Raw genomic sequence first — 141305 nt, 5'->3', positions numbered from 1 at the left:
CACCTTAAAATTAACATCCAGTGTTGCTGCAATATCACTGTGTGGACACACTTCTGATGAAATAAATGTAGGCATGACCATTTACTTGGAATAATTTTAGCTTCTAATTAATCCAACAAATTTCTAAGACATTGAAATCTACCTCCTACTAGCTCATTTCTATTTAGTCTTTGAAAGAAAATGTTTCATGCTTCTTAGGCAAGTTTGGAAAGTCTTATTTATGATATGTACTGTTTTTATCTGCTCTTAACAAATACAACTCCCTTAGAAATAAAATGTTTCTGGAGTTTGCTACATTAAAAGGAAAAGAAAACATAGCAGAAACTTTGAGTCCTGTTTTAAAGCATAAAAGGGTTTATCTTATCTAGAGCAACCAGTACAGGATAACCAGTGTTATCTTATCACCACATATTGATGTCAGGGTTTAAAAGGACTTGAGGCTGTTATGCTACACGGAGCAGAACTCCTACACTGATAAACACTGATAAAGCTGCAGTGCTCTAATCTAAACTACACCTTCTTTCTGCCCCAAATACACATGAGAAGAGCCAGAAACATTTTTCCTAGCACAGCACAATCCTCTGAGCGAGGGTCCCTGAGCACGGCCAAGGCTGGCAGCAGCCTTGAGGAGAAGAAACAAAGCCCGTGCCCAGGCCAGGCTTAGCCCATTGCCATTGCTGAGCTCCAGCCTCACAGGAATGACCTGAACCAAGAGCATGGGCCCTGTCAAAGGGTGGTGTTCATGTGAGAAGGCACCGGATGGGCCTAAACCCACTTCACTCTGTCAGTGGCAGCAGCCCACGCTCGCAGTGCTGACTGCACCAGCTTCAACCCCTCAGCAGCCTGCCTGGAATCGTGTGTCATTTCTTCAGGAAGGCATGTGCAGCCACAAGGACTTTGTGAGTGCCTCTTTTTCTCCAACCAAAGTGCAGCAGGTCCTGCAAAGTGAGACCTTGTCAGGTGTGGGATGCAGGCTGGGAACCCAGGCTGTGTACAGGGCTGCTTCTTGCCTGGGTGATGTGGGTGCCAGTGACTGATGTAAGTGCAACCTTCCTGGGTAAAGCCATTGAACCAGCCTTCCAAAGGAGAAACATGGATCCCAATTAACAACACACTGGTGTAAGAGTGCCCATGCTCATTAGGAGCATGCTAATGACTTCAGGGGTCCCACTTTGCCCTGCACTTCAGCATTGCTCACTCACAACACCAGGCTTTGGACATGGGCTGCAGCTGGCCTAGGTTTGCTTCAGGGTTTGCATCAGGGAAGGGCTGTGGTAAGGGCACGGGTGTGACACTGATAACACTGAGGATGTTGGAGCCAAGGAGAAACCAAGCCATGGACAAGGTCCTGGGTCACCTCTGCCTGCACACAGCCCGCCAGTGGGAGTGATGTTGTGCAATGAGGCAAAGGGTAGAAGGAGGTACAGTAGAAATAAGGATGTACAACACCACTAACCCACATGAAAGCTCATAGCAAGTACCAAAGTACAAGGCAGAGATAGTCATGCTGCCAATGTTCAAAATGTAGTACATAGGACACCCACACAATCTATGCATGAACTCAGAGCTTGACACCTCTCTCCTGCTCATGCAATTCCAATTAAATTTGGGTGCATTAATCTCTCTATTCTTAATAGAAACTCGCTTGCTCTCCCTCACCTCCATTTTCTGCCAACTGCAGATAAAACAGCCAGTCAGCCCTCTGCTTATTTGATCCTAAGGTGAAGCGATCAAACGAGCTTGCAGGCTCACAGAAGGATCACACGGAATAAGAAAGTGGGCTGCAAGGCAGATTAGTGAAATCGCTTCCATTACAGCTCCAAGGATGGACATATCCTGTCTTGGCACGTTTCTTTTACGACAAGCCTAACTTTCCTATCTTTCCCTTCAGTCCTGCTGGGGTGTTGGTGCCTTTCTCTGGGTGCTCAGGTTAAAACCCCACGCTTTGGAAGCATGGCAGCCTTGAAGGGCCTGATGTGCTTTACCACGAGCTGCACCAGCTTCTTTTATTTCACTAGAGCTGCTCCATCCAGATGCAGATGTCACAACACGTATGGTACAACATACATCGTCTCTGTTTTGCCTTGAGATGACAGAGTGTGATTCCCAGCCGTGTGGCAGCAGAGCCACTGCTCTACAGTCTTGGGGACCAAGATTCTGCTCACTCTTTCCACGCTTTTTTATAAACAATAGGTGGCAATTTTGCCAATTAAGTGTGTGGGGAAGCAGCGAGTTTGGATCAGATGCACACAGCAGCTGCCACAGCATGACTACAGCACAGAGAGGCTGCAAGCACTTAAGCAAGACAGAATTATCATAGCACAAGATTAGTTCAGATATCGTAAAGCACTGTTCCACTTCCAACAGCTCCCCACCAGGAAATCTCCACCCATCCCTGCAGTAAGATGTGTATCCATCTTACAGCATTAATTGTGCTGGCCCTGCCACTTTGCCATGGTTTCTGTAGGCAACTCAACATAACAAACCTGGACAGTAAGGGCATTCCAGTGCTGGGGTGCACAGGTCCAAAAATGAATAAATGTAAGTCATGTAGTTCTGCTGAACCTGTGGTTTAAAGCTTCTAATTGCTAACTTTCATCTTTTACCAGCATAAATAATAAATGTGGCGTGTTCCCCGTTTTCCATCATCACCACATTATTAAAGCAATAAAACAATTTCAAAGGTGTGGTTATCATAAGCTAATGGCACCTCTAGGGGATTAGTTAACACCCCAGGAAACTTCTCAGCCTTAAAAAAGCCGGTGCCCACTGTCAGTCTCCATTAGCCCCACTGTGTCCAGCATGGGCACAGGGCACCCTGCCCGTGCGGTGCCACTGGGCACGAGGGACGGGCCAAGGGACACAACTGCGGGCATAAATAGGTCAGAGGATGCTCCCAGGCAGACAAATAAAAGAGAGGAACCCTGCGATCCCCCACAGCTCACTCTGTGCACACACAGACCAGCTGCAGCTTTTCTAGCCCAGCTCTGAGCGGAGGGAGAGTGTCCCCCTCGCAGCAAGAACTGGGGAGCGACCGCTGCCCTGCAGAGCTCCGCAGAGAGAATGCAAAGGGCTCTCCTTGGCACACGCCTGCCAGCGTGTCCTCAGGAGCAGGCTGGTGGGAAGGCAGGAGGTGGCTTGGAGAGAGCCACTCGCCTGCCTGGAGGCATCACCTGGGGGTTTTGCTGCGCTGACAGCAGAGCTGCCTGTGAGGACGAGCCTCCCACCCGCCACGTCGGGCGATCTGGGAGCACTCCTCACACTCCGCTGCCCTGTGCACACTCCTCCCCTAACTCCTGCCTCCCCAGCCTCTGTAATCTTGGCATGACATCATCGGGAATTAGTTAGTTAGTTTTAGTATCTGCTGGGGCGTTAAGCCCAAGCTATTTAGCACATCAAAACAACGGTATTAGCAAACAGACCTTCATTTAAGGTAATTACGCACCAAGGAGACTGCCTTATCTTTCATCTCCTGTTTATTTTGCTAACAGTCACCCAGATTCTTTAAGTAATACCTTCCCTGCTATCAGTTATCAAAGCAATGATGGAGGTGGAAGACAGATGAATGCACTAAGCTCTAACAGCAAAAGGCTCACAGGTGGGAGGAGGAGAAGGAGGAGGGACAGCTGAATAAGGGCGAGGGAGGAAGGCTGTCTGTCTCTGCCTTTGTCTGCCTGTCAGCAGTGCTAAGCCGGGAGTTCTGATCCTACAGGACTTTGCACAGCCTGGAGCAGGGGTGGGATTTGAAGGACATGTGCTACACTCTGTCACGCCATGGAGGCTTCAGGTGAGCACAGGTGTTTACTAATTGCTGTTGCAAATGATTACAGTGAATCTTCAACTCCCACTGTGCCCACACTTTGCTGTCATCCTCTCTGAAGATAAAGGGGGCAAGGGTGGGAGGATCTAGAGAGTGGACTTAAGGCAAAGCACAGGGGCCTTGAAGATCAGTATCAGGCTAACAAGCAAGGTCTTTAGGCACAGGTTGCCATCCTCTCCCACACGAAGGGTGTATTAACAGTCTGTGGCAGGCAGAGGAAGGCAGTGTGTGACCAGTGGCTTAGCCATGGCATCTGAAAAGCACACTGAGGACTGAGCTGCTTGGTCCTGTGCTCAGCTTTAAAATAATAATGAACAAATGAATCTTAGGAACATTTAAAAAGCCCTGCTGGAGTGGTGGGGGAGTGACAGTGAAGCAATGGAGTGCTTGAGTTTAGGGAGAAGTACTGCAAACCTGTATAGTCTTGGCTGTGGTTGCTTTGAGGACCTGATAGGTCAATAGGCCAGCTGTAGAGGTAAAAATGCTCTTACTGTGACTCATCAGAAGGATACAGTCCTTGTGTCCTGGTTCTCAAGTGCATTCAAGAGAAAAGAGCAATGAAATGCCTTGAGAGAACAAGACCTTGGAGTAAATCACTGCAGTGATTTACAAATTGCAAACCTACCAGGAATAAGAGTGAGCACAGGATGAAGTATCTGGCTCTGTATTAAGAAAAGAGCAGAGGGAAATGGAAGCAGCTCTCACTGGAAGCAAGGCTGGGACACAAAGTAGAAAATAACGTGAGCGAGCTGTGCTTTGCTCGTTGCTCCACCAGCGGGGAGCACAGCACGTTAGCTCTGAGCCTCCTTCCTCTGCTCCCTTCTTGGCCAAGGGGAGCTGTGCTGAGCAGGACCAGGGCCTGTTTCCAGCAGTCTCTGGGGTGCACTGGCACTGCACTGCCACAGCTCTCTGGGCAGCTCTGCCACCTGCATGTCCTTTTCCCCGTGTGTTCAAGGGAGAGCTGCAGGGCCGTCACAGCCCCGGTTGTTGCCACAGCTACAGCCTCCAGCTCTGCTGTTTTTTCGAGACATGTTGTGTAGTGTTTGACCTCAGAGCACGAGGGTCAAAAAGAAAAGCATATCTGGATGAAATACAGGAATGCTGACAAGGGGATGTGTGTTTTGGGGACACAGTCTACACATGCTTTCACCCTGAATTCAATACATGGATAAAACAAAGGGCAGAAAAGCACACTCTTTAAATTCACTCACCGGTTCATTTTATTCTGTTTTGAGACAAGGTTGCTGCCATTCAAAAATTTTTGTTTCTTTCATGGGCCTATTTATAGTGTTATATCCGTGAATTAAAAGATGAAATATTTTCTGCTAGTTACAACTAAGCAACAGACAACTGATATTATACTGTCAGAAAACAAGGTAAAAAGTAAATTTTCAAACAATTTTCAAATAGAAATCAATAGTCATCTGGAGGTTACTGCAAGCTTATATTTTATAAAATAAAACAGATACTAAGGAAAGCCTTGTAATGTTCAGAAGATAATGTAACTATGGCTGATAAGCAGAACAATCAGGGGAGTTATTCTGGTTTTTATAGCTTTTTCACATGTGTCTGGTGGAAACAGTAATTTAAATCCTTTTGGGTATTGGCACAATCATGCAGATGACAAAAGCATGAACTGTAAACAAAGGACTGCAGGAAGTGAATGCACTGTGCTACAGAAGGACATCCAGGAATGTGTGATTCATTCATAGTCGAATACAAAGAGTAAATTGGGATACCAGAGCACTCTGCTGACTCCACTAAATGGGGAGATTTTTGAATGCACCTGGAGGAACAATAACAGAAAAAGGACCTAGATAGACTAGAAAGCAACAAAATGGGGAGATTTAATGTGGAAAAACGGTAAGTAAATCTGTCTAGGGAAAACTAATCCAAAACACAGATGTTTTCCTGGAGAGAGAAATCTTGAAAGCAATCATGTTAAAGCAGACAAGGAATGACAACAGAGTTAATGGTAAGTCCCCAGTGCAACAGGCAGCACAAATCAGGCTGGGGAGCTTTTGTGCATGGACTGCCAGTCCAGTGCTCACCACCCAGTCCTGGGGAGTGCAGCTCTTGTTGTGAAACACTGATTCCATCTGTGTGATGGGCACAGGGAGCTTGAAGTGGAGGCAACACTAAGAAGTACAACAGAATTTTGACAAGCTTGGAGGAAGCAGCTCGTGTAACACACTCCACCACTGAGGGAAGGTGTAAGACAGGAGATAAGCCTGTTAGTTCTGAAACTGAAATATTAAATATACCATCATATGGCAGGTTAAAAAAACTAAACAGAAACCCAGTGGCAGATCATCTGTGTTGCCAAGTTAAGGGTGTCATTAATTTTAAAATTTCCTCTTAAAAACATGCCCATGACTTCTAGATTAAACTCCATCCAAAGGCAACCACAGAAAACGCTCTGTCTGTGAGTTTTTATTAAGAAAAATGCTCCCTTCTTAAGAAAAAAAATCACTGGATTGAGGGTAATTAATAAAATGTCCAGAAACAAACTCTCAGAAATATTATTCTGTACTCAGAAAAGGAAATGCTAATCTTTTCTGGGCAGAAGGCAGCTAGTGATGGCAGTGCCTGGCGGTGCCCAGGCTGGTGTGTCCCTACCAGCACTGCCTGCAGGGCTGCAGGGTGTGTGGTCTCACAGCAGCCTGGGCACAGATGCATTGCTGGCACATGTGCTGGCTGCAGATGAGGTTTCCTGCCCTGGTGTCCCGTGGACACCGTGGGTCCCAGCAGTAGCAGGTTAAGCTGGGCAGTGATATAACGCTCCCTGTCCCCAGAACACGTGTTGCAGCCAGCACGAACCAGCCCTGCCGCGAGCTGCAGCTTTTATTTCCAGACACGGATAAATTCCAATCTGGGAAGAGAGGCAGTTGCTGGAGGCAGAGGGCAATGACAGCCACCGAGGAGCATTTTTTTCCACGTCTTGCCTAGGAGACCGCCTGAGGTCTTGCGGGAGGGATGCAGAGGGGCGTGCAGGGATGCTCAGGGGTGCCCAGGGGTACCCACCCCCGGGCTCCCCCAAGGTTGCCTTCCCACGGCTGCTGAAGACCCACATTGCCATCTAGCGCCTCTGGAGCACAAGGACAGCAGGGAGGCATCGCCTCCCTGCTCCTGCTCCTGTTCCCGTTCCTGCTCCTGCTCCAGCGCCGGCCCGGCCGCTCGCTCTGGAACCGGTCACTCCTTTCACTGTGGAAGCTCAAGGAGGGGAAGTAAATGTTCTGCTGTTCTGTCAAAACCCAGTAAGTCGTGTGCAGCCCTGCCATAGATCCTGCTTTGTCCCACGGATACTAAAGGGCTTTAGAAACATGCAGATAGCTTTGCTTAAGAGCTATTACAGCTACTAAAGACCTCATCCTAACAACGGTGCGACTCAAGTAAGGTTCTGCAGGGACTGAAGTACCTCACAGTTCTCTATTTCCATGGAGGTCTGTGTGCTGATGTTCCTCTTACCTCTACACAGCCTGGCTGCTGTGGCCCTGCTGTGCCCCCGGTGCCGAGCACAGCTGGGTGGGTGTCCACAGAGGTTTAGTGTCACTAAGGACACTAAACACTGGTTTAGTGTCCACAGGGGCATCATCAGGTGCTGCAGAGGACTTTGGTCAGGTATTAATAGATGGTGGTAGTTCTGGTGAGAATCAGGGTGTTCACCTTCTTGTCCTGGCCAGGATTCTGCTGGGGTAGCTCAGCTCTGCCAGCTGTGGTTTGCCTGCAGGGAGAGGGCAAGGGGAAGGAGTGAAGCTGAGCAGGTTGGGTCCTGCCCGTGATCCCGGTGCAGGCACGGGGGTCTGTCCTGGCAGCTGCTGCTCCTGTGTGGTCTGGAAGAGCTGGTGCTCTCCACACACAGGTAATCACACTGCAGCAGTAAAGGTCTACCTCCAAAAGAATAGATCGTAATTACAGTATTTTCTGCGGCATCTTTTCATGCCAACCACTTTTATATACACAAAGGAACACACTAAATATTTTTCATGGGACTTCCCACCATAAGAGATTGAACTGTTAAGTGTTATTATTATGTGTGCTACAAGAACACCTAGAAGCCTCAAGTGAGACAAGGGTTGCACTGTGCTCAAGAGAGTATACATGTTTAATAAAACTCAAGTCTTGTCTGTGCAAAGCTGGCAGTCTGGTTGGGATGGGACAGAGGAATGACACAAGCACAGTCATTTGTTCCACATCATAAAATAGTTCAGTAGCTGACCCAGGTTTCCCAGGTTTCAGCTTGCCAGCCAGTCTTTTCAGTTAAATATTGTACATGGTGGAGTTTGTTTATTTTTCAGACTGTGGTTATGCCCTTGTAACAGGGGGCTCCCAGAAGAAAACAGCCCCTTTGTGGTTTCATGGGCTCAATGAAGAGAGACCCTGCCCACCTGCCTGCCCTTGTCAGCCATAACTGGGAACTTTGAGCACCACTTGGCAAAGACACAGAGATCTGGCACACTTGGCTGGAAGGATTCATTAGTGAATCCTGAAAATTGTACCAAGCAACTTGATGACAGAGTGCAGCTACTGAACTTCAGCAGTGAAGTGGCAACCTGTGACCAGCCAGAGCTCGTGGCTTTCCAGCAGTGCAGGTACAACTGAGCTGTGCCGTGGCAAAGGTGAGGTGCAGAGCAAGGTCAGCCTGCCCTTTTGCCCCAAGGGCTGCCCACCCCCCTTAAATTGCTGCTGCCAGGAAAGACATCACCACTGAAGCCCTGTAAACAGAACATCCTTTTATGGACACAAGCAAAATTTGAGAGATCCAGTCACTGCAAGATCTTTCACCCCTCATATCAATATCTCAGTGTAATCTGTTTATTTTAGGCCTGCTGTGTCATAACAGATCCAAGAGCTGCATTTTCTCTTGGAAAGAGACAAGGTTTGTTTAAAAATATTAACTTTTCGTGACATTTCGTCTCAATTTCTATACAAGCTTTTAAACTCTGGCTCTCTGGTGCAGATGAAGGAACAGCTTCTTCCTGAGTGTAATTCTGCCTAAGCCCATGCATTTACACGGGGGGGTGAATTTTGTCCATCAGGCTGGCCATTCTTAGGCAGAGGCTTATTGACAGGCAGTGTGCTGAAGATATTTACATTCAGCAAGGCTCATAAGCCACTGAACATCTGTTCTCTCGTTAGCAGCCTCCTCAGCATTTGCCCTGTAGGCAATAATCTACAGGACAAGTTTCCCAGCACCTAAACTACTGTAGGATAATTCTTTAACTAAATGGAAAGCAAAGCCCAAGGCCCTGGGAATTCGCTTTTGTACAATAATCTTTTGTGTGCATACAGTGGAAACCAGAGGATTATGGAGTCAAATCATGAGAATTCAGGTCAAGTGAGATTTGGAGGGGGGAGGAGAAGATGACAGAAGCACCAGTGGGAAGGTAGTGATCCCAGGGGAAGTAACGTGACGCTTGCAGATAAGCCTGTTCTGCTGTCATGGTTTAATTTTACACATCAGTATTAAAATTTCTGAGCGCTGCTGAACATCAGCTCTCCCTTTACTGCGTGAGGTTCTTTTGTGTTGGTTTTATTCTCCTCTAGCAGCTGTGTTATTTGGAGCATCCCTATGTCTCAGTTATTTTCTTGTGCCATGCCTCCATTTTCTAGCTCTTTTTTTTTTTCAGTCTGGAAGTTTATGTATTTAAATCTCCTTCCTCCATTCTGCTCCCTGTTATTTTTCTCATTCTTGCACACTTAGCCTAGATCAAGGATTTCAAAGATCCTGTAGATACACAAAGCAATTCATTTGTCTCCCCTGGACATTGGCTTAATGGAAGGAAGGAAATGTCATTTAAGAAAAGCACTATGAAAAATGTGATGCTGCTTTTTCTCTTTCTGGCAAGGGATTGATCTGGATAACCAGACCAACACCCAGGAACTCTATTCAAATGCTTGTCTGCTCTTCCCACAATGCAGAAAGATCCCTCTGAATCCAATCAAACGTTTAACATGCTCCTGGCTGGGGTACAGGGCGGAGCTGACGGGAGGATGTGCTGCTGGGCCCCGACTGCCGAGGAAACAGTGAAATGGGGGGGTTCAATGACACAGAGGTGTAAGCAGAGGAGAAACAGCATCAAGGCAAATTCACAGATCTGCAGAACTGAACAGCTGTACAGCTCACCTGAACATGAGGATTTCCCTTACCTTTTTAAGAAGGTAAGCAATATGGCACAGCGGTGATGGCACACCTGTGGCCCAAAATCCTGTCCCAGTTGCCATGTGTGAGGCCTGGAACAAAATACCTTCTCTAGTGCCTTTGTGAAATACAACATGCTAAGCAGGACGTTGCACAAAGCAGCTTCACTTTCTGCTCTGTGGCAGTGGTAGCAAAAGTTTGTAGGTGTTTGGACCATGAAACTGCTGCAGATTGGGAAATGGAGGGGGAAGAGGAGGTTAGTTTGTTTCTGGGTTAGTTTTGTTGGGGGTTTTTTTGGTTGTTTTTTTTGTGTTTTGTGGGGGTTGGTTTGGTTTGGTTTTTTCTGTTTTTCTTTTTTTTTTTGGTCACAGCATTTTCACACTTCCAGGAAAAGAGTTTAAGGAGTCTGCCTGGATTGGATATCTTCATTTTATGAGTCACATGTGATTTTAATTATGAATTTATCCTACTTGGTGTACCATGCCTTTATTTGCAGTCATGTTATTTGCATAAATGCTATGTCCTATCTAAGTTAGCTCTGCACACAGGCTGTGTCACTCTAGAAGAGATAAGCACTTTGCTTTTAAGTCATCTGCAAGAGAATAGAAACCTAAAGCCTCTCACAGGCAATGGCAGAAAATACTTTGTTGGTGCTTGTTTTAGTTGAGAAAACGATCAACTTGTAGTCTATAAATAATGTATATTATTGCCCTAAGGAATGACACAACCATTGTTGTTGCAAAGTCATATATGTGTGAGGGAAGTCCAGAACTCAGGTTGTCCAAGGAATCGTAATTCAGTCTTTCTCTGTGAGTGTTATGAAAGTCCTGAGCTGTGTGCCTACACAGTTCTCCTTAATATCTTTGAGATATTCTGTGTTCTTGCTCTTTTTCCTTTGTGTCCCATTTTCAGTAGGTTAGTTCATACGATCCAGATGAGCACAGACTGCATGCTGGGCCAGGGAGGGAGGCAGGAGGGATAATATAAGTCTTTGTGGGGAGTAACCTACAGTTTGGATGTCATATTTAAAAAGTGTGGTGCAGAGTACAGATGTTATGGGTTGTATTAACTTGGTCTGCAGGGAATGACATCCTGTATTGGATGAAATGGTTTGACCTCTTCTATTGAAATGCTAATGTTTGACCATTTCCTCCAGCAAAGGGAGTCTCATTATTTCTCATTGTAGCCTACATTTACCCTTCCTCCAGTCTGCGCCACCCTGACCCCAGAGTTTCTGCTTTTCAAATATGCACTTAAAATTTGTCTGCTATGTGATCGTTTTATGAGGTGATATCATGAAGCATAAGTATGTGTTCCAGCTGTGTTAGTGACCCTGCCTATAAACCAAGGAGGTTGGCTAAGCACACTCTTGCCCTCTTGCTTAATGTGACTCACGATAAGAAGATGCAGTGATCCAGAGTGCAAAAGTGAAAGAGAGTGAAAAATCCAGATTAGACCCTGGCAAAAGGAATCTCTAAGTGCAACTGACTTTTTATCTCTCTGTGTCTTCATGTTGACACTACATTAGGAAGGCTGACATCAGATATCTCCAGAGGCCCAAATCCAATTTTGAAGCAAATGTAAAAGACCAGCTTGTAAAGGCCAAGATTGAATTGGTTCTGCCAGAAGAAAAATTAGCACAGAAACAAGCTTATTTCCAGAGAACCTCCTGAAATAACTACATGATGCCTTAATAAGGATTGTCCTTGTCTGATTCTTTTTCTTTTTAATTAGTGAACGTTCGGCCTTTGAAATGACCAATCTCTATAAGGAATACATCCATCTCCAGAGCTGTTGTATACGGTAATCTGTGGTCAAGATTACTTAGTTAGCACTCAAGTGGGCTGCCCTTTTTGTTCTCTGCGTCTGTTTTAACACTAATCCCTGAACAAATACTTGCAAAAGCAAAACAGATACATGTCTGTCCTGTTTGCTTCCACTTACATCTGTGAGAAGTTGCAGAGGTTTTGTGCTGCTGAGCTGTCATGCTATTTCTTAGTGCCAAGTTCTCATATTGCTGCAGTTCTAGGCCATTTGCTGTTGCAAGAGAAGATTTAGGTCAGTGGTTTTTCAACCTTTTTTGATTTGTGGACCCCTAAAAAATTTCCAGCAGTAGTGCAGACTCCTTTAGGAATTTCACATATGTAGATTGCTGTCTGGCACATATGAATTTTCTTTTTCTCAATCACTTTTTTGCAGACTCTTTAGAAGTTTTTTCATGGGCTTGCCAGGCTTTGCAGACCATAAACTGGAAACCAATGATTTAGGTGAGCTCTTGAACCATTGCTTCTCCAGGCATACACTGCTATAAAAGATGAGAATGCCATAAAATGAGAGACATCAAGAGCAATGTTTTGGGGATATTGTGACTTCCAGTACTTTACATTCTGTCAAACTGGTGTTTAAGTAACCAGTGTTCACATATGAAAAAGCACATGGTGATGGTGAGCCAACACCCACATTGTCTTGTGCTCTCAGAGGCTTTGGATGCTGAGCTGTGGGTGTTCCAACACCCCCATAAATCACAGCCAGTTGCCTCCAGGGTTAACTAGCAAATGATATATGCCTTTTGGCTTCTCAAAGCCCAACCCAAATAAGGGTCTACAATATGATGTCTTTAGACTGAGGTCAGGCTTAGAAGGAAATGTGAGAAAATGTAACAAAGAGGTGATACATACTGGTAATGTGATTAGGAAGAGGTGAGCTTTGACTCTAAAAGTTAATTAAAATTATAGGCAGGAATAGACATGGGTCGAAACAGGTCTTGGAAATGAATCCAATAGCTTTTTCCTTGCTGCACTGGAGAATGGTGAATCAAAGGAGGGACATAAACAGAAAGGGATCTGGTCAAAGCAGGGCACTGGCCAGGGAAAGGAATGGGGCAAGGCATCAAATGACAAAAGCAGAGGAGAGAATAATGCAGCAGTGAAGATGCAAAGCAAAGAGAACCGAGTTAAGAGTTCCAGTTGCATGGATGGAAAAAAAACATTACGTATCTGTTTTGGTTTACTGGAAGAAGCTATAAATGTGGACATTTTTTGACCGGGAGTGCCCAGAACAAGGTCCAAGTTGAAGATGATGTCTTGGCTTGTGCTTTCTGTTCCTCTCCTTTATGTGGCCCCTGTTGTAAACCTGCCATTCTCCAGCCTGACACTGATCTCAAGGTCACTGTTTTGATTCTGCCTTTATCCCTCCCGCCAAGAGGTTTATAGAGCTTGGTGTTCTCTATAATGAAAGTATAGTGCCCATCAGCCAATACCTCCAGATTTCCAATTTTCTTGTTGGCCTCCTAAGGCTTTAATATGAAAGCTTCCATTTCAGTGTCCATCAGAACTACTGCTCCTGAATTATGGCCGATTTCCTCTTAATATCCACAGCAGAGATTTTTAACTAATCAAATAAAAAAATAAAAAATGTTGCCACATCCCTCAGGGCTGACAGATCTGACTCCCTGCCAATAATAATCCAGGCAAGATTTTATGGGACCTTTTGGTTTTGCACAGGGTGTAGCAGACAGACTCTCCCCTTTCTCAGGAGACAGTTCAGCATCAACCAGGTTAGTGTGCAAGCCTGCATCTCCAAAGGTAATGCAAACCAAAAATATCGATGCATCTCTAGAATATGGCATGGGGAGAAAGCAAGGAACAAGGTAAAATGTTCCATTAATCCCAGTGTCTAGTCTGAAGATGATGCAATTTAGGGCATGTTATCATTTACAAAATGACTAGGCTTCCAGGTATGTACTGCAGGTGATATCTAATTCTTATCTGCTTGTCTCTGGTTCATTGCCTACACCAGTCAATTTACAGATCATTACACTGTGCAATATGTAAAATAAAAGTTAATCTCATTAAACATCTTGACTGTGTGTTGCTCAGCCTGCTACCAGGCTGTGATTTAAATACCTACTTCAACAGCTTGGGAGGAGGAACTGTACTCAGCCCATTTCCTTTGGTTGCCTTTCATTCTCACTTCCTTTATTTGCCTTTTCTGCCTCTAAATTCCCTTTCTGCACACTCAGCTTGAAAGATATTTGTCTCCCATGTACCAGGGACAGCATTTCCTGGGGTTGTTGCGTAGCAAACACTCAATGCATTGCCAAGATGTTCAGCTGAGAGGGGATCTGCAAGGCAGAGCACCTGCATGGCTGAGCTGCACCTGAACTCCACCAAAGTTGTGCTCTCCTTTCCCCAAAGATGCTGACAATTTTCAGCACCTACTCTCCAGGGGCACAGCTGGGAAAGCCTTCCCTCTGGAGCCCATTGCTCCCTACGTGGTCACAGAAATCACCCCCAGTGCTCGAGGTTTTGGTTCATGGACTCCTTGTGCTTCCACAGCAATTCAGAGTCCAGACAAGTGATCACATTTTTAGCTGATGTGAAGTTGCTGCTCAGGGGCTGCAGCGGGGCTCCACTGTTACATGCAGCTGAGAATTCAGAGAGGTGACTTTTTCGGGATAATGAGCATCTCTTCTGCATCTCAGTACAGTGTTAACTGACAGCCCCGGGGCTGAGATCACCCTAATAATGGATTAATACAATATTCAGGCCCTTTTTCCATTCTGTCAATGTCCACACTAATATGATGTTACAGATTTATTATGTTGGTTTTCACTGTAAGCGTTGGCTGTCGTTGCTAATCTCCAAGTAGGAAAAGTAAACTTGCCTTTTGGAATGAGACGACAAATTACGTACACAGTAAAGATTTTGTCTTTTACTATTGGAGTCTTACAAAAGTTTTCTACTTAAATAATTATCCAGTGGAGATTTTACTGTCAAGTGGAAGATAACCAGGCACTCTTTCAGTAGTATTTCTGAAGGATCCAGAATAGCTTGACTGATTATTTTAGCTGCTGTGTAGATAAAAGAAAAACATGAGCATTGAAAAGTGGAAAAGGTATAGATATTTTTATATTACTTCTCAACATTTTCTTTTTCTCTTGCTCCTTTGTCTGGAAACAGTGATTAAATTGATTTCCCTAAGAGTAAAGTGTCACTTGTTCAAAGCAAAATTTCTGTTTTAAGGGACAGATCTCTATTTTCTGAGCCAGTGAAACTTCTCCTCTGCTCTAATGACATTTACAGACATCCTACTCGGGGCTGACATTCCCTACAGACCTACAGAAAACCTGCTGACACTCCTGACCATGTTTTCTTCAGCTTTTATGTCATTTTAGTTCTCGTGTCCAGGTTTCTGCCCTTACTCTGGTTACTTCTACCCTTAAGCTGGTTGAAGTTAGTTCCACACAGCTGTCACTGCATTTGTTACTCCTTCCCTCCCCAGAGTCTCTGTCTTTCAGAGGCTGAGATGGATGCATTTCTCCACACAGACGCTCTTAAAGCTCTTTTCCAAGGGCTGTGTCCTGTCCAACTCAGCAGATCATGTGTGTGACATTATTGCAGGACCAGTCAGCACTGTTTCTGACTTCAAGAGAGTTCCACAGGTGAACAGCTGAGAAATGTCACCCTAGACTGGTGCCTTTGGCCCAGACTGGAGGGGTGCATCTCTCACGAGGTCCAGTGGAATGGACAGGATGGACAGTTCTGTCCTTGGTGGGGATAATTTACACATTTTTATTTTCCAGTGGTGTTAACTTGGCACCCCCTGGAGGAAGCATGTTTCAAAACACTCAAAATAAGGAAATATTTTAAAAATCCCCTTTGATGCAATCGATTCTTTAACTAGACTGTAAATTTTCCCAATTTTCTATAGAATCTTTGCAGAAATATTCATGTAATTTTTCTGTAGGCAGTTTTTTGTCCTGAGATAATATATGCAATTTTTTTTTCTTCCTCAGACTAAACATGTCATTCTAAGGCTGACTGGCGAAGTGCTGGAGGATTTCTTTAGCATCATGAACTCAATGATCAAAAAGAAAACTTGGAACGTCACCTATAAATGACAAGAAAAACCATTAAAGAGGTCTGTTTGAATCTGGTCCAAGAAATATGACAATCAGTACACATCCTTATGCTCCTGGCTGGGGTGGGCTCATGCCCAGGTAAGATGGGGAAAGACCTTCCTGTAGGGCTGTATCTGGATCTACAAAACAAAACAAACCCACGTCTTGGAAAACTTAAGGCTATTAGAAATACTTCCACATTGCTAATCAAGTGGAATTGCTCTCTTTATTAGACAGAGAAGACCATCTGCTGGGCTTGCAAGCTACCTACAGAGTTTGATCTTTGGAAAGCAAAAAGTGCCAAAGGCAAAAATTTAAACTGCTTTCTCCCTCCAGGCTGCAAGAAAAGAAGGATGTAAATAATGCCAAAAGTTGTATTTATACTGCTTTAAAATTCCATTTGAATGTAACAAAATAGTTGGATGTTAGTGATTTCTGAAAAGTAATGTCAACAAGGTTTCTTTTAAATTATTATCATTAGCTTTCTCTGGGAAATACCTGGATGCAAAGTGGTTTCAAAAACAACTGGGAATGTGCTGCATCCAGTGAAGCTAACCTGGGAAATGTGGACAATAATGGCATTACTTTTGATCTGTGTTTGCCAACTGGGCACAGAGCAGTCTCTCCTCATTTTTCCTCCCCCAGCAACACAGCTCAGCCATGATTCTGCTGAAAGGAACTTCTTCCTGGGAACTGCATTGTTCCATCAGCTCCCTTGGGCATGGTTTTGGTGTGTCACTTTGGTTTGTTTTCCTCGAAGGTCCTCTGAATTCTCAGGGAGTTCTTCCTTTTAAGGTACTTAAACTCACTGCTGCTTAACCTTGTAACCCATGGGTAATTCCAAGGCTTTGCATGGGACTGATATGGAGAGTCATGACACAGGAACATGCTGCTTTCCCCTAGTCTAAAAATTTCCCAAACACTGGCAGTGGCCTGTAGTGGATGTCTGGATTAACAGCATAAAAAGAAAAGGGCATAAATGATTCTTCTCTTGTTTCCTCCTCACGTGACATCTCTGGCTGTTTTCCTTTCTCTACCACATAATAAGGAAGAAATCTAGGGCTGGCTGCCTGATTTGGAAAACCCCTCACGACACTGGTGTATTCTCATTTACAGCATGGCAGGAACATAGAATTTTTGCTGGATTGGGCTATCAATATTTGGAAAAATGCTAGAGTAAAAGGCTGTCCTTGGTATGTTTTCTTTTGCACTACAAAGTTGTTTTTCCTTACCCACAGACAAGCAGCCAGCAGTCAGAAACCACAGCTGAAGATGGCTGTATGATAACACTATTCTTGCTGGCTTAGGATGGTTTTAAATACTTTATTTTCCATGCAGGACACATAATTATTAGTTTAATCATAAAACATGGTTTCCAAGTTGCTTTTGCCAGATCTGATATTAAGAATTTAATATTACTTTCTCCAGAGGTGAAGAAAAATCGAGGAGAAAATTAAACAGTATCAATCTTTCTGAATGTTCTCTATAATAGATATTTATGCAATACAAATACATTTGAAAATGTACAGTAGGATTTGGGTAGCTGCCTTCAGGTCCTTTTAAACCCAATTGATTTTAATGTTGTACTTTATAAGGAATCCTAAATTTCTTTTGCCAGAACCCGTGTCAGAGGTGACAGTTTCTGGCTCGTGTCCATCTGTCTAGGGTGGAGTATTTTCAAACTGCTAGTATGTGTATTGCTATAAAAAGAAATAATATTTGTAGCTTTTGTTTCTCCTGAATCTAATGTATGTATACCTACACAATTCAGAACTTGAAAATTAATTCCATCTAGAGTGACCTGGATTCTAGAAACAAAGAAGAGGGGGAGGTATATTGCTAAAGAAATATTAACTGAGGGAACAGATGGGAAAGATGTTCTCCAGAAAGAGATCCTGTACATTCTGCCCAGCTCAGGAGGGTGACAAGTACAAAATGGGCCTGGTGAGGGATGGATTTCTTGGAAGGTGGTACAAAACTACCCTGCTCTGGGAGGGAAGTGTCGTGAGTGCACACAGAGAGCAGTTACAGCAGTCAACTGCACACAGCAGCAGATCAGTACATCTCTAATTATTATTTGTCTGGCTGGCTAAGCAGCGCAGCATTTAAAACCTAATTTGTTGTATAATTTAATTTTAATTGAGTCTCCTATCCACACAGGACTCGTTAAGCCAGCTGTATGTTTCACTTGCTGTCTTTTTACATGGATACTGTGGGAGAGCTGCAGGAGCTGGACCAATCGTTTGCTTGCTCTGTGCTATCACCGAGGTGCAGTAATTCCTTGGTACGATTGCAGAGGGATCTCTTGGCAGGAATATTTGGAAAATACGTTTTCTCAATGCCACAATATAACAAAACAACTTCCTCCCTTAGCTAATGCTACAGTTTACACAAAAGATTTGGTTGTTGGGCTGTTAGTTGCATCTCCCATGTGCTGGTATTTTCCTCTGCCACTCAGAGATAACAATTACCAGTCACTGTGAGCAGTAATAAAAATGAAGCACCATGACAATGCTTTTGAGTGATTGTAACTTCCACTGATGTGCCTCTCCTCGAATGTATAAAAGGCACAATTCCTCAGTGAGGACAAAGTTGAAAGCAAGCAGGGTATTTTACAGACAAATTATTTTGGAGGAATGCAGACAGTTAGGTCTCAAAGAACCATTTTTTCACAGTATTGTTACTAAGGGAAGAGTTATAGGCTAAGGTCAATAACACAAAGCTCTTAAGAACATGTATCAATTTTGACTTACATGTCTGCCTGCTTTTTTTTCCTGACCTGAGGCCCATGCAATTGAGAACTGAGCAATACTGTGTGTTAGATATCAGTTAAAACTGCAGACCCAAACACTGCTGTATTTGAATAATTTTGCTTTATCAGTGGTGCCGTGCAGCTCTCTTGCACAGCCTGGAGTTATTGTGAGATTTGTGTGGCTGAGGGGATCTACAGGGCTTCCAGGAAAGGTTAAGGTAAAACCAAAATCTGAGAGCTCGAGCCTGTGAACCAAGTAGGAGTATCAATGCCAAGAATTGCAAATGGTTTTGTTTTCACTATTCTGTTTCCCTTTTCATGTCTTCTGTCTTCTCATTTAATCCAGACTTCAAAATCATTTGGGTGAAGGAGGGAAAAAAGGGTTCATTTTCTCTGTAGGTTAGGTAACTAATTAAGAAGAGAACCAGCAACCAGCAGGGACATCCAGGAGAGCTCGGACTGTCTCTCTTCTGTTTTGATGAACATAACACTGCTTGAGGCCTTCAGATGAACACGATAAAGGAATTCACAACTGGAATGTTGCTAGTGATAGTGTGCAAAAGGATCACAATTTGTTTGGTTAAGGAGCCACTTTATGTGGAGCTCTAATTCACCTAAAAAATGATGGTACAGGTGATATAAATGTCCCAGGGAAAAAACCCCAAACCAATACAGAGAAACAAGCAGATCAATCAGTGGGTAGTAGTGGATGATGGCGTTTTACACAAAGGGGAAAGGACCTCTTTTGTTTCTGTGTGTGCGTTTGCTGGTTTGGGTGGTTTTCTTGCTGGTTTGGGTTTTTTCAAAGCTACTTTCCAACTACTGAAGATGAGGATGGGGATGTTGGAATGAGGTGGTTGATGGGGCAACAAAGAGTAAAGAGAAAAAAGCTCTGTCACCCTGCTGTTTTCCGCAGTAACGGCAGGTTTGGGTTTGGAAGAGCCCCCTGAGTGAAACTGGGGCTGTCCGAGCGTGAACTCCATCAGTGGACACTGATCCTGCCTCAGGGGGATCTTGCTTTCTAAAGCCCGTCCCTGGAACACCAAGTATGTTCCTTTAATGTAGCCGCTGCTGATAAACTAATAACTCTTCAACATCGAGGATCTGAACTAAATTTGCTGCACGTGGTGATATGTGACCCCGCTATCGCGGGACAGGCGGCTGCCGGCACACACAACCCTCTGTGAAGGAATCCACGTGCCCGCAGCAAAGATGGCGGCGAGCGCCTTGTCCCGCCTGCGAGCCTGCCCTGACCCAACATGTCCGCCGGGGCGTCCCCGCCGCCTCAGCCCCTCGGCGGGCCCGCTTTCTCCTATGGGCGGCGGCGCGGCGCGGCCTCACCGGATGCGGAGCCGCTCCAGCCGGCGCGTCTCGGTGGTAGGCGGCGGAAGTCCCGCCCCTCCCGGGCGCGCTGGCCAATGGGCGCGCTGGCCCCGCCCCGTGCGCATCAGCTGATGGGGCGCCGTCTGTTGACAGGAGCCGCCCGGGCCCGGCGCTGGAGTGAGAGCGGGGACGGGAACGGGGAGGGAGCGGGGACGGAGCGGGGGCGCCGCGCCCCCGGGCATCGCCCCTGCCCCGCGGGGGAGGGAGCGGACGGACAGACAGACAGACAGACAGACGGAGCCGGCTCAGCTCGCCCCCCCCGGGCAGGGAGCGGCCCAGCGGGGTGGGGGCGCAGGGAAGGCGGCGGGCTGGCTGCGGGGGGCCGAGGGGAGGGAGGGAAGGATTTCCAGCCCCGCACAAAAGGAAGCGGCCGGGCAGGGGCCGGGGCAGCCCCGGGGGTGCGGGGCAGCGGCGCGGGGGGCCCGGCCCCTCCCTGAGCCCTCCCCGGGCGCTGCGTGATGGTGGGGCGTGGGTTGGCTTTGTTTGTGTTTTTGTCAGATGTGAATCCAAATGGAGCGGTCGGAAGGAGGCGAGCAGAGCCAGCAGCCGCAGCCCTGGGGGAAGCTGACCCGGCTGGGCGCTGAGGGGGCAGAGCCGCACGTCCTGCTGCTGAAAAGGGAATGGACCATCGGGCGGAAGAAAGGTGGGACAGGGAAGAGAGGTGTTCGTGGGACAGCAGGGATACCCCCTCCTGGCCTTTAAAACACAGGAAGGTGCTCTGAAACTAGCTGGGTTTGGTGCTTTCAGCTCTTGGAGGTGCTTGCCAGGCCATCCCATATTCCTAATTTACTTCTTGGTTGTGTGAAGTAGTTTTTCTTGGTTATGTGAAGAAGTAGTTTCATGCCGACCTTTCCTTTTTCACTAGCTTGGGACACTGGTACGTTTAAAGTGAATATGCCTTTTAGCTTGGCTGGCTGTGGCTCTTTGTACAAATAAGGAAGAATGGTTGTTGATTCAGGAGAGTTTCTGTGCACCAGCCCTGTTTACGTTCTCATTTCATTTCTGTGGTTAAAATAAGTTGGAACTGCCATGCAAAATGCTTCTGCTTCACAGAAAAGAAAACACCCACATAAAAGCCCTTAATTCTTTTGGCCATATAAAGGCTGCCAGCAAGTACTGAAAGTTTCTGTGAGAGTGGATTTGAAAGCTTTATTCCCAGAGTCTAAGGCTTTTACTGTGTGCCTTTATTTTAAAGGATTTCGTGCTTACTGTATATGAAACAATCATTGAAGTGTTTTAAGTTTTTTACTCTGCCCTGACTGGAGTAATTTTCTTTTTCCTGTTTATCAGTTCAAGCAATTTGGCTGATCAGTCACATCCTGTAAATAGTCTTGAACAAACACCTGATGCTACAGCTCTGTTAGAAGTTCAGATAGTGTATTGTAAGAAAAACATTTTGCCAATTTACATTTGGTGATAGATATTGAGATTGCTTATCGTTAAGCCGTTGCTAAATTCTTCAAATTAATGTCTAGTTGAGAGTGATCTTGCAGAAAAAAAAAGATGAATTTTTGCATTTTCTTTTGCTTTTGTAACTATTAGCTAATGTATTCATAAAATGAATGGTTACAAATTTTTGGTCATAAGTTCTGCTTATAAAATCTTCAGGAGCATTAGAATTGCTTGTTCAGAGCATTTTGTCCTTCTGCTGCCATGTGACAGTCTAACTCTGTAAAACAGAATGGAAATGGTGGCCTCTCCTGAATCAGATTTAATCTGCTTGTTTTCAGTGGGTTTCCCAGCATCACAAGTTGTGTGGGAACAGTAGTTGTTGCTTCTTCCTTGAATAGTATGAGTAGACTGGTGATGAACCATTCCCTGCACGTGTAGTGGCTGCTGCTTTCCTTCTGGACACGTTTGGGAAGGCTGAGATCAGTGCACCCACAGTGTGAATAGGTGGAAGGGAACCATGGTTGTTAATTGTAATTCTTGTGTAAGCAAGTGCTTTGAGTAATCTGTGAGAGAGATCAGTGGGAAAATTGAGTGTTGCCTTGAACATTCAGCATTAAAGTGAAGTAAAAAGACAAGATCTGGTCAGAGCCCTGGAGTCGTAGGCAGGAAGGTTTATATCACATCAACATTGTCATGACACTTCTCCTGTGTATCTGTAAATCTTAGCCCTGGATTTGAGATTCTTTTCAGCTTTATTAACATAATAGTGTTGTCAACAGCAATGAGGAAAATTTTCCTATTTAAACACAAACAAAAGAAAAAGGCTGTAAGATAAGAAAGTGATACTTTTCTGTTTATCAGCTCTTGGTTCCTACTACTCCCCCCAGTATACCAGAATGAAACAGAAGTAAAATCCAATGAAACAGTATCACAATGATGTGAGAAAAGAGCTGGGTGCTCTGTGATGTGTGCCTTTAGGATTTGGATTGAACACTTCCAATGTTTGTGAGTTTATTTCTGTACAAGTCTAGAAAGAGCTGTTATAATTTGTTTTCCACCTGTGAGGGCTACATCTTGGGGGGGAGGGAACTGAAATATCTTCAGAAGTTTGAAATAAGTTTATATCAGCACATGGGTCTATCTCACCACTTGTATTCCCGTATCACACAGTAGACTGTGTTGCTGTCTATGTGACAGTAGAAGTTTTGAACTATTGCAGATGTACATGAGTCAGTTTGTGTTGCATTTATAGCCATGTAGAATGCTGATCTGACTGTGTAATGTGTATTTTTAAGCACAATGGAAAATCTCCTTTCTTTTTAAGGTTGTGACTTGTCTTTCCCCGGCAACAAGTTGGTGTCTGGAGATCACTGTAAAATCACAGTGGATGAAGAATCTGGTCGAGTGTCATTGGAAGATACAAGGTTGGTTCTTCTGTGAGCTTCTAATCTTGTCTTCCTTTTAGTCTGTGAAGAAAAATCTGCTTTGTTGCTCGAAGCATCAATAGCTGGCCTTGCTCGAATTTATCAAGACCTTCCTTGTACCAGGTGACCCAAAACTAGATGTGATATTTAGATGTCGACTAATGAATTCCAAGTAAAGGGGAATAATAACCACTTTGCTTGAGGTTCAGACTGCACTCCTGTTAATCCAGCCCAGTGTGCTGTAGGCCTTCACCCCTGCCAGGGCAGGCTGCTGACTGAAGCCTAGGCAGAAGTCCAGGGGGTGAGATCTTGTGCTTAGTCATAAGATCCACCAGGAGCCCTCTCTGGGCAGTCTCTAACCTGCATGTGGTTATTCTGTCCCAGGTGCAGGACTTGGAGTTTGTCTGTGTGGAATGTCATGGCATTCCCATCTGCCCATTCCTCTGGCCAAAGTGCCCCTGGGGGCAGCCCAGCCCTGCCCCTGCTTTCTTGTCATCCACAAACTTGATGAGGGTGTATTTCCTCTCCTCTTCAAGGTTGTAGCTACAGGTATGTCCAGGATGTCCTGGATAGATTCCTGGAGGGATTATACTCCAAGAAGCTGTGGGAGAGAATGCTAAATTTTTGGGAAAAATAGAAGGCCTAGCTGGGATATCTAGGAAATGGCTTATAATTGTCATTCTCCGATACAATCCTAAATTTCAAGATGTTTCAAGCAACAAATTAAGCCATATTGGCTATCATGACAGTGTAGCTGTAAATCTAAGCTTGAGAAACTGTCCGTGGTAGAATTGGTTTAGACCAACAGTAGAATAAAACAAGCTTAATAACTTGTGCATAATGCAGAAGCATTCCTGCCTACTTTTTTTTTTTTTTCCCCTACCCACCGCCCCGAGGCAGAAAGTGCAGCTAGTAGAAAACTAACAAAGCCAAATTAAAGTTAATTTTCTGTGATATATTCATGAAAAGGTGAGGCTTGTTACCAGGTAGTAAAGCAGAAGGGCTGCACCCGTGGAGTACTGCCAGGGAGCTGCTGGTGCCTGGTACACCTCTGTACATCCAACAAAGAGGAGTAAGATCCTGTGTTTTGCCTCCTGTGAGTTGGTGTGAAGTGTGGCTGCCATGTGCTGAATCAAGAAACCAAAACTGCACAAGACTCTTCTGGGTCTTGCAGTGTTTGTGCCAAATATCAGATGAGTTCCAAAAAATCAAGCAGGCTGAAAGAAGATGATTTTTGGATGTTTAGGTTGGCAATACAGATGCCCAGAGTCCCAGAAAAATACTGCAGTGTCAGCTTTTTCTTCTCTGAAGTGGAAAACAGTTTGGAAAATTGCTGTGGTCAAGCTCAGATTTTTCTGGTGAAGAGGAATGCATTGAAGGAGGCAGCGGGTGTGGGACAGTGGGACTGAGTGGACTTTGTTTCTGTACTGTAGCTAACCCAGAGAGTATAATCAGATATATGTAGACAGGCAGCATTGGTTTCTGTCTCCCTGTTAGCATAGTGAGTTCTTGAATCTACTCTGGAAAGAATTACAATAAATTTGCAGGTGAAAGAAAGTGTGTAGAGAACTCAAAATTGTTGAGCAAATAGAAGTTTGGAAGTAACAGAAGCCAAGAGTTAGCAAATAGTACAATAATATACTCCCAGACTCACCCTTTTTTGGGATATGTTTCTGCTTTATTTTCCAAACCATGCACTGGTTGCTTTATTCTTCTTGGAAGAAAACAAATTATACAAGCTGACCTAACACAGTGGAGGCAGCAGTTGGCTTGCCCCAAGTAAAAGCAATTGTAAGATTCTCCATTTTGAAAAAGAAATTTTGAAGGCAACTAATGTAATTTATTTTTAAAGACGTCCTCTTTTTATCTTCTAGGAATTTTTTTAAAGATTGTAAGTAGTAAGTGATGTTTCAGAACAGAAAACTATTTACCCAAGGCTGATATTTCCTTTCTGTGGGTAAATTGGAGGTTGATCTGCGGTTGGTGTCCTTTCTGCTACTGACTTCTTCTCACCCTACCAGTCAAAACTATTTCCATGAATGTTAAAAGAATGGAAAATTACAGTACAGACAGGATTCTGTACCTTAAAAGACTTCAAAACTCATTTAAGTTTACAGTGTGTTTAGGATAATATACATTTAAATAGCTGATAACTATTGAAACTATTAACCCAGAAGCTTTAACATAAATCACAATCTTTTCCTGGATGGGAGTAATTATTAAAAAGTAACAGACTGGCATTTTTCTTGGAAGGATACCAAGGTATTTTGCAACACATGGGTAATTCACCTACTTCAAAAGTGAGCCTGTTCTGAGTGTTCACATCAATTCTGCACAGCAGTTGGGATTGGGAAGTAAAGGGAATTTATGGTTCATTAATGAAACTGTAGAGTCATCAACCACATTGGAATTGAGTCAAGGCCAGACTTTTTTTTTCTTCCACTCTTTAGAAAAGTGACATTGGGACCTTTTGTGACATTGTTTCACAGCACAGATGATTTATATCTGATAGTGCTGTTTTTCATCTCCTCTTGAAAAATTCTACAGCCAGTTGGCCTCAATTCAATATTAATTCCTAATGAATGGCCTTCATATTTGAGATTCTCATTGTAGTTTCTACTTATTTTATGGGAACCTTAATTTGAAACATCAGAGGAATGTGCAAATGTCACAATTTATCATGTGTGTCTGGTTGAAAAATACCCACAACATTAATCTGAAATGTCACCATATCTGTTAAAAGCCCCATGCTAAAGCCTGAAACTGGAAATAAAAAGCCAATATAATTATCTGGTGCAGTTGGATAATTTTTTCCCCTTTGATTATTGGCTGAGCTATAAATACAGCTGATTCAGTCTGCTAATGTAATGAAGAAAAGCTTATGGTTTTCTGTGTTAGGTGATATCAGTTTGTTCCTACTTCATTTGGGTCTGTGTGTGCCAAGTAATTCATTAGGCAGCTCTCACTGGAGTCTGTGTAGTGCAGAACTGAAAACATTTGCCTATTTGTAGTCAGTTGGCTGGTTTAGGGTGTTGTGTAGTTATTTCTGCAGCTTGCTTTGTGAAGCCAAGCCTGAGTGGTCACTAGATGTGTGATGTTTTGGGGTTTTATTCTTTTCTTTTTCCAAGAATACCTTAGTTGAGTTATTGTCCCCCATAACCATCTTGGAACTTTGCAGTCATGACAGAGAGATTTCGTAAAATACATCATTGTGACATATTTCCCCTGTGCTTAGTGAAATATTTGGGGTAGGAATTGCCTGTAGAAGCTAAACCTCGGTAAGAGACAAGTCTTGTTACTTGAGTTTAGCTGTCTGATTACATCTAGAACTCTTAGGGCATATGGGAGATTCATGCTTTGTTGTGCCTTCTGGAAAGGAGGTCAGATTTGATGTTTCCTAGTTTTGTTAAAGGACCTCTGACAGGTTCTAGGGGTTGGTGTAAGCTTTGCTGCTTCTTTGGCGATTGAAGGAGGCAAAATCTTCACTTCAACATAAGCTTTTTAATATGTTATCACTATCATCAATGTGAAATTAAAAATGAGTGTAGTTCCTAACAGACTGGCTAAAATTCTTTTTTCCTCTTAATTGCTAAACTTTGGTATTCATTTAGTGATTTCTCTGCTCTGCTGGTTCTTTGCTCCTCATGTCTTTCAGGCAAGTCGACATCTGTGTGCCTGAGGTTAAAAGACAAGCTTAAAATAGTTTTCTTGCTTGTGGGAGAAGCTTGAAGTTTCTTTAATAGAGCAAATACCAATATGACCCAAAGATTTTTGTTTGTTTCTTGATGTTTAAAGTAGCATTTTTATTTTTTTTTGTGATCATTTATGTTGGAATAGTTGATGCAACCAGGTAGATAGTGAAAGACAGTGGATGGTGAAAGCAATTGCAGCAGTAATGCCAAGAACTAATACCTAGGTCAGGACTTGTGCTAGTGACTCCAAAGGGCTTGCTTTCCCTTTGCTTTTTTAATGTCATTATTTTGACTCTGTGTCCAAAAAAAAGTCAACAGTACAAAGTTCTAGTTTTCTTTCTCTGCTCATGTTACTAAACGAGAAGAGAATTTCCCAGTTTGCTTTTTAAAAGAAGAAACAATGAGAAGGGAAGGCACTTTATTTCTAAATAAGCATCCCTGTCTAGGGAGGCACTGCCATGTCCTGGGCACAGGTGGTGCCTCCAGGAGGTGGCAGCACAGGTTTGCTGTTATTTCGTGCTGCAGCTCTGCCGAGGGGGAAAAGCAGATATTTTTATTTGGTTTATATTTGGTACCACTTGCTGAGATTTTGAATGGCTGAAGTCTGAAACTCGAAAGTGCTGCAGCCCTGAAGGAGGCTTATTGCAAGCGAACTGGAATTATTCAGTACTTGAATAACTTGGTTATAAAACATTAGTAGCTTGTGTGTACAACATCACCCACAGTAAAGGAGGTAAAGAAAATAATCGTCAATGCTCTGCATTTTCCTCTTCCCCAGTTTAATTTCTTCTACAAGTTTTTGATTTTTTTATTAGTATCAAAATAATTAATTCCAACTCATCTTTTAATATGCATAACTTTTTTCCACCTTACTGACTTCTCAGTTTTGAGTTGCAAACAGTCCAAGTAACCTCAGAATTTTAGTTTTTTCACTATTTGAAGGAAGAGGGGAGAAAAAATAATGCTGCATGGCATCCCCAAGTGCACAGGAAAAGTTCCTTTGTCACAGGATGTTTTAGGAGATTCCCAGTGTTACTTGGAAAACATAGCCCAGAACTTTTTGAATAGAACTCCTATTGCACCTTAGGGTTTTTTACTTAAAGGGTGGAGACTATTGTACAGAAACAATCCTCTAATTGTTTTGAGACAAATATCAGGGGTCTTTTGTCTGCCAACTATCACCTCTTTACCAGTAGCTGAAAATGAGCTTTGAAGTTTCAGTAGCTCTGCATTTCTGTCTTTGGGAGAATTTTTTTGTTTCTGGACTTTTTTTTTTTTTAATCCACTTACTTTTTGGGGGGTAGCCAATAATTTTTCTTCTTTAAAAGTATCTAGTGTTTTCCCTTCCTTCTCCCATCTAATTACAGAAACATTTATGCTGTTATCTTTTCTTTATCTTTACAGTACTAATGGAACAGTAATTAATAAACAGAAAGTGGTTAAGAAGCAGACATACCCATTACAGACTGGAGATGTGATCTATGTTGTTTACAGAAAAAATGAGCCAGAGAACAGTAAGTGAATATTTGTTAAATGGTATACTGAGTCATTTTCTTTTGAGTCATGAGAGAAAAGAAATATCAGTGTAATTAAAACAGAATTACTCAATTATAAGAGAAATAATTTGCTAATGTTTAAAAACAATTCTCTAGAGAAGAGGTCATAGATGTGCCAATTTTTACAGAGACAAGTCTGAGCAACTGTCTGAAATTGAAATGTGCCTAGAAGTAGTTTTGGTATAACTAATGCATGAAGTGGTAACTAATGAGGTTCTGATCACATGTCCAGTGCTTCTTTTAGAAGTCAAATTGCTGGGGTACTTAGTGATACTTTATATATCCCAGTGAAACAATTTTTGGCACCAGAAGGAAAGGCTGCAAAAGCTTTTTGTTTTGTGTGTGGTTTTTGGGGGGTTTTTGGGTGTGTTGGGTTTTTTTGTTTCAAAGAGGGAAGAGGCAAAATAGCCAGGGGGAGGTGGGGAAAGCCCTCCACTGTAAGTAGAATTAGTAAACCTGGAAAAATATTCTAGATACATACATACCACTGAAATACTTCCTTTCTGAAGTTGCTGTTAATTTATATATAGACAGATCAGACAGATTTATGCTGTCTGATGCAAATGTTACATGAAGCAGTGCTAAGCTGTGTGTTTCTGTCTGTATGGCTTGTTTATCTCACAGATCCTTTCTAAGTTGGCACCATTGCACTTGATGCTACTTAGATGAAATCACTTAGCCGATTTTCCAGGCACTTTGTAATGAACTGAATCACTGACTTCTGTGTGGGTTAACAAGTGTTTGAATTACCAAGCCTCCTGTTTTGCTTTTTCATCTTTGAAGACAGAGAAGAATTCAGATTTGAAGTGCCTATTTGGCCATTCTGAGTAGTTCTGAAGGAGACAATATTCTAACTTTTGATCAGAAAAGGGGTTGCTGCAAACTAAGAGAGTCTTTCTTGCTTGGAGGTGGTTGGAGATGCAAAAAGTAGCAAGTTAGGGGAATCTTTGGAGCCATATGAAGTAAGATGGAGAAGAAAAGGATATGAAGTTAATTTTATTGATAGATTCTAAATTAGTTTCTGGGTGAAACTTATGGCATGTTCTAATCTGTATTTTTGAGTTCATGTATCTCACAAAGAAATGAAATAATACTGATTGAAGAAGCTGAGAAGTGAGCTCAGAAATAACGAGCTTCTTCAAAGAACTTTGATTCAGTATGAGTAAAAATACAGTTTGTTCAGACACAGAGCAGATTTTAGGTTTAAGAAATGATTAAGCCTCTGGTTCCATGGCTGGCACAAGTTAAACATCACACAAAAGCTGCTCTGCCTGGTTTCCTGAGAAGAAAAGATCTTGCTGTGCAGCTCCTAATTGCCTCCTAAGTAGGAGTATTAACATGGTGCTGTTGAGGTGACCCCTCTTTTTTGTCAGACACTTTGGAGAAGCAGCCTCTAGTGAATAGAAGTTGTTTATGTGAGTTGTTTATGTGGGGGTTAGCAAATTTTTGTTTAAAGATTGTGATAAACATTATCTTATGTCTTTCAGATGTTGCTTATCTTTATGAATCCTTAAACACAAAAGGTGATGCAACTCAAGAACCAGTAGGTAAGGAAGTAATTCAAGATCCATGAAGAGGAGTTAAGCTCCAATGACTAATGTAACCCTCTTGAGAGAGTTTGATTCCTTGGAATTTTGAAGGCATGATATGGTGACTGTCACACAGATATTTTTCTTTCCTTTCCCCCCTTCCAACTGTAGAAGTTAATGTAGAAAACCAATGCCATGTGACCAAAGATACCTCAAGTACAGGAAGAAGTAATGATGAGACCCCAATTACCTCATCACAGTCATCTACTCAGTCTTGCTATGAGGAACCACAGCCATCTACTTCTACATCTAACCTCTTTAACGCTTCTTCTACCTCTCTTATTGAGTCTGCATCTGTTCAGCAGGATAATCCATCTACATCTGGTAAGAATTTTGTCAAGTACTGAAAGTTTGATATCCCATCAGCTGTTGCTCCAGTTTTGAATTTTAATAGAATGATCTATTACTCCTCTCTTGGTCTTTAGCATTTGCTTTGTAAAGTTCCAGTGAAAATACCAGGTGGATAAGTGCATTTTAACTTTCTCTCTATGAGCAGGCAGGGGTAAATCCTAATGGATGAGTAAAGCAATTGTGACTCTTAAGAATAAATACTCTACAATTTAAAGATGATTGGGGATTTTAAGCAGGGTTACACAACTAATAGGTTGTTTCTCCCCAGGTCTTGCAATTAGTCAGATTGGTTCAGAATGCATTTAGTAAGTTATGCAGACATTGCTTTTCTGCTGCCCTTTTTCCTGTTCAGATGTTTGGATTGATGCATGTGCCTCATAAGGGTTCGAGTACCTTTTGGTTTCACGTGTCCTATATTGCTATTAAGCCATGTCCATATTTCTGTTGTTGTTTTATAGGCTCACAATCCCCAGTTGTCACTCCTGTGCCTGCTTTCTCCATCTCAGAATCTGGGTGTGTAAGAGCACTGCACAACAAACACGAAAAGCTGGATATGAATGTTGAAACTTCTGCAATCCCTTCAGAAATCACTGACAAAGAAGAAGCAGAATTGGATTCTCAAAGAACAAGGGAGGAGGAAGTTTTGGAACCTGCAAAGAAGAAACTAAAAGGAGGCAAGTATACTACAGTATTGTGCAACCTAACCCCCACCCCCTCCAGACTGAATTAGAACAGCTGTCATCAGTCCTTCAGTTTGTTTCTTGCTTCTTCTGGTTTCTGGTCCAGTGAAAATAATGTCTTCAGTAGCAGAAGCTGTTGTGTGTAGAGCAAGAACCTCTAGTGGGACCATTGCCAGTGAACAGTGAATCAGTGTATATCTTTCAGGTCTTTTTTTAAGTACTTGAATAAAAATAAGTAACTTATTAAAAGCTTCAAAAACTATATCCTGTGGAATCTTCTGTCTTTGTAGACGAAGACACTTGTCCAGATCTTTCACCAGCACCTCCAAGTGAATGTATAATTAAAATTGGCTCTGAAGATGCAAAAACATCAAATGTGAAACCAGATAAGATGGAAGAAACATTAACTTGCATTATCTGCCAAGAACTGCTGCATGACTGTGTAAGGTATGTAAGAGTGACAAAAGCTGTAATCATGTGGTAATAATGCCCGAAATTCAGTGACAACTGTTTGAGGAGGTCAGGATAATGAGCATTTTCACAAGCCCTTCTGAGTCCCCTGTCCCCCACCTCATCTATATAGTCAAATCCATGCCAAACAGTTTTTTTGAGTGTTACGAATGGATCTGAAAAAATGAAATATTTATGTTTTGACTCCATTTGTTTCTTTTCCAGCTTGCAGCCCTGTATGCATACTTTTTGTGCTGCCTGCTACTCAGGGTGGATGGAAAGATCTTCCCTATGTCCAACTTGTCGTTGCCCAGTAGAACGTATTTGTAAAAATCACATATTGAACAACTTGGTTGAAGCTTATCTGATTCAGCATCCAGGCAAGTTGAACAGTGTGTGTAGCAGAATCCCTTGTATTTTCCACATGAGCTGCATAACTGATACATGCTCACACTTGTCTGTACAATACCTGTGTGTTTTATCACTCTGCTGTTTTCTCTGACATGGTTGTAAGAAAACAAGCGTAGTTAACATGACATAATGACTTGGGGAAGGTGATGTAATACTCTGAGTATGTAAGAATTCTTCATTTTAATTTGTTACTTAATTAAATCCACGTTCAAGTATATTTTTCAGAAGTATCTGATATCCTTCTTGTGATTAACTTCGATCATGGCCTCTTGAAAACAAAACTTAGGTTGCCTGAGAGTACATTTCATTAACAGAGAGGGGAGTTTAACTAAGATCTTCTAGAACTCTGTAATGCAAAACTGAGTTTTATGGAAATGGAAACACAGTAAACAGAGCCGTGTTAACAAAGTAGGGTGCAGGTAAAGGATGTGAGGTGTTTTTTTTGTTGAAATGTGGGTTTGGTTCTGGTGCCAGATAAGTGTCGCAACGAGGACGATGTTCGCAGCATGGACGCAAGAAACAAAATTACTCAAGACATGTTGCAGCCCAAGGTGCGCAGGTCTTTCTCAGACGAGGAGGGAAGTTCTGAAGACTTATTGGAGTTGTCAGATGTAGATAGTGAATCTTCAGATATCAGGTATGTCTACTTTTAGGTTGTGTTCCAAATTAGATGTACTTATGTTTGGATAAGCCCACAGGCTGAGCTGTTATTGCTGGTAGTGTTCCTGTGTTGATTGTCAGAATGAATCTGAGTTTTTTGTTTTCAGGTAAGTTCATTCTTAGCAGTAATTACCTTGGCAGTTCTACTGGCCATCCTACTGAACCTTGAGCAGTCAAAAAAAAAAGTTAAAATTAGAACTTCCCAGAAGTTCAGCAAGATTCAGTTTGTGACCAACAGTTCTATCCTGAACTGTGCAACAGCTCCATGTGAGATACGTGAAATTACCTTTTCCGCTTACAAATTGGCTGTTGCTGTAGAGAAGACAGGTTTCTGGCTAAGATCTTGTCAGGAGGTAAAGCAGTCCATGCCCTGTGAGTGCAGCTGCAATGGTTGTACTTTTTTATGTGTCTGGAATGTTGCCTTCACTGGGTGTAAGGTACTGAGGCAGCTGATGGAGATTCCCAAGTACCAAAATATCTCCTCTTTATTTCCAGCAGCAGTCACTTTTTGCTCGACGTCTGGAGGGGAATAGAAGAATTCTTCATGTAGATAATTATTCCAGCTTTGTACCTCTGTCTTTTGTTCATCTCACTTTCGGTCACATTGAGCACTTTTTTTTCCCCCCTCGTTTTTAAAACTGCTACTATAAACCCCCAAATTCTTATCTGTCCAACTGCAACAGTCTTCACAGCTGTGAGGTACTGAGTTATGTAAACTTCCATCTGTTACTGAATGAGGAAGTTCCAAATTTAAACTTTGAGAGTCTGACCAACCTTGTCTAGAATACAGATGTAAGTTATATGTGTGTTTGTTCAGTGTGATTTCCTGTGACTTTATTTTATTCTTTCAGTCAACCATATATAGTGTGCAGACAGTGCCCAGGGTATCGAAGACACTGTGTTCCAACTGTGCCTGGCACAGGCCAGGAGACAGAGGCAGGAGGAATGCAGGCACTGGGGGATGCACCATCAACATCTGCCAACTTCCCTGCAGGTCAGTGTCACGGCATCATCCCAGGAGTGTGGGACTGAAACACTACAACTCATATAACTGTTACAGAATCACAGAATGGTTTGGGTTGGAAGGGAGCCTGAAAGATTGTCTCCAGCTCCCCTGAACTGAGCAATGAGCTGTTATAACCCTGTGCTAAGTTATGAACTAATCGAGGTCACTCTCGTGGTACTGAGAGTAACACCATCACACCAGTGTCTTTGCAAATATCATGACATTTGACTCTAGTCTTGAGATTTTTATGTTGTTAATATTCACTAAGACTTCTAGTCCAGGTTGCAGTTGTGTACCTTGTTCAGTCTATCTTTTTTTTCCCTTTTGAACCCGTCTAGCTGTCCAGGAATATGTGTGTCCTGCTCAAGGAAGTCATGTAATATGCACCTGCTGCTTCCAGCCCATGCCTGACCGCAGAGCAGAGCGGGAGCAGAATCCTCATGTTGCTCCTCAGCAATGTGTGTACATTTTTCATCTTATTGTTTTAAATCTTGGCTGCAGAACTAACTCTCCTTACTTTTTATTAAATTTACTTTGAAGACTGTTTTTTAGATGGGTATTCTATATCTGAACTCTTGTAGAGACAGAGTAAAAGAATCTTGTTTTGTAGAATTTTATTCCTCTATAGAATGTACTTTAAATGAGAAAGTTGTACCTTTTTTAAGCCAAGTTTATCAGGGCTCTGTTGCTATTGATTTATAAAAACAGTAACTGTTGAGTTTTGTTGTGTGGAGGTCCTTACAGGGATTTTCTTTGTTATTTTACAGGTACAGTTTGTCTGCAACCCTTCTGTCACTTGTACTGGGGCTGCACTCGGATGGCATGTTTTGGCTGTTTGGCACCATTCTGTGGTATTGTGGAATAATCTGTTTCTTATGAGCCTGCTCACTTTGCAATAATGTCTGTCTGTCTTGAATTTTAGGTAATTTAAGAAATATACATTAATTTGTAGCACAGTCATGCAAAAAGAAACAAGAGCTGTGTCCTCACAGCACAAACACAAAAAGTTCAAGTGGTATGTGTCCTAACTCAGAGGGTTTAACTTTGTGTCTTCATACCAGATTGGGCTTAGAAACTATACTTGTTAAGCAAAATGCTTTTCCATATTAAAAATATGGTTTATTTCAGCCTAGGAAGAGAATCATACAAATCAGTGCAGGAGCACTGAACATCTGATGTTAACTGGTTAGAAAAGAGCCTCGCCCTCTTAAACATGCAGACTTCTAAAACTTAAGGTTTTAGACATTTTTTCCAGAACTAAATTGGAACAGCTGGAATGGTTTGGCTACAGTTTGAGGCTAATGCAATATGCTTTAGTAGCACTATTAATTTATGCAGCTTAGTTGTAGTGTTTGTGGACTAAAGGTGAAATTGTAAAATATCAATGTCTTATCTTTGCCAATGGAAGTTACATATCACATGCAGATGTTGAATGTAGTCCTGTGCTTGGTGCTCACATGAGCCTGTGCACGTTATTTCAGGCAACAGAAGAACCTTCAGAAAATGTGTGAGGGCCATGGGGGCGGGGGGAAGAAATAGTAACTTTTCTTCTTCTTTTTCTAATTAGAAATAAATCTTGGTGATAAGTGTTTAGATGGAGTCCTAAATAACAACCACTACGAGTCAGATATCCTAAAGGTAAGTTTAAAAATCACTGTGTGTGATAATAACAAATGTACAAGGTTTAAGATGTACTCACTGATGAAATGAAAGTTGTTGTGCTGCCCAACAGTTGCAGTGGCAGCTTTGTGTCACCTGCAGAACCTGATTCTAAAAGGCAGATTAAATGAACCCCAAGCGATCAGCTGGAGCAAAGTCACAGTTTGCTGTGTCTGCTTTGGAAGTATCTTGGAGTGTCTCTGTCACACCTATCTGTGTGAGAGGGCATCAGTTAACAACAGCAAAAATCACTTCCCTGGAATCCTGGTGTTTATTTTCTCCAATGTGTATGCCTGACAGGTTCCAAGAAGGCCAAAATTCTAGACCTGGTTCTGAATTTGAGTTTAAATGACTGGTAGACACACTGTAGAGTCCAGATATGTTTGGTTGTTATTGTTGGGGAAGCCAGTTTCTAAAGTCTAAGGTGTAACATCCAAAATATTAGTTAAGAGAAAAACAATTCACTAAAAATATGCCAGGAAAGCCAGGCCTGTTAAACGCTCTGTCCCAGACAAAATTTCACACTAAGTTGCATGGAAAAGATTTTGCTTATACCATAGCAGGGTTACCTAAGTTATGTAAGCTGTGTGAAATCTTGATTTGGGGTAAGGGAAAGTGTGACTGACGTGAATCTATTTGCAAACTTCTGGCAAAAGTGGGGGTTGTTCCTGGAAAAAAAAAAATGTAGTAGAAGGTTTTATTGGTGGTCTGAAAGTATCTTGATAATTAAGTTAAATATATTTCATATTTACTTGTAGTCAGCATCAACCCATTTTGAAAACCTAGTTAGATCTAGGTGTGGAAATATTTGAGAATAAATGGCTTGGTTACTCTTTAAGGTTGAAGGTTTTTCTAGAGTAAGCACTGAAGTTGCTCTTTTCAGGATTACCTGGCATCCAGGGGTCTGACATGGAAAAACATGTTAAACGAAAGCCTCTTAGCTCTTCAGAGAGGAGTTTTTATGTTGTCAGGTACGTGCTGTGTTCAGTTTGCATGTGTGTAACTCCTTGTCTGTACGTAACTCTAGTGTAATGTTACCAGGAGGTTTGGACTTCTGTGTGCATGGCAAGTGCTGTCCAGCCTCTTCAGTTCAATCTGATTTCTCAAGCCTTGCACTGACACTCTGCACAAACTGGTTTTGCCCCCAGATTACAGAATTACTGGGAACACAGTGCTTTGCTACTGTTGTGGCCTTCGCAGCTTCCGAGAACTCGCCTACCAGTACAGGCAGAATATTCCTGCTGCTGAACTGCCAGGTGGGGATTGTTTTGCACAGTAAGGGGGGAAAAGTCACTTAAAGTTAAGTAACATCAGTTTTATGTTTGTATCCATGTTCTCTTGGCCCTTTCATGTAGCCCAGTGCAAATCTCCTTACAGGGCTAATATCCCTTGCTGATTGCTTTACTTGTCAGCTGCTAAGCCTGTGTGTAGTTGTTGTCAGACTCCTGAGTGGAACCTTTTCTTTCAGTGTGATTTCTCATCTGTAGGATAAGTGTACCTGCAGAGCGAAAAGAGGACATCAGTAAAATCCAGGATATAGTCAACAGGAACTGACTATTCAGTTGCTGTAACTGAATTTATTTTCCCATTTAAACATAAAATGATGCACCTCTTGAACAATTCCACATCTTACCAGCTCTCAACTAGGAACAAGAATGCTTTCATTAACTAATTCTAGATCTGTTTGCATTTACAGTTTTAGTATAAAATAGCATGCAGCCAGGTGTACCTCCTTCAGACCTAAATCATTTGAAACAGAAGCTATTCCAACAGTTTGCTTTCATGTATTATTTTGTCCATGTAGTTCCTGTTGTTAACAACAGCTTCCCTGTCTTCAACTGTTGAGAACTCTGCTTCTGCTGCTGTGCAGAATGAGCAACAACCTGGTTTCTCCTTAATGTTGCTTTTCAGTTTAGAGTAAGGACCTGCTGGACAGCTGAGTTGTAATGTATGTGAAAGTAGGGGGAAAGCAACAAACTCTACCCAAATTAATAATTTTTCTCTTGTATGGAAATCTAGACAAATGCCCAGTGTCTTTAACTGTCAAGTCAGTCTCTCTTAAACTGAATGGTAAAACTTCAGTTGACAGCACCAAGAACCAAATCCTTTCATCATAAGTCTGCATGAGTTTAATATTCAAAATTAGTTTTTTGTCCCTCACAGAGTGTTTGCTTTGTTCCCAGTAAGGTGAACCAATATAGTTGTACCGGTGTTTTATGCCAATCCTGCCTTGTTTCTCTACAAAGCCTGCTCTGATGAGTAACCTCCATTAGCAGTGGCTTAATAATATAGATCACCTCATGAATGACTTTTTAAATAAATGTAGCATTTCATTTCTCTCCCTGCAGTGACTGTCACGTCCCGTCCCGACTGCTACTGGGGGCGCAACTGTCGAACTCAGGTCAAAGCACATCATGCCATGTAAGTCAGACACTGCACAGAGTGAGTTTGCTTTGTGTTTCTTTAAAAAAAAACACTAACAACAACCAAAAAAGCAACCTTTGACGTGCCAGGAATTGTGTGAGTAACACTGTTGCAGCATAAGGCAGAACTGGGTGAGCTTTGGGGATTTTGTTGCCATTTTTGTTTTTAGCACAGCTTTGAAATGAGCCCTTTGTGCATGTCAGAAGGGCACTGCCAGCACTTGTAAGTTGATGTAACCCATTGCTGACACTTCTTGAGTCTACTTTTGCACCCACTGGAGTGGAAGGAGTGCCTCTTTTTAGTGAAGTGCAGCTTACATTGAAGGGATAAATTGGTGGGAATAATTAGCAGCGAGAGAAGCTTAGAACATGTAACATAAACCACAGCAGGTTCCTAAGCAGTTCCTGGTTTTGGAGGAGTTTCTACGTCTTACAACCCTGACCCAAGGAATCTGGCATGTGTTGAAAGTGAAATACTGAGCCTGAAGAAAGATTAACCCTCTGCTTTTCAAGGGCACTTGGACTCTTGGTATCTGGTCACTTATGAGAAATGTTTTTCCAAAATAAATCAAGCTTCTTGATTAAAAAAAAAAAATCAAGGCCACTGGTGACCAATGCAGTTTTATTCTTATGAAAAGATGCAGATGTGGATTGACAAATATTAAAGACTCGTAAAACCAAAACAAAAATTTTCTACCTAGGAGCCAACTGGTTCCAGGGAGGGTTGAAAAATCCTTCTTGCTTTATGAATAATTCTCTAAATGCTCAGTGCAATTTAAGATAGAGGAGCAATTATCCCTTATTGAGAAATTGCCCTAATGAATAGTAGATTCTGCAGTATCTTTCTAATGTTGCAATGTACATACACACTTAGCATAATTCCTTTAATATTTCAGGTACTGTGGGTTGAAAATAACCAGTCTGTACATCTCAGGCAAGCAGATCATAAGACAGACTTGTAAAATATTCATCGGCAGTCTCTTACAAATTCAGAGGGTTTTACCAAATAGCTTTCAAAAATAATTTTGGATTTAAGTTGCAGATGTAATTTGAAGTACCACAGCTATCTGTAAGTTCACATTACAGGACTGTCTGTGTTCCCAGAGGAGATTCTGTTTTGAAATGTTAGAGTTAATTCAATGTCAAAGTACTCACTGTGTGTCTTTGGTCATATTGTGGGGGATAATTTCATCTAGAATAGAAATGACTCAGGGTTTTTCTTTCCTTTTTTTTCCTCTCTTTTTTTTAATTTATCTTTTCTTTCAAGCATCAGCTGTTCCTAGAACTCTACTGGCTGCTGCTCTTATTTCCTAAATTCCACAAAAGCAAACAGTCTTGTCATACTGCTCCTAAATACCCAGTTAAGTTTTTTTTAATTGAGCTAAACTGTTTTGCTGAGTAGTTTCGTTATGTCAGCAAGGTTCTTGTAATCTTTGATCTAATTCAGCAAGAGGGGGAAAATTCGTGGTCCCCTTGACATCATCTCCCCAGGTACACACACACTCAGCACCCCACTCCTGTTTCACTTGTGTGTCAGGGGACACAAAACCCCAGTCAGAGAAAAACAAAGAATGAACAGTGAGAGGTTTTTGAGAATTGGGAAGAAGTGCCTTGTACAAAAACTGTGTTATCTGTTTAATCCCTGAAGACAGGCTTGCCATTCCCATAAAACTTACATAATACAGGCTGAGAAAAACTTCTTCTTTCCAGAAGATTCTGAGCCATTGAGAGAACACATTTGTGTTGAAATGTATCCTTAGCCTGGTTAATGCCAGTTCTTAGTGACTGGTGTAATGCTGTCTGCTAAAAATTGCTAATATCTTGCAGGGGAAAATTAACTCACCAACTCCTGGTTTAGTTGCCTTCTGGGTTTAAGTATGCAGAAGTATAGGGGAATGTTTAATAACAGGGGTTTTGTGTGCACAAGAAAATTAACAAGGGTTGGGCACGAGAGATGTTGAAAATCCTGTTACACATAACGTGGTAATAGAGTACAACATAATCAGGTTCTGAAAAACAGGTATTTTAGTGTGTGAATGTTCTGCTTTAAACTGTTTAATATTTAAAGTATCCTGTGAAAGATGATGACTTGCTTTTGTTGCCTGACTTCTGAGAACTTCTGTTACATTTTAATACTTGTTGTTTTTATTTTATTTTCAGGAAATTCAATCACATTTGTGAGCAAACACGATTCAAGAACTGAATACCTGTAGTCTGTAGAGGGGGGACAAAAACCTCTTATACTGCTTGTACAGTTTAAGGTTTCAGGGGATCTTCTCAGTTCCCCCATAGCAGGGAATCAATGATTTTTGCATCAGGTAGTCTGATGTGAAATTTTTAATTTGTAGAATTTTACAGCTGTACATGAATAAGGTAGATTTTTTTTTTCCCAAGATAGTCCAGCAGGCATTGCATTCCATCCTCATGACTACAGTGTCCCTGTGTCACTTCAGTGAAGAACACAAACAGAAATCACCCACACAAAACCCAGCCATATCTTGGGATGACCTAAGAATAAGGAGTGTATTTGCACTACTTGTGGAGAAACTAAGGAAAATCGTTAGACTTAAAATAGAGAAGTTTTGTAAAAGTATCTGATGGGTATTTCAAGAGCCATTAATATTTAAGAAGGAAATTGTCAGTGGATATTTGTAACTGCATTTTGTGGTAGTCTGATCTTTCGTTGCTGCCCATTGCATTTGGGCTGGAAACCTCATGAATGCTCATTCAAAAAAATCCATCCATTAAACAGCTGTTTCAACTTAAAGCTCTTACCATATGTGCAGTGTTACAGTGGAAGTAGGACAGTTTCTTTTCTTAGTTTAGACATGTTGATGTTTTTATTCACATGAAATTACAAAAAGAATTGCACAAAAGTTTGAAAATCACGTTTAAAGTTGGGGTAATACTTGAAGCAGAACAGACTTCTGCTACTATTACTTCTGTATTGTTTTATATCAGAAGACCAAACAGTGCTTTTGACATAGAGCAGCCAGTAGGACACACTGGTTCCTTTTTTTGTATTTCTTTTTTGGTTTGATACCGTGTGCTAAATATGTACCTCTGCAATGCAGCTGTTCTCTAGCATGCATACACTGGTGAAAATGTAGAAAAAGCTATAATTTAAAACAGAATATAGCAGCTTTACTGGAAGGAACAATCTTACACAAAATAAGTCAGTTTGGACAAATTGTAGCAATATGGAGGCATTTCTGGATAGGGGTAGAGATAGGGATGATGAAGGGGAACGCTGGTGTCACTGACATAATAAATGTAGATTTTTTTTTTTCATGCCTTCTGCAGAGCTCATTCAGGAGATGTCCCAAGTGTCATTAAAAATAAGAAAAATCCCCCTCCTTCCCCTCCCCCCAAATTGATATGATCTAATCTGGTTCATCATAATCTGATTTATAATGTTGACAAGCCTCAACTGGGACCAATTTTTCCTTTTACATCATGCCTAGAAGAGTGAAGCAGAATGAGAAGAAAGCATACAAAGTTACCTCTGTAGATACCATGTTGTTTTTGAGTATGCCTTATTTTATGAGCAGGATTTCTACTTGGGTGTTAAAAAGTGCACACACGATATCTTGTGATGTAACGGAGCACAAATGATGCAGCACATCATGTCCACTGGTTGCAGTGAATTAAACAACTATTTCCAGCAATGCACATGTTAATATGAATGCTAATTAGAATTATGTCTCTCTGTTCAGATTTTTATTTTTTAAAATAGCAGTTGCAAGGATGGGTCTGTTGACCATGCCTGTATGCTATTAAAATACACTTTGGCGTGGACTTCTTTTCCTAATCTCTGGGCATTTTCTCCTGTGAGTAGGATTGAAGTTGGATCTGGAATATTACTTGAAACTTCTTTTAACAACAACAAGTGTGTTTCTGTCTTTTAGTATTATTAACAATGTTCTGTTGCTTCTGTATTTGTATTTTATGTTTAGAATTTTTAATGGTTATTGTATCTTCTCAGGACAACCATTCCCAGCTGGTTTTGATCTCATTTTCATCTCTGGCTGTGCATGTAGCAAATTGAGTGCAGTTGTGGAGATCAAGCCTTTGCACATTATATGCAGAAATGTGCTTTGCATTCCCATTCACCACTCCCACACCCCAGATGGGCTCTCAGCATAGGCTTGTCCCTGTTCTAGTGTTCAAGCCTCTTGTGCTGAAGTTTGTTTGTTGGTCCAGAGTAATGTGCCTGCAGTACAATGTACAACCTGCCTTGCACTTACTCCAGTTGTGTTTGTACAGGGGTGTTTTGTGTGACTGTAAGAAAAAAAAACTAGGGGGGAAAACCAATCAACAGAACTTGTGCTTAACATCTAAACTACCTGTGCAGTAGATGCTCTTCAGATTCCTTTTATAAACCCCTCTTCCTTTTCCCTGTCACAGGTCATTAATCTGCCTTTCTATGCATTTAGGGTTGCGGTAGTGCAATGGAATGAAGGGATTCTTTTATTTTTTTTTCACTTATATTGTACCAGGAAGAGATCAGAAATTAACTTGCAGATAGGGAGGGTGAATAAATCCTGATCTTTATATGCTCTTAAGTAAGTAAGAGTATCTGTCATGGGTATTACATACTCTACATTAGACCTTTTCAAATGTATGTTTACCAGGTGATAGTTAATGTGATAAATGTATGAACTATGCTTGGTGTAATTGTTTAAATACTGTAAAGGTGCAGCATATTTTTAACCTGTCTAAAGCACATCCCCACCTCCTTTATAAGAGATGTTTGGAAGCTGAGCATGAAACGTGGTAGAATAGCTGTGGAAACCGAGGTGCTTATGATAGGATTTGACATAGTGGTGAACAAGGTATATATAGTCTCTCTCTTTGAAGAAGTTCTTTTATAAAGAAGGTGGAGAGTAGTTCTTCCAGTTCTCTTTTGTGATTTATTTTTTTCCTGAACTAAGAACTTATTAATTAAAAAAAAAAAAAAAAAAAGTTGTCCGTTTCTGTTTCTCTTGTGTCTGTCCCCTCCCCACAGAAATGGATGTAGGCAGCACTTTGCTGATGCCTGGTCATAAGCATGTTAGTTATTTGAATGCTGGGGTTTTACAAGTGAATATCATCCCTGAACTTGTAGTTACTGAAAATTACAGGAGTTTGTCACATGATATTGCAAAGGGGCATCAGTTGTCTCTACAAGATTTATAATGAATAAGCAAAATTAAGATGGCTTCAAGATGCTAACAAATAAAAAGGTTTGCTACTTCTTAGAAAGTAGATGCTATTTTAAATTCTTGCAACACCATGAACTCTGAAGTGACAAGCATTATACCAGTGTGGACTTAACAGCAGGCTAGAGGAAATGATTGTCATATTGTGTTCATATTTGCAACCATCTAATTTGTATAAATTATAAGGTTTCAAATGGCTATTGTTAATAGAACTTTTGCTGAATAGAACTTTTCCCTTGCTGAGTAAATAGGAGGACTTGTCTGTACCCTGTTGTCTCTGAGGTGGAAGACTGATGCCAGGGTTGTTAAGCTTCAAATTGCAGTTCAGCATCCCAGGATTTTTGTGCTGCTGCCATTCCCATACTTGAAGCTGGAAACCATTTAATGTTTGTGGCTAATCTGTGTTACTGCTCTTAAACCAGCAGTCATTTGTTCTTCAGACTAAATTTAAATGAAATTCAAGTAGCATAAAAGTGAGAACACTGTGTTATTCTGTGTACCATGAAGTCAAGCTGATAGACCTTAAAACTGGTAGTTTTGGCTCGTCCTGCACTTCCATTGGTGGGTTTAAATGTTTTATGCTCCGTTATATCAACAAATGACCTTTAACTAGTTTGAGGACGCTGCTGGTTTTGGATTGATGCTCTATTGAGTGATCTGTTCTGGCACAGCACAAGCTCTTCCTCTGTGCAGAATGAGGAAGGGTGGTGGTGTGATGGGAGAGGCAGTTCAAGGTCTGGCCCTTGGCAGCTGCTCCCAGGCTGATCCCAACAGTCCATGGCAATCCCAGCCCCTCGGTGTGGCTCAAGTAGTTGAAGCAGCAATTTTAGAGGATAATTTGTTTGAACTCTGATACTGTTTTCATTGAATTTGATAGGGAAATATTGATATTTGGCACTCCAGGGTTAATCATTAGCTCTTCATTCAGCAAGCAGAACACATCCATTTTGTATCAATGTCTGGTCTTCAGCAGAGCTGGGGAGGGCAGATGGCTTAGCCTGCAGCAAGAGCTGAGGGACATAAGTCGATTCAAGCAAAAGGAGTTAGGAATTTGGGAAGAGAATGCTTAATTCCAAATTATGCTCTGAAAATCAGGTTTCCTGTGGCCCCTGAGAACTTTCTGCTGGAAAGGGGCCTTATTTTGTACAGTCTGCCCTCTTGAAAGTAAATCAACAGTCCCTGGAAGGTAGGAAAAGGATCTCTTGAACATGTGGGGATTTTGCATTTTTTCCACCTATTTTGTCTAACATTTTTTCTGCATGATATTTGGGAGCTGAAATACCACTTACACAATTCCAAGGAATAACTTCTGAAGAAAACTAATTATACTATTTCCCACAGCAATGCTTAATATGCAAAGATTGCTTCTAAATCTGCTTTCCAGGTCATCCCTCTTTTCTTCACACTTCCATTTTGACTTTCAATGAGGTAATTTCACCCTTAAGCTCATTAGTTTCCATAGGAAATGAATTATAAAAAATGCTAAGTGTGCCATATGAGGTTTAACATCAAAGACATTTCTAGACAGACCATGAATATATGTTGAAGCTGTATTTGGTCTCTGTTGGGTATCCTTTTCAGTGCTGCTGAGTTTCACTTGCTTTCGTTAGGTAAGTGTTGGCTTAGGACTTAACTTTTTTTTTTTTTCCTTGCAATCCAAATTAATCTTTAGTTGTTTAGAATAAAACCGACTGACTGGACTATTTGAGTCAAATGTGTTTTGTTAGTGCCCATGTGCTGCCCTCATGAGGAAAAAAAAAACCAAAGGAGTTTTGAGTAGAAAGCTTTGTAAGCAACTGCTCTTAAAGGAAAGTTAATTTTCTGAAAGGAAGCCTCAGTTTATGTTTCACTAATAAGTGGATTTTTCTTGCTGAATGCTACTCTGAATCCTCCAAGTTAGGATGTATTACCTGCATGCTAAATCCACTGGATTGTTTGCCCTTTGAGCCTCCATTTCCCAACCATTTTAAGTACCTGACAGTAAGGAGCCTGGCACACAGGATTCTTGTCAGCCTGTATACTTCAAGCTTTTATTTTGAAACTGTGTTTGAAAAATGAAAACATAGGGAATGCCTGCATATTTTTATCCTATTTAATCTACCTAACACATTATCTAGAGGGATTGCCTAGCACATTCCAAAATAATAATTTTTAAAAAAAAAGGTGCACACTATTCAAACACAGTTTTGCTGAAAAGAATACTTCTCTTTGTTAGCTCCATAACATTTTTGTGACATTTTGTTGTGATTGAAATGATTTTCCTCCTCTTCAGTGAGTGTTCAGCATGTTTATCCCATTTGCTGCTTGGTTACAATATGCAGAATGGCACAGCAAACTGACTGCCCTGCACAAAGCTAAAACTGAACCTGAGCCCCTGCATGAGGGATGAGGATTTCTGTCATTGCAAGTGGCAGCAGAGCTCTCTGAAATAATAATAGCTGTCAGGAACAAAACAAATGCCATAAGTAATACTATTTAAAAAGTAATCCCAGTCAATATTTACAGCTGAGAGTATTAGAGCACTTTATTCCACTTTCAGAATGTCAACTTTGCACTGTGACTTTCTTGAAGAGTTTGGGTGGAAGCCGTTTGTGTTCCTGGGTGGGGGAGAAAAACATGAGAACTTGTTGCTTTAGCTGTAAGAGGAAGAAAATATTTTATACATTCTTTGGAGGTTCAGAATAAAACCCAACTATCTCTTTAGCAGTTGTGATCTGCCAAAGGAAAAAAACAACTTCAAAAGGCAAGTCAGGAACTGGAGTCTCCCCGGGGGCTCTCCAGGGCTGACCTGGCAGGGGGGGTCTCTGTGTACCTGCAGCACCTGCAGGCATTGGGCTTCAGCATCTCCTGGTGCCAGAAGGCATCACCTTGGAACAGTTGGTAAATCAGCCCCGTCTGTTCTGGGAACAGGCAGCATATTGCAATATTCATCAATATTGCATATTCATCAGGAGGAGGGCTCTCTGCACATGGATCTGTGGACACTGCACAGTCTGATGTCTCTGTAGTTGGCCCTGTGCTGCTGCACTGGTGGAAGGGGCACGCAGGGGTCAGACAAGCAGGATGTGAAAGGAAAGCCAACTCCCCCAGAACCCCCCGGCAGAACCTGCACCTACTTAGCCAAATCTGCTCTTTGGTTGCACAACAGGTAGGAGGGGAGGTCAGTGTAAACAACCAGCTCCTCTGAAATCTGGCTCAGCTACTGAGGAGAAGTTGAGAGAGGTCTAATCCTTGAGGGTTTGCTCCTGTGCTCCTCCCATTGCAGCTGCTCCCGAGGCTGCTGTCCCGGGGTACCCCCCGAGGCACCTCTGCCCTGAGCCACTGCCCAGGCAACTCAGTCTGTCAGCAAAATAAACAAAGTAAGTGTTGTTACACCGTGCAAATTAATAGTTAAACATGCTTTTATTGAAAAAGCCACTTTTTCCAGCCCTTCAAATGTAGCTATTGTCAATAACTGAACATAAGGACTTGTCAAAAGTAGATTTTAGTACTTCAATCTTTAGAAATGTAATAAGTAACAGAACACTGATTCTGAATTACAATGTGTATGAATTTAATGCAGTGGGAGTTATTGTTAGAGTGCTGAAGACTTCTAAATATTTTTTAAATCATAAATATATTAACTCTTCCCTTTGAATCAAGTAGCATTAATTTAAACAACAAAAAAATACCCCACAAAAAAGAAGCAACCAACGTGGAGCCAGACTTCTGCACTTCAAAACTACTCAACACAGTCTGGTAGTAATAGATGCAGAGATTTGTTTGCTGTTCATGTTCGAGTCAACTGCTAAAGGGCATATGTGTTTTTGCTTCCACTGCTGCGAGGCTTCTATGTCTGCGTAGACATGTAAACACACACACAAAATATAAGGCAAAACCTACTTGTGCTGCATATCTTAGACATTAATAGGTGGCAAGTGGAAGCTGTAATAGCAGGTGAAATCATAAATAATTCAGTTAAATATTTCAGGAATCAGTCTTAATGCCTTCACACAGAAGGATTAAAATAACTGGGTGCACGCTGTAGCCAATGCAGGGGAAGACTCGGGTGGAAGATTTCCTTCTGACACCTGTTTTATGACATACTGTTGCTTCAAAACAATGTGCTGTGTCAGCTGCAAAATACAGCTTCAGAAGGAATTTTTTTCATTTAAGAAAGGAAAATAATTCTAAATTGTGGGCCAGACATGCAGGAGTCTTGCAGAGATAGGAAAATATCACCAGGAGGCAATTAAAATACTGATGGGGTTATTAAAGGCAATGAGACTAGCAGGCTTCCCTTTGGTTCAGTGTTCCATTGAATGCCCTGGCTTTGTACTCAGGGAGGCACAGCCACTTAGGAGTTAATTTCCAAAGAAAGCACTCAAAGTTTGCCCCACTTAATTTTGTCTTTTAAGTCCTGCCTGCTAAAGGAAGGGAAATAGTTCTGCAGTCAATGTGCGTTACCAGCAATAAATAGCTGGTGGATGTAGGATCAGAGCAGCTGCAAATATCCAAGGGTTGGATGCTGAAGACTATTCCTAGTATTTCAGTGTTTTTGTACACATGCTCCTGTTGCCATGAGGAGTCACTTAATGTAGTGGACTGAGGTGTTCTAAGCCTATGTAGATCTAACAAAGATAAAGCTACATCAGACTTTTATAGAACAAGCATCTGGTGTTGGGTTGCTCAGCTCGTCTGTACACTCCTCTAAAGAGTTAGGATATGAGCTAATCATGGTCTTTGATAATAGAGATGCTAATGCTTGGTAAGCTTTGTGCTAGAGTGCAGAAGTTATGAAATGCTTAAAATGAAGTTTAAAAAACTGTATGCAAACATGCATGATTGAATTCTTACCCTTGGCTTGGCAAGGCTTGGATTGTACAGGCATAGATAACTCAGAGCTCCCAACAGAAAGACTCAAGTGACACCACAGGGACAGGGGACTGATTTACATTTCAGATATAAACCATGCTGTGACCATCCCAGATGACTTTCATTCCTACTCCAGATAAGGGTTTCTGCAGCCTGAAGTGCCTTTTCAGAGGATACTTTCTTGTACAAACCACTTCAAAATTTCATGCAAAAGAATAGAGAGGAGGTCAGTGAGCATAAGGGACGATGTGGTTTGTGCTGTGCTGTGGTTTGTATCCTCATAATCTCAGTCCCAGCGTGTGGGAAGCAAAGGCTGCTCTTAACAAAGCTGCACTCAACTGCTTGGCACAGCTTCTGCTCTGGTCAAGTCCCTGTTCCCTCTGTTTTGGGGAACTGATGTTCCAGTCTTTCCAAGGGCATCACTGGACTGAAGCTTGGCATAGTGTAGGAGCAGCTGGGCTGTCACAGTCCTGTGAGGTCTCAGTGGTGTTGGCATCTACACCTGCTGAGCTCTGCTGGTCCCTGGAGGGGCCGGGGGCCTTTGTGTGACCTTTGTATAAAGCAGGAGATTTTGCCCAAAGGGGAAGATTCAATGTGAAAGTGGTGGAACTGTTCCCCTCCACAGTCAGAGCCATGGGCTGTTTGTCTGGCACTGCATACACAGCACTTTGCTCTGACAGATCTCCACACTGACTGAGGTGTTCTGCGAGGACCAGAGGCTGCTGATCATCCCCTTCTTCAGAAATAACAAAAACAGGTTTGTTTTTATCTGTTTCTACCAGAAGCTCCTTTGTTTTCGAACCGTTGACCAAGTTGATTTTCAGTGGGTTGGAGCTCTCTAGAAGGTTTTTGGGGCTTTGGCTGTTGACTGGAGATGCTGCCCCCAGATGTCTTGAGGGATCCAAGGACCTCACAGGTTTGCTGTCAGGGGAACTGGCTAAAAATCCAAAATAAGAGTTCCCAAATCTGGATTTCTTCAAATTGCAGGAGGTTAGCTTCCGCTGCCTTTGTGCAGACTGAGTGAGGGGGTAGGAGGCGTTACTGGCAGAGGAATCAGAGTAAATGGTCTCTGATGCTCCCTCTATCTCAGTGGCTGAGATTACCTTTCTGGTTGGGACACCTTGGGATCTTGCAGCTGTAGAAAAACCCTGCACAAAATAATACAAAATTAGAAACTTTGATCCCAAGGGAACTAAAAGTTAAAATTCCTGGCTATGTTAGAGGTAAGATGCATTCTTTGGCAAAAACCTATGTTACTACCTCAAAAAGGAAGAAACATCCTCTATTAGCTTTGTAACAAGCTGCTGGTTTGATGGTTACAGTCAGGGAGACCTAGACATCCCTCCCACACCCACGGGCTCTTGCAGTGCAATAATAATACATCAGTTATACTAAGTTTAAGGCATAACCAGGGGAAAAGGCACATATCAGAACACTCAAGGAGATGATCTTGCCTGAAGGCATTTTTTTAATGTTTTTTCAGCCGGAAAATACGGCTTCTTAACGTTTGGGGAAAGCCTGGCTAAATTACAGTACAGTTGGGCAAAAGGATTTCCCATCCATTGAGGAAGACAGACTGAAACGTGTGGAACTGCAGGATGGAGAGGCAAAGCAGTGGCCAAGGAGAAAACATGCCCTGGCAGCAGTCCTGGCTCTGACCACCACGCCCTCCCCTCCCTGCAGGACTCACGCCACTGTCAACCAGCTTCGTGAAGGGGCTGTTGGTGGTGGTCCAGCTGCACCATTTCTTCTGCAGCTGCGGGATGGGGGCCAGGAGGTCGTGGAAGGTGCGGGCGCTCCAGGTGCGCTGCCGGGGACAGGGGTTTGGGTTCTCCAGCTGCGCGTTCCCCTTCTCGGCGGCTCCCGCGGGGTTCGAGCTCAGCCACTCGCACACGGAGCCGGGGCTGGTCACGCTTCTCTTCAGGTTTTTGTCCTGAAAAGAGTAAAAATAAAGATCGTTTACAGCGTCTCTCATCGGGACGTTTTTAAAACACTTAAAAAAAATACGCTGTTGGTGCAAGAGGCTGAGTTATTCAGTCGTTCTCAGGGGACACAGGAATGCAACTTCTCGTTGCTCTTCCAGCCTGGAGTTTGCTGCCTTCCCCGGAGGAAGGTTTTACCTTGCTTCCCCAGTTTTGGGTTTATCACTGGGAAATTTCAGTTCTATAAGCAATCACACCGCTCTCACTAACCAAACACATGAAACACCTACAGCTTAATTTTACTGGAGATATGTGACAGATCAGAATAGTAAAATTCTCGGTGTAAAACGGAATTCTTCCACTGAGCTTGGCTCTTGGAAGGCTCCAGGTGTGCCTGTCTGGGGAAATGAAACTTCAGGGGGGATGGGGGCTGCTGAAAGAAATCCAGAAGCAAGAAACAAGAGAATCAGGAGTCTGAAAAATGCACAGTTCAGGAGGAAAGGATGAAGTAGTGCTCTTTATTCTATGTAAGGGAAGAATTAAGAAAAATAATTAAAAATAAAGAGAAAGGGAATAATCTGTTCTCAGTGACTGTGGTGAATGGAACAAGAAGCACAAGGACTGGACTGGAGCCAAGAAGATTTTCATTTTGCATAAAAAATTCTCTTCAGGTGGAAAACGTGCTTCAGCAGCAGAACAAGACATCCAGACGGGGTAAAATTGGCATCATCAGAAGGTGAGACCACATTAAATGTTGTCACCAGCCCTGTGCATAAGCAGAGCTGATCAGACATGGGAATGAACTACAGACAAAGATCTCTTCCATACTTTATAAGTTCTGATGTTGCATTTAAAATCACAATTTTTGTCCTTAATATTGATATGGGTTTAAAGTTAAAGAATCCCTGACAGTCCCGTTAATTTCCTTTCATTCTCACTAATACTTCACCTGTTATTTATATAAGCCTCCTGTTACACAACTCTATACATATTTTTAATTTTCAGCTGTGCAGATATGGTTGTCATGAGAAGAATGCCAAATCCACATTCCCAAAGTTTACACAGTCATTAAAAAGGGTCTGAAATAAATCCCACACTGTCCTGGATTTAAAAGTCCTGAGAAACCAGAAACTTGTCAGTTGTTATTTCTGAGAAACTGAATCTTTCAAGTTTCTGCAAATCAAGGAAACTATTTAGTGAAAATGTCATATTGGAAATGGATGGGCAGAGAGGCAAGAAATTAGCTACTACAGTAGAAAAAAAACTCAGTAGGAAGCCAGGAGAGGCGTCAGGCTCAGGATAAGTTTGTTTCAATATTAAGCTCCTAGTCTCAGATTTAGTTAAAGCAACAATCTTTATTTATAAATTTATAAGCCAGCTGTCTTCTCCTCAGAAGCCCCTTCAGGCTGTCTTGGGATTTAGTATTCTAATATTACTATAAATACCTCCAAATTGATGTAAAAATTAGCCACTGGTTTTGAGATAGATATACTGGAAGTAACTGTGAAGATGAATAATGTATTTTATACATTGTGGAAAATGTTTTGGGGAAAAAAATGTTTCTTAAACCTCCACGATCGTTCTCTTTACTGAAACCTTTGCATCTGAAACTTGCAATGTCTGATCAGAAGTCAGAGATCACAGTTACAGGTTGGCCAAAGGCTGAATGATGCCTTAAAACAAACAGGACTGATGGAGCTGTGATCTCATGGAAAAGCCACCCAAAAGCCATCCTGCCCCCTGTTTCCTCTCACTGGTCACACACAGAGACACGTGTCTGCTCTCCCAGCTCCTTCCTCCTGACAGGGGACTGGTGTCTTCCAGTAGGTTTTAGGAGCTGAGAAGCAGAAGCTGGTTCATCACTGGCTCAGGCCCAGCAGAGCAGGGCTCACACTTGCTGGGTGGCACAGGGCCAAGCAGCCAGACACCATTGCTCACTGAAAAGATTGGGATAATTTATTTAATGAAAGCTCCTTATATCTGGCTTTGTCTAGCGGAGCATTTTGGGTGAGGTGAGTCTGCTGGTGTTATTTTCTGCACCGTGAAGGCTCAGGATTTCACATCTTTTCACAGAGGATAACTGCAGGAGGATCCCTGCCAAGAAACAGGCTCTGCTCCAGTGGGTAACTCATCCCACTTCCCTAGTGCTGGGCCACCAAAGCTCTGCACCATCCCCTCTGCAGGGCTCAGGGGCTGGCTGCCCAGCTGCATTTTACACCCTAAAAATACATGTTTAAAAATTAAACTGTGAGCATGTTTAATATTCAGGAACTCTGAGTATGAAGTGGCCCAATGATGGCAGGTCTGTAATTAGCCAGCTGTGCTTGATGTTCACCCCCCCTGGAGATGATAGTCTTCAGCTGTGGGGAGAGACCCAGGGCTTTCAAAGAGGCCCTGCCATGGTTCCTGGGCTGTTTTTCTGCTCATTGGGGGATTTGGTTGGGAGTGTGGACTCATCTGTGTGCAGCACGGACATCACCGAGGAGGAGATGCCTCCTGAGTCAATAATGAGGCAAGTCACTTTTATTCTTGGGTTACCTTCACTCTTTTAGCACTAACTCTTTCGTTTTATTTTTTTTTAAAATATAAATCTCCTCTGAAGATGCTTGCAGAAGTGATGGCAGAATAGAAATGGGGATTGTGAGTCTTCCTGACTAGGGTGGGGCAGGAAAGAGGGTTTCCCCTCTGCCTAGAAGGTGTGTGTGTATGTGACTGCCACCAGGTGAAGCTCTCTGCCCTGGGAAGGAGGACCAGGGAGTTCAGGTGCTCGAGGGTGCCCAGTTTGGGTGCAGCTCACAGTGCCCTGCTCCACAGAAGGTAATGTTTAGGCAAGGGAAGGCACCAGAGCTATTTTCCCTTCTTTCTCTCTTCCTGTTAGTCAGTGTGGCCAACTGGAGGAAAAGCTCAGCACGTGTCTTACACCAGGGTAGAAAAATCCTGACCAGCATGGCCTCCTGGCTAACTTCCTAATCAAGTGCGGGGATACAGAATGCTTTTGTTTTGTAAACTGTGACAGAAGTATTACACAGACTGTCCTGGGCATGTGAGTTCCTTGTGCTGCTTGTTTATCCTCTTGTGGGAAAAAGAGAGGGCACTGGAGAAGAGAACATTGACCTGGGAAAGGCTCTAGCACACACTGGTAATGGATGTGCCCCGTCTGCACTCACTCAAGGCTGAGGAGGTGACAGCCAGACCTGAGGCTTCCGAGTCATCATCTGTTCCTAAACAGATAAAGGACCAGGAGTGCAGGGGAAAGAGCTAAAATAAGAACTTGCTGAATTGATTCAGGTTTCTGCCTGAATTTGAAAGGGCTCCAGAGCTTCCACTTGAAGCACTTGATTTTTTTGGAGCCTACACTGTTAATTTTCACATCAGCCTGGTGAGATAGTTAACCTTCTGCCAAGCTGAGGAGCCGAGTACCTTCCCTGATCTCTTGGGAGTGGTGGGCAGGAGCAGGTCTCACTCCCAGGTCTTTAAGCTGCTGCAGGTGATATTTTTAATGGAACATCATCTTTGCCAACTAACATATTTCAGAGGGCTGGTTCTACTGCCTGTCAGCAGACATCTGCATTATTGGCTATCAGATTCAAGGCAGACTTCTGTACTTACTCTTCCCAAAACTGGGAAGGCACTGGCTTGGGATATCCCAGCCCACATCATTCGATGGCAGCTCAGCTTGAGGGCTGGGAGAACTGCCTGGCTCAGCCACTGCCCTGCTTAGAAAGTGGGTGGTAGTCGTACATGGACAGATGTGACAGGTGCTGTCCGAGAGGGACATGCTGTGGCTTGCTAGAGAGCATTCCTACCTGTATCCTGTAGGTGGTAAAGCTCAGCCCACTGGCCCCAGGTCCAGCAGAAATGATAAACACTTCGTCGCTCCCGGTCTCGGTGGTCACGGCGGAGATGGAGGAGGGCACGTCTGGGTCAGTGTCCTGAGGAGACCGTTCTGTGCTGCCCCTGCAGGAAGGGACTGACAAAGGAAGAAAATCAATAAAGGCTGCTTGCAAGAGTCCAAAACATCTGTTTCCAACTCCTCCATGAAAAACCCTCCTCCCTCCCTCCCCAGGCAATCTAGAGCAGGCTTTGGCTGCCTGTCACACCAGCCAGAACAAAATTCAAGCCAACAGTTTGTTCTCCTGCAACTGCAAGTTTTTAGAAACAGAAGAGGAGAGGAGGAACACCCTTGGGTCTGCTTTCTAATAAAGACAGAGGTAAACTGAAATCCTTTGTATTAAACACAAACAAGGTTGTGCTGCAGATTAGAAACTTGCAGCCTTCTCAAGTCATCATTTATTTGTATTTACTCATCCCTGCTAATACGGGGAGCAGTCACCCAAAGCAGTTCCACATAGACCCACAAAAAACAGTAAGCTCCAGGAGCTGGAGCTGACCAGAGCCCCTCTGAGCACTGTAAGACTGGTCCTTTCTGGACAAGGTTAGGCACAGGGCAGGTGAAACTCTTCGACAGTTCATGGATCTGTAGCAGCCTGAACCCAACATCTTTGCTCTGCTAACCCAGTGTCTCTGCAATGCCATGTGCTGTCACAGCTTGTGTTGGCAGCACGCTGGAGCTGTGCTTGTGTGTGCTCCTTGCCAGGGGAATCACCCTCCCAGGGAGGGGGGAGAGCAGCAAGGGAGAGTCCCCACAACAAAGGCTTTCTGCTGTGAAGCAGCTCTCCAGCTGTGCACGGGCAAGACAGAGAGGAGGATCGCAAGGAAGGAACTATCTGATTAACTGGCCCAGGGCTCCGGGTGCCCTGACCTGCTCCGCCGCTGCCCCGCGCTTACCCGCCTGCTCCCGGCTCACAGAGTGGTTGTTGTTCTCATTCTCCCGGCTTGGCACCACCAGCTGGAGCTCATTGATATCGACAGTGGAGTTCTGGATCCTGTTCTACAACTCAGAACATGCCCCAGTAAACATCGTCAGATAAACAGTGCAACAGCCAATATGAAAGAGAGAAACAGAAATTGCTGAAGCCATTAGCACTAACCTCCTGGTCACTGCATGCGTTGGATGAGCTCCTTTTGGGGCACGTTCTCTGCCTGAAAAGGAGAGACAGCGACAACAACAACCAGCCCACAAGTGAGTTAAAGGTCTGAGGGGAAGGTCTCGGCCGTGCCCATCCCGCGAGGGGAACCCAGCAGGTTGTGAGCTCTCCCACCTACAGGAGCAGCCAAAATACTTGCCAAGGCTAAGGCAGCAAGGCCTGCAAACCAGGGGAGAAAATTATATGTTCATGTGGTGGGAAGCCAGCTGAAGAAGAGAAGAACCTGTCATCTTCTTCCCGTGATCACTGCAAAAGCAGGAACAGAGTTCAGACCTCTGCCAAGTCCCACCAGGCTCCCCCTGCCAGCTGCTCTTCCCCATCAGTAATGGAATAGCGGGGCTGAGATCCTGCCTGGGTCTGGGCAGTGACATCCCTCTGATCCTGTTAGACAGGACATTTCATCTGCAGAGCTAATTCTGTGTGCTGGGCTATTTTTAGCAAGCAGAGAGCATCAGATGCTGCTCATTTGTGTGACCCTTTCACTAAGAGGCAGATCATTGTGGGGTGAATGTGCCCGTTGGCTGAAGGGAGGCACACACATGTTCTCAACCATTTTTTCACATTTTTTGTAAAACTGAGACTATGAAACAACTAGTGTTACTAACTTTTGGATGGATAAGACTCAAAGATACCACTGGTGCTAATGAATGTTACAATGACTGAGGCAAGTATATTTTGCCTTTGTGCTCAGTGGTTCTCTGTGGGACAGTAGCCACATGGGAGCATTAAGGCACTGACCAGATGGGATGCAACCAGTGTTACTGTTTTCCCTACTATCTGTGCTGCTGGCTGTTGTGCTTCTTGTTGTGGGCGTTGGTTTAAGGCATTTAATCTCCTCCATGCAAGTGTTTTTGGTAGTTATGAGTTGAAGCCAAGATGTTGAGTTTTCAGTCACCATTTCATTACTGTTTGTTTGTAAGAATAGGGGCTCAGGGACCACCTAAGGAGGTGGCTGTGAGCCAGTGTCTGCTCTGTCTTGGGCATGATGGGTTTCATTCCTGCACCGTGTCATTGGATCTCTTAAAAAATGCTCATTGACTGACAAGTGAATTGAGGGAGGAAAAAACCCATATGCTATTCCTGGTGAATACAGAGGGGACTACAGAAAAAAAGAGGAGAGCAAGTTGGCATTTGGGAATTTAATCCAGAGGAGATCCAGACAGATAGCTGTTACTCCAGGAGGCACAGCCACTGCTTGGGCTTCTCAGGGAAACTCAAGGCTGAAGCAGGGAATGCTCTTCTTTAATGCACTGATTCAGGAAGGGGGAGCAGGGAAAGGCTTCCAGTTGGGATTAGTGTTGCCTTGTCAAGCAAGATCAAACAACACATGAAATATTTCAGACTAGAAAATGTGCATGTCAATATTCAACACACACATCCCCCAGAAGCTCCTTTTGGGCACCAGAATCATTTCAGCAGGAGTGACCTGGCCAAGCATACCCAAAAAAATGAATTAGTGTGGTAGTCAAGGCGTTCAGGTAGATGGTGGGAGAACTCTGTGTAACTCCTCTGTTTGTCCACATGGCAGTATTTTTTTTTATTATCTTCCTCTCCTCCCAGCTCTTCCCTGTCAAAACCCATAGAAAAATTTAAACTATGGATAGACTGGGCAAGTTCTGCCTTAAGAAACTGAAATACCTCACATTCTTTTGGCTTTTTTCCTTTATAAATTTAGCAGACAACATAACTAACCTGCAAACCACACTGCAGTTTAGCAGCGTGAACCAAAGGGAGAGTAAGGTGCCCCCAGCAAAGATGTTTCCTGTGTGAGTATGATAGAATAAGAGAGAGAGAGTCCTGTTCTTTACAAAGTTTAAATTAGGACTGGAAAATGGTAACTGGCTGAAATATCACTGTTTTAATTTTTCTTCCCTCATCACGCTTTGGGTATTGAGAGTCTGATTTTCACTGAACAATTGGATTTACTGCTAAAAACCAACACAGACATGCTCTAGTTTGCAGGGTTGGAGATCTTAATGTTTCTCTAGCTCATTCTCCAGCTGGACTGCAGCTCTGTGGTCCACTGAGGACCTCTCCACCAAGGAGACCAGAGATTTGGATCAGTGCACAGCTCATGAACATAAAACAGCCAATGTGAAAACAGACCAATTTCTATAATTTAAAAGAAAATGTAATTAAAGAAAAAAAAGAGTTGCTTTAAAATTCTTGAGTAAACAACAACAACAAAAAAATTAAGTCTTTTGGAAGCTTTGTGAAAATTGCCCTGTGCTCCCCAGCAGGCAGCTCCAGACAGGTCTAGCTGTCAGAGGTGTCTAAGTAAATCAGTCTGATGTGTGGAGGAGAGAAGCAGAGGACACAGCTCCAGCAGGCAGGAAGGGGTGTCTGCATTGTGCCCAACACAAGGATGGCAGAGGAAAGGTCTGCTTTTAGCCCAGAAGTGCTGAGGATTCTCTAGGAGGGCATTACACGACAAAGGCACATTCTCAATCTCAGGTGCCAGCGTGGCAGGCAGTGACTGGCAGGGCAGAGAGGGCAGCACGCGATGGTTTGATCACATCCCTGTCCCTGTAGGGCTGTGATGGGGAACAGGTCCTTGGCAGGCTGTGCAGATGTAAAATGCAGTTGCAATCCATGGGTTGCAATCATAGAGCAAAGGTTTGACTACATGGGACAGGATTAGAACTAAATAAGGTGGACATATCTGTTGTTCTGGGGGCTTGGGAAAGAAAATAAAAAATACCCCATTACTCGAGCCAGGCCTCATGGCCAAAAGTAATTAGAATTATTGGCCAACTAACAACTGAAGCTTTCATTCCTTCCCCAAGTAGCAAACAAAAGCTGCAGTGTGGCAGAGACTTGGAGTTTCCCCAGAGAGCTTTGCCCTGGCTGAATGCAATGAGCCCGAGCAGATACTGCTGATGACTTGGTGCATTGGAGGGGCAGGGGATGCCAAGCCCATCCCAGGCCATTTCTACTCCTGGCAAGGCAGAGCCTGCTACTTTTAGCTGAGCAAGAGCAGCAGATAGAAATGGGGGGAAAAAAATCAATAGCTAAACCTGGTACCAGAGGAACAAATCAAGTATGAAGAGAAAAGAAAGTGGAAGGCAAGTTTACAAGAGCTTCAAGGTGACTGTTGGCATCCTCTGCAATGGCACAGCCTGGCCAGGATGAGTGTCACTGTGCCTCAGGGAGCTGGTGCCAGTTCTGCTTGTGCTGCCCTGCTAAAACATTGTCAGCCCACCCCTGCCACCCTGACATTTCCTGCAGTGAGGACAGGCTGTGGCTGATACACATTTGACACCTGATTTCTCAGGGCAAGAAGCATAAAACAGAGCTTGATGGGCTCAATCTGAGAGAAGTTTAGATGTGCTCAGTGGTCTCTGCAGTCTTATTCTGAGCTGCATTAAAAACCCACAACTGGGAGGGGTAGGCAAGCTCCAAACACTGCCAGTGGTTCTGGGGCCAGAGACCAAAATCCTCGAAGCAGTGAGCACAGCAAAGAGGAAAAAAAGGCTCTTCCAGTGCAATATCAGTGAGGTAACTCAGCACAGGTCACGGCACTGTTTCCACCTGGGTCAGCTCTCACTTAAATGCTTTAAGTCTGACAAGAAATACAGTGTTATAATCAAGACCTTTCTGGAATAGCACGCAGGGAATTCAGGCATTTACTGGGATAGTAAATGCCCTTTCAAGAGGCTAAAGGAGTAGGGATAATCTCTATTTATATCCAGTCAATAGCTGACTGAGGTATAGATATCTTCTTGTAAAAAAAAAAAATAATAAAAAAGAGTTGTAGAGCAATCAAAAGACATAAACACCAGTGTTAAAAGAAGTGAGTCTAATCCTGACCCTGTGCCACAGGGCTCTTGGTAGGATGTATTCCCAGAACACACAAACATTTTTGTGTGGGGCTGAAATCGTGTGCACTTTTTTCTCTGTTGGTCAGCAAGAGCAGAACATTATTTTGTAAACATCTGACAAGCAAAAAGCCAAACTGTGAATGTGAGCAGCATGGCCTGACTTTCTAAACAGGCTGTGCAGAGTGAACCTCAGCCAGTGCAACCTCAGATTGTCCATGTTCTTTTTGGTTTGAATAATCCTCTGCTTCATGGATGGTTACAGTGAAATTAAATAGGAGTGTTGGAGCAAGAACAGCCTACTCAACATGTGTATCAATCCAGACTGCTGCCATAGTGAAGGGAGACTGTTTCTGTCTCTTTTGAAGATTGGCAAGGGTATAAAAATAAAGTATTTGGTATCTGGAAGACATTTTCCACCAGACGTTTTCCTTTAGAGTTAGCAAAAAAATTGTGGTCTAAATTAGTGTTCTGCAAGCTCTTTAAAAAAGGAAAAAGGTTAGTTAGATGTAACACATGCAAGTTTAACTCTTAAAACTGTGAAGACCTCGGACTCTGAAGGCAGGGATTTCTATACATACAGCAAGAGAGATTGTATTTAAGTTTCACCACTGTGCCTGTGTTCTCTGATACCCAGTGGGATGGCCCATATTTTGTATTTATTTAGCCAGAGCTAGAAATGCAGCCCCCACAAGGAGAAGGAAAATGAAGTTCCTCTAACAAACCACCCTCAGTGACCAGGAGTGTCTGGGCAATCCTGAGACCTTTTGGGCTGGAGGATGCACAGTGACTGAGGCAGGGGATGCAGGAACAGGGAGGACAGGCCAGTTGCCTGCTGGCTCCGGGAAATGAAGGCTCCTGCCAGTGCCCAGCCACCACCCTGCAAGGGACAGGGTTTGCTTCAGGTTACCCGATGTTTTCATTGAAACCCAAACGTTGGAAAGGTGCTGTTTATTTTGACAAAAACCTGGGGAGCTCGGTCTCTGTTTTGAATTTGTTGGAAGGGGGGAAAAAAATCACTGTTTCTACAAAAATGTTTCCACTAGGGAGTTAGTAAGAAAAATGCAAACATATGCTGGGGGGCGGAGAAGTGTTTTTTGGATAAATATAGAGGAAAGAAACATATGAAATAAAAGCACTTGACTGGAGAGGTATGCTTTTGTAACTGTCTGGTTTTAGCCATTTAACTAGTTAGCACCAGGACCTGGAAATGAGAAACCCAGCCTGGCCATCAGATCCCTTGACTGTATCATTTTGGATCCCATTTGGGAACAATGAGAGGCACTGCAGCGTGGCTCTCAGCTCCTCCCCAGCATCACAGGGCTGTGCAGATGACTTCTGAGCACACTGAATTCATTGGAGTTAGAATGTCTGCACAGGCTCTTGGATAAAATATGCTACAGACTGGAAAACAACTTTTAATCTTAATTCTAAGTGGTAGTACTTTGGTTATTATTTACTTTTCTGCAGGGTGTTAGTGATGGTTAGTTAGAGTCAAACTGGGATCTCTGGGAAAAGATGCAGTGCCTGTCAGTGCTTGGGAGACTCAGGGAAGGATGATCTATCTGTTCTGCTTTTGTTCATTGGCCAGTTATTGTCCCAAAACTGAGGTCCAAAGGCACCGCTGCCACTGAAATGAAAGAATGTCCAGGGAAGTCCTGACCTTTCAAGTATTTCTGCTGGAAAAAGAAAATATATCTGAGGTACAGGAGCTTTAGAAATAGAAAACTGAGGAGCCTGGGGCAGGAGCAGTGACTGGCACTGACCTCCTCTGTACCCACACACTTCACTGCATTTGAAGGACAGCAAACATTAGTGGAGCAAAGGAAACACAACTGTTTTCTGGTCTTTTCCCTATGGATTATATCACAGGCTTCAAGGGCTCTGACATGTATCACCTTACCTGCAAACTATGCAGAGGGCAGAGAGCAAAGCAAGTGCAAAGACAACGATCCCTGTTACAATTGCCAGCAGCATCATGTTCTCCTTCCTCTCCTGCCTCACAGCATCGACAGCACTGGGCTCTGTGATGTTCCTGTACTCGAAGAGCATCGCGAAGCCTCGGCCCCGGTCCGTGGTGGTGATCAGCTCCATGATAACCTCCACCATCTCCAGGGAGGAACCAAAGACCATGGTCTTGTTTAAAGGGGAATTTGGTCCACAGAAGCGAGAGGAAAACGTGATGAGATCGGAAACATAGAGTACATCGTGGGGACAGATATCCACTGCTGGCTGAGGGCTGGAGGAGATTTCCACAGGCAGTGCTGTTGAGGGAAGGGTCCAGCTCTCTGCTAGAACCTCATCTCTCTCACTAGCAGCAGCTAGGTGGGCAAGCAAGATTTTCCCTTCCAAATCATCTCCTGCTTCCAGGCCACTGGTATTTTCCCTCTGCACTGTGGCACTGCCAGCCACCGGGAATGGCAGCTCCTCTGCTTGAGCCTTGGTGATCACTTTGGGTTCCTTCACCTGCTTTGACTGGTTTTCTTCAGCCACTTGCTTGGCTTCGTCTTTTTTTGAGGTGATTCCTGGAAGTTCATCCAGGTGACCAGCAAGGTCCTTTGACTCCTCTCTGGTGCTGCTCAGATTCTGAGCCGCCTTTGACATCCAGGTCTGGAGAGAGGGTTTTGTAGTATGGAGAGCAAAGTCCAGGTTTTCCTCAGAGGAAGATGTGTCACTGTTTCCTGTTGTAGCAGGGGCTGAAAAGCCATCCCAGGGGGTTGGAGTGTCACCAGAGCTCTCAAAAATGTCAAAGTCAAAAATTTCCAAGATGAGATGGGTTCTCATGGGAACGAAAAACTGCCAAACACAGTGTATCCCTGGGTAGTAGTTGTTTGGAAAACCTGGGGATAAAATCAGACCTCTTTCCATCGATTGCACCACTGCACCACAGGAATAATACACCTGGGAAATAAAACAAATCATCTTACAGATTGCCAGAGATTATACACAGGATGCAGTTCTGCTGGACCTCTGGAAGGTCCTGCTCTTTTCTTTCCCTTCAGAGATAAGACAGGGAAGTTCATTCAGCTTGTGCAAGTCTAACTCCTACTTTTGTGCAGCATCAATCTAATATGTCTAATATGGAAAGCCACTCTTAGAGTCTATGGAAGTGTATATTGAATGGTCAGCCTCCACAGAAATATAACCCAAAAAAGTAATTCACATAATTCTCACTTCCTACTACTGATCATTTCCACTGTTGGCAAATGTACAACTTTCTGACCACACAAATGTGTTGCTCTAAACATTTCGTTGTGTGACAAAAATCTTAAGAAGGTAAAGAAAAAATGTGTTACCACAGCAGCTCGAGCTCTGTGTTATTTTCACTAGAAAACCATGTTAATGTGAAAAAGAACCTTTGCATTGATGATTACCCATGATTCATCCACCCAACTCATCTTCTGTTTCAAGAACATTCAGCCTTTTTTACTTCAATAAGCAGTAAAATCTGGGTGGGTTTGATTTTTTGGATGGTTTTTCTCTTCTTCAAATTCAACGCCTCTCAAAATAGTGATAGCAGATAACAGCTCTCTAGTAAACCAGCAATCAACGTGCATTTTACATAACACAGTCACAGTTCCACGGGAAATGTGCTATTCCTTCATTCTCCAGAAATAGCCTTTCAGCCTCCAAAGAGGAAGGAAGCCCATGAATGGTGGCACAAACCCCCACGCTGCTGCTTCTCTAAAGGTACAGAAGGCTGCTTTTGCACATCATATTTACAACTGCCTTCTCCCAGAGATGCTCTCTGAGTCTTTTTCCAAGCTCCCTTCATAAATTTGCAGAGCACAGAGCCCTGACTGTGCCTTGGGCAATTTTTTTGGAAAAGTGGGGGGAAAAAAAATCCTAAGTGCTTAGGTCACAAGACCCTGTCTAGGAGCATGGGTTTACAATAATTAATTGGAAAAGAAAGGGAATGCTCTGGGTTTGGTGTGGTTTTTTATTGGAAATGATTAGTTGTCTTGGTCTGTTATCTATTTAAACACAAAGGAAGCTTGGCAGTAGAACAAACGAAGCTTGTGAAATCCATATAAAGCCACAAAGATCAAAATATTCCAGATTTTTTTCCTCTTGGTCCCTCCCCTTGGCTCATATTGAAACGGAAATAAAAAAAATGCAATGCCAAATGTTAGAAGCCCCTAAATAGAAACAAAAAGCCAGACCTGTTCTGAGAGGCACGACCTTTGTTTTCCAGCAGGTGCTGCTCATATTCTGAGGGATTTCAGGATGGATGCAGGATGGCCACAGCAAAGGACCAAAACAGCAATGTGGCTGGAAACTGTGTTCTGTATTCAACTTGAAATCCAGTATTTGATTTGTAAAAATGTCATTTAAATCGAAGCTTATGTTAATTACAGTGGAATAATCTACAGGCTTCTCATTTAAGGCACCTGGGCTGAACTGTGGTTTGAAGTCTCAAGTGGAAAAGAAACAACATTCATCTGCCACATACGTATTATTCTCTGTTTAATGCCTTAGGAGTCCCACAGCACAAAATACAAAACTAAATTAATAGAAATTTAGTGACCTTTTCTCTAGGAGGTAATATTTTGGGGCTTAGTCTGGATTAGTTAATTCATAGTGAAAATCCAGGCAAAAATAGCAAAACTTTATGTCAATTTGAGAGGCTACAGATCCTAACATTTAGATCCATTTACTAATTCACATCAGAATTACAGACACATTTGTTGCCACTTGGATTTTACTGAAAACTAGCTGGTTTTCAGTGAATATGTTCCTCTTTCCTCAGGGAGAGGGTGGCTCCTACACTTGGAAGAAGGAAAAAGGGATTTTCTGTGACTTCTCTTTTATTCCTTCCCTCCATCCCAGCACATCAGTGCAGTCTTCCCTCTGTTCCTTGTTAATCTTTTGAGCTCACTTTTAAATAATATATTTGCATATCAAGAAACAGTAAATAACTAACTTTTCAACTAAAATATATGCCCAATTTTGGAGGCAGAGTGTGCACCAGCACTGCTGCTGTCCCAGGGTGGCACCCCTGGCTGTGGGAGGGTTACAGATTGGATCAAGCCTCTCTAAATTAGCAGTGATCAAGGGTGAGATTTTATTTTGAGGAATATGTGACTGATCTATGTGTCTCTTTTCAGACTCTGAGAAGGGGATGGGGGGCGTTCACAGCCCCACCTCTGCTACCAGAAGACTTTGTTAACACCCGAAAGCATCGGATCAGCGGGTCCTGTGGGATCATTCACCAAAGTGCTCAATGGGTGAGTGCATCCCCCCAGAAATCCCTCCCCTGCTCTCGGGATAGGCTTCCTTTCCTGCCTTCATTTTCACTTGAATCTGTCACAGTTTGAAGGGAAATATCCTGCACACTCTGAATCCAAGACTCCTGAGATGTGCCCAAACTCGGGTGTCCCTTGTTCCCCAATGCGCTGGCCACGATATCGAGTGGAACCCCAAACCTGCACCCCCAAACCCGGGCACAGGGGGAAGTGCCGTGTGTGAATTCCAGAGTTATGGCTGAAAGGTCATGGCAGTGAGGAAATTGTTCATTTATTATGGCTTGTGAGACCAAAAAGATTCAAGACTTGCTCTGAGATGAGGGAAAAAACCAAACCACAAGGGACAGGAAATGCAAGACAGATCGGAGGGGAGGGGGAAGAGTTTCTGATTAATTTATAATCCACAACTGAATGACTGACAAAATGGTTTAGTTCATTTGAATCATCCATTATGAACCCTGAGTTTCACCAATTAGACACAGATGTTCCCTTCTGCAGCAAGTTATAGACTCGTGTGCTTTTGACAGAGGCACGCAAAAACTTCAGCACGTTTTTAATCTTTGCAAATGATAGGTTTTGTCTTTTTAAAAACAACACTTGATATATGCCCACACCACTTAGGTCAATTACGAGCAGGGAGAACCAGATTACCGGTCCTGTTCATCTGCTTTTCAGTTCTTCCCTCTCTGACCAGGAGCCCCAAATGTTTCCAACAACTGTGTTGAACTGAACCTTCAGCCCATCATGGTCAGACACATCCTACCTGTCTTCTGAGTTAGGGTAATGGGGAACAGCATTTAGTAGGTTTAGAAGGAACTCAGATCTCAACTATTGCTGCTTGGCCACTGACACAATGTTTGGCTGTGTCAGAACAAGCCAAGATGTTGCATTTCCCCTTTTCACACTCCACAGCCCACTCAGCAGGTTAAATCTGTTTTACTAAAACATGCCCCATTGTCATGCACTTACCTCCTCCTGTGATGGTGTTTGGACTCTCTAGAAACCAGTACTTGATGTTGGCATCAGCTTTGAGCTATGCCATTAAGATACACATATGTAAGGAGTTATAAGGCCTCTACACCAGGAAACACAGGGCTAAGGAGTACAAGGATAACCTTGTGCTAGTCCCTCATGGATGATTCTGGCAGTGGGTGGTGGTAAGAATGCTCTGCTGCCCTCTGAAGTGTATGTTTGCAGCAAACCCATGTATGATGCATTTGTAGAGAGCCTGGGAGTTTTTCTTACTGTCATTTCTTCCCACTGGACACTGCACATCAAAGAGCTCTTTGAGCAGGAAGCCCTGATGAAAAGCAGAATTTCCATGCAGAAAAGGGAGAATTATCGTTTTGGCCAGGTGGGTGTTTATTATAAGGCCCAACCAATTATATGCACAGGGAAGAGTGGTTGTCATCATCTGAGGGTAAGATAACCCCTAACTCTGCTCTCCACTTACACAACACCTACAAATGTAGCTCTGGAGCACCTGCATTATTCCTGTAGGAGCATTTTCAGGGAGTCAACACATTCTAAAGGAATCCCACTCTCTCTGAGAATAATTTAGTTATGATCAGGGGCACACACAGAACCAAGCTCTTCGCTTTGCCAGGACAGGACAAGCTCTTGTGGCACTTTCCATCAAACCCTCCTGGCTGCCCCCACCAGAGCAAAGCCACGCTCAAAACCCGCAGGATGGTCTTGCAGAATGCCACAAATGGCCAGTGGTGGCAGCCTTTAGCTGGGTGATGGGTCCCAGCCTCTCCCTGCACCACTGGAAGCTGGCAGGGCTGTTTCTCAATCTTCTCTGTCTTGCCTCCAAAAGAGAAATGCTCCTGGCATGAGGTGACACTGTGAGCCGTGAGGGAACATGGGGAGGATGCTTTGACACGTAGCTGGTGAGAGAAAGGGACATGAGTGTTTGGTTCAGCCTGTAAAGATACAAGCCCTGCTGAAGAGAAGTGGGAACAAAGTGATGTGAGGCCTTGGCCAAGGAAACCCTCAGCCCATTTGTGTTCCTAGTTTTTGCTGAAGCTCAAAAAGGTAGTGTACATTTTCTTTGTTCATGCTAATGCTGGTTATGAGGAGCTGCTGTTTTCCACATCTTAGAGGACACATCTCTCTTGCATCCCAAATACTGTTTATTTTTTAAGTGTATTTATTTCAAAGAAGGGGAAGGAGGACATCCTGTCTTGATATTTGATATTCCTCTATGAGCATAACCTCAGATTCTCTGGCTTGGGACCTGTCCAATGTAGCTTGTGTTCTTTTATAAAATACCCAAGAAATAGCAAGTTCTTGTGGTGCACACCCAGAGTGAAAGCTCAGCAGAGGAAACTGGAGACACACAGCTGAGCCACTGGATTTCCAAGACACTCTCAGGGGCCAAGCCACACACACCTAATAGAGAGACCCAGTTGCAGGCTTGCAAGGAAATGATGTGCAAAGTTCATAACCCACTTTGCCCTCATTAATGCTTCATGCACATCTCAACTTCTGTGCATTTCTCACATGTATTTCAAGTCTCAGGCAGATTTAAAAATGTCACTTCCACTTCTTTTTAGAAATGAGAGAAGGAATAATCCACTGTATTTCAAACTGACTGAATATTTAAGAAGTGCTGCATTTATTAGTCCTTTCAGGAACAGACATGTATTAACTCCCTATCCAAGCTAAAGGACTTTTTGGTCTTTGCTAAAGACTGTACCAGAAAAATTTAATACTAGAGTAATGAGTGGAGGTGAGAATAGAAGCTCTTTATGCAGACATTAGGCCCCTAACAAAAATCACTCTGAAGTCAAAATACTTGGTTATGATCCTGTGATTTTGATGGTAATTATTTTATGTTTTGTCCCTTCTGGTAAAATAGCCCCACTACATAAAAAAAAGAAAGAACCCCTCAGCAGGAAGATTTTTTTTGCTTAATTTAAAAATCAAAATCCACTGCAGCTGCCTGGTGCCAAAACAGGACTGCAGGCAGGGTATGGGCATTCCACAGTAGCCTTATCCTGTCCCAGGGGTGTGCAATGGGTTTCTGCACAGAGATGGATGCAGTCTTAGAATCCAAGATTGTTCAGCCTGGATGATTAAATTTAACGATCTGAGCTCACTGTAGCATCAGTGGGATGAAAATTGTTTGGGATCTCTCACCCCTCCAAAATTAAAAACATCTTCCATGCACACACGTGTGTTTCCTTCAAAGAGCTGGCAGTGCTTTGAGGTGCCTCACCAGCTCCTGCACATTTATTCTGCCCCAGGGACCTCTTTAAAGCCCTGGCTACACCAACATCTTTGCTCAAAACACAGGGAGCCATCTCAGTACTGCCCCCTTCTCCCCTCCAAACATGGGAGGTTCATTCCAAGTTAAAGATCCCTCGGACTCCTGAGGACATTTGAACAGAGCCAACCACCTGGATGAAATATGAAGTGGCCCAAACATTCAGCCAGAGCAGAAAGAAAATGCCAAACTTAGGGTTTTAAAAAGAAAATGAGAAGGAAAAAGGGAACGTTTTCATTCCACAATCCCAGCTTACAGGGGAAAAACATCATATAGATAAAAGTCTTGACTTGCTGACATGGCTGGAACTGGCTGCAAAGCCACCAGAAATACAATTCTTGTGGTTCCCAGCACAAGCCCCAAGTTCTCCTCTCACGGTATTTCCAAGTTAGGGAAGTCTGAACTTTTTGGATGCTCACCAAATCCAGGATCTCAGGAAACACTATCCCAAGAGTAGGATAGAAAACTCCAGTCTGTTGGTTTAAGAAATGACCACATTTACTTCACCAGCCGACTGATCTAGAGATCAAAGCTGGTAGGACTTTTTCCAAGCAGAGGACAAGGTTGATCAGAGACTTTAGAAAAATACTGCTATGTTTAATTTTGCATTTCCAGCTCATCTTTGCGTGCAAGGTTTATTTTGTTTCATTAGCATGAACCAAATTCAGCTGCAGCACATCTAACCTATTATTTCCACCTGGCAGTACAAGAATTCCTGGAAATGCCTTGGAATCACCATTTCCCTCTTTGCCAAATTGCCTTTGCTGTAAAGCATGAGGAATGAGCAAAAGGACAGTCTCTTATCCTGTATTAGGGCAACTCTTCAAGTATCTCTGGATGATTGAAAGCAGCAGCAGATCAGACATGGGATTGACAGAGTGTAACAAAAATTGCTGACACTTTGCTTAGTTATTAGGAGAGAGTTTTCCCTGCCTCCTCTTTTTCAGCCTTTAATGTGATTATTTTCAGATTTATCTCAAAAGAGTTCCCATCACTTCTGACAGCATCCTGCTTGCTGAGGGCTCTCCCTTGCCCTCCCAATATCCCTGTCCCAACACAAACCCAGCTCCCTGCCCACACTCATGTGCTCTCCTCACTCCCTGAGTCATTCACACAAACAAGCTCTGAACAGGTTCAGTGTGGGACTCTCAAGCTGGGCCAAGCATACATTTGCTTTTAGTACATTTATGGTACCAGAGCATTTGCACTCCTGTTTTTAAACAAGGATCTAACACTTATTGGAGTGAGTGCAACCTGCTGGATTTAAGCAACCCCAAACCCACATTTTTGAACAGATGCACTGTTATTTCAGTGGTGGGCAGCAGCAGTTCCACCACATGAAAGCGATCCTGGATGTGACATTTCCAGTCTGTAAATTCCATTTCCAGGAAACCAACTTGTCTTATATTCCTTCTTGGCACACACTAGACAGCTTCATGGGGCCCTGTTTTCACACTTATCTCCAACTTTTCTATTGTTTTTCGTGATTTGCAGGACATTTGCAGAGAACAAATATGCAGGTAGGAAGGGGACTGTGAAAGCTTGTTACTGCAGGAGACAAGGAAAATAAAAATACAGTCAGAAGAGTAGAGGAGGGAAATGGGAATGCAGTTCAGCAATTAGAGCAAAGAATGCAAAGTGTGAATGAGACTTGAGGACTTGGAGGCCCAAATATGCCTCAGACTGCAGACACGCTATTCTCTCTTATTCTTCCCACATGTGACTGGGCTGCAGCTGAGCCCTGGGCTCAAACATCACAACCAGATTGCTGGGCAGGCACTGCTTTATTTCACTGGAGAACAGGCAACATTCCCCTCACTCCCTGTGAAAAAAAGAATAATCAGGGAGGGCAGTAATGTTTGCATACCCTTGGAGGAAGGTAAATAAGCTGTTAGGATGAGAAGAGGCTGGCAGGGCTAAGGATATCTTCACCTGCTCTGGGTCTCTGGGGCCACTTCCCAGTGTCTGGCTGTGGCTGCAGCATTCCCTGAGGCAGTTTGCCAAACCGTTAGGCAGGCATGGCCACAACAAATCCCTGGGAATCAAAGCAGCTGCAGGAGAAGTGGCAGGAGAAGGTCAGTGATCTCATTAGAGCCAGGAGGCCAGGGCCCCCAGCCCCAGCGAGGTCCCAGCCCCACAGCTGCAGTGTGTTTTGATACCTGGCCCTGGCAGATTGCATAACTGCACCATGAGGTCACCATCCCTCCTCCTTGATCCTCCCTGAGAACAGGAGGTGGAGAAAAGGAAAATCACAAAAAAACAAACACGGGCACTCCAGCCTCTGTGGAGAACAACAGCCCTCCTCATTTAACTCCAGAGATGCTTGTTCCCAAACAACAAAAAAATGCTTGTTCCCGGCGACACAAGCAGGGACTGTTTTCCAAACAATCCCCCATGGAACAGCCCAGCTTTCCATAGCATGAGCAGCAGTATATGCACTCCAGGCATACGTGTACATTCTGTAGTTGCCTTCAGAGCACCCAGAGGAAAGGCAGGCGAGTGCTCTTCTGCTTTGGGAGGCTCAGGTGAGAAGGAAAAGCAGTCCATCCTGAGCAGGTCAGAGATGCCAACCTGCACTGCAGTTGTGAGCAGTGGGCAGAATTTTGTGCAGCAGCCACAGACTTAGGAGTACCTGATGCCAGATTCCTATGCAAGACAAAGATCACCCAGCTCTGGTGCAGGGTTTTACTGGCTGATTTGGCTCACCTTCCTCTGCAGGCAGAAGCCAGAGTTGTTTCCTGCAGAGGGAACTTCAGAGAAATTGAGATGGTCTTAACAGCCCTCTGAAAGAATATGTCCTCTCCTTTCAGCAAAGGTGGGACTGCAGGAGGCTTATTGCTAGCTCAGCTACCTAAAACCTCAGAGGTGAAGTCTCAGAACATTGAAAAGAGAATAAACCCATGCTAATTTATAAACCCCCATATTATAAATAGGCAGAACTTTTAGTTCTCCCCTTTCCTTTCTTTAATTAAGATGGAGTTGGATTTACCTGCAAGATGTCCTACAAGTTGCAGTGTGTAAGTCTTGCCAAGCAGAGTTCTCTCTCCTTATTCAGTTCTTTCTGTGATTTAGATCCTCAGGGCTAGAAATGCTTATGATGAATAGTTTTTCTCTGGGCTTGGCAGTTTATGGGTCCATTTGCTGCCTATTACTTTCCCAGTCTGAAGTTACCACCACAGGAGTAAGCCTGGCATTCACTGATTGCCCAGTAGCTGTTGCATGCCAAGGTGCAGATATGCTTATGAAGTGAGTAAATGTTGGTACAAGTGTGAAAACCAGACAGAAATGCTCTGGAAGAGGCCTAGGCTAAGGCATAGGACATTTTTTTTCTTTCAATTGACTTACATCCAGGTGCTTTTACTAGAAACTAAGGTCTCATTCTGAACTCTTCTCCATCTTTCACTACAGTCCCACATTACAATATTCATTTCCTTCTTCTCACCTTGGTTCTGAAAGGGACAAAAGCCAGACTGTTTTTCTATCAAATGATTTTAAAAATCTACATAAAATATGCAAATCTAGTGCTTGGAAAGACCCACTTGACTAGGCAGTGCTCCCTTGGGGACTGTGACTATTACACCCACAAAGTCAAACTATTTTGAGCAGAAACCTCTCATACATGTCTCACAAATTTATTGTGCCGTGCTCATGCAACAGATGCATGTGAGTCATGTCATTATGAGGGCAGTCTGAACACTGGCATTCCCCTTTCATCCCAGTATTAGCTTTTATGGCCAAGGAAGCATACAGCATATTTAACATAACATCCACCAGGGAGTGCTGGAATTCCCAACAACAACCAGCCTTTTCTTGTAGACTTTTCAGACTAATCCTTGCAGGGAGAAAAAAGAAAGAGCTAGCTCTTGTGACTGGACACTCAGCAGACAAATAGAGATTCTCCAACAAAGATGCAAGATGCCATACCAAATAAGATCCTACATCTATACAAAGCTGTTATCCCTGTTCTAGTTTGTTGGGTTCCTTTTTCAGAAAATACCCTCATTCAAACATACAAAAAAATGTAAAGCCTTAGAAAGAGAAACAAAGGCATCATTTAGAGTGTCTCCTCAGGCAAATAATCATGAATATGATGGGACCACCGTAAATAAAAGTAAGGCAGTGTAATGAAGAGTTCAAGATGCCATGGCCATTTGCTTCAGGGCTTTAATAGGTCACATAGGTCTTTTCTCCACTAGAGCAAGTTCTCATTAACAAAGTGTACTCAACACACCATAGAAAAATTAACAGTAACCTCTAGGGTTGGTGGGAACTAACAGGGGTGAAGAGGCAGTTTCCAGAAGATCAATCTGGTTTTCATTTTCTACGAATTGAACAGGCTAAAGCAGCTCAAATTAAAGAGTAGAAAACATGGTCAGATTGTTTTCTACTACTTGGTAGCCAGATGGTATAACAAAACAAAAGCTATAGCCCTGCAGAAAAAGTTTGTTTGCTTGTAGAGTTCAGTGTAAAAGTCCATTGAGCAAGTTAAGTATGTCCATAGGAATCTGTAAAACTAATGTTCCCAAATTAACTTCATATATATCACCTCCCAAATGTGTGTGGGGGATTTACATAATGAAATCCATATGCAGCTTAGGTGCCCAAAATTGCTTTGTCCTGTTATGAAAGTACCAGAAACAGGAGAAAGGAAGACTGAAAAGCAATCCCATGCAGATTTTGCTGGGCACTTCCTGGGAAATAAATTTGAATCTTTAAAAGCAAACAAAACACAACACATATACACATAAACTGGCCTGGCAAAAGAAGCAAGCTCTCTGTGCTTGGTTTTCCAGCTACATGACCCTATTGTTTCATTCAGACACTTCAGATGTTTCACATGTTGCAAGTCTATTGTGCAGACACATGGAGAAGGAAACATTCCACCTGTGAAAGCCAAAACCTGCAAATATTTTGTGCTGTCACTGCCCTGCTGCAGAGCTGTTATCCCTGGGAACCAGGTTGTTGTGTCACTAGATGTCACTAGCAGGTGAGAAGGCTTATGCAGAAGACATGGACAGTGATCCTTAAAATGCAAGTAAAGGAAAACCCTCTCCCTTTCATGCAATATTTTTCACTAGACTTCTGAATGAGACATTGCTGCAGCTGAGGCTGGCCTTCAGAAGTCTGTTGTGGTCTGAGAACTCATCCTTAGTTTTGGTTGGTACACAAAGGGCAGCACTTCTCTCCACCTCGTTCTTGCAGGATTAGTCTCCCCTTGTACACTCTGAAAAGGGACATTTCCAAGACTCCACCTTTGTCAGGATTTCAGAGAGCAGGATGCTTGTAAATTTTACTTTATTGCCTACACATAAGGAGAGAGCATGAGGGCACAGCAGGGAGTGTTGGGAGAAAGCAGAAAAAAAGACATCACAGACACTGCAGACAGAGGAAAAGCTAAGCCCTGGGTTTGTTGTTACAGGGTCCCAACCAGTGAGCAGTTTGTTTTTCCAAATAAATCTGCTTTGCAGACATCCTTTCTTCCTCCCCATTCAAGTTTCAACCAGGAAACCTGGAATAAGTTACTGTTGATTTTAGAGGCAAATCAAAGTGTTCAGCCTGCTAAGCTTGCATTTAAAGTTAGTCTTGATGAGCAACTGCTTGGGGCCCTTGTATTCAAATAGTGAGGTCTCAGATTCACCTGAACTGCCCACCCATGCAGATCTGTGACACTGGAGGAAGTCAAAGGCATGGGCAGCCTGGACTTCAACCCTCAATGCTAACAGTAAAGGCTCCAGGTTTTCAGTCAAATCCAGAAAAAAAATCCCTTTAAGAAAAACAGTCACTCAAAACAGTGGAATATTTACTAACCAAAAACTAGGAGGGAGCTGGATTTAGGTAGAACAAGTGGATTAGATCTCCCACTGCTAACCCCAAATTAACTACACTACAGGGCAGGCACACCCTCCTTGGAGAGGCTGAGCAATCAGCTTCCTGGGATTTGGATCAGGCTGGACTTCCAGAGGCATTTCATCCCACATGTCCTGTAATCAGGACGCTGCCCTTATTGCCATCCTTGGCACCTGACCCTGCCTACAGTCCTGCTACTCCTTAACAGAATAAAGAAACCCAAACAGTACAGAAACAAATCAGGAAGAGACTGATGAACAACTGGAAGTCCTTCCTCAGGGCTGGAGGGAGTTCTGAATGCAGGCTTGTGCCAGCCCATTTTGTTTAGCTGGTTTGGTGGTGAAACCTGGCTGCTAATGTAAAGAAATGAGAGGAATAAAATACTGGATGGAAATGAGATAGTGCAGCAGGTTATGGCTTGCATGTGAAAATTTTGCTTTTGTTTTGCCACTTTGAACAACACCCACCCGTTTTCTATTGGAGCATAATGGTGCTGCCTGTACTCCCCCAGGACCAAGGATTTAACAGAGTTTAATAGTTTCTGTAATTAGATATTTGTGAAACTCTGAAATCCTCTGATGAAAGGTGCTCTGGAAGTATTACCAACTCTTCTACCATGAAAGGGCTCCACCCAAACCAAAATACAGAGGTTGTCCTCAATGTACATCATTACTAATCCAAACCAGCAGTATTTAGTGGCCTGATTTAAGTTTTCCTGAAATCCCAGATGACTTTTGTGAGTTCCAGCAGGGCTCCAACAATTCAAGAAAGGAAATATAGGCAAATTAGCCTCTGCTTCTCTCAAAATTGGAACCTCCTTTTCATTGGGAATGATGTAAGGATATTCAAAATGAACCATAAAGCCATTTGCTGCTGAGAGCTTGTAAGAGGAATGCACACTAATGCAAGACTGTGCAGTGCTCTATCCCTACTCCACCCTCCTCCTGCCATGAATTTGTACAAGAGGAATATTTTTTTAATTTAGTACTCCCCATACTCAAGGAAGTATCTAAACACCAAGTTGAATATTTATTATTTACAGGTCTGAGATATCAGTGCATAATAATATTAGTGTGTAATGGGTAGAGTAGCTTTACCAGACCTGGTCTAGCTACACTAGTGCTGGGTAGCCACTCTCTGGTACCAAATATGTCCTGAGCTCCTTTTTTTAAGAGGAAAGGGAGGCAGGAAGAAAGAGACCTGAGTATTTTACCAGTGTAACAGGATCTGACAGATAGTAAAAAAAAAAAAAAAAAATTATTTCAGCGTTTCCACCCCAAGGAAGGTTGGCATCTCTAGAGGCACTGCTCTCTTTTAGCTCCTTCTGCAGAAAGATTACCCACATCATTCCAGAAATCCTCTGCCATGGGCTTGTTTCTCTTACCTTGGCTTCTGCTTCCGTTGCCAGCCTTGGCAAACGAGAGAATTATGGTTCAGCTCTAAAAAGAAAGTGTCCCATGTGCTGTGCAGGACTTGAGGCCAGCCTTGTCCATCTTCTCAGCTTTCAGCTTCTTCAGTGCTTCAGTAATTAGAATTATCAGGACTAAAACACTGTGGACATTCTTGCTGCTTAGCGTGAAGCTAACAAGGGAGCGCCAGATTTACAACACTCTGGCCAGACAGAGAATTAAAAAAAAGTTACAAATCATTGCCCAGTTCCAGGGATACGTACTCCAGGATCTTATTTTGCCAGGGACTCCACGTGAACTTTAGCCTCAACAAGAAATCCGCCTGCAATTTTCTCATTTAAATACCAGTCAGACCAGTGGCGGGATGTAAACTAACATGCATGAAAAATAAGGGTTCAATGACCCAAATCAATTATGTTTTAAGGGCACTGCTCTGGACTCAGTAGGAAATATTTTAAACAGGAAAAAGAACTAAATAGGATCATTCATTGAACTGACCTGGAAATGAGGCAGAAATTTGGTAAATAAGAAGCTCAATGCAAGCCGGCTTTATGAACCAAATGCAGTGGATTAAAAAAATAAAAACAAAAATCAAACCAAAACCAGGAAAAAAAACCCCAACCCCAGATACTTCCTAGATTCAAATAATGTTTCAGACTCCTGGGTGCTAAAGTGAGAAGTGCAATAAAACAAAGCAATTCTCATGCCTTTCTTGAGCACTGTAACACAGTTTAATTCCAGACATTACAAAAAACACCCAAACCAACAGTTTATAGAAACCCTGAAACTGCATCTTTATTAAAATAGGACAACCTGTAGCTCTTCTGTAGAAACCAAAAATAATAATAATTTAAAGCAGAAACAAATTCTGAAGATCAGAAATAGATACTGTGACTGGATTTTTAAAGCTCATAAACAGAAGCTAGGGAGAAACAGCTCTACTGCTTCAGAATATACTAATATAGCTGCTCCCCAAATTGCCCAGACATCCAAACTGTCCTCACAGTAAACATCTGATCTGCCAAGATGCACTGTAAACACAACAGGATGCAGCTATGGCAATTAATCAAGATACAAAGAAAATAGGAAAGACTTATCATTTCTCTGCTCCTCAAGCCCAAAGTACTTTCACAAACAGATTAATAGCTATTAAGCTCATTGCAACAAAACTGTCAGGTTCTTTGAAGGTGTCTTATTTGACTTGACTGGCTTAATTTCTCCAGACAGAAATACAGCCTGGTGTGCTGTACAGTGACTAATAAAGCAAAAGCTACCTGGACCTAAAAATCCCATTGAAGTGTTACTAAAATAACCCCCACACCTGGCAGCAGCTGGGATTGGAACCAGATGTGCAGCACATCTGGTGAGGAATGGGACTGCTGCTAACAAACACCGAGCCATTGGAGGAACACACTTCTCCAATCCAGCAATTTTCTGCAAAGTCTTGGTAGAAGTGAGGCATTTTGCCTCCTCTTTTCTTAAGGCAGAGGCTGACCACTAGCAGACCTACCGTGTGCCAATTTAAAACATTTGAGAACTTCCCTGTCCTCCCGCCCCAATCAGAAGTGCATATTTTGCTGCTCCAGTTGCATAATTTACTGATTCAGCTGCATGCTTGGTTGATCTGGTAGGAGACTAGTACAGCAGTTGAGATTCTGGATACATTGCCAACTGTGCAGTGTGCTTTGTTGATCAGGGCCGTAGAATTTAATAGCTGAAATTTCATACACTTTACTAATCAGGCCACATTCTTTGCTAATTGAGGTGCATATTTTAGTAGTTGATTTTTTTTTAATCTTTCACTGATCTTGGGAAGGATCCTGCTTCCTCTGAAACCAGCAGGAATTTTGCCATAGCTCTTGCTGGGAACAGGGCTAGGACTCTCACTAGAGGGTCTTGGATTGCTAAGATTTCTTCTCTTAAAAGGAACAAGAAAGGCTTGGTTTTTTCTTCAAGCCAGCAAGTGAACAGAAGAATACCAGATGAAGGATGGCACTGGCATAGCGACCTCCTCCACAGGGATTTGATTAAACAGATAATATTTTATGGACATACAGAGACATAATTTTGACTGTGTTACTCTTTCATCAGGCTTACATTCTTCCTTCAGGATAAACAAGCCACTTATCTGCACATCTTGTTCCATCATCTGATACAGTCGCGGGAGGAAGCATCATTCACCTTATCCTCAAATTTTCTTTCATTTGATCTAACTCCTATTTTTAAATTGCTGTAGTGCCGGGTGAAGGATTCCAGACAGAGCTCTAGTTTGCCACAAAACATGTTTCAAGCATCCACGCTACCTCACAGCATCCCAGAGTTTCTCAGCTCCGACTGGCAGAGACCACCTCCCTGGATGAAAAGATCAGTTCGGTTCCCTGTACCTCATGCAGACTTTGCCCTTGCCAAGGGAGTTTCTGTTATGTTTTCATATTGTTAACTCTAAGCCAGGAGACAAATAATTTCTCATAAATCTCTGAATACCTTTGTTCAGCTGCTAAACTGAACTACATTTGAGCAAGTAACTTAGAGTGGGATGTGTATTTTTTTACTAGCATAGCAACACTATCAGTGTAGCCAAAAGAGATAAAAATAGTGAAGCCTACGCAGCATAGTGCAGTCCTTGATGAGTGAAAAGCAAGTGCAACTTACTCCAAAAAATAACAAAAACAGGGAGCAAGAGATGTACACACACGTCTGTTTGGACAGAGTTCCCTGTCACATTTAGGAAGAAAAGCAACAGAAAATGCTTGTTTCGTTCTGCCAAAGAAATTGTCCAGTGTGTTAAGAGCCTATAAACAACATGTGATCAAAAGAATAATTGACACAGTAAGAAGTCAAGTCAGGAAAACAGGCAGGAGGCTGCTGCTTCTTCATTAAGGAGCCAGTTTCTTTTCTGTAGTGCTGTTGGTCGATACTTTAGTTCAGATACTGCCTGGTGGGAAATCAAACACTCTTGATTTCAGAGTTAGAGAAAAGCAGAAGTTGACTAGAAAACACAGAAAAAAAAGACAAATCAAGCTTGCTGATGCATTCAGTGTCCCACCATTGCCTCTCATGCCCAAAGGCACAGCACACAGCCAGTACTTGCTCCTCATGACTGTACAAGCAAAGTTAGAACAGAAACAGCACAGGAAGGATGCAATAATTCAGGGAAGCGAGGAAGTTATGTAGTTTAATAAGAGAGGTATGCAGCTGGGTGAGGGTAAGCTTGCAGGTTCTGCATTTGAATTCTGACTTAAAAGAGAAACCAAAGACAAAACCCCAGAACCATACAATTCAATAGATCTTGGTAAAGTTAATACTTAGTATTTCAGTGCCAGAAATGTGGCTTAATTAAGTTCTCATCATAGCTGTCTTCACCAGGATACCAGAGTGAGATAAAACATCTTCATTTCAACCACAGTCATTGCTGTGTGTATGTGCTGTGGCAGGGATTTGGTTTATCAGGCAGAGTTATAATGCTGTTTCTCACCAGGGAAAGCAACCCCAAACCTTTATATATATGCATATGTATATGCATATATATATATGTGTAACAAAAGACATAAATGTATGGAGTATAATTTTCTTATACTGTAGTGGCTCATGTTTTATAGATCTGATAATCTCTACCAGAAGTGTCAAACCTTGGTCCTATCAGGGTCCATAGGATCAGTCCCCTTCACTTCAGCAGGACCAGGAATGCTCAGCCTTCCTAAAGCTGAGTGACTGTCTGTTCTGTAGCTGTCCCTAGTTTTGGGGTGCTCTGTGCTTCCTCGTCTGCCTTTCCATCTCTGCTCAGCCAGTGGCTCCCAGCTCTGCCAGGATCCCTGCCCTGGGAGCTGTACCTGGCACTGTTTGCCTGCTCCCCGAACTGCAGCCCAGGTGCTCAAGAGCGGAGGGCGTGGGACTCTAATACAGCACGAGGTGGTTTGTTTGGACTCCTCATGCCAGGCACTGCCGTGGTCGGGGTGCCTTGGGGGATGCTCTCATTTCGTCTGTAGGCGCTGGTCTATCGGTTTCCACGGGGCTTGCACCGGATTTCGGGTCCGGCTGTATCGATGCCGGGAGGGTGACCCGGAGTCACACTCCCGGAGCATCCTGTCTCCCGGTGCCTTTCGGACTCCGAGGGGAGTCACCGGCCAGCCCGATACCCCAAACCCCGCCGCCGAGGGGCAGGGGCCGAGAGGGACCCGCAGCCGCCCCGGCCCGGCCGCCCCGCTGCATCCCCGCTCCCGGCGGCCGCGGCGCATCCTTCGTCCCGGGAGCACCCCCGCACCCGGGACTCCCGGCAGCTCCGCTGCTCCCCTCTCCCCCGGGGATTCGCAGTGCCTTCCCTCCTCCCAGCGGGGCTCCCGGGGCCGCCCTGCCCTGCCCGGTGCCGGTGCCGGCGGTGCCGCGGGGTTACCTTGGCTCCCGCCCCGCCGAGGCAGAGCGCGGCGGCCGCCGCCAGGACGAGCCCCGCGCCGGGGCCGCTCCGTTGCATGACGAGCCGTGCGAGCCGTGCGAGCCGTGCCGAGCCGTACCGAGCCGTGCCGGGCCGTGCCCGAGCCGTGCCGTGCCGAGCCGAGCCGAGCCGAGCCGAGCCGAGCCGAGCCGAGCCGCGCTGCCGCCGCGCCGAGCGAGCGGAGCTGCCGCGCCGAGCCGTGCCCCGAGCGGGCGCCGCTGACAACGACCCCCCGAGCGCGGCCTCCCCGCCCCTCGCCCCCTCCCCCGGCCCCTGCCCTCCCCCGGGGGGTCACCTGCGGCGCGGAGCTCCGGAGGGGAGCGGGGGGTGCCCCGTCCGAGCCCCCCCGTGGGGATGCCCCGGGGTGCATCCTCTCCGGGCTCGGGAAGCGCCGGGCTGGAGGCAGCCCAGCCCCTCCGAGCAGCCGTCGGGAGCGGGCTCTGCGGGGGAAGCGTCTCCTGCGGTCGGTGGGAGATGGAGGGGCCGGTGTGTTGGCACCGGCGGGGCAGCTGCCCTGGACAGCGCACCCGGCCGCTGCTCCGGTCACCTGTCAGACCCTGCAGCACGGTCAGGGGAGTGAACTGTCAGAGGAATGCGAAATAGGAAAATGGCTCGGGTCTTTCCAAGGAGGAAAAATCACCCCAGCTACATCTGAGCACGAAGCAAAGGACAGAAAAGGAGTATTCCCGGGCATCCTCGGGACCCCAAAGAGCAAGAACTGCACAAAAACTAGCAGTCAGGATACAGCAGTCACTTAATCTCTTTGGATAACATGGGAGGGCAAGGAACACTCCTCATTTCTGAGGCAGCTTTCTGGTTTTCCAGGTGAGACACACTCTCCTGTACCCCATCCACTCACACCACATCCTGCCCGAGTGCCAGGCAACAACGTAATCAATGGGAAACAGTGGTTAGTACCTTCAGGTGGTGTCCAGGTGGGTGCATATAGTAAGCATGAAGTTGGAGAATTGGTGTCAAAGAAAACAATTTTCTTTTTCAGAAGTGCATGGATGTACTTTGTATTTGACGTTCCATACTGTCATTTCATTGTGTAAATCACAAGTAACATCTTGATTTTACACCTTGTAATGAAGGTGGGAGAGGCTGGGCACAGGCACCGAGGCAGCAGTATTGTGTTGAAGGCACCCTGGCACTGAGCTCATGTGTAATCCAGGGCCATTCACCTACGCCATGGGTTTGATGTCCTGTCTATAGAAAGTCATGTTGACTCCCAGAGAGGCGAAGCCGATCTCCACCTAATCCTTGCAGTACTCCTGAGATGAAGGTGCCTGTTTTCCTTTATTGGACACCTACAAAACATAACAACAGGATTAGCCTAAGGCTGAGGGAGACTGAAGGGCCAGGACTCCGACTGCTCACTGCCCACTGGGACCACGCTGGCTCCCTGGGAAATCTGCATCTGCTAATGCAGAAATAGCCCTTCCATGGAAGGGCACAGAAGGAATGTCTCAATGGCTTAACTGGGTTGTTTATACTTCTTGCACTGAAAGTGGAAGATGCAAATAATTCTTTGTGTGGTCACTTCTTATTTCACCCTTCTTTTTTTCAGGGCTAATTCTGTGTAAATGGTGTTCCTGGGCTCTGACCTTGTCAGTTATTTACTGTGACTGCTCATGTTCAAATTTACATTTCACTCCTCCTGGGTAATATTTCTTTGAGTTAGCTGTCAACAGAAAAAGCATATATCATAGAATATATAACTACATTATATCCATTCTGAATAAACACAAAACCCAAGACACTTGGCATCTTTGGCAGGAGGGTTTTTCTAAGCAGAACACTTCTGCCTGAAGGGCAGTCTGGTCTCTGTAGCACAGCACTGTGGCACATTGCTTTTCTTAACACTCACAGTTAAATCTCAGGGCGATATCACCATAAATGTATGGTAAGCTTTGAAAAATCCCTGAAACAAGAAATCTACTTTTTTCTACATGAGGCTCAGTGTGACAGAAGTAAACGATCAGATTCCATCTGCTGTTTCCTTATGTTGATGCACAGTTGTTGAGGACATAAGTCAAGGACTAGCTGGCAGAAAAGGGTATTCAAAAAGTGGTTTTTTATCTTTGCTTGGACAGCACTGGAATAATAATATAAGAATATCTGAATGAGAGAGAACCAGTCCAAGTCTAGCAATGCAACTCTCTTTTTAAGGATCTTACACCCCTGTCATTTGGATTCCTTTCCAGGGGTCATCTGAGTGCAGGCACCCGTAATGCTTTGGAGGCAAAGAGGCTGCTCTGTGGGCTCTGCTGCCATTCCAAGCTGTAACCTTGAGCATGAGGTACAGATGCAAATGTATGCCCACTTCTCATGTTTGTGTTTGCTCTGTTCTTGGCCCAGCAAATTCTGTCAGTATGTCTTTGATCCCTTATCCCAGCATCCCTTTGCTGGCAGGACCTGTCCACACCACACTTCATCACTATGGATTAGCAATGACTTAGCATCTAGAATTAAGGATCAGACATACAGTAGTCTGCTCATAAGTATTTTCAGCTCAGGTTGGCGATCCTTTCAAACCATATTTTTAGCAAGGATTATGTTTTATGCATATGATCTCCCTCTGTGAGCAGGCAGCAGGACCCTGTATGGGCTAGAACAACTTCCCACACCAAGCAGCGTGCAATTCTAGGTCCAAAAAGTGTCCAACTACCCACTGAAGGTAATGGTATAAAGCCAGGCTTGTGAGTGGTGCCTGCAACCAGGGCTTCTCATGCCTCTCCCAGGGAACATCTTGCCTGTGAGCTTGTCTTCCCCCAGTGCTGCCCATCAGACAGCCATGCCAGGCAGCTGGAGGCAGACCAGTGATAGAATTACTGGAAGGATTGAGAAAGGACAGAAGGGTAAAAGGAACTTTGCTTCCTGCCTAATCTTTATTCCCTGTCTTACACCCTCTACAGCTCCACCTCTCACAGAGTTGCCACACAGCCCAAATCAGAGTTGTACTCTATTCCCACCACATGTCAGGAAGAGGAGATGCAGGTGCAACAACTGTGCACATCCCTGAACAGACAAGGCCAAGACTCTTCCACAGCCATCGAGACATCTTGAAGAAAGTAAATATCCCATTCTCTGTGTTGGGCTCCCTGTTGAAAAATTCAAGGTTTCCATGTTCTTGTAGCAAGTCACTCCAAGGACTGGCCAGTGTTACCTACTATACTATGCCATTTTGAGAGCTCTTGAAATGCTCAAGCAAGCACCAAATATCAGTGAAATAGTGACATTTATGAAGTTAGTGGATAGGACTTGTGTGTATAATGGCAGCACTTTCTTAACCAGTAAGTAGCCCCAGGCTGGGAGAGGAATTCCAGGAAAAAAAAAAAGATTCAGAAACCTACTGCTTCCAGAGTGGCAGTAAAAATCATTTATTGTGGGAAAGCTAAGCCTGAAACCACTAAAACTCAGTAATTTCCATCAACTCTCTCTCTACCACACACACACACATACACAGATACACGGGAAGATACAAGCACACAGATAGATGGGAAGAGAACTTTCTGAATTAATTTCCCTGATATGTAAGGCATCCTGATACCAAAAGTAACCCTCCTTGCCCATGGAGACTCTTGTGGAATGTCCCACAGAAATGAATGCAGCTCTTAGCAGTTTCTGTTTTTCAAAACAGCTGGTGTGACCAAACTGAATCCAGATTTAAACAGGAGGAGGGCATTGGCAAGATACTTTCAGTTACAAGGCCTTAAATCTTAGTTTACTCTCTGTACGCAAGAGCTCTCATCTGCAGACCTTATGGTTACACAATGTGGCTTTTTATGCTTTCCCAGCCTTCTCTTATGTAGAGTAGAAGCTGCTTAAATCCATTCTGAGCTATGTTGTTATATCAGATACACCACAGTTGCATCTGTCTCCTCTGTTTATAGAAATGAGTCAGGAAAGTAACACTTTAAATACTTATCCATGCTAGAACAGACATGCTAAAAATTGCTTAGGTAGAATGCTGTAAAAATGTTTCACACATATAAATAAAATTTATAGGCAAATAAAATATTAAGGCAGTCTTTAACAAAGCCCATTTCTGAAGACCTGAATTCTAGTTCCATAATCTGTATTTAATACAAAATTATTTTTTTTCCTCAGTGGCTGTGAGAGGCGAGCTGGATGCCTGAGCCTGATTGCAGTCTGCCAGTAATAGAGCTATTTATATGTAGTTAGCATGGGTTTCTTTTTTAATGAAGTTTTTGCAGACTGAGTGACACCAAATAATAGAAATATGCAAGCAGAAAAACATGCAATAAGCACAGGCAATTGGAACATGGTGTTGTCAGTGGTTAGAGAACAAGAACATCCCTACGGAAATATTTAGAAAAATGCCTTTGTAGCTATAAAAGCTGTAACTGGAAAGCACCACGCACAGGCTTTGTGCTGTGCAGAGAGTGCCACCCTCTGCTCCTGCAGAGAATGGAGCCTTTCCCTCTTACCTGACTCTTCCTCTTTCACTAGTGCAATTCTCACACAGGCAGTGAGTTACAAAATTACCCATCTGGATAGGCAACTCTGCAAATGGTCTGTCATTCCCTGGTAATTTTGTTAGGTCAGCTCTTTAATTTGGCATTCTATGCCTTCTCTTTTTTTCGCTCAGAGCCAAGAGGAATAAATTTCCCTTCCCCTTTTAGGGGCAAGGCCCTGTGGGTTCCTGAAAAAGACAGTTCCTATTAAGGTCTGAGTGAGCTCGCTTGGAGAGAAGGCAGTACGAGGGCTCCTGTATGCAGTCTGGTTGCAGGGTGAGAGAATGCTGCAGCTGGCTGTGGTTAAAGGACTTGTGGTACCTTCTGATCTTTCTATTTGAAGAACAAAAGAGAGCTCTGCAAGAAGAACTCAGACTTTGGGATAAGCCATGGGCTCTTTGTCTGCTGGAGACAGAGACTGCAGTTTACACAAACGAGTCTCCTGCAAATTTACAGCAATCCCTTCACTTTAAGGCCTAATTTGTAATACTGTTTGACATTTTTTTATGGCTTTTTGAAAAATTACCACGACATTCCTCTGTTGTGCTAAAATTTACATTGCTGATGATAGATCTCTTGCAGTATGAAGGATTCTCTCTTTCAGGCAGCCTGCTGCAGCTTTGTGCCAAGCTTGGGCGACAGTCTCCAAACAAGGGGTTATTCCTGTAGCTGGGGCTTTGATGCCATGTAGCAGACTAATAAACTAAAAAGAGATACTTTGGAGCTTTTCCCGAGCATTGCATTGTTCTAGAGAGATGGGATCAAAGTCAAGAAGCAAATATAGACAAATACTTCCAACTGAACAGAACAGCTACTTTAGTGACTCAACAGTTATTGAGTTCTCTGCGAGAGGCATGGTTTCAGCTTTTTACATTCTTAAAAGAAAATCAAACCCAGATCAAATGAAGATTATGCATTCAAATTTTCCTCATGCTCTTGACATCTTCTGTGGAAGAGTATCCAGTGAAGGTCACTATTAAAGAATTTGAAACACACACACACATAACATTCCCAGGGTTTCCTCTCAAATCTCAGCAGAGGCTCGCTCTGTTAACATCCCTTTCACTCAGCTCTCCCTCACCCATTCAAGTCCCACATATGGTTTACAAGCTCAGTGCTGAGCATGTGCATCCAGCCAAGAAGGTCAAACTTCAGTTCACATTGGTGAGCCACAGCCTGGGACTGCCCACTCACACAGGCATCTGGCTCAGGCAGCGGAACAGCAGGAGGCTGCTGCTCCCTGAATCCAGATGTACCTTCTCTGGATACTTGTTCAGATCCCTTATTATGTTTGTGAATTTGTGAACAGCAAAGGATTTCATTCAGTATATCTCTAAGAATAGATTGCACTGAGGTGCACCCTATGGAGTCCTCCTTGATCAAGCTCATTTAGTCCCTGCCTCTGATCATCAGGCTGGGAGCCTCTCTGACATCCATGCATTTGCACTTGAAAATAGTCCTCTTCCTGAATTAGTTTGTAGAGCAACGTTCTCTTCCAAATCACACCTCGAGGGCTGCACAGTGTGCACAGGAAAACACCCAGTTGTTGGCATTATCCATGTGCCAGGAACTCGGTTAACAGGTTTGCTGTTTAAACAATGTAGACTCGCTGGTGGTTTGGGTTTATCAACTCTCCTGACTTGTGGAACAGCCTCACATCTTCCTAGAGAAACAGCTCCAGGGATTCATGTTCATAATAAGGATAATTTGGACAGGCCGATAAAAGAGGAATACCTGGAAAAGCAGACTAAGTGTGTTTACCTGGCAGTTGTATTTAGTGTGACAGTGCAATGTCAGCAGGTGTTTTCATTATGAAATGAGGGGCTCCCAGTACCCACAGGACTTCTTGGATGCCCAGAGCCAGAAAGATGCTGAAAACTGTACAGACTGATTTATGAGAAAAGGGCCATCGGGAATGCTGGAAACATGACATTAACAGGACATGTCACTGGACTCCCCAGTAAATGCAGACACTAACGCAAGAACATGAATAACGCAGGCACAGAAGGCTGCGAGGGGGGCACCGCTCCCACAGGCAGAGTCAATGTTTAATTTATGCAACACTTAAGTTTAATTCACGCGAGGAGGCGCCAGCACGGGGTCCCGCGGGGCGAGCGGAGGGGCCGCGCTGAGGGCGGCCCGGCCCTGAGGGGGTGGGAGCGCCGCGGCCCCGCCCTCCGGCCCTCCCTCCCTCGCTGCCGGAAGGGTCCGTCCGGAAAAGCCGCCGCCCGTGCCCGGGCCCGGCGGTGTTGCCGCTGGTCCGGAGCCCTCGGCGCAGAGCCGCTGTCGTGCCCGCCGAGTGCCGCGGGCCCCTCGAGGGCGCCGGGGTGGGAGAACCGCGGGGCGGAGGGGCCGCGCACCCGGCCCGCGGCGGCGGCAGCGCCCGGCTGGCGGGGGAGGCAGAACCGCGTTGCACCGCCGCGCCCTCCCTCCCTCCCCTTCCCGGCGGAGGCAGCGCCACGTCTCGGGCAGGAGCCGGCGCCGGGCGGGCGGCCCCAGGTCCGCGGGGGTCTGGCCGGGGCGGGGGGCGGCGGGGGCGGCTGGGGGGGCCGGGGCCGGCTCAGGCCTGGGGGTGGTCGGGGCTGGCGGGGAGCGGGAGCCGCCGGTCCGGCTCCGGGCGCTGCGGGCCCCGGGCCTCCCGCTGCCCCCGCCGGGCACTCCCGGGGCGCCCGCTGAGCCGTGACCGAGCCCCGGTGCCCTCTTGGTTTGGGGGGTTTTAAGCAAAATCGGTGGGTTTCGTGCAGCTCCCCCCCGTGAGATTGGCGTGCCTGCATCTGTGTCTGTCTGTCTGTCTGTCTGTGCGCAACACAGGAATACAAAAGAATTCTGAAGCCCAAATACTAGAGCCTTTGGTATCAGGAGTGGGATGTACAGGTGAAAGCTGTTCTCCATTACTCGGTTATTAAAACGTGTTTTATGACAAGGATAACAAACCATCTCGTGCTGGTGGGGTTCTCCCGAGGTGTGAGCAGTCAAAATCTTGCGTGCCTTTTGTCTGTAATTCCTCTTGGTGACCTGTCATGTGGTGTCTATTTGCTGTACAGCGGCAGTCCTTCTAGAAGTTTTATTGTAAGATTTATTATACTGAAAGTCTTTAAAAATCAATAACAAATCGCAGTGAAGGTGTTAAATCTTTTTCTGTTTGTGGAGATTTCTCCTTTGGAAATGCTCTCCAGTTTTCTGGCTCCTTCACAGCTCACCTACATCACCGTGTTCTCCTCTGTGCCCTGAGCTGTTTGCGGCTTCAGTAACGTTTGGGAGATGGTGGTGGTGTTTCGGGTGACCAGGGCAGGGTGGCACAGTAGCAGTTACATAAGTACTCTCTGGAAATATGTAAGGAATGTTGGTCAAAGTGTTTGTGTCATGTAAAAATGCAATCAAAATATTCCTGACTTGACATTCTCCCCACAGCTCCCTCTCTTTTTTTTTTTTTTTTTTTTTTTTTTTTTAACCAGGGATTTCTTAGATTTCTTTAGTAATTAAGAACCATGACATTTTGTAATATGAATTCATCTGTCAGTAACTACTTGAACAAAATTTATGTGCTTGAAGGGACTGTGTACAGTACAACAGTTTCTGTCAGATTTTATTAGTTGGCTGGATCTTTACCCATGGGTTAGATCTGCATGCCTGGAAAATAAATAGAAAATTCTATAAACCGTGTTTGGAAATCCTCCTCTTGAGTGGTCATAGGAGAAGGCAGTGTTGAACTGCAGCCCAGCCCACGTTCTGACTGCCAGTGTCTGCTGTAATGAGTAGTTCAGGTTCTGTGCAGTGATACATACTTCTCATTCTGCAGCCAAGTAAACAGTAATGATGTAATTTAATTTTTAAAAAACTCTGAATTCTGTACTGCATTCTAGCTGAACTTAAATGGGAGTAGGTCCTTAAAATGAAATATATGGTATGAAAGTCCAGACTGTCATATACAGAGCAAAATGCTGCTCTGAATACTGGCTTGCTTCTTAAAGCAGAGGCCAGAGAGGCATTTCCATTAAAAGAGACAGTGTTCTTAAATGAGCTGTCTTGCTAAATATTATCTTCATGCATTGTTATGCAGTGTATCAATGCTACTAAAAAAAAAAGCGACCTTAAAAAAACCTGTTAAACAGATCACTTTTTATCCCCAAAGCTGGATTCTTGGGTGTATTTCATTGGCTCTGTTATTACCCCACGTCCTGGTTCCGTGTGTCAAAGCTGAGCTGCAGAGCAGTCTGTGGGCACTGCTTTATTTTTATCTCATATCTTCAAAGCTCTAATAAATGTTTGTAAATTTTGTTTCTAGAGGATGCAGGTCCTTGGTGATTACGACTTTGGCTGCGAGCTGTTCTCCTGATCTGGGGTTAGCAGCTGCCTGCTGCACACCACCAGCTGTACAGCCCAGAACTGTGCTCCCCTGGAACACCTTGATGCCGTTGTTGCTGATGGAGAGAAACAGGACTTGGTAGTTCACCTGGTGGCAAATTATTCAGAAGAAAAACTTTCCAGGGATCTGGATCGTTTTTACCATGGACTCCTCATCTGTCCAGCAGGATGCTCACCTGGAGAACAGGAGCAGTAATGGGGCTCCTGGCAGCTCTGAAGGACTTCTGGATTGTAAAGCCAAGTCACAGGCAGTTATTACAGCTGAAATTAACAGTAAGTTATTTCACATGCGCCAAATAATTTCCTAGACTAACTCAGGTGTTTATACAGTCACATTTTATTGTTCAGGTGATGCTGAAGGACTTTTTTTCCTTGAGGTCAGGAATTTCTTGTACAGCAGTTTTAAGCGAGTTTGGTGAAGGTTCTGTATATGAGGAAAATTATTTTTGTTGTAGAACTTGTTCTTTCTAAAGCAAAACCCAACTATTAACTTAAGTACTGTTTGCTGTCAGTTGAGTATTTGTTGTTCACGATGTTACTCTGTCTTCTGATAGTGTTTCCAAAAGGGTAAACCTGAAATTATCTAGAACCAGCAGTTCTGAAATGATTGTTATAGAGGAAGCTCATGACTGGAGTAATTTATTCTGGCAGAAGAAATTTTCCTAATAAAGTAAGTTGCTTAGGCAAAAAACAAAATGTACTTTAAAAGTCTCCCTGAACTTCCCTTTATGGAAGAGATGCTGGCATGTACTCTCCAAATTATCTCAAAATGACTTTTATATGTAGACGAGCTCTATAATAAAATAATCATGCAGCTGTTTACAAGAAATTTGAGAGACCACTGATCTGAGTAGGTTATAGAATCAAACTTGAGGTGGGGGGGAGCTCTGTGGGGTGTCTAGTCCAGCCTCAGGCACAGGGCAGACCTGGTTCTGGAGCAAGATCAGGTTGCTCAGGGCCTTGTCCTGTTGAATTCTGGAAGTCTCTGCAGAGGGAGGTTCAACAGCCTCTCTACCCATTGCAGTGTTCAGGTGCTTTCACTGTGAAAACATTTTCCTTGGGGTGAGTTGGAGTCTCCCTGTTTCCCTGGCCGGAGTGTGAGGATGTGTTGGTAAGGAGGCTGTGGTGGTGGTGGGTGGAGGGGGTGTTTTCCCTGTGGCTGTGTGGATACACAAAGGGTTCCTTGTGTGAAGGGAGGTGACAGGAGGAAGTTGCAGCCTTCCACAGGTTTGTCATCCAGTCCCAGTCGAGAGAGTGGAGGCCTGAGAGTTTATTTACATTTCTTACACTGCCCATTACCAGACTGGCAGAGTGGAGTTATGTGATGATTCATTCATCTTTTATGAACTTGGAGATCACGTGTTCCTGCTTTCTCCTGTGTTGGACAATTGAATTGTGGCTTACAAATAGGTAGTGTGTCTTCCTACTGCTTTTATTCTAATTGCATCTCCACTGTTCTAAAAAGACCGCAGCTGTATTGACTCTACTGCAATTAAATTACTTTGGTTCAAGTAGTGTTTAGATTCTGAGTGTCTCGTGGCCTCAGGAAGTCGCCAGGAAACCATTCCTCCAGAATTTTGCTCCAGCATCTCTTTTGTATATGTATACCACTGACAGTAGTGAAGAAAAAAATGTAAATAAAGAGTAAACCAGATGCAGCACTGGCTGCAGTTTCTGAGACACGGGCAGAAACGATATTTCTGAATGTGTGAGCTGTCTTCTTATTTTTGGTTTCTTGTGGCTATTCTTAGCACTGACCTCTATTTCAAATTTGGTTTTGACAATCTTTTAGTTTGAAAATATCAGTCATTGCTAAGCAGTCTTGTCCTCCGTCCTCCTTTACATACTCGTTGCACCCTCCCTTTCCATTGTGCCTGTAAGTGTTTTTGTGACACAATAATCTCAATCAGAGAACTGATTCAGGCTACAGTGGCCTGAAAATGTTTGTCTGCGTGACAAATCAGATACTCAAAAGTGTTTTGATTCAAATCTTAGCGAGTTTATGGGTTTTGGCAGCCCAAGACTGAAAGCTTTTTATTTTTACCCCCATTGGGTTTCCTCATTCGGTTCCCTCTGTGCTGGGTCCCTGTACAAACAGCTGTGCTGCTGAAGGGAGGAGGCACTGCAGAGGTGGGAACAAATGCTCAGGGGTGGGAATTTGTCTTTTCCTCTTCAAATTACTCTGCAGTGAAATTTGACTGCACTTCAAAGGAAACTTCTGCTTTCTTCAATAAGGAAAGGGAAAACAATGAAAAGATCCTACCCCCTCTACCTGTACTTTTTTCCATATGGCTCATTTAATTTCAGGGTGCACTTTAATGTTCTCCACATACATCATTGATTGATAATAGCTTTATTTTTTAGTAGTGATTTTGCTTTCAGAAGTTTGCAGTGATTCATTATATGGGGAGAAGTTTAATAGCAATAGGTTAGTGGGCTAGTCTAAATTAATAATTAAAGTTTTACTGAATCTTTGTAATCAACTTCCTGGTTACAGAACATCATCATAGAAACACTTTGTTTTGGGAGGATATGTTTCTCAGTTCTAGTTTGGGTTTTCTTTTTCCCCTCATATCTTCCTTGAGTAGACTTTAAAAAAATACAAACTGCTTATTCAAGTCTGTAGCTCTGAGAGGAGATGAAAAATGGGAAGAGAAAACTTGATTTTTGCACTTGCAAATACTTTGTGATCATAAATGTCAAATATTTTCAAACATCTTGAAGAAAAAATAATGAAGTCTTACATGTTATTCCAGTGAGTTCCAGTTACTCCAGTGATACATAGTGTGGGAATGAACAGAAAGGCAGTGGCTATTTCAGTACTCTGCTCATTTGAGATCTGTAGTAATTAGTTTAGATACACAGGTTTTTTGCAACAGCAGGTTCATAAATGTAAGTAGTCACCAGCCAAGCAAAGTAGAAATGTGTGAGAAATCCAAAGTATAAACCTGTGAAATGTTTAACTGGTTTTGAGTATGCATTTTTTCCTGATGGAAAAGAAAAATCTAATATTAGTAAGTGGGGATAAAATTGGCATTAAAGTGGTTTTTGAGTTGCATTTTACTTGGTAGATTTTAATTTTAATTGTAGATTTTAATTGGTAGATCTATTATTTTGATCCATGCGAGCTTTGCTGTTGTATTTTTGATGAAGACATCCCATTTGAAAAATGTAAACTCAGTTTAAAATTGAAAAACTGCTTGGCTCAGGCTGGAAGTCAGGATGGTGGATGTTTTCTCCCCAGTGCCCAGCAGAATATCAAACAGCTGAATCATTCAGCACAGGCCTGCAGTTGTGAGTCTGGTTTGTAGTAGGTTGCCCCTCAGAGTTACTTGCACTCGGTGTTTCATGCTTCTAAACCTAATAAGATTTAAAAACCTGTGTGAAGTTTTGAAGATATTTTTATATGATCACTTTTGAGGTCCAGATTGAAGGCAGCATGGTAAAGCAGTGAAAGGTACTTGTTCTGGTCTTTCTAAATAGAGAACTAAAAGTCCTTTATAAAATTTCTCCTGCCAGTTGCTGACAGTAGTGATTTCCATGTTCTTACCATTTAAAGGCAATAGCAGTAGCATTGTATTTGGGTGGAGGTGTGGAGATAAATGGGGTGGCTTAAGGGGTGGCTCAATAAAACTTTCTTTTCCAGCTACCAGTAATAACATCAACGAAGTGCCAAATGAGGAGGGAGGTCTGGAGATGAACAGCACAGTGGACACCTGCCAGAACGGGCCAGAGTCGCTCTTCCCTGACTCTCCTGTGTCTTTTGACCCCACCAACTGTGAGCAGGGTGAAGAGTCATGCCCAGGTGTGACTGGTTTCCATGACAGCCTAAGGAAGTCTCAGGGAACTAGTGCTGAGGGCATAGTTCTTAGAAAAGAAGCTTTGCAGTCTCTCAAACTAAGTCTTCCCATGCAAGAAACTGAATTGTGTAAGCATCTGTTTATGGTGGTGCCCCTGCTTTCTCTTGCTCCATAAAGCTGTTTACTCTGAGCCTGGCTCTGGACTCCTCTAACATCATTTAAGCTTGAACTAAACTTCATTTTTGCAGTAAGCTTTTACTTAGAACTACAATTCATTTTCTTTCAGTAAACCACCCTCTGCTGCAGCTAAGGCATGTGCCTTACCATTTGAAGATGGCTCTTATGCTGAGGGGAACTCATGCTTTCTGGGGCTGAAGCTTTTCTAATCTTTCTGATTATTAGGAGTAACAGGTGACATTAAAAAAAAAACAAAACAAAAAAAACCAGAACAGCAGAACCAGGGGATTTTAAGCTAAGTAATAAAGAGGGAAGAGCAATGAAGGGGAAGCCTTTATAATAAGGTGTGTAATGCTGTGGGCGTTTCCTGAAATAGTGTTTTTAAAAAGCCTTACTATGGGAAAGATTTAGTGTGAGTTAACCAAAGGTAAGCAAATGTATTTAGGGAACATCCTTCCCTGACTTGTAGGGAATGAGTGGACTGCATAGGTCTTGCTTAGATTTATAATTTTAGTACTGTCAGAAATGCAGGACAGGTGAGATTAAATGACAGCAATATTTTTTTTCTTGCTGTATAATTTCTTGTCATACATGTGTGGGGAAACTACAGCATTTGCAAACTAAGCAGTGGAAATCCACAAGCTTTATCAGTGCTTACACAAGTCTGTATTTGAAGGGGGTAGTTTGAGGTGCATGTCGATGGGCTTTCCTTTCTTTCCTTGCTTAAGCATGATGCATGTTGCTGATGGTAGAAGGGGCTTTTACCTTTTGCATCACACATGCCTGTGTTGGCATTTTCTATTTGACTGTAAAGAAAACCTTTCACTTGCAGGCTCAGTAGAGTCTTCACTGCCATTGGAGAAAGAAGAACAAATCAGACTTCAGGCAAGAAGGCGTCTAGAGGAACAGCTCAAACAATACAGAGTGAAGAGACATCAAGAAAGAGTGAGTACCACACAACAGATCTTCTAGATTCAGTGTTTTGTGGAGAAGCTTGAAAACTTTACCCTTTCTATGCTTTGAATGAAACCATTCAGTAGTTTCCTCAAATGAGAGAAAGCAGGTTTTTTTTTCTTCTTGACAGGCAAAATTTGGTTCTCTTACCTCATCAGTAACATACCATTTTGTGCTACTTAAAATAGGGGAGACAAAAACAAACATAAAACTTAAGTGACCTAAATGTTCCATTTTGCCTGTATTTTTCAGTTAGCTTTTGGAGTGTACCTTGGACATTTTCAACATGATATACAGAATCTTGATGGGGTTGATTGCTGGTGTAATTTACCTTGTTTACAAAAGGACCTGTATATCTAATATCAGTGTAGAAATGTAAGAGCTTTACATCTTAAGTGAGAGCAAAATAAGGCTTTGATGCTACTTCAAAGTTAACATTCTGGAATTTATTGTTGACTCTTTGCTTCTTTTAGTCAAGTCAGTCCACATCCAAAAACCGGCCCTCCAGCACCCTGGATCCTGAGCTGATGTTAAACCCAGAGATCCTGCCGAGAGCCAGCACTGTAGCAATGACAAAAGAATACTCCTTTTTGCGGACCAGTGTCCCCAGGGGGCCAAAACTGGGTAGCTTGGGACTTCCAGCGTCCTCAAAAGAGAGGAAAAGTTCAAAATCTAAGTCCAGTAAGATCCGGTCCTTGGCTGACTACAGAACTGAAGATTCAGACACCAGAAACACTGCTGGGAATTTTACTGATTTATCTGGTGGGACTCTGAAGCAAAGCAGAAGTGGTCCAACATCAGTTGTTTCTGAGATTAGTCTGCCCTCTGACGTGGATGATCGAATAGAGAGTTCCTCCTTGGCAGGAGACAGCATTTCAGAGATTGACGGGAGTGAAGTGGCAATGAGGCTGGATGGAAATGAGAGTGACAGCTCTACCTACAGCAGCGTGTCAGGGAAAGGGCTGTACAGCAGTTTACAGAGCTCAGAAAGCAAACAGGATGCTCCATATACAATAAATGGCCAGAAGATACACCCTGAAGCCATGGGGCAGTTCCCTTCCATCAGGGAGGTGCTGCAGGCTGCGGCAGTGGAGCATCAAGCCCAAGAGCAAGAAGTTAACGGGGAAGTACGGAGCAGGAGAGACAGTATTTCTAGCAGGTAAGAGTGATCCCAGGGAGGCCTTTGTTAGGCATTACACCAAATACCTGTTCTTCCTTCTTTTGCAGTAGCTGTTGGTATTTTTTGGGCACATTGAAGCAGACAGTTGTGGACAATAATTGTGGAGGTTTTGTGCTCCCAGTATGTCCACTTGTCTGCTTAAAATGGGATATGCAGATACAGAATTTAATGAAGTCAACCATTGCACTGCTAAAAAACAAATACACTAGATTCTAGTTGCTGCAAGTACACAAGACTAAAGTATAAAACCTTAGCATGAGTATAATTTTTTTATCTCTTTGTAACTAAGGTTGTTACACTGTGGTCTCTGTATAAAGCCAGAAAAAATGTCCTACAGTCTAGGTCACACAGATAGTCTTAGTCCCTCTTAATTTCAGTTAAACTTTTCTTCAACCAGATGAGTGTTGTATTCTAACCCTGTCACTGTGTATGTGCTGTCTCTGTCTCCAGTGTTTCTATGGAAAGCTCTGTCGCAGGAACTCATGATGAAATGCTGCAGGTCCTGAAGGAGAAGATGAGACTTGAAGGGCAACTAGAGGCACTCTCACTAGAAGCTAATCAGGTAGAAAATGAATTTGAAATTCTGTGTTTAGCAAATCACATTAATAGTTCAAATTAATTTTCAAGAGCCTCCTTCTCATTACTCATGGAATTGTGTTTTGTAAAACCATTGTTCAATAAGGCACTTCACAAGGATGCTGTGGTGGGCTGACCCTGGCTGGATGCCAGGTGTCCACCAGAGCTGCTCTGTCAGTCCCCTCCTCAGCTGGACAGGGGAGAGAAGAAATACAGTGAAAGGCTTCTGATTTGAGATGAGGACAGAGATCACTCACCAGTTGCCATCACAGGCAAGAGAGACTCGACTTGGGGAAATGAGTTTAATTTATTACTGATCAAATCAGAGTAGGGTAATGAGAAAGAAAAACTAATCTTAAAAACACCTTTCCCCCCACCCCTCTTTTTCCCCAGCCTCAACTTTGCTCCTGAATTCTCTCCTTCCTTCCCCCTCAGCAGTGCAGGGAAACGGGGAATGGGAGTTGCTGTCAGTTCATCACAATTTGTCTCTGTTGCTCCTTTCTTCTCATGGAAAGGATTCCTTAAACTCTTCCTCTGCTCCAGCGTGGGGTTCCTCCCATGGGAGTCAGTCTTCCATGAACGCCCAGAGCACCTCCTCCTCCTCTGTGCACTGACCTTGGTGTCTGCAGGGCTGTTTCTCTCACATATTTTCACTCTTATCTTTGCTATTGTTCTTCTGCAATTTTTTTTTCTCACTTTCTTAAATCCTTTATACCAGAGGCACTACCACTGTCACTGATGGGCTCAGCTTTGGCCAGTGGCAGGTCCATTTTGGAGCCAGCTGGCATTGGCTTTGTTGGACATGGGGCAGCTTCTCACAGAGACCACCCCTGTAGAACCCCACTGCCAAAACCTTGCCATGCAAACCCAATGCAGATGCTGAAGAGGGTAAATATAACATTGTAAAGCCTTCAAAGGTTACTTTAAAAAAAAAAAAGTGGTGGTTTTGTATGTTTTTTTAAAAAGTCAAATTGAAAGAGACAATAAATCCAGAGCAATGCTGGCAATGTCTATGTAACTGTATTTTCTGGTTTTTTTTAATTGATGGTATAACACATATTAGAAAGCATTCTTCCTTAAAGTGTAGACATATGTGTATTATTAAAAATCCTGATGTGATTACTGTCATACAATGCTGTATGTCTTGTCTGTGCTTTCCTCCGTATTTTGACTTTTCAGGTATTTGAAATATCTGATAGGTGAGATGTCACTTTAAAAAAAGAATTTCTTACAAGCAAGTATTCTTTGCCTTAGCATCTTTTTTAGTCAGCCATTAGTGTATTTTCTCTTATGACTTCTCTTTTTTGATTTTCTGGACACATTCAGGCTCTCAAAGAGAAGACTGAGCTACAAGCCCAACTTGCAGCTTTGAACATGAAGCTTCAGGCGCAGATGGAACACAGCCAAACCAGCCAGCAGAAGCAGGAATCTCTGAGCTCAGAAGTGGCCACATTAAAGCAGTCTTGCTGGGATCTGGAACGAGCAATGGCTGACCTGCAAAATGCCTTGGAAGCAAAGAATGCCAGTTTGGCTTCTTCAAATAATGATTTGCAGTTAGCAGAGGAGCAGTACCAAAGACTCCTGCAGAAGGTTGAAGATATGCAAAAAAATGTTCTCACCAGAGACAGCACAGGTGGGATGATGTAAATGTCAATCTTTAAAATTTGTTGTTCCATAAATCATTTTCTTTCAACATAATTCTGAAGTCCAGGGAGAGGAAGAAATTTTAAGTCATGTTTAATTGATGTCATACTACTAAAATGGTATGAATTTTAAGATGATTGTTTTTTTATTTTGTATCACAGATGTGCCACAGTTTGCAAACTGCCATTGCCAGCTTGGAGGCATAAATATTTAGTCCAGTCACTGTTTGACAGTGCCCTAATTGTTTTCTTAGAAAATTGTACACATAGTGATTTGTAAGGATGACTCTACAGGACACCTACTTCCTGGTGTTTAATTAGTTCATATTTTCTGCCTCTAAGGAACAATGAATGCTTACAGAAGTGATTCATTTAGTTTAATTTTATTTCTGCTTATGACCTGATACTTCAGATTCTAACACTTTTGCAGGAAAAGCCAGTCTTCATGTAATTAGGCAGATATGCTTTTGTTCAAAAAGAAAAGAAAAAAAAGAAGCTGTGAACACGGCAATAATCCTTGGAAATTTGTGCAGGAAAATAGAGCAGTGGATGCTCTAGTCCAAGTTCTCTCTTTTTGTTTCTCCAGTCCATGATCTGCGACAGCAGTTGGCTTCCTTACAGAACCAGCTTCAGAAGGTGCAGCTGGAACGGACCACACTGACCAACAAGCTGAAGGCATCTGAGACAGAAATCACATCCCTCCAAAACGTGCGGCACTGGTACCAGCAGCAGCTCGTTCTGGCACAGGAGGCCCGGGTCAGGCTGCAGAGTGAGATGGCCAATATACAGGTATTATGATTCACTTGCACCTGGAGAACTGGCAATCTGTTCTTTTCTGTGTTTTTATCCAGAGGACAACCTGGTGGCCTTCTGCAATGGACTGACTGCACCAGGGCAAGGGGAGGGCTATGGGTGTCATCTAACTAGACTTCTGTAAAGCCTTTGACATGGTCCCCCACAGCATCCTTCTCTCTGCGTTAGAGAGAGAAGGATTCGATATTGGTGGATAAGGAGTTGGCTGGACAGTCACATCCAGAGGGTGGTGATCAACAGCTCAGTGTCCCAATGGACATTGGTGCCCCTCAGGGGTCTGCAGTGGGACCAGGGAGGGGATCAAGTGCACCCTCCAAGTTTGCAGGTGACCCCAAGCTGAGTGGTGCTGCTGACACCTGAAGGACAAGATGCCGTCCAGGGGGACCTGGACGAGCTTGAGAAGTGGGCCCATGGGAACCTCCTGAGGTTCGAGGAAGCCAAGGGCAAGGTGCTGCACCTGGCTTGGGGCAACCCTGGGGCCAGCACAGGCTGGGGGATCAACCTGTGTGTTCTTCAGGTGGCAAGAGAAGGGGCCAGGTCATGTTTTGTTCTTCATCCTGAGGTGTTAGTTCACATTAATGATGAGGCATAGATTTAACCAAAGCACTTACCTTTGTGGATGAGAAGTGCCTGAAATAAGGCACACATGGATTCAGTGTGATTTTTTTTTTTTTTTCTGAAACTCTTAAATTCGTTGGCCAAATTTTGACCGTTGGTGTTAATCTGTGACTTTTTTTTTCTCCTTCCTTTAGGCTGGGCAAATGACTCAGGCAGGTATGTTGGAACATCTCAAACTAGAGAATGTGGCACTGTCTCAGCAGCTGACTGAAACCCAGCACAGATCCATTAAAGAGAAGGAGCGCATTGCAGCACAGCTGCAAAATATTGAGGTATGGTCGTGGGTGGTTTTCCTGAGTTATGTTCTGTCTAGGCTGTGTATTTATGTTTTGCAAACTCGAGGCTATTCCAACAAAGTAACATAGAATTCTTATGAACAGGTTCAGATGCTGCATTATAAAACCAGAAGATATTTCAGAACAAATAAATTTGCATGGCATTATGAATAATAAGAGGGAGCAAGGCCATATATTACCCATTCAGTGGTGATACTTGCATTTTCAGATGTAAATGTTGTCATTTGCCCATTCATGAACTTTTTCAAGAGAAAGCTTAACTGGAAGTTAATCTAAATCAGTAATGTGCTTTTTAGTGTGTGAAATGGCTCAGTAATCAGGTTTGTCCTTCTTGCCCTCCAGTAAGAAAAGTTGGGTAAAATCACTTTCAGAGCTCTTAGAACCTTACATTCCACTGATTTTCAGTGACATTGCTGCTCCTGAGTCTCAAAGGGCAGTAAAGCAGCAGGTTAGTGGGAGCACCCCATGGCCAGCGTTCCTGATACATGGTGTAAATGACAGGAGTTTGTGTCCTCTCAGTCGCTGCACTGAGTAGCTGCAGCATCCCAGGAATCCCTTCTGCTTTAGAATTTTTCCAAACAGCTTAATTTTAATAAAGATTCCTTTTCTTTGTCTTGTTTCATCAATTGAGAAAGGACATGGCGTTATTTAATAGGAATTCAGATTGTCACAAATATGCAAGACATTCACTGTTATTGTGAGGTGTCTTAAGAATATGAGTGGGTGACTTCAGTAAGAGGATACAGGTGTGTAAGGCAGACATCAGAATTATCTGTGCTTGTCTTTCCTCTACAAATTTTCTTGATAATTTATTTTTTTCTTTTCCTATTTTTTTCTTTTTTTCCCACTCTTCCCCCTCCATTGAAACTGTAGAAGTTGATTCCTTGCTTTTTCTGTGCAGGCTGACATGTTAGATCAAGAAGCTGCCTTCATGCAGATCCAGGAGGCTAAAACCATGGTGGAAGAAGACTTGCAGAGAAAACTAGAGGAGTTTGAGGATGAGAAAGAACAGCTTCAGAAAATGGCTGATTCTGCAGCAACATTGGAACAAGAGCTGGGACAGGTAGACTGTTGTTAATCAACTTCCCAAGGGTTTCAAAGGAAATATTTGTTTGGCTGAAAAAGCAATAGTAAATAGATGCTGAGCTCTGAACTCCTTTTTAAAACCTGAAAGATCGCTGCAAAAATGAATTCCACATCAAAGTCACTCCGTTTCAGGTGAAAAGCCTTTTTTTTTTCTTTCAACCATCTCAGTAACAGTACCTTTTATAAATTTCAGAACTACTGTCTTGCAGGTGCTGGGGTTTTTTAGTGAATTCAGTGTGTGATTATTGTAAGTATGGACAAGAACTATAGATCCATGTTCAAAGTTGTTAGGCAGTCAGGATATCATTATATACATTTACATTTAGAGCATGATAAATCTGCACTTCACTATAGAGTCCTGCTTCAACCTTGTAATGTAGACAGCATGTCAAGGGCTGGAATGAGATGAAAGACATGACAGCTCAGTACAACATTCCATGTAATGATCATTAATAATGCTGAATTTACCTGAATATCTACTGTGGACATGTCTTGCAACTAAAAATTTTGAATACAGTGAATATTTTGAAGATAACATGCTGCAGAAGGCAATCAATGCAATTAATAGAGAAAATAGAAGTGCCCTAGGAAAGTTAAAAAATATTTTCACCTCCTGCTATTTTCTCCTAGAAGCTAAAATATTGGTTAAAATACTTGACTTTGATTGGAGCGCATTTGCAAAGATAACCTTGGCTTTGTATTAATTTAATCTTAAAATACTTCTTCTCAGGTCAAGTTGACTTTGCATCAGCGGGATCTGCAGCTTGAATCTTTACAGCAAGAGCACCTGGAACTGATGAAGCAACTGACCCTCGCCCAAGAGACACTGCACACCAAAGAGCAGTCCCTGGATGACCTGCAAACACAGTATGACGAACTGAAGGCCAGATTAGAAGAGTTCCAAAGTGATGCTACTTCTAAAGATGACACCATCCAGTATTTGCAGAACGAGAAGATTGTCTTGGAAGTAGCTCTGCAGGCAGCAAAGGCCAGTAAAGAGCAGCTGGACGAAGGAACTGCGCGCCTTGGAGAAGACACAGAAGCCACGTCGCAGATCCTGGAACAACTGAAACAAGAAATGGCAGTCAAGACAAGCCAGGTAGTGCATCCCTAAAGGTACCTTATTTAAAGTAGCTGTTGCAGGGAAGGATTGCCACAGACACATGGTAGAGCCATGAGAGGAGATTGGTACGTGTGAGTTTGTGTCCCTGTGTACTTGTGGGATTCAGCTAAGGGGAATATTTTAATCAGTGCCATCATTTTCTTTGTAGAGTGACACTTTGCATCCTGTTACATCATTGGTGACCTTAGGGTTTAATATCCTGTGGTACCTGTATGTGCTTGTGCATTTGGGTAGCACGGGATGGGAAGCTGAGGTTAATCAGTCTTGTTTTGTCTGTTTTCAAGAGCCACCATCTTTCTGAAATCTATCAGTTTTAAAACACAAAAATTTTGGGTACAGGTGACAGTTCAGGAAGTAATTTTTTATTGTTCTCTTCTTCTGTGGCACTGTAAGCCAAACATCCTTCCTATGCAGTAATTTGGTCACATTTAATTATGCCTTTTCACCAGGGCTTGTTTTCTCAAAGCCAACCAAGGCTTTTTTCTAGTCATTGAACAAGGACAAGCCTAAAGCATATCTGTATTTTTTTTCTATCTGCTTTAAATTATGGGGAGTCTTCTGTTCCCACTCTAGTTTTGTAGTTGTGTATGCTCTGTGTCTTTCAGAGCATCAAAGTTTCATAGGAAGAGCTTTCTTATTGAATACTGGTAGTGATGAGTTCCTGGTAATCTTTAGAGATTTCTTTTGAAGATAATAATGGGACTTGATAGTATTACCAATGGAATTATTGAAAAACAATAACAGTATATTTAACATGTTTTTTTTTCCTTCAAAGAACCAGCTGGTTTCTTCATTTGATTATGAATATGTGAACAGATGCCATCCAGATACATCTGTACACTAATGACATGTACTAAAACTGCAATGGATAAGGGGACTTTGTGCATCCCTGAGGGTTAACAAGGCTCACTACCTGTGTGAATGTATTTCTGTATAAAATGTTGTGTTATCAACCACTGAGACACTTAGTCAGAAACAGGATCCTTGTTAGATTGGGCAGTTGGTACAAGGCACACATGCTGTCACTGAAGAAGTCACACAGAATATGACATTTGGCATGTAAAGCAATGTTTGCTTTTTTTTCCCCTTTGGCAGGTGGAAAATCTGCAACAAGAAAATGCCAATCTCAAAAAACAGGTTCAAAAAGTGAAGGAACAGTTCCTGCAGCAGAAGGTAAGCAAAAGCAAAGAAATTTCACAGACATAAAACCAAGGAATATACTTCTTTTTACAGTGAAGGCATGTACTTCTGGGGGAGTGTGAGAATATTTGAATCTATTCTTTATCACAGAACTATGTGACATTGAAATAAAGAAACTGTATAATTTACAGTTGAACTTCTATCTGTAACTAAAGTAAAAGCTGATCCACCAACCAGTTCATGTTTTGATAGAACTTCTGGGAGTTTGCCAAATGATCCACCATAGAAAATCTCTCTCTAGTTTGTTGATTAGGTTTGCTTTTGCCAAAGCACTCGTGAGAATCTTCAAGTGTTGTCATTTCTTTGCAGCATTGAAAAGTGGTGTAGTTGCTTCAGTAATTAGATGGAAATTAAGTGCTTTATTTAAAATTTTATTTTGAATTTGCACAGTTTTGAAACACTCATTTAAAATTTGTATGTCATTAGTGTTGCACATATATGTGTCTTATTTATGGGGTGGCACCATTAATTTACTGCTTGATTGCTTATTAACCTAGTGCCAAAATTTGGTTTAGCTTGTTAGGTTTAAGTTTGGGAAGGGTGTTTAAACTGTCAGTCACAGTTAAGCGTTCTTCTCATGGCAAAAGTTATTAGTGGTGTGCACGGGATGGTTAATTTTTGACAATTAGTTTAGTTTTTAGAAATGACACCTAATTAGTGCAGTTCCATAAAGAATGTGAAGAAGAGTATCCCAAACTGCCATGAACACTCAGAGGTGGGGTTTTTTCATGAACTCCTAGTACAGAGTGTTATTTGATATCTGAGCCTACACAAAAGTCTTTGAACCAGAGTAAATATGTTACAGCGTCTAACGCTGGTTTGTATGACACACCTCCCCCAAACTAAAGGAATATCACTAAATACTTTCCACTAAATTTGTCATAAATTTGTAAGGCTGTAACAGAGGTGACATTGTTCTCTTGTAACTCCTGTGCCCAAGGTCATGGTGGAGGCTTATCGGAGAGACGCCAGTTCCAAGGACCAGCTGATCAGCGAACTGAAAGCTACAAAGAAGCGGCTGGACTCGGAACTGAAGGAGATAAAAAAAGAGATGCTGAAAATGCAAGTTGAAAAACAGTCGCTCGAATCCGAACATTTGAAGCTACAGAAGGAAGTATCTCAGGTTCACCAGCAGATGGTGGAAATAGAGAATCATCTTCAGTCAGTGCAAAGAGAACGAGACGATCTGGAAACACGCCTGCAGGTATGGGAGGTGTAAAGCTTTGCACTGGAGAGTGTTACTTCTGTTAACTTTACAAATAAGCACAATGATCACCTACAAGATAAGGTTCTTGGTTACATACTTAATATTCTCTAGACATTTGAGCATTTACCTACCAAAATTCTGTAAATACACGACTGCTTGACCACAGGAGTGATAGAGGGGTGATGTGGAAGTACTTTCCTTGGTCCCAAAGTGAACTCCCATCTGAGAGCAAAAACCAGACTAGAACTCTGTTCATACATGTTATGGTGGTGCCCTCATAGGGAAGAGTTAAAAGAAGAAATGAAAGGGAAAGAACATGGAGAACTGTGGAACAATTTATATTTAGAGATTAAAGTGATTTTGAAATTTCATGCTTACTCTTTTATTATCCAACATATAGCAAACAGGCTTTTGTTCTTACTCTCATGGGTGCTCTTTTCCTTCCTCTTAAGTCTTTGCAGTTTGATAAGGAACAAATGGAATCTCTTGCTGAGGCAAATCAGACATTAAAACAACAAGTAGAACAAATGCAAGAAGAAGCAAAAAAGTAAGTGTTCTTTCAGCACAGACAAATAACTACAGCATTTGTTTTTCATATTCACCTTTCTAGCAATCACTCTTTTCTTATTCCCTAGTCTCTCCTTTGGGAAATTCACATAGTCAGACTCATGGCAAGATGTTGGCTGTACACTACACAGGAGTTGCATCTTCTCTGATTCACTTATGCTTTTAACCAGCAGTCTCTGCCATACAACATACAGATTGGAGCTAATCCTAATTACCATTCACTGAATTTTAGCCTTGACTGGCTAGAATGTTGGCATTAATGAGAATCATTCTTTTTTTTTCCCACTGGTGATCACAGGGTTTTTATGGTATCTGACATATCCATCAAGAATCATAGATTAGATTGGATTCTTACTCTAAATTCAGTGTTATTTTTAGAGATAGTAATATATTTCTTCATGTTGATGTTTTAATAACTCTGACAAAGACCTCTTAATTACCCATACATATTTTCTTAGAATGCTATCAAGAGTTTCCAAGTACTGTTTTGCCAACCTGATGGCTTTCTCTGATGAGGGGGGTGACTCTGGGACAAAGGGAGAGAAGTGAACGTTGGTTTTTGTTGGGCTGTGTGAAAAAAATTATCTTTCAGTGCTGTTTTTCAAGCAGCTTCTGTTTTCACCTGGTGGTTTCTTTCCTTTCACTGCAGGGCCATTACTGAGCAGAAGCAGAAGATGAAGCGCCTGGGGTCAGACCTGACGAGCGCTCAGAAGGAGATGAAAGCCAAGCACAAAGCCTACGAGAACGCCGTCGGCATCCTGAGCCGGCGGCTCCAGGAGTCCCTCACTGCCAAGGAATCTGCTGAGGCAGAGCTGAGCAAGCTCAGGGCACAGATCACTGATGGTGGACACGACCAGATTGCTCAGGTGTGCAGGTGTCCCGTGACACTGTGCAGAGACAGAGCTATCTTGTTATTGAACATAAGTCTTGAAATACTGTTTTACCCTGAAGTGATGAAAACATTTGGAATATAAAGCTAGATCATAACATGGTGTCAGTGTTCTGAGCACTGAGAATTTAACTACATTGGAGAGAGGTGATTTGCCAGGCTTTGGTTTGGTTGGTGGGGGGATTTTTATATTTTATTTGTATCATTCAGATTGCCAATTGTAGTCCGACCTCAAGAGGATCATTAGCCTTTGTGCTAGATTTCCTGATTAATTTTTATTGTTGATTTGGTTTTAGGTTTTGGTTTATTTGGTGGGGTTTTTTCTTTGTGTGGTTTTTTTTTTTAAAGGATCAGTATCTGAAGATTTTCCAAAATTCTAAGTCTTACTGCTTTTTTCTTATTTAACTCATTGAGTTAAAAGTTTTTCAAGGTAACCATAACTTATTCATATATGTTATGGCTGTGATAAGAAAATTAATTTGCTGGGGGAAGCTCCAATTCCTTGGACCAGTGGAGCAAGATATCAAATACACTAACAGCAGTAGCTGGATGCAGGGGTGGAAAGCTCTGAGCAAGACCTTTTAAATTAAACACTAGCACCTCATTTCATATTTGCTAGGGAAGTGGGCTTTTAACCAAAGCAAAAATCCTGTAGATGGGTGAGGCACTAACCACACATGTGATCCCTTTGTCTTTAGGAAAAGATTCAAGCTCTGAAGGCAGAATTGCGAGCTGTGAGCAGCAGTAAGTTGATGCTGGAAAAGGAGTTGCAAGAAGTGATTTCACTCACCAGCCAGGAGCTTGAAGAGTACAGAGAGAAAGTGCTGGAACTTGAGGATGAGGTGATTGCTTGAATTTGCTTGGTAGATGAGTATAAAGTGCCCGGGAGACAGGGAGAAATTTTAGTACTCTGATTTTATTCCAACAGTGCAGGAAATCAGAATCTTAGATAGGAAACATCATGTCAGGGATACTTGCAGATTGTGCTGCCTTGTGCTGGCTCTTTGTGGTTTCATGAGTCATTGTCGTATAGGGAAAAAGGATGAGAGAGAAAAATAGTTCCTGTATTAGATACCAGCTGTGTCTGGTCATGAGACAGTGAGGATGCATGAATCATTACCTTTTGGAACTATTTCGAGTCATGGATCCCCAGTGATTTTGAGGGCAGGGTAGTGGTGTTCAACTGTAGAGTTACACAAAAAAATTATATATATTGACTACTCTTGATCTGCACCTAAACAGTACTCCTGGACTCTGCTTTCTAGCAAGCATTTTAGTCTTCCAACACAAAAAAATGTCAAAGGGAACTTAAATTTAATGTTCATTAAAAAAAATTTAAAAAGAAAAGAGAAAAGAAATCCCATTCTGGAAAAGCAAGACATTTAATGAGTTTAACTCACAGCTTTTTTATGTAGTAGACTGGAGTGATTTGGTTATGTTTGTTTGGTTTGTGTTTTTCTTTGACTGTAGCTTCAGGAATCTAGAGGCTTCAGGAAGAAGATAAAACGTTTAGAAGAAATTAATAAGAAGTTGGCCCTTGAACTGGAGCATGAACGTGGCAAACTTACAGGTCTCAGTCAGTCCAACGCTGCTCTGCGGGAGCACAATAATATCCTCGAAACAGCTTTGGCAAAGAGAGAGGCAGACTTGGTGCAGCTGAATCTGCAGGTATTTGACTTTCTGACCTAACAACTTAAGAAAGGAACTAGCTCATATGATACAATGTTGGTGCACTTTCCCCAGCTCTGGGTCCCCCGTGTGTTGTGTAACAGCAGCAATATGAGGGGGCTAAACCAGAGATCAGAGATGGGACTTTGTTTCCTTTGAAAAAAAAATTATCAGAATGGCACTATAATATTTGCAGTAGTGAAAGTGTGGCTCACTTTAGGTAGTTGGAACATACAGACTGTGTTACATACAGATTCATTGAGATGGACAATTTTTATGCCAGTAGTAGTGTATTCATGGGGTATAAGCAAATGGGAACGTAGGCAATGAGCTGCCATTTAACCACAGCAGCTTTAAGGTTAAAGGGTACCATGTGGAAAGAGTGATCAGTGAACAGCAGGAGACAGAAAGTTGGTTTTGCAATCCCTGCATTGGCTTGTGTTTGTATTGCCTCCTCTTCCAGTGAGCCCACACGAAATGTGCATTGATTTTTGTGATGATGTGCTACAGGTTCAGGCAGTTCTAAAGCGGAAAGAGGAAGAGGATCAGCAAATGCAACAACTTATTCAAGCTTTACAGGCTTCCTTAGAGAAAGAAAAGTTAAAAGTTAAAGACCTTCAGAAGCAGGTAATGGCTTATCTTTTGATTTATTTGCTTAGAAGGTGATTTAAATGTATTTCAAAAGCATCTTGAAACAAAATCTATGCTTTATAACAGACTACTGCTTGCAGTCATGATGGCCACTGGCTGAAAGGTCAGGGATGTCTTCTCTTTTGTGCCCTGTGTTAGTCATACTCATTGACTATCCAGAAAGTTCCATTATGAGAATGGAACTCTCAATGCATGAGACTCTTGAAGTGATGATACACCATCCAAAAATTCACAATGAAGCAGCAGTCTGGCAGACAGGCTGCTTCCATTATAATTACAGGTTGTCATTAATCGCCATTAGCATTAATAAAGACACCAGCACTCGAGTTTTTTAGACAGAAAATGTCAACAGCTGCCCAGTTTCCTTCTTGATTGGTTTCGTGCTGCTTTAGTCTAGCTCACCTACAGCGATAAGCCAAAATAAAACTGCCTCTTTGTTTTTTTTCCCTGCAGGAGGCAGCGGCCAAGGCGGACGCGGCGCACAACCGGCGGCACCACAGGGCGGCCATGCTGGAGCTCAGCGAGGTGCAGAAGGAGCTCCACGCCAAGGACCTGCTCGTCCAGGCCCTGCAGGCTGAAGTGGACAAACTGCAGTAAGTAAAGTTCTTGGACAAGGTTCTTAGAGAACAGTAATTAAATCCTCTGAAAAAAGCCACACCTTAGTGAATTTTCGGCTTTGCCCCTCTGGAGTGGGTTATGTTGAATGTTCAGAGCCTGACCGTGAGATGCTTTTTGAACTGCATTTTGTCCCTTTATCAGTCAGTCCACTGAATGATGAAGTGAACTGTATTTAGGTTTCACCATCTGCTTTTTTTCTACTTTCGACACAGACTTGTACTATTTCATGTTACTAGTAAGGATTAGCATTTCATATATATCCTATTATTATCTCTTTCACATCCCTGACAAACTACATAGAGGATTAATTTGATTCTTGAATATATTCCACAATGTATTAAAATTCAATTTGTTTGCTTGTATAGAAGATGTTTTCTTAAATTGTAAGAAGTTTTCAGACCTACATGAGAATGGATATAAGGTTAACCCTATTCCTCCTAAAACCAAGCAAAATTGCTGACAGGTTTTTGTTTTGATTTTTTTACTGCATAATCTGTTGTTTGTAACTAGACTATTACCAGTGCTTGAGTAATCTTTAAATTTTTTTTCAGTATTTAATTATCTGTTTCATAAAGTCTTCTTGTGATTTAACTCTTGCTGTGAATGTGTTGGCAAAGTCTTCAGTCAAAGCTATAACTAACCAGTTCCATGCACTGTCATGGCACTTATAAGGCTAACCCAGTGAAGTACTTGTTTTAAAGGACAGGTTGAGTAACTGCTGTGTCTGTTGATCCTGCTGTGCAGGGCAGAGGGTGAAAAACATTCCCAGGAGGTATCACAGTTTCAGCAAGAGCTGGCAGAAGCCAGGGCTCAGCTCCAACTTCTGCAGAAGAACCTGGATGACAAGCTTAGTGAACAGCCTCTAGTAAGCCAAGAGGTAAAAAGTGAACACTGATTGTGTTCATCCCTATTTATATTGCACTGTATGACTTACTTTGTCTTTAATTCAGCATTTTTAATGAAGTTTTGATAGGTTTTCCTAGAACCAGGAATGGTTCATGAGACATAAAAATATATTTTAGATTTTCTGGTTGATTGCACCTGTAGATAATTCTAAAGATACTTTCTTTTTTATCTGCCCTGGTAGGTGGAAGATCTCAAGTGGGAAGTAGAACAGAAAGAAAGAGAAATTGAAACACTTAAGCAGCAGTTGGACATGACTGAACAGCGCAGCCACAAGGAGTTAGAAGGGATGCAAGTTGTCTTGCAGGTACTTAATGTGCAGCCAGTGGAGATTCTGATGGAATTATGGTTTTCCCCTGAAAACTGGAAAAAAAAATAATTATAAAACCTGGAATTTTTATACTGTTTCTCTATCTCACATTGATTTTCCTCCCACTTAGAATATCAAGACTGAGTTGGAGATGGTGAGGGAAGACCTGTCAGTGACTCAGAAGGATAAGTTTATGATGCAGGCCAAAGTGACTGAACTGAAGAACAGCATGAAGTCACTGCTGCAGCAGAACCAGCAACTGAAGCAGGACCTGAAGCATGGCAAGATGAAGAAGGTATTTAAATAGGAAGAACACACAGGAAAATACTCTGTTAATGCTCCTAAATTACCTACCATGAATGTGCCTGTGGTTCCTGCTCTGTAATGCAGATATGTACCAGTAGTGTGATGTGAGACTCTTTCTAGGTAGTAAAAATTACATTGATGAAATAACTTAATTGCATTTTTGACTTTTTTCCTTTAACCAGAGGAAGGAACTCAAAGGAGAGAATAACTCTTCCAATCCTGTGACTCCAGTCAAGATTCCTGATTGTCCAGTGCCTGCTGCCTTGCTGGAAGAACTGCTGAAACCATCGACAGCTGTGAGCAAGGAGCCTTTGAAAAACCTGAACAGCTGTCTCCAGCAATTAAAGTAGGACCTTAGTTAGTTATTTATTTGTGTTATTTTCAACCATAACCTTAAAAATGCTTCCAGGAAACCAGCTGCCAGCCTAAGGGAAAAAAGGATTTGGAAAATGAATTATTTTATTAGGACTATATTTAGGACAGTAGGATGTTCTGTCATTGTAAGTGCTTGCTTATATGGCCATTACCATGGCAAAAAAAGACTTTACAATAAACTAGACAAAAAGTCCATCCTAAATTGTACACAGCAGAACAAACCAGAAACAACTATTTCTAGTTTTTGCTGGTGGAAAAGCTGGTGTTTCTCTCTTGCCAACATCAGAAAGGCTGCTTGCAGTGGGAACCCAGGCAGTGGGTGTGGTAATAAGTCTCTACTGTCTGCAAAAATATGTGAGGCAAGGTACAGGAAAGCTATAACTTCAGGGAGATGGGGAGTTGAGGTTATTAGGAGAACTGAGCCACTCTTACCACCTCAGTTGATGTCTGAGGGAGTGAGGGACCCACAAGCATCGAGTCCAGCTCCTGGCCCTGCACAGAGCAACCCCAAGAATCACACCACGTGCCTGAGAGCATTTTCCATGCTGCTTTCCTCCCCTCTGCCTCCCATGGTGGTGTTGTTCCATACCTGCAGGAGCACTGTGGTTCAGGTTACAGTCACTAAGTGCCTTTCCTGAGGAAACAGTGCTCACCATCCCTGGCAATGAGTACGTGCAGTAAAGGAGCTGCTGCATTGCTGGCCCTTACTTTGGAATTAAGCACAGTGTATTTGTTTTACTCTAAATTAAAGGAGATAATTCCTAAGCTTCCTGTGGATTTCTTTCTCTTGTTATCAGCTGTATCTCAGGTAGTCTTGGAGTAGATATCAGGAATCAGAGAGGTAAACTTTTGATCGTGCATGTAGCTTTTAGTTTTCTGCTTGTTAATTTTTGCTTTTTTGTTCTCAATACTTTTAAAGGCAAGAAATGGACAGCCTTCAGCGTCAGATGGAGGAACACACCATCACAGTACATGAATCCATGTCTTCGTGGACTCAGCTTGAGGGGAAGTTAATGGACCTTGGTTCTACCAGTCCTGCACCTGCATCAGACCAGCAGGAGATTCCTACTGTAGATGAAAAGAAAGAGAATTGTAGTGTTAATGACAAGGAAGGTTTGACACTATAACCTCCTCATCAGCTGTCCTTCTTCCTACTGCTTTAAGTATATAAACAAATCTTTATAAAAATTATTTATTTCATTTTTTTAAATGGCGTTCAGAGTTGTGCTTTTGCCTGTAGAAGCAAAAGGCACAGATTTGAGAAACTGAGGTAATAGTAAATGCAGAACGTGCTATTCCAAGGGTTTGTTTGAAACCTTGCCATAATAATTCTGTCATGCTGGGGACTGCCAAGTGCTGAATCTAGCTCAGTTGAGGGTTTAGTAAGAGATTCACATGAAGGTTTAAAATGAGGTCAAGAGGAGCATCTGGTTCCAGGTCTGTATTTGTTCAATCTAGGTGATTTTATTGAGGAACTACTGTTAATTTTGTAACATCTAGGTTTTTGTGTTTGGTTTTTTCTTTTTTTATTTGGGGGGGAGGGATGTGTTGTTTTCTCCCATCTTTGGTTGTAGTCAAATTCCAACAAGTTCTCATGTCCAGCTGTTAGCAGTGGTTGAGAACTGGATATGCTGAGCATCCTCTCTTCCCTCCTGTAATCTCAAAGTTCAGATTATAGATATCTGTATTTAAAGAGAAAAAAACCCTCATTGTAAGCTATTTCCAGTTATGAAGATGACCTCTGACCTATAGCAAAAGAAACAAGACTGTAAAGACGAGCCATGCAGAGCAGTTGGTGTCTGTGGCAGATTTGCCTGGGATGTTTTCTGAAGTACTGGTTTTTCCCTTACAGTTGCAGGCCAGTAGTGAGCTTTGCTTCACTGCACAAACATTTTGCACCTTTTTAGTTCAAGTTTTGAAGTAGACAGACACCCTTAAAAAGTATGCGTGTAAAAAAAAAAGTATATATATATATATAAGAAAAAGATCATAATTTTCTGACTTTGAATATCTGGTTTATTATGCTTATATACTGTAAGTTAAGGCTGACGTGAGGGTTTTTGTTACTGTCATTGTTTTAATGTTACATTTAAGTTTGCTCTTTTTCAACATACTGTACGAATGTCTTATGGAAATTGGCTCTTAAAGCCAGAGCTTTCAGAAATGTAATTATTTTTACTTTAAAAGACATAATTATAATGCCTATAAAATTATTATTTTTAATAGCTTTATCTTCCCCCACACACACTTGCCCTACTTTTTGCACCCTCTATTACAAGGTGTCCACCATGAATGGAAGTGTTGGTACTGTGGCAGCCCCTCTGCAGAGCACCTTGGCCAGGTGATTTTTAAAGCAGCTCATTTCAGATTCCTTCCCCTTTGGTCCCGTTCTCCAAGTGGTTTGTAGTGAGTGATAAGCCCACGTTCTCCTCATTCAAAAATCCAGTGGGGGGGTCCTGCCTCGCCAAGTGTGCTGAGTTCTAAAGCACAAATCAAAATACATGGGACATTATTTGGAAGATTTAGTAGCCACTCCTGTACTAGAATGTTTTTGTCTTTAAAACATAAAGAAAACAGGTTCGTTATATCCACTATAGTTTGGTGTTGGCAAAAGAAAAAAATAATCTAGTAAGTACAAGTGGATTCAGTGGCTGGGGAAAAAAACCCTGTAGTTCATGTATTTTTCCAAAGAGACTCTTTCTGCTTTTGGATGGGTTTGGTTATTGTGGAGGAATGGGAAGGATATTGCAGTTTGTTTAGCAGTAAGACAAAAAATAAGCAAACAAAGAAAAACCCAAACCCACTTATATTTCTCTAAAGTCCGATTTCTCATAATTGCCAGTTTAAGCTCTAGTCCAGTTGAACATTTTGCACTTAAAGTGTTTATACTGAACGATTTCATGCCCTTCAGCTACTGGATTTTGACTTATATTTTATTGGGATCAAAGTCAAGTGGTGCTGACAGTCAGGGGTTTGGAACTGAAGGAAGAACTGCTTTTGTGTGGCATTTGGTGCCCATCCTACAGATCTACCAAACAATTCAAAGAGAATTCAAAAGCTTTACTGACTAGCTTAGACATGGTAGTGTCTGCATACTGATGCAGTCTACTTTGTAGAGTAAATGGTACTGATTATCTCACTGTTGTCATGTTCTTGAAGTTACTTGTATATTAAACTCAAAGAAGAAAAAAACACCTCAGTATTGTTAAAGAAAAAATTAAAACTATTTAATGAATAATATATTCAGGACAAAAAACTACCAAATGTCCAGGATTTAAAATAATACTTGTGCAGCGTTAATGTTGCTGTTCACTTTATTAAATACATTGCCTACAGTTAAGAATCTGTTATGTTTTAATCTGTTAAGTTTGGCAGCAGTTGTATGGATAAAGGTTTTATGTGGTATCAAAGAAGCCAGAATTGTTATAAACTTGCATAGTTGTTCTGAATGTCTGCTCTCCTTTTTGTATCAGTTCTGCACTCTGCTGCATTTCTCACTAGCTCCTGAAGCCATCTGAGCTTGTACAGTCCAGTTCCCTTAGATGTGTTTCCCTTGTCAAGATGAGGGAGCTGTTGTGCACAGATTAGATTCCCACAGTGACCCACCTGCTTCTGGAAGTACCTGGATGGACACTGGGTATTTTTGTGTTATATTCAGCCTGTGTTTTTTTCTCTAAACAAAAGCACCATGTCATTTACTTTAATGAAGGACAGACAGTGAGACTTGAGGGTCTAAGTCTGGTGAGGTACTAAGTCATTAGGAAGTCTTCTGGAGGGAGCAGCAGCATGTGATAATAGCAAGGCCTTTTCTTTGAAGCTCATCAGTTAAGTTTCCTAATTATCCAGAGCAGTAGTTGCTGTTTTATTAAAAAGCCTCACCCTGAGCATGCTTGGTCTGCAAAGCTTCAGGTCTCTCCTGTCTAGGCAATAAAACAAACTAGTTGTAGAAAGGAAAACTGCCTCCCCTCTGCCTGTCACAGCACTGCCAAATACATCAGAGGAGAATCTGAAGAATAATATCTTAAATATTTTTTATTTTCCCTTTTCAAGCACTGCAATAGAATGTATTTCCTGTGTCTGTCTCTTCAGTAGTTGCTACCTACTAAACTAGGTCTTACTGATGAAGGAAAAATGTCACTGCAATGTGAGAATGTTCCCAAGTGCTGAAAGCTGGTAAATGCTGCAGTGTTACTTTTTCAGATGCTGTTGAGTTTTTGAGGACTCTTGAGTAACTGTGCATTCAAAAAAAAAATCACAACAAAGACCAGCAAACCCTACAGTGGTGAAAAATGTTACTGAGTCTCTGGCGTTGCTGAACATTGCATAATGCTCCATTCTGTTGTCTTCCAGATTTCTTGGAAATATTTGTGCACTGTATTTGGGATCAGCTGAGCCCCTTATCCACTCATATAATGATCCCATACTGTTTATTCAGGCAGTATCTTAGCTGAAATCTGTGAGACTTTCACATGTGTAAAGTAATATCAGGGATGAAAGTTCTGGTGTTCATAATTTCATGGATTATGTATTTCTCCTTAGAGGAGAGAACTGCAGTGGCATGGGTGCTTCAGTGCTAGCTGTGACAACATCAAAGGTGTGCTGGGGACGGACTATTATCAAAGTAAGTTTAACTTAAAGATGACAGATTCACTCCTGGTGATGCAGAAGATTGTGATGTACGTTTATTAACCTTGTGGGGAAAGTGGGAATAGTTGCATGTGACTTATTGTGACCAGAGCCTTTAAATATTTTCATGTGAAAGGAATTACAGTCCAAAGGAATTACTAATGCTCATCAGCATCTCTCTGTCTCTTACTTATGTGTAACACTTGAGTCTTGGGCAGCCTCATTTCCAATGCAGATGCACAGATTTCTAAGGAAGGGAAGGATGTTCTGGATATTGTAAATGAAATGGTTCTGTTTCATATATGACATTCAGTAATGTCTGCTTAGCCTGTATTTGTAAAAGATAGAAATTAATCATTTCATGTTCTTGAATGGATAACCCAGGGGCTGGAGGAGTTACACTATGTACATTTAATGTTTATGATCATACAAAGCATGTTGATTATAAAAATTATGTGCATAGGGAATTCCTTTAAAAGTTTTGTGCAATAAACTATTTTTGGTAAAGGGCTCCATGTTGTTTCTCCTTTAAGTTACCATCTTCGTATTTGGTTTTGGGCAGTAAATTTTATGTTTATTAATTTTTCACTGTTTTCGCTATTTTTTCACACATCTAAACTTCCTTGTGGTTGCATTTGTATTGCATTTATTTTTTTTTTCCCAGTCAGCTGAACGCATCAGGGAAAAACGAAATTCCCTGGCCTGAATTTGCCAACTTCTGGAGTGTACAAAATGGAACAATGCAGAAATGTCACCTTGATTCTAGTTTAGCTAATTGCAGTGATGAGGAGAGAAATTATTCTACCTTGCCTGCACTATTTGTGTGAGTTAAAGGGATGTTATTTTCTTCTTTAAGGACAGGCACTGAGCCCAGCACGTGACCGCGCTGCTCGCGGTGCAGGTACGAGAGGCAGGAATGTTGTGCCTGAGGGGATGGCCGGTTCTTATCCGAGAAGGGACTGCTTCCCTTCTCCTGCATTAGAGGCTTCCTTCTTCATGGCTTCCCCTCTCTGCCGGCTTATCCGGGACTACGGCAGCATTTCGAGCTTACTGCTTGGGCTGAGCCCTCCTTTCTAAGGAGGCCTCTCCAAGTGCCTGTGCCGAGCCGCGCGCTGGCCGAGGGACGAGCGGCTGCAGTTCGGGCCGTGCCCGCCAGGCCCGGGAGCTCTGGGCGCCCTCAGCGCCGCCCGCAGCGCAGCCGAGGGCAGCCCGGCCCCGCTCGGAGCTCGTCCGCGTGTCCCGCGGAGCGGCAGCGCCGCGCCCGCCTCGGCTCTCCAGGGCCCTGCCCGCTGTCCCGGTGAGGCGCGAGGAGGCGGCCGGGCCCCGTCAGCGCCGGGCGGAGCCGCCGCGGTGCCCGCGGGGGGGGGCGGGCGCGGGGCGGGGGAGGCGGAAGCCGCGAGGCCGCCGAGGTACCGTCGGTACCGTCCGTGCCCGGGGCCGCGGGCCGGGCATGGAGCGCTGGGCCGGGGCCGCCGGCGGCTGGGGCTCGCTGTGGGGAGCCGGCTGGGGCCGATGGCCGTGCTGGGAGCTCCTGGCCGCCTGCGCCGTCATCGGCGCCGTGGGCTGGCTGCTGCGGCTGCGGGACAGGAGGCCGGGCGACCGCCGAGCCGCGGCCATCGCCCCCTGCCCGGCTCCCGCCGCCTCCCCCGCTCCCACCGCCGCCGCGGGGAGCCGGCGCTGCAGCGGGACCCGCCCAGGTGAGACACTCGGGCAGGTCGGGGGTGGCGCGGCCCCTCGGCCCGCGGGAGGGCCGGCACCGGGCACCGCCCGCCGAGGCCGCGCGGCCCTTTCCTTTCCCCGGCCCTTTCTTTTCCCCGGCCCTTCCCTTCCCGCCGCTCTTCCCGCGGCCCTTCCCGGGGCCCTTCCCGCCTCCCGGCGCTGCAGCCCCGGGCGGAGCTCGGGGACCGCCCGCAGGCCCCGCCGGGCCCGGCCCCGCCGCCCCGCTCCCGCTTTGTCCCGGCCGGTCCCCGGCGCTGCCCCACCCGCTCCCCCGCCCGCCCTCCCCGGGGCTGCACACAGACCCGCGGTTTTCTTTCGTGAGAAATTGTTCTTATATCCCCCCCCCCTTCTTGTTTTCCCGTGGCTTATTCCGAGTTTGTTTTCGGTTCTCTTTCAGCCACGTAGTTCGGAACTGCTGCTGGCTCATTTGGCCACAGGCAGTACAGACAAAACCCCCACCCCGTGGCATAGCCGCGGTTGCGCTGCCATGTGCAGATCCCGGTACAGCCAAAGACAGGATGTGACTCTCAATTCCTGCCTCTACAGGCAAACAAACAAAAAACTCCCTGTTTTCTTACGTTACTAATTTATTGAAGGATTTAATGAGTAGTGGAGTACAATAATACTGTGATCCTTAAAAGTCAGTCGTTCATTCTGCCGTGGGACTAGTCTTAATTTTTTTTGGAAACAGATTCTGGTCGTTTCATGCTGATGCAATGAGACAAGGGAAAATACAGTTCTTGCCCATTCTTTCAGGTTTTGGTTGCTTTGGAAGAACCCTCAAACATGCGGTTGTTAAAGCAGTTATTCCTATTAGTGGAGGTAACTTGCATGGGCTTGTGTGCTGAACTGCAGGAGGGAGCTGCGTCAGCACTGGCTGTACTCTGGATCGTTTGTAGTTACATAAAATGCATTTTAAGGTTCAGATAATCCCCTTTTGCACCTGCATGTGAAACGATTGAAGGATTATCTTAAAAGAGGCAGTTGCTGTTTCTCAGGTTTGCAAGTCACACCTGTTTTGGGCAGATCAAAATAGGTGATGCAGGTAAAAATCAATGAATGCTTACCCAGGGTAGCTGAAATCATCCTGTCAAATACAGATTTCATGGGAGTTCTGTGTTGTTGTTCCAACAGCGTTTTCCCTGTTTCCACAGCAAGCTTCATCCTGACAGAAGATCTTAAACCAAAGATTGGTTTATTCACTGTTGGTCTGCTTTGCCATTTTGCTTTGGTTTAGTTGTGCCAGAGTTGTAATGGGCACACAAAATACTTTCTTTTACATAATGAGAAAGCAAATTTCGAGCATTAAATTTTAGGTGCCAAGTTCTATCAAAACATAAGAAATCAGAGAATTCATTCCTTCCCAACACTTTTGGTTGTTTAACCACAAGGCAAGAGGAAGGATTTTTGTGTGTTCCTGCCTGTTTTCCATACATGAATTATATATATGTACAGGTCTGCTCTTCTGCAGAATGATTGTGCTAGTTCTGAAACCTAAAAATAGGAACCTTTCTGAGTTAATTCTTTAAGGCATTATGTTGACTCTTTAAAGTGTTTTCATTGAGTTGATTTTGCAATAACCTTCCTCACATCTGAGTTTTCATCTTTACTGTGTTTTTTTCAGTTATGCAGTCTCCAAAAGAAAATCCTTGGAACAGCAAGTTTTTATATTATTTTGACTGAAGCCTGCATTTTATTCTTTGATTAAAACACAATGGCACCACATTTATTTAAAAAAATAGACAATTAAGAATTGGAAACAAGTGAGAAGATCTTTCAAATCTGTCTTTGCAGTCTTGTGGCCGAGTCAGATAATCGAAACAGTGAGGTTGCTTGGAGGCTCAGGAGTCCTCAGGGAACTGGAATCCTTTGGGGAGGTGGCTCAGCAGCACCAGCTGTGGCTTTGGTGCAGTGTGGTGGGTTTGTTAAGCGGAAATACTCTCATTTCTCATCGTTTCAGCAAGGTTCCAGTTAATATTTGAAATATTCAGGAACAGAGGTATGTTCTCTAACCACTGACATTCAAAATCAGACATTCATAAAAAACAAACAACTCTCTAAGGAAAGAGCCCTCAAGGGAAGCAACCGTCAAACTCGCATGACTGTCAGGTTGTAATAATTGAAAGTCTACTTAAGTTTGGCATTAAGTATATTTTCATAGTATTTCCTTCAGTTGTGGTTTTCACAGCAAGAAATTTGTATTGGCATCATGTTGGTCTTCGAATCTTCTCATTGACCGGTGCAGAAGCTGTCAGTGTGGATTACATGGAGGGAAGTGTATTGTCATAGCAGAGAGAAGGATTTTCCTTTGGAAAGGGAGAAATTCTTCCACCTTCTGCTTGTTCTTGGAGAGGGAGATCTGAAAAGATCAGTTGTTTTTGTCTTCTGTCTGTTTGCTGTCCAAACAGGGCCTGGGAAACAACATGTTGTGCACATAAGTCCAGCCTTGCATCATGGCCAGTGAAAACCTCCCCGGTTGCTGCATCACACTTATGCCTTAAGCTTTTGTCAGGTAGAAATTCTTAAGGAAATAATGGAAATAGTGCTGTGCTTCTAGCAGTAGGTACTGCCCCTCTTCCTGGGGTTGACTGGTTGCCATGTCCTTGTATTGCATTGCACACGTAGATTGTGCCTTTCTTGGCAGGAATCAAATATTATTCTGGATTGAATTTTCACTCCAGAAGAAATTTGAAAAGGACAAGTGAGAATAAATTGTAGGCTGTACTGTTAAGTAGTTGAGAGAGGAGGAAGTAAACTTGGTATAGATCTGACAGCTTAAAAATGTTTTAAATGCTTTGAATTGTCTTCTCTGCACTGTGAGAATCTCATAAAAATCAGAGAAATAGTTAGGAGACCCTTTTTTCCTTGGCTTTAATACAGGTTTTAAATAGCAGAAAAAAAGTTGTGCTGTTTTTTTAACAGTTTCTCTGCTGTCTTTTTTGCCTTCCCTACAGGAGAACTAACAATGGATACAATACTATCCCGACTGAAGAAGCTTGGCCCGGATGAGCTTAGGGAAGAGATTGTGAGAGCAGGACTGAAATGCGGCCCCATTACTGCAACTACCAGGTTTATTTTTGAAAAGAAATTGGCTCAGGCGTTGTTGGAGCAGCAAGGAGCACTGGAGGAACCAGGATCTGCTCTGCCAGAGGAGGCTGCTGGAAATTTGGCAGCAAATCACAACGGCCATGGAAGTGCTGCTGAGGAGCCAGACTTTGGGTACTGTGTGGGTCTGAACCCTCCAGAAGAAGATGCAGTGACACACATGAACTGTTCAGCTGCAGCCTGTGGAGCAGGAAGTGTTGATTCACAAACCAGTGCTCAGACACCATCCAGAGATCCTCCACTGTTCTACGGTGTCTGTCCAGTTTATGATGACATACTGGCCAGGAATGGTAAATACTCATTTCCCTTATTTCCAGTGATAAGCATTTTACAGTCATGTCTAAATAGACCTTTTCTGTGTAGCAGGGGATATGAACACCACTGCATTGGTTTTGTAAGCATTGCTGAAAAGATTTCTTTGTTTCTGTAAACAGTATTTATTTGATCTTCTGAGGCATAGAAACACAGTTATAAGAGATCCCAGGTGTTCTGCTATAGTAGTTCCTACTCACGAGGGTCCTCTACCTAGTGTAGCTCAGATGAAGAAAATGATTTCCTATTGCTACTCTTGGGCCCATATTGTACCTCTCAAGAATAAAAAGTAATCTTATAAATAAACAATCAAAAAACTATTTATACTGTCATCAGTCGAAGTTTAAAGCATCTTGTCTAAAAGTTTCCACATTTTCTTTCTGTTTTAATGCCAAATGGTATTAAATGCCAGATTGTATTTGGAAGCATCAGTCATTCTTCACATTTTATTTATGAAGACTGCAATAAGGAATTACTAAATTATTTACTCTGAGACAGTAGTTTCTTTCTGTTAAAAAGTGAATATTCACATATTATGAACAATGGAATTTGAACAAATTATCATTAAAAGGGGAGGAAGGGGAAGGATTTGATTAATATCTGAGGTTCTGTGTAGAGATGTAAAGTTGTGACAGCCACAAAGTTGGACTTTCTGAACAAGAGAACATCAAAAGTAATGCAGGGTGAATAAACTTGAGTTTACATTTCAGTCTGGATGTGAAATGCTTGTTGAAGCTGGCCCATTAAAAAGGATGTTCAGGTATTGATTGGTAGGAATGGTCAAGCCCTGTACACGTGTCACCTGATGTGAGGAGTGTGCAGGAGTCTTCTGTTTAGTTTCTGGGAGAGAAGATTGAAAGGGGATTTTGGTTCTTTTGGTTTGGAAGAGAAGCAGTTTGAGACCAAAGCTGGAAGGATAATCTGAGAATTTGGTAACCTGTTTCTAGTAAGTAATGTAACTTTGGTTGTTCTTTGTTGCAGAGAGAGTACATGTTTATGAAGATAAAAAGGAAGCTCTCCAAGCTGTTAAGATGATTAAGGGTTCCCGTTTTAAGGCTTTTACAAACAGAGAAGATGCTGAGAAATTTGCTAAGGGAATCTGTGATTATTTCCCATCTCCAAGCAAGTCCTCCTTATGTTTGTCACCAGTGAAAATGGGATCATTTAACAGAGGTGAGGAGGTTCATCTCTGTACAGTAGATGTTATATAGTCTGTTCATTTTTTTTTTGTGACAGAAGAAGCAACGACTGCACTACCAATACACTAATAACAGCAAAAACTCAAAGGGTGAAGCACCTTAATAAGCTGAAGTTTAAAACAACATGTGTTTTAAATGAAAAAAACATTGCTACTCTTCTAAAGCTGAAATGTGGGTCATGATCTGCATAAATGTTGCTTAGTAGTCCCTGGTCATATTTGTTAGGATTTGGTTTTACTCATGGACTTCAGGATTTTCAGGTTTAATAAGACACTGATAAAATTGCACAGTATATTAAAGCTATATTTAATTGTTAAGTATATTTATAAGTTCAGAAGTAAAATGGTAAGCACTGATCATACTTCCCAGTGTTCCCAGTTACTAGATTAAAGGGATCCAGGAGTCACAGAACTGCAAAAGCAATTGTTACCTCTTGCTGAATTTTGCTTTTAAGTGTGGATGGGAGTAGACTGGTAATTATAGAATTTACCAGTCCCTATTAAAGCCTGAAACAGTTTTACAAGATGATTAATCATTTTCCTCTGCCTCCCTATTACTAACTACTAGTGTACTTAAATGTCTTGTTATTGACCTCTGTGTCTTACTCCTGTGCATTAAAGATGCAAAGTTAATATGGAGTTTAGATTAAAAACTTTTCATGGCCTGGGTGTGCAGACAGTGGTGATCACTGAAAAGAATGTATGTAGAAACAAGTGATTTGTGTTTCATAGATGGCTTGTGCTCCCCTGAAACCGAAACTGCTAATAAGGAGAGAGCCAACAGCTATAAAAGTCCACGGACTCAAGATCTCACGGCTAAACTTCGGAAAGCTGTCGAGAAGGGAGACACAGCAACGTTTTCAGAACTTATTTGGAGTAACCCTCGCTACCTGATCGGGTCAGGAGACAATCCAACGGTTGTACAGGTGAAAAAACCCAACAAAGTAGGAAAATCCACATTCCTGTTCAGTGATGTAGCTTTTGAGGCGTGATAGCAGAGCTGGAAGGAATGTTCCCTGCCTTTCCTTCAAGAGGTCTTGTTTCAACCAGTGCAAGGTTTCTCAGTGTTTGTTGATAGTAGCTGAAAATGAAGAGAAGCCAGGCAGTGCTCTGTCCTGTGTAAGTCACCCATGATGGCTGAGAGTTCTCTGCTCCAGAAGAGCTAAGGGCACTGTGTGCAGTTCTGCAGGTGAAGAACAGTTTTATTCCGTAGTGAAAGAATGGTCTTGTCTTCATATAGTATTGGTCTCCTCCAAATAATTGCAATCTTTTTAAAAATAGACTGATTTTAAAGACCAGGGTAGGGCCCGGGCTGTAATTAGTTGTTCCTACAGCACTGCTTACCTAAGCACCACTATTAAATTTCAAAACCATGTATAAGGTGCCATTTAGCAAACACTGACAATCTTAGCTAACAAATGCCTTCTGTCAGACCAGCTTTGGGAAGCTGTTAAAGTCTTCTGTGTAATACAACAAAGCACAGCTGAATTTTATATATATATGTGTGTATACATATATATACATTTTCTTGCTCTTTTTATACACTCAACTTCCTACCTCCTTTTATTGTGATATCTAAATATATCTTCTTTGCCACAGTTTTGCCCTGCACGTAGAAAAAGACCATAGCTGAGTATAAGAACAATTGAATTAATTATGAGAATAATGTGGGTGTAGAGATGCATTAGTCTTTACAAAAATATTAGGATAAGACTCAATGTGGGAATCTTTATATTTTCACAGTGAAGTCAGTTACATGTATGGGTGTAAGAGAGCTGTTTAGATTTTGGTTCATACCAATGGTGATGGTTTTTTTCCAGGAAGGGTGTAGGTACAATGTCATGCATGTTGCTGCCAAGGAGAATCAACCTGGGATCTGCCAGCTGCTGCTGGACACGTTGGAAAATCCTGAGTTTATGAGGCTCATGTACCCCGATGATAACGATGCCATGCTGAAGAATCGCATCCAATATATTGTTGACCTTTACCTTAACACACCAGATAAAATGGTAAGATTTGGGTGGTGACCTGGTTGTCATAGTAATGGAAGGTGTTAAGGATGTGTAAGTGAGATGGAAAGACAGAAGGGGACACTTGAAGCAAAATGAGCTATTCATGAATTTTGTGGGTCTTAATAATCATTATTCTGCAGTATGGTGGAAAAAGATTTATCAGGAGCCTGGATGATTAGTCATGACATTTATTTAATTTTCCCAGTTTCAGAATCAAATGTGTGGTATTGACCTTATCATCTTTCTAAATGCATATGAATTTTTCCCCTTTTCCCACTGCAGGGATTTGATACTCCACTGCATTTTGCCTGCAAGTTTGGGAATTTGGATGTTGTTAACGTGCTTACCTCACACCCAGCTATTGTGAAAAATCCAAGAAACAAATATGATCAAACTCCAGCAGAAGTGAGTCTCTCCATGTCCTCAAGAAACACAAAAATGTTATACCTGATCAATATTTTTCACGTTCAGACATTTAGTAAGTGCTGTAGATAGAGGGCTTGTAGTAAGGTACTAGTGTTATGATTTAAGTGTAAATTTTTGATAACATTAGAAGTATTTTATGTTGACTGTATCTGTGGAAAAGTTTTAGATTTTATAGATGTGGATGTGTTTTAGTGGTTTGGTCTTCTGTGAATTAGAAGTACAGAGTGAGATGGAGAGAGGCCAATACTGTGACTGTTCAAGGAGACACATTGCAGTTGATTTGAAAATGAGGTCTTATGCTTGACTAACAACTAAAATTATATTAACAGGTAATTTGTGAAAGAAGCAAGAATAAATCTGCAGAATTGAAAGAAAAGCTAAGAGAGTACTTGAAAGGTCTGTATGCAGAGTTTTGTGCTGTATCAGACATGTATTCGGGCTCTTTGCTGTGTCCTGTCCCGTGTGCTTTCCAGAGCAGTTCAGAAATGGTGCTGCTGTACAGTGCTGTGAAAAGGAAACCAAAACTGAGCAGGAACAGAAAACTTGCTGTGTTTTAAGTGCTGTGGTCAGAACTCTTAGTGTGGATCACAAGGTTACCCTCCCAGCTCTGGACTCATTCAGCCAGCCTGGAGCAGAGCGTTTAATCCAGAAGGAACAAAGCCCTGTGCAGGGCAGGAGGTGGATCTGTCACCCTGGGGACTCCTGTCATTTCTTGGACACAGCACTTTCTCTGTCTTGTCACGTGTGTGTTCAGGGGGTTGCAAAAGGAGGTTTTGAAATTTGTTGGAGATCCTGAGGGAAGGCCTCTGTGTATCCTTGCTCACATCCCGTCTGTTAGCAGGCAATAAATACTGAAACAGTGAGTTTGAATTACAACTGAATTTACTAATGAGATAAAGTCAGGTGGTTAAGTGTCTGGGTGCATTGATACCCCAGGAAGAAGCAGCAGGCTGATGTAACATAAACATCTTAAGAAAGCTATGTATTCTTTATTTTAGGCCGATACTATGTGCCACTCTTGAGAGCAGAAGACAACTCCTCAGCTCCTGTCATTGGAGCGCCCTGGTCACCGGATCAGATGGATGATGGTCCCCAGAGGACTTTATTTAAATACCCTGGCAACCCCAAAGATCCAGTGTTGTCCATAAGAGCTTTTGCAGGCCCCATGAGCCCCTCAAAGGTAAGGAGAGAACTTTATACCACTTTAATGCCTATTTTTTCCTCTTTCTGAGTGAAGAACCACTAGAAGATCCTGCACAGTTCCTTGTGTGGTGTAACTTGCTCCTGGTACAGATTGTGGCTCTTTTTCTTGAGGAGATTGTTCTTCCTCCATGGAGAAGCACACAAGCCTGTACATATTTTTTATTGCTGAAAACAGAATGTGGTGTAAAGAAGAAGAATGGAAGTTCAGTCAAAAGAAAGTTTTCTTCTTCCTCTTGGAATCTCTTTGAAGAGCACCTTTGTCAGACCTTTAATTTCTTACAGATAATTGCTGTAACTTTCTAACACGGAGCAAAGCCTTTCAATGCAGCTATGAATCAGGTTTAAAAAACTCTCTCTTTATATAATTTCCAGAAATTGCCACTGGATGTTAGAAGCAGTTTATCACCTCTGCTTGTTGAATTAACACTTATATATTTTTCTAGGTGAAAAAACTGACAACCAAGTAGTAGGTGTTGGGATAGTTTTGGAAAAGTATTGATTGTATAGCAGAAAAGCAAAGTCTTTAGTTTTCAGGAGGAATACTTAAATACCTGTTAAATATATTATAAAGTTATAGGTATTTCTTTGACTCATTTATCTAATAGGAATGTGCTGGAAGTATGACAGCTTTAAAAATGGTGAATAAATACAATGGAGGACTTTGTGTCATCTGATGCTTGAATTTTTCAAGACTGAGTTTTACCAAGATGCTTAATGTTTTTTCTTCTAAATGATCATTTTTCTGTTCAACTGACAGAAATTTAAATACCATTTATACTCTGAGAAGTATTACTTTAGGGGGTAAACAGTTCATCATTTTGATTGCTGACAGATATTTTTAATGTCTGAATGTAATTCTTAGTCATCGTTGTGATTTTTGTCATATAAAGTCAAAAAGTGTGGGATTGTACAAAAAAATTCCCTTGAGGCATTCCAACTTCAAAATAGCAAGAATATATTCTAGTAGTTGTAGTGATTCTGTGCATATAAAAATCCTAGAAACCAGTGACCCGGAGGGCATTTGAAATTAAATAAAATTATAGTGACGTGGCAAAATTACAAGACAGTTCTGTTTCCTGCTGCACACAAATTAAAGCCAGGCAGACCTGGTGTCTGTACAGTGTTGATTGCATGTTATGGTCCCTCTCTTGTCATGAGCAGTCAGGAGATCAGAGGTAAATAATCCTGGGAGGAGTAGCTTTATCCTTCATGGCTGGAGTTGAGCAATACCTGTGGCAGAACTCGAGTTCTTTGCCTGTGGACAGCAAACAGCTGAATGTCTTCTACACCTATTGGTAGATATTTAGCCAGGACTGAGTTGCTTCATGTGGTGGGGGGTAGTTTTTTTAAATTATTTCTGTTTTTTAAAGGCTGAAGAATTTCGCAGGCTTTGGAAAACTCCACCTCGAGAGAGAGCTGGCTTCTTTCACAATGTCAGGAAATCTGATCTGGAGAGAGGTGTTGAAAGAGTTGGAAGGTATCTAAAAGACTACCAGTATAAAAAATTAATCATAGAGCAATTAAAAGCAAAAGACTGTGCTGAGAGTACAGTTATTACTGAACAACATGTTGGGGCAGAAGTTACTGCAGAAATGTTTAATGAAGTATATTGTAGTTGGATTTTTATTTTTGTGTAAACACAATGCTAAACACAATAGCTAAAATGTGAGACCTGGCTTTCTTAGCTTTGGCAATAGAGACAATTGAACTGCTATTGATGGTAGATATGGAATGCTTTTCTCAAACATTGACTTGCCTAATATTTCAGAAGATGTAAAATTACAGCCTGCTTGTTCTGGGAAAGTGAGGGATTGTTAAAAGGGAGCAGAATGAAAAGATCCTAATACAAATGTGCTGCTTTATAAAAACTGGGAGGGGGGTGTCCTTGCTGTTAAAATACCTTCTATCAGCAACATATGGAAAAAACAAACTTTGTTAAAAGCTGACTAGATTTCATTCTTTAAAATAATCCCTCGTTTCCTCCTGCCTCTCCCATTCCCAAATAGAACAAGCTGTTGAATGCAATCATTCAAATTTGGTCTCCATCAGTGGGAGTTCATCTCCATCTGATGTCTAGATACAGTCAGCTTAAAGGTGGCAATGTTTGTGCTGCAAACTGTAAAATAGTAGATTAAATTTGAAAAATACTCTAGAACGAATGAGATGATACTTTGTTTGCTGAGGGTATTCTGTGCTTTTGCAGGCTGTTGATTGTTGCAGAATTGTGTTGCCTAGTTGCACGTTTGTGCTCCTGTTTGTAGCTGATAGAATGTGATCAGAAAAGTTATTGTCAAACTGATATTTCTGTCTTCACAAATGATTCGTTTTATTTTATTTATTGCAGGGAGTTAGCTCATGAACTGGGGTTCCCGTGGGTTGAATACTGGGAATTTCTGGGCTGTTTTGTTGATCTGTCTTCCCAGGAGGGGCTGCGAAAATTAGAAGAGTACCTGAGTCATCATGAAATGAGCGCAAAGGCTCAGCAGGAGACAGGGGAAAATGAAACCTGCAACAGATATAAAACACCCCAGCCCTCGGGTAAGGAAAGGGCAAAGCTGCAAACAACACGTTGTGCCCAGGGACAAGAGGGAGAGAAAAAGCTTGGTGCCCAGGGGAAGTCATTCACCTGTTGTGGTTGCTATTGTTAATCTGTTATCCAAACAATCTGGAAAAGTAGCCAACAACACTGTGAATGTAAGAGAAGTACAACAGGCTTTATTAGATGTTCTTTATCTTTCATATGAAGTACTTTTTTTGATTATAGCCCCCAAATGAAATCCCTGTGAGAAAACCTTTTGTAATCCACAGGTACAGAATAAATAACTTTTTACAGTAAGTTGAGGGTGAAAGACAAGGAGCAAAATCTAGGAAAGCTTTTATACCGTCTTAGACCACTACTTGCCATGTGTTCATGGAAGCCAACACTGGTCCCAAATCTTTGTGCTCCTTCCTCCTTTTCTGGGCAGTTATCAATCCAGAAGGGCTCTGGTGCTGGGATAAACCTGGCCTAAGACCCTGAGGGGTAGTCATTGGACTAGTCATAAGGCTTTGTGCTTTGGAAGAGATGAAAACTTAGGCTGTTCTGTATTAGTAACATTTACCTGCCCTATTCTGCTTTATCCTGAGCTTGTCCTTTGTTGCTGGTTAATGGTTGAAGTGGGGGGTGGAGGAAATGCAGTTCTCAAATGACTAGGATAGGAAAGGTTATTTGCAAAAAATACACAGCAATAATGTTGTCATTTTGCATTCGTAGCTTTAGTCAGGTTAGTTCATGCTGTTGTTACATAAATAAAATTAGAGAGGGCTTCAGGAGATAGAATAAGGCACAAAAACTGGGTATTTGCTGCTAGTTTGTTTACTCGATAGTCCATTGAAAGTCTTCTTATGTGTTGCTCTTGCTAAAACTGCTTTCCAGGGAAGAGCAAAAAGTCCTGCAATTCCATTTCCGTGGGTGCATTTTTGGACGAGGATGAGGATGACATGAGCTTAGAGGAAATCAAAAACAGGCAGAACGCAGCACGGAACGTCAGCCCCGGGGCGGCGTCCCGGGAGCCCGTGGGCGACATCGCCGAGCGCGACATCCTGGCCGTGGGGCGCGCGGCAAACATCCTGCCCACGGCCCCGCACCACGGCAAGGAGGCTGCCCCCAGCAAAAACGGGTTCTGTAGCCCCCTGTCCAGCGAGAGGATCATCAGTGACAGGAAGCAGCTGCACGATGGGGAGGAACGTCTCGTGTCTCCCGTCTCCAATTTGATGTCGGAGTTCGAAAGCCTGTCCTTCCAGGAACAGGAGCTTGCAGGAGGGTCTCATCAAATCACTGAAAAAACTGAGAACGAGGGGATTCTGGACAAGGCCTGCTGTGCAGTGTCACTGGCAAGTTCTTCTGAGCCGAGTGTTACAGGAAAATCTGGAGAGGCCAAGTTAAGGACAGAACACAAAATGCCATTAGAAAAGGAGAGGCTGTCTAGGCAATCTGGGATTCTGACTAAGGAGGCACAACAACGTCAAGAACTTTCTTCCCAGAAGTTTCTCTTGAAGCCTTTACCCACAAATGACAATTCTAAGTTATTCCTGCTTGGGTAAGAATTGTCTTAATTTTGAACACTTATTTTTCCTTGGGTTTCTGTTTGGAAACACAAGATGCTTTTGACAAAAGGTTGAGGTGATGTGACACTAAACACTACTGATTGCAGTCAGGCTTGAACAGTCATCTGAAAGGGCCCCAGTGCTTGTACAGAAGCTGTGCAGTTCTCTTGCACCTCATTACCTGACCATAAAGCAGAAGGGAGAAGTTTATTCTGAGACTGCTGTGTAATTACAGTCATTCGTGGGGGGGCTGCTGCACAGAGCTCATGAGGAAGCTGTGTTTGTAGAGGAGCACAGTAATCTCTTTGCTTAGATAAAAACCAAGTGTTTTGGAATTGGGGTGTTTATTGCCTAAACAAATCCACAGTTCTCTTTTCAGGCAGTTGTGTTTCTGTTGTAGGGAGCAGCCCTCGAAGCTGGATGGGGATGTCCTGGCAGCTCTGGAAGGAGCAGAGATCGATGCTCAGAAATACCCGATGATTTCCAGGTGGAAGCTCGCAGTGCAGTCCTACTCCTCTTCTGACAGGCAAAGGTATTGCTGCAAATGCAGTCAAATGCTCACAAAACCTTGTTTTAAATACTCAACTGTGTTAACTGTTGCTGTGTTACTGTAGTTAATCACCAGGCCCTTTTGTCTGGTGTCTGTTCACAACCAGTAGTTGTGCTGTTGGTTGGTAGTTCATCCCTGTTGTGGATGCAGTGCAGGAACTCTGTATTGCTCTGCAGTACTTAGCTTGTGCAGAGCGATATTAAGATGAATTATTATGTTCAGCCATTTTTTTATGACTGTTTTTATTTTTACCCTTTATTACCCCAGTCCAAAGGAATTGTTCGTGTGAAGGATGGTTTGTGTTAAGTTTTTTGAGAGAATGTCATGTTTTGCCACACAAATAATGGACACAGGCTACCTCTGTTGGGAGGCCTGAAGACATGTTATGCTATTTATATGTTTTATTTTTAATATTGCTGGTTTTGGGGACCCAAAGTGACAGTTTTTCACACAAGTGGCTCCCTGTGGTAATTTTACTGACATAAAGATTTATTTCCATTGTGGCAGACACTGGCCAGAACACTGAGGAGTCCCTTGCTTAGACAGCCAACAGTTTATACGCAGTCATGATGAGTTAAAGTGCTGCTCTCCTTACTGCAGCCTTCTTTAAAAAATGCAACATCACTTCTTGTTTCTTTCAGTTGGCCCAGTCCAGCTCTGAAGGCAAAATTCCGGTCCCAAACCACCGCTGCTGGCCTTCCAAATGCTTCAGTGTATCCCAGTTCAGGAAGAAACAGTCCCATACCCGGAAGTCCAGGAAAACACGGCAGTGCCACCTCGTTCCCTGCAGAGCCGGGCAGCCCCGGGCGCTACAGCCCCGCCTCTGTGCACCAGGCCCTGCTCAAACTGCGCTACCCGGCAGAGCCCCCTGCCCACTAAACACCAGGCACGGCCCAGACTGCACCTGTGTTCTCACTGTTTGATTGGGGGGAAAACTACAATGTTACTGAAGTGACAGGAGGTTTGTACTTGGCTATTTATTTTTCCTCAATTGAGGACAACTGTATGTTTAAAAAAATGGAATATATGTCTTAATGCCACATACGAGATAGATCATTACTGGTGACACGCAGGAAGTTCGTGATGGTGCAGTTGTCCAGTAGCTACAATTTAACCCTTGTTGCCACTAACACGGTGAGCTGAGCCCTCCCTTAGCAATGGTGGGATTCGCTAGCACTAGTTATTGTTATTGTAATGAACACACGGCCCTCAACTGCCTTTCTTTAGGTTGGACAGGCCAGAAAAATCAGCAGCAGCAAACAGAACCTTAGGAGAGGAAAGAGATGGCAGGAAGGGAAATGTTCTCCTGCTTGCAGCGGGAGCTCTGAGAGCAAAAAGGCCAAAACCTGCCTGGGTAATGCAAGAACAACTTCCCAGTAGGGAACAGGGCTGTGAAATCCTGTGCAGAACCAAAGTGTTTGTAGCAGCAGCCTGGGCTGGGCAGTTCCTCCCCACACTCCCCTGTCTGTCCGTGTGTCTGTGCACAGGGAATGTGACTCTTTGCTTGTTACCAACACCAGGATCAACCCAGTGCTGTAGAAACTGCTGGGATTCCTTTCCATGGTTGTGTGAAGGAAAAAAAAAACCATAAAAATTAGCTGATTTTTCCCCCCCCACAGAAGCTTTTAACATTAACAGATTTTAATAGTTATTGCACAAAAGCACATGAGCAATAATCTCAGTAAATTTACCAGCAAGATACCTTAATGGTCTAGTTTGTAATATATTAGTGTGGTAGCCAGTGGCCCAGGAGGTGGCTCCTTATTTCCCAACTGCGAAGAGAGAGGAGTGAGGACTATAAATATTTTTCTTGAAATCTAAGCTTTCACTGTGTCTCCAGCCTTGACATGGTAATGAGTTTCTGTTACAGCAGTCGATAGTTTTATTCTTCAGCCTTCTGTAAGAATGACTTGTTTGGACAGCACAATGCTGGGAGTGAAGAAAGCTTTTCAAAACTCCGGGGTTTTCCATAGCAAGCCTAATGGTTGTAATGTTGCATGAAAGGCTTCCAGAAACAGAGCTCTGAGGTAAAAAAAAATTAATGTGATGAGAAGGTGAGGCTCTGGCACAGCTGTGCTGGTACGAAGGGACGGGTCAGGGAGCATTGGTGTCCCACAGGCTGTGAGGAAGCACCTTGGAGCTGTCAGGGAAGTGCACCAGGTTAAAAACACAGAGGGAGGCGGGGGGGTCGGCCCAGCTGCCCCTCGAGGGTCCCCCCAGTCCCGGGGCTGATTCCAGCCCCCCCGGCTGCTCACACGGCAGTGACTGTTCGTACACCGACTGTGCACCCTCCGTAGGACAGACTACAACACTGCACTTAATGCTTTGGCAACTTCAGTAGTGCCTTTTGTAATATATTTTTTTAATTAAATTTTTGTTCTTTTAGAAGTTGAAAAAAAAAAAAGTGGCATCCACTTACTATGGGCAGATAAAACACAGTTTTTCTCTGGGCTTTCTGAACAGGATGTCTTTTAATGTCTCTTAAGTCTGATTATCTGGTGCGATAGCTCTCCACTGGGGGAGAGACTCCTCTTCTAGAAATTCTTAAAAAAAAACCAAAAAACAACAGGCTTATTTTGCTCTTTTGTTAAAAATAAGCCCAGTTCCATTGAGCTGGACATTAGAAAGAGCTACTTTATATAAATGCTTCTCATTCAGTCATATTCCAGACGCCAAGCAGGGGCTTGGGTGGGTGTCATGCTTTAAGAGACATTTAAAAACAAAATACAACTCACAAAGATAATCTGCTGTTACATTAACTGACTTTTTTTATACAGGTATTTTTCGTTGGTAGTTTTGTTTGTTTGTTTGTTTTTTTAATTTGTTTTTTTTGATGCAGCAAGCTCCGTGGTATAAAACATTTTAAGGTCCCACATACCTACAGTTTTACCTTGAGAGGGTTGGGGTTGGTTTGGGTTTTTCTGGGGGGAGTTGGTTAGTTGGTTTGGGTTTTTTTAAATAATTTAACATTAATAAGTTACGTCTTTATCATTCTGGAGAAACAGCTCAGCTCATCCCCTGTTCCAGCCACACTGACGGGTAAGTTGCTGCAGGGGCAGCTGCTCTTCTCCATGCTGGTCCTTCTGAGCTAAGAGTTTGTTACTGAGCCAGGAGACTGATACTAACACTCTAGTTCTTTGTCCTTTTTACTGTTGTTATGCTTTACTTTCATTTTTTTAATATTTAAATGTATGGTACCAGTATGTACGTGTAGCCAGACACCTCCACACCCCCCTGCACACACCCACCCCTCCCTTTCACTTTGTAAGTTTGGTTTGGTTCGCTCGAGTATTTTTTTTAACTCTGTTCTATAATGTGCATTAGTCCAGTTGTACTGCAGAGCTCATTTTTCTAACCATGTGTTACTTCAGCTATGACAAAAATAGCAATTTATGTAGCGATTGGATCATCTGTGATTGTGAAGAAAGCCCTTGGACACTGAGCCTGTGGAGACACTTTAAATCAGTGATAGTGCTTGAATTGTGTTTTCTTGGCCAAAAGTTCACTTTTAAAGGTGCAAAAGATTAGTTGTGGTTTTTGTTGGTTGTTTTTTAATTAGCAAAGTGTCATGTTAAAAATGCAGAACAGCCCCACTTTCTATTAAAAACCAAATGAACAGCTGGAAGTGTCACCCTGTGTTCAGTGTGTGGGGCACGGGGAGCAGGAGCTGGGTTGATGCCACAACAGGGTGACTCCCTGGCTGGTCCAGGCCTTGTTCACACAACTACCTGTATCTCTGTGTGTGTGCACAGTGACACTGCACTACATCCCCAGAGCTTAAAGGACTGCCTTAGTGTTGAAGAGACAGGAACTCAGAATTTGGTAAAAAAATATATATTTAATTTTAAATTTCATACTTTCCCCTCCACCTTAACTGTCACCAAAACTCATTAATTTGTGTACTTGTGCAGAGAGGTGTTGTGTGTCTTCTGGTTGTCCACCAAGAGCCTGACATAGGGGACGTAAGGGGGGGTGTGAGAGAGAGTATGTGTACACACACACACAGATAAAAATACCCAGCACATTCATCTTACTGGTGTTGGTGCTCCTGTTCCACGTGGGGTAAGTGACACAGCCCTGGGCTTAGGCTCCAGCAGTTCCCTCCGTGCTGGCTCCTATCCCAAGTTTATATTTCAGATGGTTGGAGCTAAAAGAACAAAGTTGGCAGGTGAAGTGTTGCCCTCAGCAACCTGGGACACTCCCTGTGCAGCCACACGTGCTACAGCTGCTCATGCAGCCACTCAGCTGAAGAGACAGGAAAGAAAGACAGACCAAGTATTTTATTCAAAACTTTTAAAAAGTTAATAGACAAAAACTGATAAATTATTCTCATTGCATCAATGAGAGATACGTCATGATGGTTTCTTCTTGCCCCCACACCCTGCACTACACAACGATCGTGGTTTGTTCCCTCCTGGCCCCAGTTCCCCAAACTCATCCTGCTGTAGCAGTGTGGGATCAAACAAGCCCCAAACCCTGTCTCCAGAGGTTGTGTGCCCCGATTATGCTTCACACAGCTCTGACAGGAGTGAGTTCAGGCTCTAACCAACATCCTTATTGATAAGAGAACCTGTGAGACAAGTCAGTTGTGTTTGCTGTCCCCAAGGCAGACTGTGCATACAGTGAAATTTTGCAAGACTGCAGCTTTTAACTGAGCCAAGTTCCTCCAGGGGTTCAGGTGCCCAGCAAAGAGCTGGAATGGTGCTGAGCCCTCCCCTCAGCAGTGTCAGAGCTGTAGGAAGGAGGCACTTGGAGCATTCTGCCCCAGGCCTGTCCCACACATCAGCCTAGAAATGCCATCCCGGGGACACCTGTGCACCCCTGCAGCAACAGCAGCACTGCAGAGCCTCTGACCTGCAGCACCACTCCTGCAACTCAGGGGTGCCATTTCTCTGCTGTCAAAGTAAGGTATCAACAAACACAAATCAGTGGGAGAGAGCACTCAGCAACTGAAAGCACTTTCAGAAGATTGCTGTGTTCCTTCCATCTTACTGCTACAGACTCACCTCTACAGCCTTCTCCAGACCACGTTTTAGTTAAAGGCTTTACAAAACTGAAAAACGACGTTCAGAATACCTTAAAGGACATCCTGAGGATGGCAGAACACTTAATATAAGCAGCAGTTAATTCTAGCACCACAGCTCTGAGGCAAATGGGGTTTTTACCCTCTGCTTTATGCTCATAACCTCCAGGCACAGTTGACATGAGCTTTTTGGGGGCAGAGGAGAACAATGATACAACATAAATATACACACTTAAGAGCTTACAAAACTGAAGCTTTATCCCTTTGTCCTTTGAACAGCAGAATACCCTGTTTGTCACTTCTTCTGCAGGAGCTGTAACAAGCTGGCTTGTCTTTTGTTTTAGCTGCAGTGAGATAAGAGGCGGTTCCCACACCAATCACTTTCCTGCACAAGAAAAATATCCACAGGAGCAAGTTTTGGTTAGAGAAATTCACGGCAGGGTGGGGAAAAAGTCAGTGCTCTTACAACTGCTGAGCAGACATTCAATCTCAGTATTCCACAGCTCAGCTTTGAGTTCTGGGGAATACTTAAGGACTGGACAGCTTCAGGCTTACAAAGGTTTCTTCTTTTCTGGACTGAAAGGCAGATATGAATATGAAGGAGGCAAGGGGCTAAAGGACATTTTAAGACAGCATCACACCCCAAGGTAACAAAAACTCTAGTGGTACTGTGGCAGAACGTGCTAGTGCAAAGAGGCTGAGGCAGCTCCTGGACAGCCATCCTGTCTGCTCCTTCAGGTGCGAGTGATCTTGTCTGGGGGCATGAAGCCCGTGTCCCCCAGTGTCCGCAGGGCCACTCTCCCGTTGGGACGGATCACCAGGTGAGTGATGCTGCCATTGTTGAGGGACAGTCTCAGCCAGCCTTCTGGGGGGAACTGCAGTGCCCTGGGGAAAAACAGACACAGGTATTACTGTAACGTGCCTTCACAGCATCGCCTTCTGCCCCACATAAGGGGGGAAGGAAAAAAAAAAAATGGTTGGGCATTCTGCAGTTTCCATGTCAATGCTCCCAGCCAGCCTTAGAAAAATCCTATTCTTGTGGAATTGATATAAAACCACAGCGTTGGCAACTGGACTGGGGCCAACAGTGCCCTGGGATAAGCAGAGTCCAGCAGATGGGGGTGATTAGTGCTGACAGGATTAGTTCAGGCCGGCAGAAGGCAGGAGCTGCACGCAGGCAGGTTGCCGGGGGCGCTCCCAGAGACCTCAGCACAGACAGGACAGCGCAGAGCACAGCCCAGAGCACAGCCCAGAGCACAGCCCAGAGCACAGCCCAGGCTGTGCCCGAGGCAGCTGCAGCACCACAACACCCTGAGCAGGTGGGGACAGGTGGACAGCAGGCTCAGCACCCCAAGGGCCACCTGCACAGAGCCCGGGCGTGGGTGGGTACTGCTTGTTACACACCATGGCACCAACACGGGCAGGGGTGCAACAACCAGAGCACACAGACAGGCTCACTCCAGGGGCCTCAGGCTGTCTCTGGAATAAGTTCACCCAACTCCTTTCCCTCAGCTACATCATTCCCTGTGAGGGGCAAGAAAAAGTACCTTGTGCCTTCTATAGAAACACGTATCACAGCTGGTCCCCAGCTATTCTGAAATTCCTGACCCAACAGGAGCCCCCATCCCTTGGATTAAACAGCTGGAAAAAACACCACACTGTCCCAAACACCTTTTGCCTCAGAAACTGAGGAATAACTTGGTTTTGGCTCTTATGACAGTCTTGTACAAAGCCCAAGAAATTAAATACCAGCTCCAGCCAAGCTAGGTCTAAAGGGAATGTTACATGGGTCATGTTCAACTGTGCTATCAGCCAGCCTGGAATAGGAGGCACAGGAGAAACGTTAAAATGAAGAGGGAAGGAACAGCAAAGAGAAAAAGTATGTAAGTATTTCAGAAAAAGCCTCCGTAGGAGCGACATGATATTTTTTGGCACAGGAAAGAATATTCTGTTTACCTGATCAATAATTTTAAGTACAGCAATTTTGAAGAGCTCTAAAGCAGCCAAGAGAGCAAAAAGGATAGCACTTAACTAGCTCAGCTAAATAAAGCTAACTGAAGTTGTTGTAGGTATTGATCAGATTAAAGTTTAATCACATCTGTCCTGCTCACGACAAATGATCTTACAGACAGTGCTTTGTTGAGAGGGAAGAGGAATAAAACAGACTCAGCTGGCTGGACACAAGAGACAGGCAAGGATCCAGAACTGTTTTCTCCTTCATGAACAACCCTGATGTTATCGGAAAGATCCACTCTCCCCTTAGTCCAATACTGGATGTTACTGCAAAAACACACTAACACAACTTGAACATAACTCAAAAATCTCCATTAGTAAAGAATTCCCCAAACTAAATCAATCTTTCATTATGTGAGATCAAATTCATGTCACCTCAAGGAGACACATCCAGTCAGATGCTCTATTTGTTGTCTTTTCCAACAGTCACACAGGCACTGTCCTCAGGTTTATGGAAGCAGCAGCACATGGTATTAGAGTAACTGTTCAGATGTACCAAAAAGCTGAGTCTCACCAATTTAGCCATTTTTGCTTTAGAATTAGAATGAAACTGTTCTAATTTTCAAGTGTATCTTGTATCTGCAAATGAATCCTGTGATGAAGCTGCAGGAGCAGCTGCTCACAATGCAGGCACCGATCTCCAACTCCTTCAAACAAGGCAAACCAACCCACCTCCCACCTCAGTGGTGCCAGAACCCCCCAGCACGTCAGCAGGGCCACCCCTGTGGGGCAGAGCTGGCCCTGCAGCCCCAGGCCGTACCTGCAGACGATGTAGCGGATGACGTTGGCGTGGCACACGAAGATCTCGTAGCTGTCCTCCTCCTGCTTGGCATCAGCTCTATGGATGAAGTTCCGAAAAGCTGCCTCGATTCGAGCTCCATCTTCGTAATACTGCTGAGGGCAGAGTCACACACAGCTCAGAGCCCCCTGCACTGCCAGAGGGCCTCGCCTGCCCCAGAGCTCTTCCTTCTGGGGAGGCACACGAGCCTGAACTAACACTGAAGGGATTTTAACTGCTCTGTACACTCACTGGGCAGGAGGAGAGCATGCAATTATCTAAACCCTATGATTAAAAACCATCAGCTCAGACACTGCAAGTTATCACTACTGCCCATACAGAGTATACTGAAAAAAATCACAAACAACAACAAAAAAATCTTTAAAGAAACAGTTACCACAGCTTCTGGTTTCCAGTGGGAGACTGGAGGGTCTGGTTCTATAGGGGCTCCCTCTCTCAGCAGATCAGTACTAATTTTTTTGACTCCTGAAATATCAAATACACATTCAGAAAGGAGCTGTTACTTTACATGCTACTACAAACAGCCCCACAACTCTACAGTCAATGCATTTTTCATAGTCTTTCTTCCAGGGAGCTTCCTCTCCATCCTAAAGTCCATTTTAGTCTCTCTCTCCAACACAACTGTTTTGCCATCAGCAAGACAAAGTTTATTTCAGCTGAGAACAGCCAGACCAGCTTGGCACAGCAAGCTGAGTCTTCCCAGACTGCTGCACTTTGAAAACGTGTACTTGTACTTTTAAAGATACACTGCAAACAGGCAGAATTACAGTTGTAGGTTTCTTTATTACAGACATATTCACATAGGGCTGGAAAATGGCTAAATAACACCTCAACCTTAAGGACAAGCTTAGAATTCTACTGGAAGCACTTTTAAGGATCAGAAGACAATGAAAAATTAAGGGAAGTGTCTTACCTGGGAGATGTTTGCTTATAATTTCAGTTGTTTCAGTTGCTCTAGTCATGGAGGAGTGGATAATCTGATCAAATTTTAATCCCAAGCTTGCCAGCCTGTGTCCAGTCAGCTCAGCCTGCTCTCGACCTTAAAAAGGATATTCATTACATAAATTGGTGACACTCCCGGGTCTCACGCAAACACAGTAAAAGGTGTCCAGCAGACAGCAAAGGCCTCCATCGATGGCAGGGTTCTTCCTCTCAAAAAGCAACTGGAAATCATTTTTACCAGAGTCACTACTTACTCAGACCAAGCTTATTGGCTGGATTTCAAGTCGTATTTCCATTGGCACAAAAAAATTCTTTTTTTAATTAGGAAAAAAAATAAATCAAAACTTATTGAACAACTTTCACTGAAATCTTCAATATCCCTGCCAGCCCCATCCCAAGGAAGTCACTTCCAATAAAAGGCAGTGCTAAGCCAAGCCACCTGTCTGGGGAGCACAGAGTGACTGTGTCAGACAGACCCTCCCAGGCCTGACAGTGCCCTGCTCATCAGGGCAGCACCAGCTCCAGAGGTCACGGCACCCTCGGGAAAGGCTCCATCCCATCTCCCAGGTGAAAACACAACAGACAGGTTAAGTCACTTACTTAAGGCACAGGATGAGACAGGATTAAGATTAGACTTTGTTACCAGTTTAAGATAGCACCTGAGGCCTCAAATTAGCGTTTCACTCCTGTTTGCACACCAGTAATTAAGGTTTGGGAGGAAAAAACCACCACAAGGACAATTTTTTGCCCTCTCAAAACAGTGCTGACATATATATAATCAAAAAAGCATCCACTGCTTTTAAAGTACACTACTAAAAGTAATACCAATTAGCATTTGAGACCTACTCACAGGATCAATGAATTAACACAGGCAGAGGTTATCCTCAGTTCAACTACCTGATTAGCAGCACTCCCAGAAACAGTGACAGCAGCAAAAGTGAAATGCATTTAATTATAAAACACTCAAAGCCTGATGCTGTGGGTGACACGTACCGAGTGGGGTCAGAGTTCTGTCTTTGTCAGCCCGGCCATCCAAGTTATACTGGGAATGACGGATAAGGAATATGTGCCTGGTGGCTTTTGCTTTGCAGTGATCCAAGCGAGAGGAAAGTTCTTCTTCCCCAGTTTCGTCATTTTTCTTTTTGAGGTTGATAAGAGCCAGTGGTTCACGTCTAAACAAACACATTTAAAGTGTCATTTTCGGGTGTAGGGGAGACTAAAAGGCAGAGGAATTTTACAGGTAGATACCCTTGCCTTATGTCCAGATATAACTGAAACACCAACATTGACAATTTAGCCATTTGTATCACAAACCTTTGTGTGAGAGGTATAAATAAATATAAGTTAAAAGGTGACTTAGATAAATTTGCTGTTTAGTAAAAGCCACCTCTGAATTAATGCTTGGAAAATAAAAGCAAAAACACAACAGAAAAGGTTAAATCCCAATGCCAAGAAATCGTGTACACTAAAACCACAGTCTGTCTGGACAAGAAGATTATAAACACTAGCAGAGACTTTATATTTCAATTCCTGATGATTCAGTAGTTGTTCTTGAGATTTTCAGTCACAGGTGTAACAGTAGTGTTTGTGACTAACTAATCAGGAAGGATACCCGGGAAAAGAGGAACAGGTGTTGACTGATCATAAAGAAAAGAAAGTGCTCCATATCCCTGTGATAACACTCAGAAAATCTGCACTTTATCAATCACATTTACATCAAATGACTGAAAAACCATCCCCCCAACAATATCCTAGAAAGGCTCCAACCTTCTGCAGTGCACATTGAGAATTATCTTCTGCTTTAAACCAGGTCACCTCAGGTCTCTGCAGTAACTTTATCTGTCAGCCTGGAGTGTGTACTTATCCTTTCATCTTTTTCATTACTCTTTCCCCTCGTGCCACTTTAATCTTTCTTCCCTTGGCACAGTGCACAGTGTCAGTCAGACAGCTGACCTGGTTCCTCCCGAGGACAGGGAGGATCTTCCCCTCCGTGCCCTGGTGTCTCAGCTGAGTGCCACTGACACCCACACTGCCCTGGCACCACCACCCCTGTCCAAACCTTCCACAGACGAGCCCGGGCCCCTCCCTGCACTGATCCTTTACCCCACTAATACAAATCCTTTTGCTACGTTCACACCTCACAGTGTAAATCTTTCCCTTGATCTCATACCTAAAAACCAGTTAGTTCGTTTAATTCATACCAGACTTCACTTCTTCCATTAAACTTGTTTATTTGTTGATAGATTTTTTAAAATAAAAAATACAACTTTTATTCAGTTTGAGACAAAGTAATTTAGTCATAGAAAATTGCTGCTTCCTCTGTACCTATTTCTACAGCTCACAGCAAGACTGGCTTTGAAAAGCCCTGCTGCCTCCATTTTCCTTTAGTGAACACAAGATTTCCACTAAACAATGAGGCTCAACACATTTCTTAAGCTGTTAAACTTCAGCAAGGCATTAAAAACGAAACAAGAGCCCAATAACAAGACATTCCATTCCTATTTCATAGGATACTTCTTTTGATTCAGTGGAAACCATACTGCTGGAAAGACACATTAGGAGAACAAAAAGAAGGGTTTAAAATAAATTCAAGCACATTTGTAAAGCAGCAAAGGGACTAACTCATCTGATGGCTGAAATAAAGTTTTTCACACGAATGAAACCTGTATCTAGTCTTCTCCACGAACTGAGCTGTACAATTGCTGTGCAGGGGGCACAGACCAGTGCAACACTCCAGGCGTGGTGTCCACACCACCAGCACGTCTGAAATGCAAAATACCCTGCAACTCTTCTGTTTCAAACTTGCAAAGCCATCAGTTGCTAAGAATATTGTAATACCTGGTTGTCTGCTCACGACTTGACTTTGTAAACACTCCCTGCCCCCAGAGGGGAGTGGTCAGATGCCCCGGGTGTTTATAAGCCATTCAACAACTTTTCACATTGTTCATGTTTTCATGTTGCTTCTGCCAACAACATCCAAAAATCAAAACTGAGATTACAAGCAGGCACAGCCAAAGCCACAGCACACCAACTGGTAGGCACCAAGCAGAAAAAACTAAAATTGATCTGTGCTAATATATTAACACTTCCACTGTTTGCATGCCATGACAAATGGTGACACTGTGCACCGTCATTGACTGCTCTGCAGTATCATCTGCTGTATTTGTTCAGGCCATTGCAACAGCTCCATTGCTTATAGCACAACCCCTACTTCCCGATTTGGTTAAAAAAAACCCACAAACGAATCTGAAAGTAGCTTAGAATCCCTGAAGAAAATCAACCCTTCAGCAGAAGCAGGAAGGCCTGGAGCCACAGTTAAACAAGCAGTTTTAGTACCTCCCTCAATGTAACTGTGTAACCAGATATAATCTTATTTAATAAAGGTTTTATTTTTATCACTGTGGTGTACATAGCCCTACTTATACGACCATTTGATCCTGTAGCCTCTCAGAAACCAAAACTGGATGCATTATAAAATAAAAATCTGTTAGTGCTTAAGTTTGGATTTACCATGATTAAACTGGAGCCTGACATAAGTCTCTCCAGGGAGATAATTCTACCAGACAGAAGCTAAATGAGCCAAAGCTCAGTACAGATATCTGCACGTTCTAATTAAAGAATGATAAAAAAATGCAGTTAACCCTTGTGTGAATGTGTTTCGACACTGAAGAACACGACTGAGTCGGGTTCAAAGCACCATTACCTTTACCAGGATTTAAAAGCAGTACCTGGCAGTCTCATGAGCAGCAGGCCCAGGGCACACCCAGCACCTGAGAGCGCTTGGCACCCACACGGGCACTGCCACCGAGCCGAGAAACCTCGCTGCAGATACACAACAGTGAGAAATGGACTAAAAAAAAAAAACCACAACAAAAAAAAAAAAAAAAAAAAAAAAAAAAAAAAAAAAAAAAAACCAAACCAACATAAAAACCCCGCACGTCTTCTCCCCAGTGCTCACAGCATCACAAACCCGAGGCTGAGCAGCATCACAATAAAGGGCTCTACCTGCCCAGGGGAAAGTCTCCGAGCTGTCTGAAACAAACCCCGGCGCGGGCACATCCCTCCGGAGCACTCCAGCGTTTCACGGGTGCTCAGGAACTCCCCGACACTGTGCCCCGAGCAGTCACCCCCGGAGTTCCCCCCGGAGCGGGGCCCGGGGCCCGCCTCGCCCCGGGGGTGCCCTGTCAGCCCGGGCCGGGGGCTGCTCGGGGGCACCCCGACCCCGCGGGCCCCGCCCGCCCCGCACGGCCCCCACCGCCGGGCCCACCTGTCCCAGTTGCTGTCCCAGTAGCCGCCGCTGCCGGCGGGTCTCTCGATCCAGCCGGCGGCCGGCGGGCAGGAGGCGGCGGGCGGCAGCAGCAGCAAGCCGGGCGGCGCGGTGGAGGCGGCGGGCACGGCGGAGCCCGGCGGGCGCGGCTCGCCCTCACCGCCGCGGGCCGGCTGCTTGCCCACGACGACGGCGGAGAGCAGGACGGAGCCGCCCGCCAGCCCGCAGGCGGCGAGCGCCAGGGCGCGGCGGAGCGACATGGCGGGGCGGCCGCGTGCCCCTCAGCGCCGAGCCCGCCCCGCGCCGCCCGCCCCGCCCCGGACGGAGCGCGGCGCGGGGCAAGATTCCTCTGCGAACGGGGAGGACGGGGCGGCACAGACCCCCATGGACCCCCGCGGACCCCTATAGACCCTCACGGACCCCCATGGACCCTCACGGACCCGGCCCGGGCCCCTCTCCCCTCAGCCGCGGTGCCCGCGGACCTGCGCCCGCCTCAGGACGGGGCTGCGCGGGCTCGAGGGAGGGAGAAGGGACTGCTCCTGCCTAGCCGGTCCAAAACCATTTTCCGCCCCAAAACCATTTCCCGGGGCACCGGGAGCCCCTGCAGCCCTGCCTATCGCGGTGCCGGTGTGAGCGCTCGGGGTGCGGGTTTCGTGGGTAAAGCGAGCGTCAGAGTCCTTTAGGTTGGAAGAGACCTGTAAGATCATCGAGTCCAACCAGTAACCCAGCGCTGCCAGGTCCATCATATTTAGTTATAATCCCTGAGCCACACCACTGTGTCCAGCTCTGGGCTCCTGAGTACAGGAAAGACAAGGAGCTGCTCGAGAGGGTCACAAAGATGATGAGACTGGAGCTTCTCTCTTATGACACAGGCTGTGGGA

General features: G+C 43.3%; 5 protein-coding genes across 7 annotated transcripts; 3 read left to right on the top strand and 2 right to left on the bottom strand.

The window, feature by feature from the left end:
* The first annotated feature begins 20037 nt into the window (after window positions 1-20037).
* CHFR (checkpoint with forkhead and ring finger domains, E3 ubiquitin protein ligase) lies at window positions 20038-42631 on the top strand. The gene is made up of 18 exons (XM_017815592.1): window positions 20038-20116; window positions 20498-20642; window positions 22716-22815; window positions 27912-28021; window positions 29551-29610; window positions 29764-29976; window positions 30462-30677; window positions 30974-31130; window positions 31359-31513; window positions 32019-32181; window positions 33056-33198; window positions 33549-33668; window positions 33978-34061; window positions 34778-34848; window positions 35753-35840; window positions 36018-36125; window positions 37218-37290; window positions 39453-42631. The coding sequence occupies exons 2-18, from the start codon at window positions 20510-20512 to the stop codon at window positions 39493-39495; spliced, it is 2037 nt and encodes a 678-aa protein (XP_017671081.1). The 5' UTR covers window positions 20038-20116; window positions 20498-20509; the 3' UTR covers window positions 39496-42631.
* A 3135-nt stretch (window positions 42632-45766) lies between these two features.
* On the bottom strand, window positions 45767-60961 carry LOC108497695. The gene is made up of 6 exons (XM_017815591.1): window positions 60039-60961; window positions 54261-54312; window positions 54058-54160; window positions 53076-53239; window positions 49038-49280; window positions 45767-48495 (listed from the first exon to the last, which is right to left on the bottom strand). Exons 1-6 carry the CDS (start codon window positions 60917-60919, stop codon window positions 47767-47769), a joined length of 2172 nt encoding a protein of 723 aa, XP_017671080.1. The 5' UTR covers window positions 60920-60961; the 3' UTR covers window positions 45767-47766.
* Window positions 60962-85244: 24283 nt separating this feature from the next.
* GOLGA3 (golgin A3) lies at window positions 85245-113280 on the top strand. 2 transcript variants are annotated; one of them, XM_017815504.1, is made up of 24 exons: window positions 85245-85317; window positions 87104-87456; window positions 90830-90988; window positions 91993-92105; window positions 92588-93273; window positions 93745-93856; window positions 95197-95503; window positions 96100-96302; window positions 97079-97216; window positions 98142-98303; window positions 99057-99425; window positions 100545-100622; window positions 101590-101853; window positions 102309-102403; window positions 103073-103289; window positions 104011-104154; window positions 104783-104980; window positions 105491-105607; window positions 106085-106224; window positions 106994-107126; window positions 107337-107459; window positions 107593-107757; window positions 107951-108114; window positions 109063-113280. In XM_017815504.1, the coding sequence occupies exons 2-24, from the start codon at window positions 87327-87329 to the stop codon at window positions 109268-109270; spliced, it is 4425 nt and encodes a 1474-aa protein (XP_017670993.1). In that variant the 5' UTR covers window positions 85245-85317; window positions 87104-87326; the 3' UTR covers window positions 109271-113280. The 2 variants fall into 2 exon arrangements, with proteins under 2 accessions (XP_017670993.1, XP_017670992.1); XM_017815503.1 differs by having other exon boundaries at window positions 90830-91111.
* A 376-nt stretch (window positions 113281-113656) lies between these two features.
* ANKLE2 (ankyrin repeat and LEM domain containing 2) lies at window positions 113657-131000 on the top strand. 2 transcript variants are annotated; one of them, XM_017815501.1, is made up of 13 exons: window positions 113657-113670; window positions 117443-117883; window positions 118887-119078; window positions 119836-120029; window positions 120924-121112; window positions 121398-121520; window positions 121871-121937; window positions 122540-122721; window positions 124115-124221; window positions 125089-125282; window positions 126160-126823; window positions 127231-127362; window positions 128022-131000. In XM_017815501.1, exons 2-13 carry the CDS (start codon window positions 117454-117456, stop codon window positions 128257-128259), a joined length of 2712 nt encoding a protein of 903 aa, XP_017670990.1. In that variant the 5' UTR covers window positions 113657-113670; window positions 117443-117453; the 3' UTR covers window positions 128260-131000. The 2 variants fall into 2 exon arrangements, with proteins under 2 accessions (XP_017670990.1, XP_017670989.1); XM_017815500.1 differs by lacking the exon at window positions 113657-113670 and adding an exon at window positions 114399-114466.
* A 198-nt stretch (window positions 131001-131198) lies between these two features.
* Window positions 131199-140684, bottom strand: PGAM5 (PGAM family member 5, mitochondrial serine/threonine protein phosphatase). Its single transcript, XM_017815502.1, has 6 exons — window positions 140425-140684; window positions 137151-137329; window positions 136129-136254; window positions 135592-135680; window positions 135177-135310; window positions 131199-133288 (listed from the first exon to the last, which is right to left on the bottom strand). Exons 1-6 carry the CDS (start codon window positions 140682-140684, stop codon window positions 133138-133140), a joined length of 939 nt encoding a protein of 312 aa, XP_017670991.1. The 3' UTR covers window positions 131199-133137.
* Window positions 140685-141305: the final 621 nt, after the last annotated feature.

This window comes from Lepidothrix coronata, unplaced genomic scaffold, assembly GCF_001604755.1.
Source record: "Lepidothrix coronata isolate B3197 unplaced genomic scaffold, Lepidothrix_coronata-1.0 Scaffold51, whole genome shotgun sequence".
Classification (NCBI taxonomy): Eukaryota; Metazoa; Chordata; class Aves; order Passeriformes; family Pipridae; genus Lepidothrix; species Lepidothrix coronata.
The sequence above is the reverse complement of the archived record's forward strand: the minus strand, read 5'-3'. Positions and strand labels throughout refer to the sequence as shown.

Coding starts and splice junctions, on each gene's coding strand:
- CHFR (XM_017815592.1), top strand. CDS start 20,510: ATGGAGCGGTCGGAAGGAGGCGAGCAGAGCCAGCAGCCGCAGCCCTGG. Junction 28,022..29,550: donor AAAAAATGAGCCAGAGAACA/GTAAGTGAATAT, acceptor TATGTCTTTCAG/ATGTTGCTTATCTTTATGAA. Junction 34,062..34,777: donor CTGTTTGGCACCATTCTGTG/GTATTGTGGAAT, acceptor TTTTCTAATTAG/AAATAAATCTTGGTGATAAG.
- LOC108497695 (XM_017815591.1), bottom strand. CDS start 60,919: ATGAGAACCCATCTCATCTTGGAAATTTTTGACTTTGACATTTTTGAG. Junction 53,240..54,057: donor TGTGAGCCGGGAGCAGGCGG/GTAAGCGCGGGG, acceptor TTCCTTTGTCAG/TCCCTTCCTGCAGGGGCAGC. Junction 49,281..53,075: donor TTACCACCTACAGGATACAG/GTAGGAATGCTC, acceptor TACTCTTTTCAG/GACAAAAACCTGAAGAGAAG.
- GOLGA3 (XM_017815503.1), top strand. CDS start 87,327: ATGGACTCCTCATCTGTCCAGCAGGATGCTCACCTGGAGAACAGGAGC. Junction 93,857..95,196: donor TCTCACTAGAAGCTAATCAG/GTAGAAAATGAA, acceptor GGACACATTCAG/GCTCTCAAAGAGAAGACTGA. Junction 104,981..105,490: donor TGGTGCAGCTGAATCTGCAG/GTATTTGACTTT, acceptor GATGTGCTACAG/GTTCAGGCAGTTCTAAAGCG.
- ANKLE2 (XM_017815501.1), top strand. CDS start 117,454: ATGGATACAATACTATCCCGACTGAAGAAGCTTGGCCCGGATGAGCTT. Junction 117,884..118,886: donor TGACATACTGGCCAGGAATG/GTAAATACTCAT, acceptor TCTTTGTTGCAG/AGAGAGTACATGTTTATGAA. Junction 121,938..122,539: donor GCTAAGAGAGTACTTGAAAG/GTCTGTATGCAG, acceptor TCTTTATTTTAG/GCCGATACTATGTGCCACTC.
- PGAM5 (XM_017815502.1), bottom strand. CDS start 140,684: ATGTCGCTCCGCCGCGCCCTGGCGCTCGCCGCCTGCGGGCTGGCGGGC. Junction 136,255..137,150: donor CAGAACTCTGACCCCACTCG/GTACGTGTCACC, acceptor ATCCTTTTTAAG/GTCGAGAGCAGGCTGAGCTG. Junction 135,681..136,128: donor TATAAGCAAACATCTCCCAG/GTAAGACACTTC, acceptor TTGATATTTCAG/GAGTCAAAAAAATTAGTACT.